A 144,179-nucleotide genomic window follows, 5' to 3' on the forward strand; every position below is an offset into this window, starting at 1 on the left:
ACACATAAAGCCACCAACATCACCTTGTCCTTGGCCCATGTGCTTTATAGAGGATGAAAGAGCTTGCTCTGCATGACTGGAGACAAACTTGAGATCCTAGCCGTGGGAGAAATGGTCCCCTACATCTTTTGAATGGCTGAAAGTTAAAGGATCCAACTCTTAACTACTAAAAAGCCATGAACCTGGACATACACCTTGACTCTGAACTTTAATTCACCTTTCAAGTCAATGCAGTGGTTAAAGGTATGAATCTCCAGTTCTGCTTAATTCCCTAAGTCACTCCACTTCTCCAAACCGATCACCAGGACAGGTAAATATGACAAGAGACTTGTTACTGCATGCCAGAAATATTGCATCGTAACCTATTCCTGATTCTCCTGATAAATTTCTGAACACCTGCAAGTTCTTCACTGGATTCTGCCGAAAGCCAGGATCAAATCCATGATTGTCTGCACTACTGATAAGGCTCACAATGGCAAAGTCTTAAAATAACTGCAGAAATTACACCTACTTACACTACACCCGCGCTAGAAAGAGACAATTGGCATCTGACAATCGGATCCGTCAAAAAGACCAGACACAAAGCCAGACCCCGGAGAGTACAACAACCTTGATTGTGGAATGCCTTCAACAACTTGTTGAGATCTGAACCCAGTCATCTATGATTCAGAAAACTCTTAAAGACAGAGCAATTCAGTCTTGCTTGGTATCTGAACTCAAAAATCAAAAACTGGAATGATCATCAAATCTGGGTTCCACCTTTCCTACTGGGCACTAACCTCCCTTGTCTCTTTGCTGATCTGTATGCTGTCAGAGAATCCCGTGGAGAGAGGTAGCTGAAAGGAAATACATAGAGCTATACAAAACTCACACTAAATAAATAAATGTGACTTAATCTTCTCACTTATTGCGGCATTGACACTGTAGAAAGGCTGACCCAGGTCTGTGTGGCAGGTACTGACTGCATATAACCTGACGAGTTCAGTGATTTGTTTTGTTCAGCTCAATTCAGGACATGTAAGTGTATGCAGGGACAACTGGGCAAACAGTTTGTTTGCTGGTTTCCTTGGGCATTAAATCAGATCCAAGCATTTTTCTGCTTTAATTTTCCCTAATGTGTTTTTCCTTATTACACTTATCTGCTGTTCACTTGGCACACACTATGGAGTTCTGTTTAACAGTGCATGTGGTGTGTCTATTGAGCCAAAATGTTTTACTAGTAATTACTACGACCAGTGTGGGGGTTAGGATGCTACAAAACCCTGCCAAGTGCTAGATGCTAGGTATAATGTTGGTTGATATGCATCATTTAATATTATTTAGTCATTTGTGAAGTCCTTGCATAGACTAATTGAGAAGTCAGGACTTGGTCGGTGTTAGGTAAAGTGCCTTCATGCGCTGCAATTGTTGTTCGGAGTTCCTGTTATGATTAATTTTATGTGTTCCTGCATACTCGTATGCCAAATGAGTAACGAATGGGTGCAAGATGGGTAGTGATCACACCAGAAGAATCAATTATCCAACTAGATAGCATAGGGGACCTGGGTGGTGCTGAGCAGTCACCAATAGAAACTCTATATGATGTTGTAGTGTAAAAAATGAACAATTGTCAACTTTTCAAAGTCCTTTGATTGATATAGAAACAAATACTCTACAAACTCCATGTCACCCCCTTGAAGACAATATAGTTTGGTGGAACAGCTCCTTGCATTCCTCAGCAAAACTATGATCACCTCAGATAACAATAATGTCCTGGGGATTCCAATTTACACTTTGGGATCCCAAACTTAAACTGATGTTTCTCTTACATTGTCATTGTTAGGTGGTAATGACATCACCTAACTATGTGTCACCTATGCACACCAAAAGCTTTATTTTAGACATCTTCTTTGGAAAAAAAGGATTGAAAAAAAGGAATGTTTGAGACAGCATCACTACCACCAGTGCTCCTCATTCCTGTGGTAAATATCGGTCATATTAAAAGACCCGATAAATTGTTGAGAGACTTAAAAAAGTAAATGCTTTCACAGTATATAGGGAAGTAGCCTGCAACTTTTAATCTTTCAGACAAGCTCAGATTTTGTGTTGGCTCACACCAAGGTACAAGGAGACAATAAAGGTGATCATCAACATGTTAGCCCCAAAAATACTTAAAAGTCAAGAAGACAAAAGACCATGGTAATGATACTCCAAAGAACGAACAAGAAGAACAAAAGTATTAGACCCACAGAATTAGTTTAGCATCAAAACCTCTCTCAGGAGATACTGAAGCAGCTATAAACTGAAATACAGAAATACAAAACAACATAGCTTGGAAGCCAAACTGATCAACATTCAAAGACCTAACAAGTTATTTGACTTGGTAAAACAACACACTCTGCCCTCCTCAGAATCAGTTTCCAAGATCTCAAAAAAAGTCTGTGAGACTTTTCTGCCTTCATCGAGAATGTGAAAAAATAGAGAAGCCCCTCAAATGCCACCCGAGAGAGCAGTGCAATAACAACTGAACATAAAAAGCTTAATTCTAAACATCTTAGACAAAGGGGACTTCTGACTCTTTAACATCCTTATCATTTAGTGTCCATTGGCACATTTAATTACACCACTCCCGTTTGGACGTAAGAGAAGAAAATGGAGCTGAATTAAGCTTTCTGTGTTCTGGAGCACAGGGATAAGTGCCAGGTGGTTCCAGGTGCAGTAGTCCCCGATTGCACGGAGCCAACTGACGACACACTGACAGTAATATATTATCCCCTATGGTGCACATCACCTCTGTTTTAAGAGATGTTGCTACCTGCTGGGTGTGCCACACATGAGCCACCTGCAAGTGAGGTCTGGATCAAGGATCGGCTTTCAAAGAGGCTAGAGCAGGCTGTGCCACCTCATTGTACTCAATGGCAATGATGTTCTCTGTCTGAAAACATTTTCAAACAAGAACAGCTGTAAGTAGACAAGTGGTCTGTGGGCCAGGACACTTGGCCTCAGACTTAGTGTGCTCGGTAGGTGTGTCAATATCTTGTCCTTTTTATCACTATCTGCTCCATGTGTTCTTTATGTATGACTTTTGCCAATGGTAATTGATATTATTTGTGATATCTTTTATTTTTGACACTATTAAATATGGATTTAATGAATTAAAAAACTGTTCATTTTAGGCGACTAAGCACAAACAGAGATACCATCTGTAATCAAGAAGGACTGTCTATGTCTGATACGTGCACCAGTTTCCAAGGGTCCATGGTTGGTTGTTAGCATACCATGCACAAATGAGTCTAATCATCTTTAACATTTGATAGATACCTAGGGAGCGATACAGGCAGAGGGAGTTTTGCTGGAGCATTAAAGTGCTCAGTCAAAAGTCAGCAGAAACATTGTCCAAAATACATATTAAAGCCACAACAATTGCCCTTTTGCCCCCTAACCACTATAATAGCCCTGCTACTCTGTTGAGTAAACCACAGAATTGTATTGACTATGGTTGCCTTATTCGTTTCAGCACTTTAAATGGGGTACTCAATATGCTTATAGATAGGGTAACCACTTAGGAGAATATTTTAGGGACAGTTCATAATCTTCTTCCCACAGCACAACTTAATAATAGTAGCACTATCAAGACATTCCCACAACAAACCCTATGATGAGTAAAACTCACCCATGAAAAATAGTGGTGAAATTTGCTCTCAAATAGTTGAGTCAATTCATCGCTACAGTGAGATAGATTTCCCCCAGTAACAAGTTTCAATCAGCAAAATATTATTTGTGATATCTTTTATTTTTGAGCCACCTGCAAGTGAGGTCTGGATCAAGGATAGGTTTTCAGAGAAGCTAGAGCAGGCTGTGCCACCTCATTGTACTCAATGGCAATGATGTTCTCTGTCTGAAATTTTTTTCAAACAAGAACAGCTGTAAGTAGACAAGTGGTCGTGGACCAGGACACTTGGCCTCAGACTTAGTGTGCTCGGTAGGTGTGTCAATATCTTGTCCTTTTTATCACTATCTGCTCCATGTGTTCCTTATGTATGACTTTTGCCAACGGTAATTGATATTATTTGTGACATCTTTTATTTTTGACACTATTAAATATGGATTTAATGAATTAAAAAAACTGTTCATTTTTGGCGACTAAGCATAAACAGAGATACCATCTGGAAACAAGAAGGACTGTCGATGTCTGATGCGTGCACCAGTTTCCAAGGGTCCATGGTTGGTTGTTAACATACCATGCACAAATGAGTAATGATCTGTAACATTTGATAGATACCTAGGGAGCGATACAGGCAGAGGGAGTGTTGCTGGAGCCTTAAAGTGCTCAGTCAAAAGTCAGCAGAAACATTGTCCAAAATACATATTAAAGCCACAACATTGCCCTTTTGCCCCCTAACCACTATAATAGCCCTGCTACTCTGTTGAGTAAACCACAGAATTGTATTGACTATGGTTGCCTTATTCGTTTCAGCACTTTAAATGGGGTACTCAATATGCTTATAGATAGGGTAACCACTTAGGAGAATATTTTAGGGACAGTTCATAATCTTCTTCCCACAGCACAACTTAATATTAGTAGCACTATAAAGACATTCCCACAACAAACCCTATGATGAGTAAAACTCACCCAGGAAAAATAGTGGTGAAAGTTGCTCTCAAATAATTGAGTCAATTCATCGCTACAGTGAGATAGATTTCCCCCAGTAACAAGTTTCAATCAGCAAAATATTAGGGCTAGTAAGCAGGAAAAAAAGAGAATCACAGACACTAACTAGAAATTGTACTCCATTGTAAATGACTTAGGCTAGTAAATAGTATGGCACCCAAAATGCAAAAAGTGATCCACGAGGGAAGACACAGTCCCCTCTCCAGTGATCTAACTCTAGTTTACATGATTGATGCAAAAAATAATTGTGAGCTCTCATAGTTAGAATAAGAAACAAAGATATGCATACGATAACGGAAATTAATAGGTCTACACAATAATATGTAGTGACACAAAAGGACATATTTGGAAGAACCTAACGCCGTTGCAGCGCACATTTTTTGACATTACGGCTGCTTTTTTTATTGCCTTATTTAGAAGGCGCCGCTAACTGCAGTTAACGGCACTTTTCTAGTGTAAATCGCCACTTCTGTTAGCGGGACTTAACGAAAATGTAATGCCACGTAGGCATTCCCATGTTAAACTGCCACTAACCACACTTTGCGATTTTTACAATGAAATTCATGTACATTGATAACACCTCCAAAATTGCTGCTAAGTCCAGTTATTGGCAGTTTGTTAAGACCAAAAAATAGCTGTCCTTAAAATTGGTGCAAACACTTGAGTCCACATATAAGAAGTTTGGGTGCTGGACAGAGCTGCAAGGACTATTGCTGTGCTGCTCTGCGCCAAAACAAAAGGTCAGGAATGTGCCCTATCAATCAGATAGGGTGCATTCCTGGGCCCCATTAATGAAAAGCGATGCATCACTTTAACAAAACAGGTGATGGTGATGTCCAATTCGGAGCAGAGGTCGGTCCAGATTTCCGCGAAGGAGGCGATATCTGAAGAGTTGGCGCCCAGGAGGCCCCAGATTTCTGTGGCATGTTTGTGGAGGGGGCCACACATTGAGGAGGATGCAGTTGAGCCGGTCGGGTGCACTGTTGGTCGGCTGAGGGGTGAGAGATGCTGGTGTGTTAATGTGGCAGAAGGTGTGTTTGCAGTTTCGGCAGGCGAAGGGTACAAGGGTATTCTTTGGTGATGCTAGATGGCAGGTGGTGTGTCATCCAGCGTTGAGGGGGAGGAGGGTACTGGCATCATAGCAGTGGAGTATCAGGAGGAAAAATCCCTGGCACAGGGCACTGTCCATGCACGGGCAACGCAGTCAAGCTTGCCTTTGGTACGCATTTGGCGCACCAATGGCACGCCCTCTGTGCATGGCTACACAGCGGCTGCCATTAAGTAGTCCTGCAGAGGGGCTGGACAACTGGAAGGGGGGAAATGCGAAAAAAGACACTGGAGGGGCGGAGCTGCAGGGGATCGCAATGTCAACGAGGGAGAAGACAGATAAAATGGAGTGTAAAAATGCTCAGGAAAGAAAGCAAGGAAAAAAAACTAAGCCAAAGGTAGAAAGCAATGGAGAAGAGCAGACAAGAGGGACAGGAGGGCAGTCAAGCAGCAAAGCAATGACGCTCTACCACTAGATCATCAACGATGAGCCACAGGCAGAAGCCTGGGCGGGAGGAGGGTCTCGACCACCTCACCCCCGGGTTAGAGGAACCAGCATCAGCAGATTAGGACAGCAGCTACCACACATAGCTGCTCTGTGGGAAGAGCAAGGCCACTAAGGTATAGTCCCCATACTACCAGGGGGTGAGGAAAGGCAGCACCCCCTGGTTGCCTCTTCTGATCTAACAGTGGCAACCAGAATCCGTGTTCCCCAGTTTCCTAGTGAGTAAAGGCGGATCAAGCTGCATACCTAAGGGCCTGGGCCAGAAACAGCCCCCTGTCCCTGGCCTCTGCTGCCAACAATGGCAGATCTCAGCAACTTGAGCAAGTAGGTGGTGTCCCCCACCAGTCTTGTTGGTGTCCTCAGCAAAGTGCCTCCCCCACATCACAGAGATTGCTCAGGGCACAGTGTGTGCCACCCACCGGTGCTAGGCCTGGGTCTGACATAATACCCAGGCCTCCTCCACTCCCCGTACCATCTTCTCCTCACCTGGACATCAACACCGGTGCTCAATCCAAAGCGCTCTCTCTGAATCTGTGACTCAGCCATCAGGAGCCTCAGCAAGGTGGGATTTCACAAGCCTGGATACAGCAGTCACGGCCCAGTCCACTGGGGATCCTCCTGATGCAGGTGATGCAACCGGGCCCCTTTAGGCATGAAGTTGCAGCGCCCCACCACACAAGTTTGTGTGGTGCAGCTCTCGGGCCTCACCCTCCACAGCGTCCAGGCAGCGCCTCATCCTCCGGCCTGTGGTGCAGAGAGGCATGGCCCACCATTGGCAATCTCCTCTGTGCAACCCTCTATAGTGGTAGCATGTGTTATGCTATGCACACTTCCCCTCTACCGATCACTGCTCCTTTGACACCAGGCGGCCTTTTCACACAGGTCAGCAACGTGTCTCCATGCAACCTGCCACACTTCACCACCAGGTAAGGCGAATCGCTGATTCCTCAATGTCTACCACCACGACCCAAGGGCTTGGTTCCACTGCGGCCCGCCTCCACTGTCAGGCACGTAGCAACTCCACAGCACCTTCGGCTCCCACTCTGGGTCGCAGACACAGGCCCAATGAGGCCTCTGGGTCCTGGCGACTGTCCACGCTTCCAGGCTTCGGCTTCCATGGTGTCGCAAGGAAAGTGCTATGTAAATTGATGCATCACTGGTTTTCCCTAGCAGTGTGTCTCATTACATAAATGGAGCCCTGAATCTGCATTTCCTCTACCCCTGGGACTCATTCTGGTCATCCTGGCTGTTGGAGGGGGTGGCGACTGTTTACCTGTACTGAACTTGGCTCTGGCTGCTCCATTCGGCATTCCATTGTTTTCATTTTCTGTTTATCATTGGTGGTGGACTTATTGGCTTATTGTGCCTATGAAGGCAGAAAAGTGATGTTGGACTGACTAACGTAAGTTTTTGTCAAAAATGTTATCACCTTGACGCTAGTGTTAGCTGCAGTTTTCATCACTGATAGCTGATACTATCGCCCTGTAGCGATGTATTGTACATAAGGCGGTAACAGGGCAATCGTTTTTGGCAATAGGCAGCGCTACGAAAATTGCTGCTAACTAACGCTAGTTAGCAGCAATTCTCGTAAATATACTCCAAATGCAGTCAATAGATATAGCTGCAAACATCACAACAATAATCACAAATAATCAAAAAGGGACCTTGCAGATGCTGTGCTTAGCACTGTCAAAAGGTACTTGTCACCAAGCTCTAATTTCTTTCAATTGTTATGCTTCTTTTTTGAGATTCTGCTCTTACCGAGTGGAAATAACGACATAAGTAAGCAGGCATCTTCCCATGAGGCCAATTCATACTTCAGTCAGCATGTAGTCAAATATCAGTTTCATATGCTTTTTCCCAGGCAGATATTTACCACCTATATGCACTGGGGAAGAGATGACCTTCAAATGAACCAACAGCCCTCAAAAACTGAGGATCAGCTTCCTGATCCAGAGTGTTTGGTTAGAAATTCCATAGATAACCTTTATATTGATCAGTTGACCAACTACCAATAGGTCCACAACATGATGTAAATCATTTAAAAAATGATGCTGCTCTAAGGAGCACACTCTCTAGTTATTAAGATGAATGAAGGAAACCATGTAGGTAGGGAGTTAGAATACTAAACCTTTCTTCCCGAAAAATGAAATATATCACCTTGAAACTTTTCTTGCCTCGCACATAATTGAATTGATCCTGTCTGGTCTGAGTACATTGCAAAACATCATAACTGCCTTTCTCAGGAGACAGTGTATAGACCCAGCCTAGTCTGTAAGCAAAGCCTCATGTATATAAGCCTCTGGAGGATTAACAATCTTGCAAAAATTACTCCTACCTGCAGCTGACCACGGGTTCAGCACCTCAATCCCAATATCACCTAAATAAAGGTCCTGTGCACTCAACCTCCGAGACCCGCCTCAATTGGGTCTCACTGGAATCTAGACATCACAGATTGAAGAAAATGGAGGGAGCACCAAGAATGAAGTCACGCTCTGTCAGGAATAGTCTTTTCAGTATCTTTTGTTCTTATTTTGTAAGACAGATGACAGGACAACACCCAATGTGATTCGTTCCTTTTAAAGGAACTTCATAAGGGCTGAAATCAACACGAGAGAGTACATAAATAGCCACACTACAGAAGGACATAACACAATTACTCGTAACAAACAAACAACATATTACATGGATGTGTAAATAGCAAAGATAAAAACATACATTTATCAAAGAACATCAAAGACATCACATAAAATCTTAACGTTATAAATTATTCGCAAGGACATATTAATAAAGAGTACACTGATGTTACTACAAACATCACACTGAAATGCAAACTGACATGAAATACTCAACATATATAATAATAAAACATTTGTAAAGCGCCTGGCTGCACAAAACTGTGTGTCCCCGCGCTAACTGCTTACAAATCAAACTAGAGGAGTAGAGGCAGAAGGGATGTGCGATCAGTGATTAATTCGGGAATAAGAGAGTTTTAAGTTTTGCCCTGAATATCATTTCGGAAGGTTCCATCCGCAGTTGGAGTGGAAGAGCATTCCAATATTTAGTAGCCAAGAAACGGAAGGATTTGCCTCCCATTTTAGCTCTTGTAATACGGGGTAGTTTGAATTGCATCATGCCTGATGATCTTAAGTCTCTGTTCGGGCGGTGGATGGTCAGGAGACTTCTAAGATAGATGGGGCCTTTATTGTGAGCTATCCGATGGGCATAGCAGAGGCTCTTGAATCTGATTCTCTCCTTAACAGGAAGCCAATGTAGCCTAGCTAGGGCTGCTTTGGTGGATGCTTTTCTCGAAAGACCTAGTACCAGTCGAGCAGCTGCATTTTGTATACATTGAAGCTGGTGAAGGCCTTTCTGGTTAAGACCTATCAGGAGGGCATTTCCATAGTCTAAATGGGGTGTTATTAGAGCATGGACTATTGTTTTTCTAGCTCCGATGGGAATAAGGTCAATGACTTTTCGAAGGACTTTAAGTATGCCGAAGCATTTTCCTGTTGTTTTATTAACTTGGGTCTTGCCAGAGAGGTCAGAGTCTAGCATGACCCCTAAGTTTCTTACCGTTTCTACAGGACTGGGTAGTTTTCCCAGTTCATCTGGCCACCATGCGTAAGACCATACAGAGGTTTCTTTCCCTACCACCAGTACCTCCGTCTTGTCTCCATTTAGGCGGAGACAATTATTGTCCATCCAGGTGGCAACTGCCACCATACAGCTTGAGAAGTTGGTTGCATATTCTTTGCTGTCCGGTGTAAGTTTGAACATTGAGTGTCGTCAGCATAGCTGACAATGCCCACCCTGAAATTCTCTACAACGTGTGCCAGGGGCTCCATATAGATGTTGAATAATGTAGGGCTCAGGCTAGAGCCCTGTGGAACCCCATGGCTTACGTTGCGAGGAGATGATCTGAAGGGTGGGCAGTGTAGCTGGAACGATCTATTGGTAAGGAAGGATTCAAGCCAGGCAAGTGCTGGGCCCTTCACTCCTATGTACGAGAGACGAGACAACAGCGTTGAGTGCAGCACGGTGTCAAATAATGCACTGAGGTCCAACATGACCAACGCTGCCGTCTCGCCCTCGTCCACCATCTTGCGGATACATTCCGTAGAGTAAAGGACTGCTGATTCGGTGGAATAGCCTGGTCTAAATCCCGATTGGGAGGGGTGGAGTAGGGTTTCTTTTTCCAAAAATGCCATAAGTTGTTTGTTTACTATTTTTTCAATGATTTTGGCACAATATGGAAGAAGTGAAATAGGTCTTAGATTTTGGAGCTGTGAGATTGGAATGTTAGGTTTTTTTTTTAAAGGTATCACTTGAGCTATTTTCCAGGCTTCTGGAACAATACACTCCTGAAAGGATAAGGTAATCATATAGCTGATATGATCAATAAGTGTGTTTTCCATAATATCCTTACTTTTTTCCTGTGGGCACACATCACTGGGAGATCCTGAATTTATTCCATTGATGATATTAAGTAAATCCTTTTTGTCTGGCGTAGTGAACATGGTAAGTATAGGATTTTGTTTAGGGGGAGCTTTATTATCTACATTGTTTACTAGGTTAGTGGGTTTTGGGAAGGTAGCATGAATTTTCTCTACTTTTTCAACGAAAAAGTCTGCGATTTGTTCACATATTTCAGTGGAATACGTATCTTGGGTATCTAAACGGGTGGAATTTGTTAGTTCTTTGTAGATGCAGAACAGTTCCTTCGTGGGATTGTCTGCCTCCTCAATTCTGTTTTTGAAAAAAACGCTTTTCTCTTCTCTAACCATTTTTTGATTTTTTTTAGCTCAGTTCTGTAATTTTTCTTAAGTTCAGGAGTATAACTTTTTCTCCATTTGCGCTCTGTTGATTTGCATTGAGCTTTTGCTAGTTTGAGTTTCTCAGTAAACCATGGCTCTGATTTGGAGCGTCTAACTAGGGGTTTGGTGGTCCAAGGGGCGATTTTATCTAATGCATTTCTTAACCATAGTTCGTAATTGTTCCATACCTCTTGTAAGGATTGCCCTATGGCTGGTGGTTGTTCATCTAATGAACTTTTAAAAAGTTCCGGGGTATAGTTCTTCCAGTTGCGACGCTTGTGAGAATAGGCTTTAGTAGGTGCGTTTTTTGTGAGATTACTTGATATTTCAAAGGTTACCATATAATGGTCAGACCAAATTAAAGGGATTGGGGGAAAAGTTTCAATTCCCTCCCAACTTGCAAAAATCGGGTCTAAAAGATGCCCTTGTTGGTGGGTAGGATTAGTGGACAGTAGTTTTAAACCCAGTGAGTTAAGCGCAGTCTTTAATATTTGTGCTTCTTTTGCGTTGGTGTCTTCAAAATGAAGATTCAGATCGCACAAGATAATAAGGTTTTTGTGTCTTATTATATACATATATATAAATACATAACATATATAAATGTGCAACATGTATAAATACTACCTCCATAACACCAATAGTACAAAAACGGTGAAACAAAACCAATGAACCTTACTTGATATATTTTTTCATAAAATTGAACAAATCCATAAACACAAAAGAGAAAGTAGAAAAAAGCAAAAGAATTTAGAATTGACTTATTTAGAAGGGAAAATTAGAAAAAGGGGAAGTGTATTTGTGAAGAACAAAACTAGAAGTGCTGGAAATCTAGAGTGAAAAATAAAAGAATGGGATCAAAGACAAAACACTAAATATCAGAATGAAATCCAACCAGGACTTCGTAGTATAGAGAGATGAAAACCATACTGATAGACAATTTAAACAAAATACAACAGAGCAAGACATTTCACCGAAATATTAAGTGTGAAAGGATCCAAATGTATAAAATTCCCAAATGGCATCTGGTAATAAACGGTCCTACAGTAAAGGAGAAGGAATGGTAGTCTCCGGCCAAGGTAATCTGAAACAGTATATCACAAAGTAAATAGAAGCAGCCAAGATTACACATCAGCAGGGGTCATGCAGGATTTAACAATAAAAGATAATAGTAAATGCCCCACTTTAAATGGATGCACTAATATAAAAGAACACACGTAAGTGTTCTGTTTCAAAAAGGGAAGAATCCAATAATCCAGAGTCCCAAGAAAATTGAAATGAACAAGGCCGCCCGATTAGAATCGAATGAATGAAAAAACAATACAAACATTTGGTTAGCACACATGAAAGAGTATATTCCATTCAAAGTAGGATGCACCGTCACACAGCATGCTTGTAAACAGTAAATACAAAGGCCCTCCTGTCCTTTGAGGACTATATGAGACCCGCAACGCAGCCATACAAAGTCACAGCATGGGTCCCATTTACCGACTCCTGTGTATTTATACAATACCAAGATTCGCATACGTGTTTCAATAACGAAGCCACCATCTTCCCACGTCATAAACAAACAAAACATAAATATACGAAGAGTTTACCTCAGCAATGAAAACATAGAACCTCCGCCTGTGTATTATGCTGCACGGCGGCAGTGCCAGTATTGCTATGATAAACCCACAAGACCACAACACTTCAAACGTCAATCAAAGTATCAAACATTTAAGCAAAGACCCCCACCTCCGAAGCCAACTTACCCCGAAAGTCTTTCTCGTGGCGGCAGCAGGTATGCCAAGCAGTGAACTGGCGTAAGCAAAGTTCAATATTGTTCCAAGCATTTTTAAAGGTTCACGGAAGACGTGTCAACGCTTGGACGATGATGTGATAAGTTGGAAGGTAGGGAGGTGAGATTGGCAAAAATTTATCCATGTGCATTCAAGCGACCTACAACAGATACAACCATGTTTTCCTGTGGGTCAGCCTTTGTAGTAGATGACTTATTTTGAATGGAACCAATAGAGAATCTTACACCCTACACTTAAAAGATACTAAGGTGATGAGTAGGGAGAACCATGTTGTTACACTTACCTTTCTTTTAATTGTCAATTTTTAAACAATGAAGGAGTTCTTAGAGTTAACTAAGGACGAAGATCTAATCTGGGTTACCTCGTGTCAAATGCCCCAAAGATCCTTTGCACCGGTTAGCTGTACTGAATATACAACATGGCCTTTCACTCTAAAATATATTGGGCCTGATTCACAAAGATAACTTACACTTCTTAGTAAGTTTGCAATTTTAAGTAAGTTTACTGCTTTTTGGTATTCACAAACCCTGAGTGTATGCTACTGCTAAAAATAACCAGTAGTAAGTTCAGCACTGCACATGGTCAACCACTGGTAGTGCAACACCCGCCCATAGAAAAAAAATGGAGGTAGGGTCTTAAAAAAAAACTCAATAGGAAATAGTTCAATTAAATAAAATTATTTAAAATAGTTAAAAATATAAATAAATATAAATTACTTGTAACAAAAATATATAAACTAGTAAATATTTATTATTCATTTGCTAAATATTTTTAAATCCTTTTTTGAATTTCGAAATATAAAAATAAATGTAATTCAAAAATAATCATGTTTCTTTTAGTTAATTCTATACATCACTTTTAATGATTATTACTGCACAAAAAAAATACCTCTTTTAGATGGTAAGTTATTTAATCCTAAACCTCAGAATAATCATTACATTTATTTCCATTAATTATAGGTTTAATTCAAAATAAATGAAATAGGGGCATATGTATCAAAAAAACTATTTGCAATTCCCAAAATCCGATTTTTTACGAATCGCATTTTAAGAATCGCATTTTAAGAATCTGAATCGCTGTTTCAGATTACCTTGGCCAATCGCGATGTAAATAAAAATTCGCAAACATTTTGCGATTTCTAAAAAATTGCAGAATATACTGCGAATTCCATTTTTCGATTCCTTATTTATGAAATTCACAAATAAGAAATCGTAAATTTAGGGAATCTGCAATTCAGGTGCAGCTTGATGACATCAAACCCAGAAAGTGGAAGTGACATGCTGCACCTGATTGCCTGAGGCAGAGTCAGAGGCCGTGAGGAGAGGCAGAGGAGTGAGCACAGCATTACCAAACAGCTACAATGTAGTCACAGGACAAACAGAAGGACAAGGAGGGTGCAGGGAGAAAGAGAAAGCGCTAGTTTAGCAAGAGGGAGCAGGAGGTGCTGATTGAGGAGATGGTGTACAGCCATGAACTCCTATTTGGCAAAAAGGCATTCCGTGTACCTGAGTCCAGAAAGATCTGGCTGGATATACAGGAGAAGGTCAATGCTGCCGGTTTGACCCAGCACATGGTCGAGGAGCTATGGAAGAGATGGTATGAAATGTGCCAAAGGTCCAACAAGAAGGTGGCAGCCAGGCTGGCGGAGGCCAATAAGACTGAGGGTGGAACATCAACTGTAACCGACTCAACACCCCATGAGGAGTTGGTGGAGTCCACCTTCCTGCCCGAGAGCATCAGTGGTGTGGCTGACATAGACAGCTCCAACCCTACAACCACAATCCAAGGTAAGATGCATGCCAAATGCAGCCGCACACATCACCATCCCATTCACACAGTCAGGAATGCACCAAACACAAACTACACATGTCACTCCAGCCCACTTTTTCCCAGCACACAAAGCAAGCATCATGGGAGACGTAGTCAGGTGCATAACAGTGGGGCAATGAGACACAGCAATGTTGACGAGGTATGTGAATTTCTGTAAAGGGGAAAAAATGATACATAGCAGTTAGCCAATACAAATTGAGAAAACTTTATTGAGTGAGAAATGCAGACAATGTCACAAAATCAAAATTTCCCTTTCCATCCACAGCACAACCTAGGACACAGTAAGACAGCGCAGGAGCTGAGGAGGTTGAACATATGGATGAGCAGGCAGGGCAGGGGGACTCCTACGATACCACAGAGACCACACCTGTCCCACGGAGAAAGCGCACCAATTTGGCACCACTGCCACCACTGGAGGTTGAAACACAACCCACAGGGGAGGATGATGCTTAGGCAGAGTCAGGGCAGTGTGTGACACAAGTACCGGAACTTAACTGACTACAGGGAGTAAGATGGTCTAATATGATGTAACAGAGAAACAACCAGTGTGGGAGCAAATGCGGTTCACCAATATTGCATAGCCTGTCCAATCCCGGGCCTGAGTATAGTTTTCATCAGCCCACCCATTTGGCGAAACTTCGTCATCTGGAAAACCGAAAGAGAGCGGGGTCACCTCTAGCCTAGATGATGCCAAGGCTGATGGTCAAGGTGGTGGACCTCCACCGCTCAAGAAAGTCTCAGCCGCTTAATTAGTTCAGGGTATGTAAGGACTGATGAAGTGCAGTGCAAGTGATGACTGTGTGTGGGATAAAAATGACTAGAAAGGCAAAAAATATGTTTATTTGGGATTGCCCTAATGCATATAATAAAAACCGCCTGATAGTAGTGGAAATATTAATAACTATCTGTTGGCAAAAAGTGAAACATGTTTCGGCCGCCTTGCTTGTTGGCTTGGCCTTCTTCAGGACCTTTTAAAGTGAACTATGCTACTGCAAAAAACAAAATCATAAGTGAAAAGTGTAACTTTACTTAGTTCAGAAGAAGAATTCAAAAATAAGGTAAGTTAGTAGTCTAATACCACCCTACCCGACATGTGTTCCATGTATCTGTCATTACTTCTTCATCCCAGCATTTTGTGGGGGTAAGCCTCACCTCACCCGGCAATCGCTCGGTGGTTGAGGCCCCGCTCTTTCCGTCGGTACCTCATCGTAAACTACGAGCGAAATGGGAGAAAAACAAGTACCGGAACAGCACACACCCCAACATAGGGAACAAGGAGCAGTGAAATGCAGGCCAAGGGCCAGCACCAACTTTGCCACAGATGAAGAGGCCACAGTGCTTAACTGGAGGGCAGCATGCTGCAGATACAGCGCCTGCAACAGACATAAATGAGATCACTCAACCGGCAGCTGTGCACAGTCAACAAAAGCCTACGCTACATGGGGGAGGGCATGATGGACATGGCAGGTGCTATTCATGAACTGTGTGCAACATTAAAGAGGGACCAGGCAGTCAGGCGCAGAGTGAGGCAACGTTCCGACAGCCGTCTGAACAGCTACACCAAGGAGATGAACCGCCTGTGAACTGCCACTAACCAGCTGACACGTCACACCATCAGCATGCAAGTGGGGCAATGAGACACAGCAATGTCCCACTGCTGCCAGGATGTGGCGAAAGGCCTGGTGCAGGTCACCACTGCTGTGGAACAACTGCAGGCAGCAAACACAGGTGGCACAGAACTCCTGGACTCAGGGGTGAGTGAGGACATATCCAGCAGGAGCAGCATCACCCCACCAGTGCCCGATCCAAGAAGGCGCACTGGGAGACAGGGTGCAACACCTGTGGACTCAGGAAGGGCAGTCAGCACCCAGAATGGGCAGTAGCAGTCCGTTCAAGGGGGAGATGAACTAGCAACACTGAGTCATGCAAATGGGTGAGGCAACCCATTCCTACAGGACTCCAGACTTGCATGAATACCTGCACTGTGGACCTAACATGTGCTACATACAGCAACACTCATTGAGTCGGTCAGGCTGTGTGACAAAATATTATCCTGCAGTTAAGGGTTTGAATAAACACAGACCTGCTACAAAATATCTTTTGCATGATGTCATTATTACTCACCTAGAAGTAGTTCTGTGTGATCTCAGCCCGTCTCTGCCATCCGGCAGCTGCCCCTACTCCAATTGCTGGTCTGCCAGGGGGACCTGGGCCCTCATCGTCAGAAGTATCAATATCAGTCAGTTCTATTGGGATGTCTTTTTTCATAGCTATGTTGTGGAGCATTGCACAGTTAGCCACAATCTTGCTGCAGGTCTCAGGGCTGTATTGGAGTGTTCCTCCACTTTTATGCAGGCAGCAGAACCAGCTCTTCAGGATCCCAAATGTCTGCTCAATTACACAGCGCATAGATTTGTGTGCACAGTTGTATCTCCTGTCCCGTGCATTTGCTGGATTTAGGTACGGTGTCAGGTTGAAGTCCCACACTGCATATGCACTGTCACCTGCAGGAATGGAAACGAGAGGTGAGTCAATGTCCCACACCCCAAAGATGTACTGTATGTTGGGATGTTTGACATGCATTTACCTAGCAGGTAGCCCTCACCAAACTCGCCAGCATTGAGACACCTGTATGTTCCACTATGTCTAAAGATGAAAGAGTTATGAGTACTGCCTGGGTATGTAGCTACAATGTCATTGATGATATGCTTGAGAATTTCTCAGGAACCTTATGCACTGCGCGTTCACTCAAATGAGTGTAGACAATAAGTTTTCAAACAGTTCTTATTGTCTACACTTATTGTCTAAACTTATTGTCTACACTCATTTGAGTGAACGCACAGTGCATAAGGTTCCTGAGAAATTCTCAGGTAATTTTTTCTGCTTTCAGACTAAAGGTTTAGGACCTTTCACCTGTTGCACGCACGTAAAAACATTCTAAATCTTACCACACCTTGGAAACCAGATAATTTAGTCCACTGAGTGCACACGCTGCTGCGTTACCCCTCTATTGATGATATGCTTGGCATTGCAGATGACCTGTATGCTCAGGGAATGGTATGATTTACGGTTTCTGAATACATATTCTTTGGTTGATGGGGATGTGACGGGCACATGGATCCCATCTATGCAGTCAATTATGTGGGGGTATTGTGCAATCTGGTAAAAGTCTGTTTGCTGTAATGCCTGTTGTGTGCTGGGGAATTGTATGTGATGTTGTAGCCTCTGTACCATTGCATCTAGGAATGCATGGAAGAAGTGTGACAGGCCACTCTGGGAGACCCCACATGCCAATGCTATCACCCTTTGGAAACTACCTGAGGCCTGTAGGTGCAGTGAGCACAGGACCTGCACATGGGTAGGAATGGTTTGGGTGCTGCTTGTTGGGTGTTCCAGATGGGAGTACAGCTCCTCTATCAGGTCTAAAATGCTATTTGAGTCCAGCCTATACTTCTCATGGATATCCTCCTCAGTATGCTGGAACCGAGTGATGCCTCCTCCTCTGTGCTGCTGCCCGGATTCTCAGCCTCCTGGCTATCACATATAGCCCTGCCATTGTGGAAGTCCCTGTTGCATTGTGGGCCTGTTTATAAAGCTTGCATCTGGCTACCACCTGCATTGACTTGGTGGTAAAATTGATGTGCAAAATTTCAATTTTTCAGAATTCGCAATTTGCACGTTTTTCAGTCATTGCTTTTCGAATTCTCTAACTGCGATTTCTCTGTTTGCGATTTTCGCAGCCTGCGTATCGCTGACTGCGGTTTCACAGAGAAATTCGCAGACTTCGGGCCTCCCAAAATAAGAAATCGCAAAAATATCAATTTTTTTATTTCGCAATGCAAAATATGTCATACATTGCGTTTGTCTATTTTGCGATCGCAAACACAGTTTTTTTGCGATTCGTAGTGTTTGCAATCGCAAAATAGTTTCATACATATACCCCATAGTGATGTAGCATTTTTTTATTTTGTTCTACATTAAAGTAAATAAATAAAATAATGAACCTATGAGTCCAGATAGCACAAGATCGAAAATGTGACTCCAGACTGGGTCTCACAATTAATAACATTGTCAGGTGGAGCGGTTGAAGGAGTTCCTGTCCATTTGTCCATAGTAAAGTTGTGGTTGACGTTACTTCTGCAAGTACTTGAAAACCTGTAAGAGGTGCAGAATGCAGTGCCAAGAGTGGTTGGAAACCTCAGGGTTGGTGAACCTTGAACTGGATGCTAGTGGCCAAGAGGGTGAAAGGAAGGTGGCCTGCTTAACTCCTACATTTGTAGCAGGCCAAGGCTCTCTTTATTCGACTACAATAGAGAAAACCAATGTACCTACAATATTCCTACATGTAGTCTTCTTGTAATGCTTCTGTTCGAGCTATCAGCAATTGATAAAAGATTTGTCAATGTTCAATTTGCCACACTGGGGAATTACCTCTGTTGAAGGTATTTCCGAAGCAGTTGCACCACCTCCTCTTCCATTACTTATCACTTTCCCTCTCCATTCCCTCCAAGATTTATGGCCAACACTCTAAGAATAACCTCAGTGAGACAGAACTATTAAAGGGTCTTTCATACATTCATCCAGAAAGTCCGATCACATAAATAGTGGTGCGCTGTATACATGTTTTACGGCTTTGAAGGGGCCTCAATTAAATTGCTGCTTTACAAAGATTTGTAACATTCTCTTATTTGTGATTGTAATTGGAAAAAGAAACAGAAGTCAAGAAGAAAATCCACTGTTTATGATTCTAATCCTCAGATCTATAAAAGGATATTCAGGTTCACTGAGACTCACTGAGGTACCCGATGCATGGCCCGATAGGGAGATATATCTATCTGACCCCAAATCTGCCTGGGGCATCAACATTTCTCAGGAAGTAGTTCTGCTAGTGAAGTGGGCCAGGGCTTCAAATAGATTATATGACCTGCAGCAGTCACAGTGTTCAGGGACCAGTGAGTGCTACATACTCATGAACTGTGGTATAACATGGTTAGGTTTTTATTAGCCCAAAAAATACAAAAGACTTGTTACGGCACACCAGGAATATTGAATTGTAATCTATTGTGGCTCTCCGTATACATTTCTGCAAACCTGTAAGTTCTTCACTGGCATCTGGTGAAAGCCAGGATCAAATCCATGATTTTCTGCACCATTGATAAGGCTTACAGTGGTAAAGCCCTTAACTAACTGTAGAAATTACACCCGCTTCCACTATACCCCCGACAGAAAGCGCCAATCTCCATCTGACAATCTGATCCATCAATGCTCATTGTTGAAGGTGAATGCCTTCAACAACTCATTGAGATCTGAGCCCAGACATTTATGATTCAGGAAACTCAAGAAGACAGAGCAATTCAGTCTTGCTTGGTATCTGAATTCATGAAAAATCAAAGACTGAAATGAAGAACAGCAAATCTGGGTTCCACCTTTCCTACTGGGCACTAACCTCGCTTGTCTCTTTGTTGATCTGAATTCAGTCAGAGAATCCAGTGGTGAGAGTTGGCTGAAAGGTAACACATAGAGCTATACAAAACTCACACTAAATAAATAAAAGTGACGTGTGCGTCTCACTCCTTGCTGCATTGACACTGAAGAAAGGCTGACGCTGGTCTGTGTGGCAGGTACTGACTGAATCTAACCTGATGAGTACAATGATTTGTTTTTTTCAGCTCAATTTAGGGCAAGTAAGTGTATGCAGGGACAACTGGGCAAACAGCGTGTTTGCAAGTTTTCATGGGCATTAAGTCAGATCAAAGCATTTATTCTGCTGTAATTTTCCCTAATGTGTTTTTCCTTATTACATTTATCGGCTGTTCACTTGGCACACACTTTAGAGTCTATTTAACAGTGCATGTGGTGTGTCTTTTGAGCCAAAACGTTTTACTAGTAATTGCTACTACCAGTGTGGGTTTAAGGATGCTGCAATACCCTGCCAAGTGCTAGATGTTAGGTATAATGTTAGTTGGAGTGCATAATTTAATATTATTTAGTCATTTGTGAAGTCCTAGCATAGACTAATTGAGAAGTCAAGACTGGAACAGTGTCAGGTAAAATGCCTGTATGTGCTGCAATTGTTGTTGGAAGTTACTGCTATTATTAATTTGAGTGTGTTCCTGCAGACTGTATACCCAAAGAGATTGGGTGCAAGATGGATAGTGATCACACCAGAAGATTCAATTAACCAACTAGATAGCATGGGGAACATGCGTGGTGGGAAGCAGTCACCCATAGAAACTCTACATGATGTAGGAGTGTAAAAAATGAACAATCCTCATCTTTTCAAAGTCTATTGATAGATATAGAAATAATAGGCCAAATACTCCACAAACTCCGTGTTACCCACTTGGAGACAACATAGCATTTATGAAACAGCTCTTTGAATTCCTCAGGGAAAGCATGATCACCTCAGATAACAAAAATGTCCTGCAAACTTTATTTTGGACTTCTTCTGTGGAAAACATGGATTGCAAAAGAAGGAATGATTGAGGCTGCATCACTAGTCCCAGGGCTCTTCATTCCTGTGGTAAACATTGGTCATATTAAAAGACCCAATCAAATGTTGAGAGACTTAAAAATGTAGATGCTCTCACAGTATACCTGCAACTTTCAATCTTTCAGACAAGTTCAGAGGTTTAATTGACTTACGTCAAGGTACAAGGAGACAATAAAGGTGATCATCAACATGTTAGCCTCAAAAATACTTAAAGGTCAAAAAGATAAAAGATCTTGGTAATGAAAATCCAAAGAACTAACAAGAAGAACAACAGTGTTAGACCCCCAGAATTAGTTTAGCACCAAAATATCCCACACAAGAAACTGGTGCAGCTCTAAACTGAAATATACAAATGCAAAACAACCTACCTTGGAAGCCAAATTGACCCACTTTAAAAGCCCTAACAAGTTATTTAACTTGGTGAAACAACACACTCTGCCCTCCTCAGTCTCAGTATACTAGATTTAAAAAAACGTGTGTTCATCAAGAAGGTGAATAAGAAGGAGAAGCCCCTCATATGCCTCCTGAGAGAGCAGGGCAACAGCAACGGAACCTAGAAAGCTAAATTCTAAACATCCTAGACAAACGGGACTTCTGGCTCTTTAACATCCTTGATCGTTTAGTGGCCATTGGCACATTTAATCACACAGGTTAGGATGTACAAGGAGAAAATGGAGTGGAATTAAACTTTCTGTGTCCTGGAGGACTGGGGTAAGTGCCAGGTGGATCCAGGTACTGTAGTCCCTGATTGCCCAGAGCCAACTGACCACACTCTGACAGCAATCTATCATGCCCTATGGTGTGGATCAGCTCTGTTTTAAGAGATGTTGCTACCTGCTGGGTGAGTCACATGTGGGCCACATGTAAGTGAAGCCTTAGTCAAGGATGGGCCTTTCAGAGAGTCTAGAGCAGGCTGGGCCACCTCTTTTAACTCAATGGCATTGATTTTGGCTCTCTTCTCGTCTGAATTTTTTTCCGAACACTAACAGCTGTGAGTAGACAAGTGATCTGTGGGCTCCATCAGGACACTCGGCCTCAGACTTAGGGGTCTATTACGATGGCGCCCGGACTTTGTCCGCCCGCCACCGTAACTGTAATAGGGACCGTCCGCAATATGTGCGGTAGCCCCGTGATGCAGATTAGGAAGCGCCCGCCACATAGGTGGGTGCATCCAGCATTTTTTACATTGCGGCGGGCAGGGCTTTCAGCAGCACCCGCCGCAATGCAAAAAAGGCATGTTGTGCATTTGCATGCACAAAGTGGCAGGTACCCCCCATGTGCACCCCCCAACACCCTTGGGGCCAGCAACATGGAAAGGTACATCCCCTCCTGCATTATAATATGGATGGTAGTGTCTCGCAGACACCCTTTTTCACCCAGTCGATTCGTCGACCGGTCGAAAACTGGAAGATGGTCTTTCCATCTGCCGGGGTCCCCCCGCCATCGTAACATGGCTGTGTGAAATGGAAGCGACGGGCGGGGAGGAATGGCGGGCGGATCGCTACCGCCATATGGGCGGTGGCGATCCGCCCGCTATTCTACTAGACCCCTTAGTGTGCTAGGTAAATGAGTCAGCATCTCGGCCTTTTTATCACTAGCTGCTCCTTGTGTTCCCTTTGTATGACTTTCGCCAATGTTTATTGATATTAGTTGTGATATTTTTCATTTTTTGACACTACTACATATGGACCTAATTAAAAGCAGTTCATTTTGGGCGACAGTTGTCTGTAAGTATACCATGCACAAATTAGTCTGATCATCTTTTACAAATGATAGATTCCCAGGGAAAGATTCAGGCATAGGGAGTGCTGCTGGGGCACCAAAATGCTCATTCAAAATCACCAGAAACATTGTCCAAAAGACATATTAAAGTCACAACAATTGCCCTTTTACCCCCTAACCACTGAATTAGCCTTTCTACTCTGTTGAGTAAACCACAGAATTCTATTAAGTATGGTTGCCTTATTCGTTTCAGCATTTTAAATGTGGTACTCAATATGTTTATAGAAAGGGTAAACACTTAGGAGAATATGTTAGGGGCAGTTCATAATTTGCCCACAGCACAACTAAATAGGAGTAGCACTATAAAGGTATTCCCACCACAAACCCAACAAATAACTATGATTAAAAAAGACTCACCCAAGAAAAATAGTAGTGCAAGTTGCTCTAAAATAATTGAGTCAATTAATCACCACAATGAGATAAATTTCTAATAGTCACAAGGTCCATTCAGCAAAATATTGAGGCTAGCAAGCAGATAAAAAATAAATCACAGACACTAAGAAGGGGTGATAACAAAAAAGTGTATTCCACTGTGGATGACTTAGGTTGGGTAAATAGTATGGCACCCAAATTGCGAAAAGTGATCCATGCGGGAAGACACATTCCCCTCTCCAGTCATCCAACTCTAGTTTACATGATTGATGTAAATACATATTAATAGTGCAATCTCATAATTAGAATAAGAAACAAAGATATGCATAGGATAACGGAAATGAAAAAGGGCTACACCGAAATATGTGGTGCCACAAAAGCAGCCAAAGATATAGTGAATGCAGCACAACTATGATTTTGTTCAATTACAAATAATCAGTAAGGCATTGTCCATAAGTACTAGTCACCAAACTCTAATTCCATTGAACTGATATGCTTCCTTTTTGATATTCAGCTTTTACCAAGTGAGAATAACGTTATTAGTAGGCAAGCATCTTCCCACAATGCCAATTCATACTCCAGTCAGCATGTGATCAATTATCAGTTTCATTTGCTTTATTCCCAGACAGATGCTTACCACCATTATGCACTGGGGAAGAGGTTGTTTTCCAATGAACCAACAAGAACTGAGGATCAGCATTCCAATCCAGAGCATTTGGTTCGAAAATTTCATAGATAGCCCCTAACTTGATCACTTGACCAACTGTCAATAGGTCCAGGCGGGAAGGAGACAGTGGCAGTGTCCCCGACCCGCTTTGCGATCTGACCTGGGCAGTGTAAGCAAGATAGCGCTTCGTTTTTAAAAACTTTACTTTTAACCTTGTTGGAATTGTATTGTGTGCTTCCTAAATTGTGTTTTAATTAAAATTCACTTCCCCCTGCACCACACGCCATAACTGATTGATTGCTTGAGCCGTCTCCCGGCATTTCTTCGTTGGGACACTTCCGGTTGGCCTGCATGCAGAGCGGTTAGCGCTCTAGTGTCCAACTTCCTGTGGCTACTTAGGCGGAGCAGGGGCTGCAGCGCATTGCGGGAAGGAGACAGTGGCAGTGTCCCCGACCCGCTTTGCGATCTGACCTGGGCAGTGTAAGCAAGATAGCGCTTCGTTTTTAAAAACTTTACTTTTAACCTTGTTGGAATTGTATTGTGTGCTTCCTAAATTGTGTTTTAATTAAAATTCACTTCCCCCTGCACCACACGCCATAACTGATTGATTGCTTGAGCCGTCTCCCGGCATTTCTTCGTTGGGACACTTCCGGTTGGCCTGCATGCAGAGCGGTTAGCGCTCTAGTGTCCAACTTCCTGTGGCTACTTAGGCGGAGCAGGGGCTGCAGCGCATTGCGGGAAGGAGACAGTGGCAGTGTCCCCGACCCGCTTTGCGATCTGACCTGGGCAGTGTAAGCAAGATAGCGCTTCGTTTTTAAAAACTTTACTTTTAACCTTGTTGGAATTGTATTGTGTGCTTCCTAAATTGTGTTTTAATTAAAATTCACTTCCCCCTGCACCACACGCCATAACTGATTGATTGCTTGAGCCGTCTCCCGGCATTTCTTCATTGGGACACTTCCGGTTGGCCTGCATGCAGAGCGGTTAGCGCTCTAGTGTCCAACTTCCTGTGGCTACTTAGGCGGAGCAGGGGCTGCAGCGCATTGCGGGAAGGAGACAGTGGCAGTGTCCCCGACCCGCTTTGCGATCTGACCTGGGCAGTGTAAGCAAGATAGCGCTTCGTTTTTAAAAACTTTACTTTTAACCTTGTTGGAATTGTATTGTGTGCTTCCTAAATTGTGTTTTAATTAAAATTCACTTCCCCCTGCACCACACGCCATAACTGATTGATTGCTTGAGCCGTCTCCCGGCATTTCTTCGTTGGGACACTTCCGGTTGGCCTGCATGCAGAGCGGTTAGCGCTCTAGTGTCCAACTTCCTGTGGCTACTTAGCCCTCACAGTACTTCGAGCGCGCAGCGTTCGCGCGCAGCCCCTCCGAAGACCCGCCAAAGAGCTGCCCGTCTGCGCCCGTCCGCGCTAAGGTAGCGCCAGGAGCCAGGCAGTCGGCACATCTCTCTGCTACTAAGGCGGTAAGATGTGCTATTCTAAAGCTGCGCTGTTGGGCCTTCAGCATTCTACATGCTCTTGCGCTAGACGTAACCCTGCCCATATACGCCATCCTCTCGCACACCCTTCCCTATTGTGCACCGCTATTAAAAGTAAATCTAAAGCCCCCCAAGCCCATACTTTCAGGCTAGGTCACCTTAAGGTCAGATCTATGTATAAACATCACTCCGAAATCTACGATCTCCTAACTGACCACTCTCTTGATGCCTTGTTCATGACTGAGACGTGGCTCTCTGACGATATGGACTCGGTCTGCAATCTGGTAACCCCCACAGGTTACTCTATCCACACCATGAACAGGGGCACGAGAGGGGGGGGGTTAGCACTCATAATTAAATCGCACTTTGATTGCCAATTCATCAAAGTGGATATTAGAGGCAGTGAAAGCGCACGCTTTTCTATTAAAGTTAATCCTCAGTTCTGCGCAACTGGCCTTCTGATTTACAGACCTCCTGGTGCAGACGTCCCCTTCACCAATTCACTTCTACAATATTTGGACACTAATGTGATTAAAACGGCTAACTTTACGATCATAGGCGATCTTAATTTACATCTCGATAGGGATACTGAGCCTAAAGTGGCAACTTTTTTAGCCGATCTTGCGGCTTTTGAACTCAATCAACTTGTTAGTGGCCCTACCCATAGAGCAGGACACCTTCTTGATCCCATTTTCTCCAACATTACCAGTGGATCTACAGATCTGCCTATCCCCATGACCTGGACAGATCACCATTTAGTAACTCTGTCTATCTCTTGTAATTCGAGCCCTGCAGCAGCTCCTACTCCATTAGTTCAGAAACGGCCATGGAGGAAACTTCACCTTGAAGACTTACACGATCTCCTGGTACTAAACCCCCTACTCCCGAGTGAAGACCTGGATGTAGGCTATGATCAGTTCTGCCTCTGGATCACCCAGGCACTTGACATCCTAATTCCTGCCAGATGGACCAAGGCCCGCACCCACACAGCTAGTCCTTGGTATAACTCTGAACTAGCTACTCTAAAAAAGGAATGTAAAAAGGCAGAGAGGTGCTGGAGGAAAAACTATGACGCTAATCTTAAACAGGACTATGTCCTGCTCCAAAAAGCTTATCACCGTAAAGTCTGCAGAACTAGAGCGGCATACTATGCCAGTGAAATCAGCAATAGCCCCAATACTTCAAAAGCTGTATTTAAAATTCTGAAAGACCTTACTGCAAAAAAAACCGTTAATACTACTATCACTTCGCCCGACCTCTGCAATAACATGGCTAATTTCTTCATTGATAAGGTCAAGAAAATATATGACACTTTCCCAAAATGCCCACAGTCATCGGTCATCATTGATCCTACCAGGCCCTCTCTCTCCTCCCTTCCTACACTTGAGCGAGAGAGTTTCTTCAAAATCTGCAGAAAGATTAAATCTGGTTCTCCGGCAGACCCCTTAAAACCAGACACTTTCTGTGAAGCCCACAAACTTATCACAGAACACATCCGAGACATCATCAATCTGTCTCTCTCCACCGCCAGCGTCCCTTCCAAATGGAAGCAGGCTTGGGTTTCCCCCATCTTAAAAAAACCCACCTTAGACCCTTCACTCCCGGAGAACTTTAGGCCCATCTCCTTGCTCCCCTGGCCTGCCAAAATCATCGAGGCACACGTCAACAACATCCTGTCCGACTTCCTCCTTACCAATAACATCCTGGATGACTCTCAACACGGGTTTAGAGCTGGTCACAGCACCGAGACAGCCTTGCTCAGTGTCTCTGAGGACCTCCGTTCCATTCTTGACACCGGCGGTACTGCAGCACTGGTCCTGTTGGACCTCAGTGCTGCCTTCGATACGGTGTCTCACGAGGTCCTCTTGACGAGACTGGAGGAAATTGGAGTCACAGGGGTAGCCTTGGGATGGTTCAGAGACTTCCTGTCTAACAGGTCCTTTAGAGTTTCCACCCCTCCTTACATCTCGAAGGAGCATAGCATTGGACAGGGAGTGCCGCAGGGCTCTTCCCTTAGCCCTACCCTGTTCAATGTCTATGTTCGCCCTTTGGCGGAGGTGGCGAGAAGGAATGGACTGGCACTGTTCTCCTATGCAGACGATACCCAGTTGGTGGTGGCTCTGAATAACAACAGTGGTCTGGAAGCCCATCACTTTAAACAGACACTCACTGACATCACCAACTGGATGACGGCCAATTTCCTCCAATTAAACGCCGGAAAAACCGAGATTCTGCTCCTGGGGAAAAACACCTCGTCCTGGGGAGACAACTGGTGGCCTGACATCTTAGGCCCACCCCCCAAGCCAAAGGACTGCGTCAAAAACCTGGGAGTATGGGTGGACTCGGCTTTAAAGTTCACCATCCACACTAAGAAAGTGGCTGCCACGTGCTTTGGCATTTTACGCAACATCAGGCCCATTCTGAAGTTCTTTGACTGCCGCACCCGCCAGCTCATTGTCCAGGCGACAATCCTTTCTAGACTGGACTACGCCAGCTCTCTCCTACTGGGAGCGAATCTGGCTGAAACCACCAGATTGCAGAGAGTCCAGAATGCGGCAGCCAGGGCTCTGGTTGGTCTCCCTCGCCATTCTTCCGTATCTGGAGCCTTGAGAAAACTGCATTGGCTCCCGGTGGGCAAAAGGATCCAGTTCAAGGCTCTATGTTTAGCCTTCAAAATTCTTAAAACTGCCTCCCCCCCCATGCTGAGTCCCCTCCTGTCTGAGTACACACCTAGAAGATCGCTCCGCTCAGAGGGGCAACATCTTGCAACCATTCCTCGCACCAGACTGGCCAGAGTAGGCGGCCGATCCTTCAGTTTCTTGGCTGCCAAGCTATGGAACAGTCTACCCGAAGCCATCCGGGGGATTCAAGACCTCTTAGCCTTTAGAAAGGCCGTCAAAACTCATCTTTTTCAATAATCTGTTCCTTATCTGTGCTACCTTCTCTCTGCATTTGGTCTACTCGCAGCGCCGGGACGCCCCTTGGCTGGGGCACCCGTGCGCGATATAAATTCCCATAACATTAACATTAACATTAACATTAACATGATTTAAACTATAATTATGTTTACACTTTAATTTGAATACTAAATTGATTGTGTACGAGTGTAGGGTTACCAGAGGCGCGATCCCCGTTCCACCACCGATGATTCGGCTTGTGTGGAGGGATAGATCGCAATACTGGGAAGGGCTACATCGGACTTCCGGGTTGAGAGGTTAGCAGTCTAGCTGCTCGCCTACTCACCTATTTAAACTTCATGCCCCCACGGAAGCGCAGCGGACGAGCGCAGCGGGCTCTCTGAGAGCGCGCTGAAGGCGTGCTTAAGGCAAGCCCGTCTGCGCCTGTCCGCGCAGGGACTGGGCCCAGGGCCACCCCCCCTGTACGAAATACATCTTCACGCCAAGCGCCACTTATCCGGTACACTGCTGACCAGTTAAAAGAAATAAACGTAAGTGTCTTCCCACACCATTGCTCTCCTATGTTTTGTGTGTCACTATCTACGCCTCCCAGCACTCCTTGCCCAACATGTCTTTTTTCACTCCCAGATCTCTGCCCACCTACTCAGCCCTCCCGTTTGAAACTAAGGCCCCCTTATTCTGCTGCCCTCATTAATGCTCGATCTTTACCTAGGCACAACTTAGAAATCCGGGAATTAATTACCAATCTAGACCTAGATATTCTGTTTATCACAAAAACTTGGGGTGATGCCGCCTCTGGACCAGACTTTTGCTCAGCCACTCCCGAGGGCTTTCTTGTATCCCAACTTGACCGACCCTTAGGTAGGGGCGGGGGACTTGCCATAGTCCATAAAGCTAAGTTTCGCCTAAAAACCGAACCAATGCCAACTCTGACCAGTGACGTTCTTAAGTTCTCCATTACACTTAATAAAAACAAAGTCTTTAGGGGCAGTCTTCTTTATCGACCTCCAGGCCCACGCACTCATTTTCTCTCCAATCTCGGCGAGATATTACAACCGTGCACAGATTTGTCGGACTACACAGTCCTGGGAGATTTTAATTTCCATCTTGAATCTCCCGTGGGCAAAGATACGATTCAACTCATTGCCGATCTGGAAGCACTAGGACTACACCAACTAGTCACAGTCCCGACCCATCAAGCTGGTCACACTTTGGATGGGCTGTTTACCAATAACTCTGCTATATCACTAACTAAGGTGCTACACTCTGACTTGGTCAGACCATGATGCTGTCATTTTTAGTATTAAAGCACATAACCCTAATCCAGCACAATCTAAATCACAATCTGCGCAGGGTATCCATGACTGGAAAAACCTAGATCTCTCCCTGTTTACCCAACTACTCACTAGTCCCCCTTTTGAGACTCCTGCTGACCCTAATCAGGCGTCTATCAAATACCACGATTGGCTCTTGGACGCACTCAATCTGGCGGTCCCCACCAAGGTAATTTTTCCAAACCGTTCTACTAAATCTGCTGGATGGTTCTCAGAGGAACTTAGACTGCAGAGGCAGCACTGCAGGAACCTTGAGAGACATTGGCGAAAACACTATAATCCTCACGACAAACAAAGCTATAAAGCTGCCATAGCCATTTACAAGCGTGCCATAATCTCTCATAAAAGGGCTTATTACCTATCCCAGATAGAGCTCACACAAAATTCCTCTAGAAAACTGTTTCAAATAGTTAACATCTTATCCACCCCTCCATCTGTCTCTGCAATTGAGCCATCCCAAGACCTCTGTAACTCCCTAGCTGATTACTTTACTAGCAAAGTCACCAACAACTATGCTACCTTTTCTTCATTAGCCCATTCCAAAGGCTCTGACCCTCAACCCATTTCTACTCAGGCTACTGGTCCTACTCTTTCTCTGTTTCATCCTGTCCTCGCTGAGACAATCAACAAATACACAGCAACCATTATCTCAGGTTCCCCGCTTGACCCATTGGTACTTAATTTACTCAGTGGACTCATCACACCTCCTCTCACTGAGATTTGCAATTCTATGTTCCTTACGGGTGAGTACCCACAGATTTGGAAGAAAACAATAATTAAACCTCTGCTAAAAAAAACCTTCACTGGACCCTTTAGAACCAGCCAGTTATAGACCCAAAGCCTGCCTTCCTTTCCCAGCAAAAATCTTTGAAGCACTCATGAACCACCAACTTTCAGATTTCATTGATCAACATCACTTGCTGGATGATACCCAATTTGGATTTAGAAAGAGCCATGGGACAGAAACAGCACTGATAAAGGCGGCTGATGAGATCAGAACTATTTTAGATCATAATGGGGCGGCTGCACTCATATTGCTCGATCTCTCCGCCGCCTTTGACACGGTCGATCACTCCATCTTGATCGACCGTGTCTCAGCATTGGGGGTTAACTATCTAGCCAGAGACCTTATAGCTTGCTTTCTGGCCAACCGCTCCCAATCTGTGAAACTTGGTACTTTCTACTCGCCCACATCCACACTACCCTGTGGAGTACCCCAGGGATCCTCCCTAAGTCCGACACTATTTAACATCTATGTGCCGGACCTGGCGAGGGTCAAAAAAACATTTCGGCTGAATCTGACTACCTACGCAGACAACACCCAATTGGTGTTGGCGGTCCATAAGAATGGTTTGGCAGTTGCATCAAGATTTCAGGAGGCTATGCTAGCCATAGGCTCCTGGATGCTGATGAACTGCCTAAAACTAAATTCGGATAAGACAGAGGTGATGACCTTTGGCAACCTGTCCCCGGTATGGTCTGACATCTGGTGGCCCACTGACTTCGGCCCCCCACCAGCACCGGTTGCCAAGGTCAGGAACCTGGGGGTCATATTCGACACCAAATTAACATTTATCCATCATGTTAATACTGTGACCTCATCCTCTTTCTTCACCCTCAGAAAAATCAAAAAACGACTTCCCTACTTACCTCCAGCTGCAGGAATAACACTGATAACCACTCTAATATTTTCAAAACTGGACTATTGCAATGCCCTCCTGCTAAATGCCCAACAGCAGGTTGTGGATAAACTGCAATCAGTCCAAAATGCGGCAGCTAGGGCACTTCTTTCCATCCCCAAATACCAATCTGTTTCGGCGGCCATACGTCAACTGCACTGGCTCAGAGTCAGAAGACGCATAAAATTCAAGGACCTCTGTATTGCATATAAGGCCATCCACAACGCAGGTCCTCAATTTTTTATAAATGCCTTCAGGATTTACACCCCCAGCAGGTCTCTCCGCTCGGCATCCAACTTCCTTCTGCCTCTTCTTCGCACCAGAACAGTTGCTTGGGGAGACAGACGTTTCTTGGTAGCCACGGCGAGGCTATGGAATACTCTCCCTCTCTTCATCAAAACCAGTCCAACCCTTTTAATTTTCCAAAAACAGTCGAAAACGTGGCTCTTTGATCAATAAATTCACTTTTCATCTATTTCCGTCAACGTATAATCCTCTGCGCTGAGACACCTTCGGGTATTTGTGCGCAATACAAATCTAATAAACATAAACATAAACATTTCCAAAACAATGATGCTCTGCGGATCCCACAATATAGTTATTAAAAAGAATGGGGGAAACCATTTAGGTAGGGAGTTAGAATACCAAAAAATTTCTTCCAGAAAAATTATATATATCACCTCGAAGTTTTGCTTACATCGCACATAAATGCATTGATCCTGTCTGGTCTGAGTACAACACAAAACATCATATCTGCCTTTTTCATCAGACAGTGTATAGACCCAGCCTAGCCTAAAAGCAAAGCTTCATGTATATAAGCCTCTGAAGGATTAACAATCTTGGGAAATGTGAACCTGAATTGCTACAAAAAATATATCCATGTGCATTCAAGGGACTGACAACAGATACAACCATGTTTTCCTTTTGGACAACGCTTATTGCTATTCAAACTTTATAATAGATTACCTATTGTTAATAGAACCAATAGAAAATCTTACACCCTAGCCTTAAAAGAAAGGAGATGAGTTGGGAGACCCATGTTGTTACATCTCCCTCTCTTTAATTGTCCCAGGTGGTTTTAATGCCAATTTTGAAGCAATGAAGGGGTTCTTAGAGTTAACTGAGGATGAAGATCTAATCTGGGTTATCTTGTGATAAATGCCCCAAAGAAGCGGTGCACCAGTTAGCTATATTGAACATACAACTTGGCCTTTCACACTAAAATATATTGGGCCTGATTCAAAAAGGTAACTTACACTTCAGAGTAAGTTTACAATTTTGAGTAAGCTTACTACTTTTTGGTATTTACAAACTCTGAGTGTATGCTACTGCTAAAAATAAACAGCATTAAATTCAGCACTGCACAGGGTCAACCACTGGTACTAGAAAACTCTCCCAAAGAAAATAATGGAGGTAGGTATTTAAATTAAATTCTTTAAAATATTTAAAAATACAAATAAATATAAACTGCTTTCAACACAAACATATAAAATAGTACATATTTATAATTCATTTGCAAAATATTTTAATAACCTTTTTTGAATTTCGAAATATAAAATAAATGTAATTTAAAAATAATCCTATTCCTTTTAGTTAATTCTACACATCACTTTCAATGATTATTACTGCACACAAAAAATATTTCTTTCAGATAGCAATTTATTTTTTTTAAACCTCAGAAAAATCATTTTTATATCATTGCATTACAATTATTTCCATTAATTATAGGTTTAATTGAAAATAAATGTAATAGTGATGTAGAATGTTTTATTTTGGTCTACATTAAAATAAATAAATATATATGATTAATTTACATTACTATTTAGCATACACATTAATGTAATAATTATTTTCAAACTAAGTTCATAAAAAAAACAATCAGAATACTTTACCATAGTGAGACTCCAAATTCAGAGCAGAGATCTCAGGGTGTCAAGCCAAAGTTCCTGGATGCCAGAACAAACTATGCTTACTGCTGGAAAGAAACCACAATAACAGCCACAACAAAGGAACTAGTTCAAAGGGCAGGGAGGACTAAAAGCCTAACCAGAGGAGAGCTGAGAAGGAAGGAATACAAAGGTGTGGAAACGAAGGAGAACTTTGGAACAATGCAAAGCATTGTCATGCACCTGCTTTGTGTGAAATGGTTCTTAAATACTGGCACCACTGCTAATATCCCAGAAGAGCTCATTGTAACCATGAAGCTTTGAAACGTTCAACCCCCTTCCCATCTTACAATGCACTCACCATCATTATATTAAGTGGAAATGCAAGATGATGACACCGAAGAAAGAGAGGAAAGAAAACTCTGCAAGGATGCTGAAGGATATGTAGAAGCAGGACATTCAAGGGACAACCTCTGGGGTTTGTCCAATGCATCAGAAACAGACTTGACAAATACCTGCCATTAATGCATAGAAATGGGTAGAGCAGACAAACGTCAACTCGAATATTTCTGAGTTTGAAGTGTGGTGAGTTTTGTGAGTGTAGTTGACCATTATGCACTATAAACACAATGCCTTTTAAGAAGTCCGGGCTGCCTTTCTGCAAGCCTATAACTACCCCAAGTAGCCAAGTAGTCCTCCCTGCCATCTACCTTCCGGATCTCTACTGAAACTGGTCAGTCAGGACAGGCGTAGCACAAGTGTCCCAAGTAGTATGAAATAGCCATTTGCTGTCCCATGCACTGTACAGAACAGATCCGGAAATTAAAAAAGGAAAGACCTTCATCCCAATCTCACAATGCAAACTGAATTATTACAGTATTTTATTGTGTTTTTACAGGTACTTGGCTTCTTTGGTACGCTCTCAGGAGGAAATGAGCGTTGCAGCCCCTTTCATGCAATATGGGCTGCAGGCAGAAGCACCATACACATCTGAGCTCATCATTAGTCCCTCGGCTCCAGAGTTCCTTGAAGACTCCTTTGTGCTTCTCTTCACTGTCCGCACGACATCGTCATCAGCCCTAAAGTGTTAAAGGCTGACTGCGCAAAAAGATAAAGAGAAATACAAATGAAATTTCACAAAACGGCTTTAAGCGTTTTTAAAATCGAAATACATATGGAATTATGACTGCAGCTACAACTACTGCTATTACATCCAGGGCCTTGCAGACGTTGCAGTACTTCAGATATTGGACTTAGTTAGACTGCCAGTTTAAAATATTAACTATAGCATTTCCTAAAAAAGAACAAGTATTAAGTTATTTTTTTTTAAGTGGCATTTCCAGTTGCCACATCTCCAAGGTGTAATTTCCCCATTTGCTGTCACTTAAATAATACATTAACGCAAGAGGCTACATTAGCCATTTATACATTGGAACGATTTCACTCAACAAACTATCGACTGGACCTAGCATTCGCCACCAAGACTTGCAGCAATAAGCGGGGTCTAATTACCTATATCAATAGTGTTTGTTTTCCCTAGCAGGGGAAATTATTTCCAGTGCGCATCTGGCTATGCACGCCCATGTAGTGCTGACTCTTGTTTCGGTGTGAGGCGCTTTTCATCCTCCATACATGCCCTGATTGCCATCCACTTCCGTTTCGCGTGCCTGTGCAGACCAAGGTCCCCACATGCCACTTGGAAGGAGTGAAACGGAATGAGGCCACTTCCAAATTGTCTTCACATGCTGTTGTCAAGCTTGAAAAGAATTGTCGACCTGCAGGTGCAATAAAATGCAAGAGCTAACAGGGAGAGTGCAGTCCTCAACGATAACAGACCTGCACAAAGCTACCACTTACAATTCTTGTGAGAACAGCCTATAAATATGCAAATTCTAAAAGGCGCAGAGGAACGTACCCGCTCACCTGAGAGGGCTCCAATGTTATCAGGGCACGAGGTGGTCACTGCAGTTGGGTACCAAAAATAAAGAAAGGGCTGCAGGCAAAAATATCTTTTATGACAAGGGAGAGTGGGAAACAATTAAAATAAAAAAGAGACTTGGGAAATGGGTGCTAAGTAAAGGAGGCAGGGCTTCATGGTGAAAGTAAGATATGGGATAAGCAGGGAGATGGGGAGGTAATATTGACTCTGTATCGAATTTCTTCTTGTCTACTAGTAAATAGCCTTGCTCCTAATAGTCTTTCAAATTTACTACAAGAGAACGCCTTTTACTTTGCATTGCTTCAAAGCCTGGAGCTCGTATGGCATCAGTGCCAGGTCGGATGCAAGATTATCTTTCTAAGCCTTGTTGCACCTGAAATGATTTGCGCTCTGATATTTCATTTTTTGAACCAGGGTCTCGGATTGCTTCCCTTGACGTTCTTTGGTCTTTCCTATGCGAAGAGCTGATCACCTGACACTTCCATGACGGAAGCCTCAGCCCAGAGTTTTCCTTTTACTGCTGTACTCAGTTGCCTAGCAACTGTTACTTTATCACAGTATTGCATGTTCCCACTTGATGGCAACTTCGTTTTCTGTAATTCTGTTTCTCTCGGTCCCAGTCTCTCCCTGGGACTAAAATAACATAATGTTTGATGTTTCCTTGTGCACATTGACGATAATATGCTGCATTTTTTCAGTGCAATGCCTCTGTCATTAACACTTTCCATTAAGATATAAGGTGCAAAGGGACTCTTTTTCACAATTTGTGCAGCTTATCCTGGATTTTTTTTTTTGGTCACGCTGTGCCTGGGAGAATACGGGGAAGTTCCTGATTGCGAGGAGCAACTGCCGACGCCCGGGACTGCGAGGACAAGCATTCTCCCTTTCAACCACAACTGGTGCCTCTTCCCGGGCGTGCCCCGCCTCCACTCTCCACCCTCTGCCGGTACTTAAGTGGAATCCCAACGCGCATTGCGGGACGCGCGCGGGACAAAGCCCGGGCAAAGGGCGGGCCGTTTGAGGCCGTTAGAGAACGGTAGAGACCGGACCGGGCTAACCCCCTAACGTTCTAACGCCCGACTCCCTGGTTTACTGACTGACCCGTCTGGCTCCCGAGATACTTGGAGCTAATAAAATGGCCACCAGAGAAACAAGAAGTAAGGCCAACAGTATGGCCTCAGGTACTTTAGATAATTTTCTAGCTAAGGCTAACAAAGTGGTCAATAAGGGTCTCACTGTGCTGGAGAAGCAAATTGCGGAGGGTACAGAGCAATCACATTTGGCTTCACCGGGGTATTCATCCAACGTTAGGTCATCTTTATCACTCAATGCCACGCATTTATCACTTATGGACAGCATTGATCAAACCATAGAGACTGTCCTACAACAGCTAAGGACACCATCTAACTCCCAAAGGGATCGATACACACCACGTAACACTAACGAGCTGGAATCTTCCCCTATTGTGGAGTTAGTTCCATCTAGGGCTCGGGGGGATGGTCTCACGTTAAACAAACACATGGGTAATAGAAAGGACGCAGCCCCGAAAAGCAAAAGATCTATAAAATCCAATGGCACTAAAAGGGCTAAAGTTGATCCCCCTGTGAATACCGTAGAGGACAGCCTAGTTCTCCCTGGAACATCTGTAACGGGGAACAATTTGGAAACGGCAAGCACCCTTCCCCCCACACCTATTACTACTCACACTGGCCCTTTTGTTTTTGGCGGGATAGTTCCCAATACTTCAGAGCATATTATAGGCACACTCACTGATATCCTTAAAAGTCTCCTATTGCTTATTGTTTTAACTTACCATATTCATCTTCATTATTGTATTGTTTTACTTGTATTCTGTTAAAACTTAATAAAAATCTATTAAACTGAAAAGTCTCCTAGATCCCCTCTCCCTTAAACTAGACTCTATAGAGGCGGGACTTCTAGCTATAGAAAGACTAGGGGGTAGTGGTGGCGACCAGATAGGACCAAGAGTAAGAGTAAGCTCACATGGAGGACATGTGGATAAAGCTGGGACTTCCCATTCCCCTATTGTTTCTACTACTGTGGCCCCTAATCCAATAATAATTATCACTGGTGAAAATAGGAGTACAGACCCGGTCCCACAGTCTGTCCCTGTATCCCTTCCCAGGCAACTCCCTCCTGTACCAACTGTAAGGCGGTCGAAGCTACTTGCTCCGGCCAGTTCACTTGGCCAGGAGAGACCAACGAATGAAACAGCTAGCTGCCCACTTCGGCCGCCTAGTTCCAATAATCGGCGCAAAGCAGTTAATCTACCACCGGAGGCGGCAGCCTATACTGTGATCCTGATGGGGGTACCTGAACTTACCAATGACGCGGTAGAATCTTATGATTCTTTACGCAATAAGGTTATCAGTTGGTTAAATATCCAAAGGCCCTTACCACCTAATCTCAGAGGAGAGGTTCTTATGGTTAGAAAGGTCCCGTGGGTTGGGTACACCGCCAAGAAAAGTGTGGGGGACTGCATAATTGTAAGCTTCAAGAGCCCCCAAGTTACAACTTACATATGTAATTGGCTAGGGGGTTCAGGAAATACTTCTACAGAATTGGTCCCACTGTCATACTTCTACCCGAATGTACGTGATTTGACCGGAAGGAAGAACGATGGTTGGACAAGGGTTGGGTTTGCTGTTGACGGGTCAAGATATAGGCCCGCCCGTAATGTTATTTCTGCCCATGGCACCTACGTACATCCGAACAGATTCAGTTGCCTTAATCAAGTTGATTGACTTCGAAAGGATACACCCATAAGATGTACCCGAAATATCGCCAGTGTTTCTGTTGGCGATACAAATGTCATCATTCGAGAAATTGTCCCAACCCCTCAGGTAAACCTAACCCCTTCCTGCTTCCGGGGCCGAGTAAGTAACCTATCGGGTAATGTGCCTGGACATAGTCGATCATGTCTAGCCCCGTCTGGCCTAAACATACCAACTGCTGCTATACCCCTTTTAGAAACATCACTACAAGGGCCCGCAGTTCCTTTACCAGATATTGAACCAGAGAGCATTGGGGGGCTGGGAATAAAACCTACAACTGATCCCTAAAAGTCCTCTCCTGGAATGTGGCGGGTATTGCCAATAAATTACACACAATGATTGGGATTCTTTAGTTGGCAGTAGTGATATTTGTCTTTACCAAGAGACATGGGCCAGGGAACCCCTGTGTAGAGTAGGGTATGCAGTTATTGAAACTAAAGCCAGATGGAGTGGCAAAGGGAGGCCTTCGGGGGGTTTGGCGATCTGAGTAGCTAGTCACATTGGGTGTAATGCGAAGAATGTTCCTACATCTTCACAAGACATACAGTATGTTCTACTCAGGTGGCCAAATGTGCTAAATCTGGCAATTATTAATGTTTACTCTCGCCCAGTTATTGTGACTGCGGAATCACCAACTCTAGAAGAACTATCATCCTTCCTGGGTCAACTTCCCAGTGATTACAAGTTGGTGATGGGCAGAGATTTTAACTGCCACTTTGAACCACTGGAAGGTCTAAGGGAGGGTGCTCTTACTGCTGAAGATGACTTCTGGGGCGTCCCGCCATGTCAATACCCTCACCCCAAATCTTGGTCCCCGCTTGCAGTACAACTCATGTCCATAACACTAAATTTTGCATTAAGGGCCTGTAATGGACGTACCCCGTCCGACATCCCTTCATTGTGTACCTTCAATAGGAAGGACCATGAATCGAGGCTGGACTATATCTTTGTGGATATTGGTCTGTGGTCTAAGGTCCAAGACTTTAAGGTAATCATAAGAACAGACAGCGACCATAACGCACTTCTATTACACATGGTGCATCCTGTACCTGTTGGTGTATCATCACCCGAAAATCCCAGAGACGATCCAGGGAATCTGATTCTCAGCTCTAACAGGCGCAGGGTAAAATGGGGGAAATTGGTTAATTCGGAAGAGAGCATAGCTAAAATTTATGAATCAGCTCTCCCTAAATTCAATGATCTGGACGCACTAATTAATCAGCCCAGACCATTGAATTATAATGAGAAAGTAGCCCAAATTCATGTAGACCTTGTGGGAGATCTTGGTGAGGTTTTTTATCCAGTGGTAGTCCTGCGGAAGAAAAAAACCCGAACCTCTAACTGGTATAATTCTTCCTGCAGAAAGATTAAGTCATAGTTAATAGCTACATTAAAAGCAGGTTTTGATAAGGGAAAGGTTGCTGTGCTTAGGCGGAACTATAGGGTAGCCATGGCAGAGGCAAGGTCGGAATGGGATTGGAACAGGTGGCAGGTTCTCTCCCAAGCGCTAGAAGCGAGGGACTATAGAAAATTCTGGTCCCCAGTAAATATAGGTACAGGTGAACCAAAGGTTGCAGTAGAGCCGAACATTGCATCTTCCGTTTGGGAAGATCACTTTGGCAAATTTTATCAAGATACCACTGAACCTACCATTGATGTGGACCTGGATGTTATATCCAATCCTGCAGCTGGACTAGAATTCACCCTCGGCGAGGTGGTTTGTGCAATAGAGAGATTGGCGAAGGGAAAGGCCCCGGGATTAGACAGATTGCCCAGTGACCTTTTTAGACATCATCCAGAGATATGGGGGCCGTACTTCCTCATTTTGTTTAATTCTATCACTGGAGGTATGGCGATCCCTAGTACTTGGCTGGGGGCAGAGATAGTGCCCATCTTCAAAAAGGGCTCTCCTCTCCTCCCAGCCAACTACAGGCCGATCAGCCTCATAGATGTCCCCCAAAAACTATTTTCCCACCTTCTCCTAGACCAGCTTCTGGACTGGATGGAGGAAAATGACATTCTGAGTCCCCTCCAGGCTGGCTTCAGGAAAAACACGTCCACCATGGACCAGATTTTCCGCCTCGTACTCCTCTATTGGAAAACTGTGAGGATTGAGGGGGGGAGGCTGTACATGGTGTTCGTGGACCTGAGGTCAGCCTTTGACTTGGTCCCTCGCAAGAAACTCTGGGAGGTCCTAAAGGAGCTGGGTGTTCCCGCCCATTTACTACATGCCATTGTTAGGCTTCGCACTAATAATTTTGCACAGGTCAGGTGTGGGAGGGATGGAGCGTTGTCATCCAGGTTCCCAGTCCTTAGAGGGGTAAGACAGGGTTGCGTCTTGGCGCCGACCCTGTTCTGCCTCTACGTTAACAGCGTCATATTCCATCTCGACACTGTTAGGGACAACGACGCTCCCTTTTTGGTAGGCAGGAGGGTACCGGCCATCATGTTTGCCGACAACACCCTCCTGCTTTCCAAATCACCGATGGGGATCCAGCGGATCCTAGATGGTTTTGGTCTTTTCTGTAGAAAATATGGTCTAGAGATCAATACAGAGAAGACCAAATTCATGATATTTAATCCCTCCCCTAAAACCAGACCTAATCCATCCCTGGGCTCAGTCAAACTGGAAAGGGTAAAAACCTTTCAGTATCTGGGTGTAACCCTGCATGAGAACCTTTCCTGGGAGCCACAAATAGCAAGATCCCGGCTCAAGCTTAGTCAATTGTCCGGTGCAATTTTGAAGGTTCCTAATACTTCTACCTATAAACCCGTTAGCCCGGCAATAGAAATGTATAAAACTCAAGCCAAAGCGGCCGCTTCTTATGGTAGCGAGTTGTGGGGGTACAAAGCTGGGGCAGAACTTCTAAGTGTAGAAAACAACTTTCTAAGACGCCTCTTGGCCCTCCCCCGTGGCACACCCCTGCTCCCCTTCAGACTTGATGTGGGTCTTCCCTCCATAGCTGAGGATCTTGAACTAAAACCTCTGAGATTCTGGCACAGGCTTTGGACCACTAGCGAGCTTGCTCATTACAGGAAAGATCTCATACACGTAATGAACTTGAATAAGCGCGACAGAATTCCTTGGTTGGCTTTCATTAACCCCTTCCACGCTCATGACGAGCTAGGCTCGTCATGGTGTAGCCTCCTCGCACGCTCATGACGAGCCCAGCTCGTCATGTAACATGGGTTTTTTAAAATCTCAGCATACGGCCGTAATTACTATCGCGCCCATGAGGTTAAGAAAGAACTGTATCACCTAAGACTCCAGGAAGTATGGGATGTTCCTGAACAAGGCTGCCAAAGGGTTTCCCGTAAAAGACTGGTGGAGATACATAAGGAAAAAAGCTTATTTATTCAGGTATCTGCACCCAATAACGGCACTGTAACAGATCGTTTCTTAGACTCCAAAAATTCATATAATTTTGAAGGTTTTATGGTGCCTATCAAAACTTTTACCTGTAAATGGACAAAGAGTGATGATAAAATCTGTCCGGGGTGCGCTGATCACGATGAGGAGGAAATTCATGTTCTGTTCTTTTGCCCAGCCTACAGTAGACCTAGGAAATATTGGCTTGTGCCATTGTGCAGGAATTTGGGCATAAGGAGCCATTTGCACTCTTACAGAATATTGAAAACCAGCGCTTTGCCTCACAAAGTCTTTGCAGTTGCCAAATACATACTAGCTATGTGGCAGATAAGAAATAAACTCTTAAAAGTCTGACCACTGATATGAACTGTAAAGTACTAATCTCATGAGCAGTATTCTAAGGAATTGTAATGTTGTTTATATTAGGGAATGTTCTTTTTTAATGGTGAATGTTTTAAATGTTGAATGTTTTATTGTATCTTTTATGGTCTAAATGACCGAAATAAAGAATTTTTGGATTGGATTGGATTGGATTGGAATGTGTCTCCTGTTTTTAGGTCGAGCTAGCAGCAGTGCACACGCTCTGCGAGGCATGCAGTAGTTGAGTATACTGTGGAAGCCTCGCCTTCTCTCTACCCATATTTTTGATTGGCGGGTGTCATTGTCCTTGGTAAATGCTGGCTTCCGATTGTTAACGAGGCATGTTAGTCCCTCCTTGTCGCTATTTGTTACCTCCCAAGAGGATTGATCTTTTACTTGTGGAGTTACACAGTATCCTTCATAAATTGGCAAGCACAATTTTTTTTTTTTGCAGGGTGGTCCGCTTTCGCGGTTACTCTTGTTTATTTAATTAATTTGCACGAGGGCCGAAAGGGAGCACTTCTGCTTACTAATCTAACAAGCATTTCCAATGCAATAGGTCTCGCATTTACGCGAGATTGAGCTATTGACATTGCAAATAACAATGCCTTTTATTTTTGTTTTTATTATTAAAACATAAATCAAAGGCATTGTCATTTACAATGCCAATAGCTTAAACTCACGCAAATGTGAGACCTATTGCAAATGCTTGTGTTTTTTTAAGCACACGGCCACGCCGTAACACTAGTGCCTGCTTTCAATTATTTTAACTGCAGCATCTTGTGTCTTTTTCAACCCCCCCAAGTAAAATGGAATTAGACAGGATTAGCAATTAAGTCATGTCAATTCCAGGTAGTACATAATCGTGTGCCAATCGGATGAAGCTGACAACAGCACATCTGTGTTACATGTCATCTGTACTAAAGCCACCTGACACGTAGTTTTCAAAAGCCTGCCTTATTATCAACACCACAACCAATACCTCCACCACTACCAATACCACCACCAATACCACCACCACTACCAGTACCACCACCACCAGTACCACTACCACTACCACCATCAGTACTACCAGTACCACCACCACCACCACCAGGACCACAACCAGTATCACCAGTACCACCACCACTACCAGTACCACCAGTATCACCACCACACTACCACCAGTACCACAAATACCATCAACAGTACCACCACCCCACCACCAGTATCACCACCACCACCAGTACCACCAGTACCACCACCACCAGTACTACCACCAATACCACCACCAATACCACCACCAGTACCACCGCCAGTTCCACCACTACCACCAGTCCCATTACCACCAGTAACCACCAGTACCACCACCAGTACCACCACCACCATTACCACCACCACCACCATTACCACCACCTCCAGTGCCACCTCTGTACTACCATCACTTCTACCACCACCACCAATACCACCACAACCAGTACCACCACAACCACCAGTAGCACCACCACCAACACCAGTACCTGTACCACCACTACTACCAGTACCACCACTAATACCACCACCACCAGCACCACCACCACCAGTACCACTACTACTACTACCTCAAGTACCAGTATTGCTAGTTCTACCACCACCAGCACCACCACCAGTACCACCACCGGCACTACCGGCAGTCCCACCACCAGTACCACCACCTCTACCAGTACCACCAGTACCACCACCACCAGTACCACCAATACTACCACCACCAGTACCACCACCATCAGTACCACCAGTACCAGTACCACCACCAGAAACACCACCACTACCACCAGTACCACCAACACCAGTACCACCACCACTACCACCACCACCACCAGTACCACCAATACCACAAGCAGTACCATGACCACCAGTACCACCACCACCACCAGTACTACGACCAGTACTACCACCACCACCACCAATATCAGTACAACCACCACCAGTACCACCACCAGTACCACTGCCACCAGTACCACCACCAGTACCAGCACCACTACCAGTACCGCCAGTATCATCACCAGTACCACCAGCACCACCAGTACCACCACAAGTACCACCATCACCAGTACCACCAGCACCACCAACAGTACCACCACCACGACCACCACCACCAGTCCCACCACCACCACCAGTACCACCACCACCACCACCACCACCACCACCAGTACCACTACCACCACCACCACCACTACCACCACTACCAGTACCAGTACCAGCACCACCACCAGTAACACCACCACCACCATTATGGCCATGAGTTCCACCACCACCAACACTACCAGTACCACCACTACCAGTACCACCACCACCACTACCATCACCAGTACCACCCCCACTGGTACCACCACCACCGTAACCAGTACCAACAGTACCAGTACCACCACCAGTACCACCACCAGTATTACTACCAGCAGTACCACCACCAGCAGTACCAGTACCATCAGTACCACCACCACCAGTACAAGTACCACCAGTACCACCACCACCACTACCATCACCAGTACCACCCCCACTGGTACCACCACCACCGTAACAGTACCAACAGTACCAGTACCACCACCAGTACCACCACCAGTACCACCACCACCAGTACCACCACCACCACCAGTACCACCAGTATCACCACCACCACCAGTACTACCGGTACCACCACAGCCAGTACCAGTACCACCACCACCAGTACCACTACCAGCAGTACCACCACCACCAGTACCAGTACCACCACCACCAGTACCACCAGTACCACCACCCCTACCAGTACCACCTCCAGTGCCACCGCCACTAGTACCACCATTACCAGTACCACCAGTACCACCACCACCACCAGTACTGCCACCAGTACCACCACTAGTACCACACCACTAGACCCACGACCACCACCACCAGTACCACTATATTATCACCCGTAATCTGATCTGTCAATACATCCCGAAGCGGAATCTCTGTTCTAGCCAGACCCTCTTGGCAGTTGTCCCAAGAATAAAGAGATCCAGAACAGGCGGCAGAACTTTCATGTACAACGCAGCTAAGGCCTGGAATGCTCTACCACTTCATCTTAGAGCCACCCAGAACCTTAATATATTCCGCAAACAACTGAAAACTCATCTCTTCACATCTGTTTGCTAACTTTCCTTCTGTCCCCTTCATGTGCACTGTAGGTTTACGATTTCCCCAGCGCTTGGACGCCCACGGGCAACAACTGCGCTCTACAAATCCCCAAGTTTACAAGTTTACAAGTTTACCACCAGTACCAGCACCACCACTACCATCACCAGTACCATCACAGGAACCACCATCAGTACCAGCACCATCAGTACCACCATCAGTACCACCATCACTATCACCACCAGTACCAGTTCCAGTACCACCAATACCACCAGTACCATCACAAGTAGCAGTGCCACTGATACCACCACTATCAGTACCACTACCAATACCAACAGTACCACCACCAATACCACCCTTACCACCACCAATACCACCACCACCAATACCACCAACACCAGTACCAGTACCACCAGTAACACCAGTTCCAGTACCACCAGTACCACCACCACCACCAATTCCAGTACCACCATCACCACCAATACCCCCAACACCAATACCACCACCACAAATACCACCACCACCAATACCACCACCTCAGCGCCTCTCGCTCACTAGTAATAGCAGGTTCACTGCCTGAGGCCGGAGCTGCAGCTGAGACCATCCCTCTCTTCCTCAATACGAGCCATAAAGCATAGCCCACCCTGCATCAGGAGAAGTCAGGGCCCTACTACAGCTGGAGTGTTTATTAGACCAAAGATAGCAATGACATTAGGCAATGCCAAACTGCACGCTCAAATCACGGAGGGGGCAGGAAATGCCTCCCTCTTCTTCTTCTGCCTTAGCTGTGACAGTGTAATCACAGTGCGAAAGTTGTTGGAGATATTTGTTAGTGTTTATAGCTCAGATCATATGTAACTCTCACTTCACACTTTGTGTCTGTGTAACTTACAACAATTACACATCTTCTTCACTGCACTATTTTTCACTACTTTGAAGACGTCTCAGCCCGGTCTCTTCCTCTGATATTTAAAATTTAACAAGGAGTCGAGAAGGCCCTTTATTGCACTGCAATAGTCTTGCATTTGCAGTTTAAGCCATTAGTATTGTAAATTACAATGCCTTTTATTTATGTTTTAAAACCCAAAACATAAATAAAAGGCAATGTCATTTACAATGGCAATAGCTCAAACTCACGTGAATGCGAGACCTATTGCACTGCAAATGCTTGTTATTTTAATATCCGGCTGTCTCTGTGTAGGGACATTTTCCATAGACTTTGGATGGGAGTGTTATGGTAAGGCAGGACTCATAGTGTGTGGATTTCCTGACAGTTTGGTGTTTCTGCATTTTAGCTGGGTTGCCGGATCTGTGTTGATCCTGGTGGTCGGTGCTGTTGTCGAACTGGAGGAGTACCTGCAGGGGAGGAGTTTAGTGTCCAGTTATACCTGTGTGAGTTCCAGCACTACTGCCTCTTTGGACGGGGGAGTCGGCACGAAACATTCCCTCAATCAGTGCTTATTTGACCCGGTGGTTGAAGATGGGGCTCAGCAGCACTAATTTTTGGAAACCATCACCTACTGTTCCTCATCGGGCATTTCCTAAGAGCAAGAGAGGGAAAAACACACAAACAGGAAAGAGGGAGGTAGAAAAAGACTTAAAAAACGTCAGGTAGGGAGATAACAGGAACTTCCTGGAGAGAGAAAAAAGGGCAGGGAGTGTCTGGCAGTGGATTAAAGAGGCCTAGGGTGGATTCAAGGTCACGGAGCCTTGGTATTCAGCACACTCGCATTTAATAGCACTGGCCTGGCTTCTGAGCAATGCATTGGGTACTGCCTCTCTTTATTTGAAAAATTAAGCACTGCCCTCAATGGAATGTCAGATAGCTCACAAGGGACTCCTAGGGTTTACACTAGTCCTGTCCTCGATCACTGGTGGGAATATTCCCCAGGGACATTCCAGTCATGTGCTGGAGACACCTAGATCCACTAATATTGTCAGAGTCTGTAAGTCAGCGGTGACCATTATACCTCACTTTAGGGTTATCATTCTGGCGAAAGAGAAAGCCATTGGTGCAATCTTGCTTCAGGCACCTTCTATGGTCTCTACCATGAAGCAATCACTTAGCAGCGATGAGATTAAAACAGAACATCTCTCAGTCTGAGAGTTAATGCCACATGCTGGCATTAGTGTGCCAGCATGTGGCAATGGAGTGTGAACGAGTCTGAATCCTTTCTATTATGTTATGTTATGTTATTTATTTTCTTCTATAGCGCACGGCTACTCCCAGGAGCATCCCGGCGCTTTGGCGAAGAGAACTAAGTGCAGAGTAACAACACAACAGCTAAAAACTGAGGGAAATCTAGAGCTGCTATTGGACAAAAAGCCAGGTCTTCAGTGCTTTCCTAAAAGCTAGAAGGCTGTTTGCCTTTCTCAAAGACAGAGGTAGCTCATTCCAGCCCCGAGGAGCCAGATAGCGAAAAGACCGACCACCTATTCTAGAACGCTTGATGGCAGGCACTACCCCTTTTTCCAAAGAGGCTGACCGCAAAGCCCTGTTAGGCAGGTAGAAAGATAGGCGTTTCCCAATATACTTGGGGCCTACACCATGCAGGGCTTTAAAAGCCAAGGTCAGGCTTTTAAATAGGATTCTCTTGGGAATGGGCAACCAGTGCAATGCTTTAAGCAACTCAGCAGCACTGGCCCATCTCGGGAGCCCAAAGATGGCACGAGCTGCCGAATTCTGCACCACCTGCAGGCGGGTCAAAAGATATTTGGGTAGGCCCAAATAGAGGGCGTTCGCATAATCCAAACGCGACCCTATAAGAGCCTGCACGATGGTTTTTTTGTTTTGGAGCGACAGCAGAGGGAGAAACTTCCTGAGCATCCTCAAAATACCAAAACATTTCCCAGAGAGCCCTATAATCTGGGGTCTGAAAGAAAGGTCACAGTCAATCACAATTCCAAGGTTTTTTGCTTTGGAAGAGACATTGTCCGGGGGAAACATGTCCTGCGGCCACCAGGCCTTCCAGCTGGGATCCGGTGTACAGCCAAAGAAGAGCAGCTCCGATTTATCGGAGTTGCATTTTAGGTCATGCTGCCGGAACCACTCAAAGACAGCATCAAGACAGTCCCTAATCCGTATGCCGTCGAAAGCCCCACCTCTGTCACATGAGAACAGAAGCTGGGTGTCGTCAGCATAGGATATAATCTGGGCGCCAAAAGATTCCGCCACCACCGCCAGAGGGGCCATAAAGATGTTAAAAAGCATGGGGCTAGGAATGGAACCTTGAGGAACCCCCACCTCTAGCGGCGTCATATCAGCGGAAAAAGGAGGCGCCCAGATCGTTTGCCGGCGGCCGGTAAGAAAGGATTGAAATCAGTTCTACACCGTTATACAACCTCATAAGACCTTATCCTGTTCCTGCCTTATCTCTGTCCCTAAAAAGTAGGTGAGGTGCTAGAGACCCCATAAAGGAACTAATGTGGGAGAGTAGGGGTGGTCAGCTGGATGTTGAGGATGAATCATGATAAAAAGGTGCATCCGTATCGGGACTGATGCTTGAGGGATAGAAGGAAAAATACCCAGTGTGCAAGATCACTGTGGCACAATAGTATTCCCTTCTAAATAATTTAAATGGTTCATAATAACCAGCAACATGGACCTAGTGGGAATCCTCTGTATTGAGGAGTTTTTTTTTGTTTTAATAATGCTCATAAGTATGGCACATGCACACCAAAAAAAGGTACACTGTTAGTTCCTGAACCATGAAAGACCAGGTGAAGGCACATGTGAATATTTTATGGGTTAAAGCATTGTGTTTGACTGGGGTGCCATCATACACATAAATCTGGTACTGTCACTCCACACTCGGGCTGGCTATGGGTCCTGTTTGATACAAGTTGATGCAAATCACCACACAATTAGGTGCACTTGCTAGGTAGGTGATCAGGGACACAGGAACCGTGGGTCTACACAAACCACTTTGCATGCGCATACTTCTCGAAAGATTAGAATTAAGTTGCATTTTACATAAATTTAAAGAAATTATATACCCAAACTGGAATCATGGTGCTTGCACACTTACGCATGCATTTAAAATCAAGGAAGAGCAGATGGGCATGGTGTGATGTGGTAAATGGTCCCAGATCCACCACTATCCACTTTCGGCATATTTAAGATGTTGAAAGTCTTCAGCCACGCTCAACTTGGGCTATGAAGGCTCGTGTGTGTGTGTGTGGAGTATATTATGGTAATCATTGTGTCTTTCCACATCCAACACTGAAATCCAGTTTGGAGCAGGTACTGTTCCCACAACAAACCCATACATAGACGTATGGTAAGACAAAGCCAGAATCCTCTCATAACCAGACAGTGAATACCACCGCAGCTGGAAAAGCAACACAGAAAGAAGTGGGCTTCATTCCTGCCACAGACGACATCTGCATAATCCTTGACAGAGGAGATATAGCAGCACTCATTCTCCTGGACCTCTCTTAAGCATTTGACACTGTCTCACATCCATCCTCATCAGGCGCCTGCATGAAATTGGCATCCAAGTACCTGCTCTTCAGTGGATCTGCTCCTTCCTAAAGGATAGAACACAAGCTATCATTCTGGTACTTTACTCCTTAGAAGTATGCAATCATATCTGCCGAGTACCTCAAGGTTCATCACTCAGTCCCACTCTCTTCAACATATACATGATCACTCTGGGCAACTTCATCCGTTCACACAACATCAAAATCCTCTCCTCTGCTGATGACATGCAACTCATACTCTCCATCTCAGACAAGAACCCCAACACATGAAACAAGTTTACCATCTGTATGACTAAAGTTGCTAACTGGATGAAAGCCAACTGTCTCAACTCAATAGCGACATTACCGAAATAGGGATCTTCGGCAAGGCCACCTCATCATTGGTCTCCAACTGGTGACTGGCCGAACTCAGACCTACTCCCACCTCCAAAACCCATGCCATGGACGTCAGAATAATCATGTACAGCAAACTGAACATGACTGCACAGGTCAATGCCATCACTGCAACTGCTTCCACACCCTGAAGATTCTGCGGAAGATCTTCAAATGGCTTTCAAGAAACACTAAAAAGATTGTCACTCATCTCTAGTCACCAGCAAGTCGGACTATAACACATAACTATACACAAGAATTATCTTGATATCCTGCCTGTTCCCTTTCAAGTGCTCCCTAAGTGCTATATGCATGGCCACCGCAAAAAAAATTATGGTGTAGCTGGTGGAAACGCGTGGCTCAATGGTTAGAGCGGCAGACCCTGATGCAGAGGTCTGGCCCGGGACCAGGGTTCAATTCTCCCCTCAGCGGCTCTTGTACTCAATCTCCCTGGACCTGATAATTCTCGCCTCGTGCCTAGTCTAATCATGGGTCCCACTCTGTGACTCTGGGCAATAGCTTGCTTAATCTCCACAATGGCCCCAGCAGCGCTTGGATGCCTGGCTTCACCTTGGGGGTGCCCAGGAGTGGACATCTCACAGGAAAGCCAGGAAGGGTTCCACAGCGGTATGAATACAGCGCTACGAGACCTCTGGGTAGAAGGCGCTAAATAAATACAAACACATTTACATTTACAGCTATGGTGTTAAGGTGCACAATTATAGATTTGCCCCATTGACCACATAATCCATCACCTGCTGCATAACCTGTAGATTTTAACAAAAAAAAACTGTTTCTAGCTCAAACTGTTCAAAAGTTACTACAAACACAGAAACATGTGTTTTTAGTAACTGTGCAGTGGAAGACGCTTTGCAAAGGGGTCTGGTCATCTCTCTGTTGCTTATTGCTATATTTGGGTGTTAAAATTGAACTATTGAGATGCAACCAATGCCCAAACAGTGTTAACAAGTAAAAATGTGACAAAATAACCAATTAATCCTATCACACTCTGTGCTGTATTACACCACATAATTTGCCTTTTCTTACCACGTATCATATTCAACCCTGCTGTATAATTTGAACCTCTCCTGCAGCATAATTCCAGTGGCCCTGGTTATATGCAAACCGAGAAATAGAAGTTTAGTGGGACAAAAGCAGGCTCCTTCAGCAACCATCATATGATCATGGGAGAAGGATCACTTGTCCTGCATAACAAGGGTATGCTGGTACATTCTTACTAGTCCCAATAAAAAACCCTCATGCACGTGATCTAGATGGTAATGTAAGCGGTATATCTTGGTTCTCCGCTTTCCCTCAAACGTGTGTGCATAATCATTGGGTTTCGTTGTTGTGCACCCTCCACCAGGAGGTTTTACCCTTAGTTAAGAGCAGTAGTGACCAGTGATGTGGTTGTGAGTAGTGAGGTGAGTAGATCAAAAATCCCTTCTATCCAGATTCGTGTGTTTATTCTTCTGGGTTCAGAGATAATAAAATAAACTTTAAGTGACTGAGAGTGATTATGACTCTCTCACAATGTGATGTGTGAAGTAGGTCGACATGTTTCAGCCCTCCATAGCCGATAGGTCAATGGGGCTTTCTTCAGGACTGTTATCTTCTTCTTCCTCAGGATCAGCGTGTAGATAGAAAGGTCCCCTCCAGATCTATCCAAACCCAGCGTGCTATTAAAGCCTTGGGCTAAGGAAGGATCAGATGAGGGCTGAAGGAACAAACGGGAAGGGAAGGAAGGGGACAGCGGGGAGGGAGAGCTGTAAGACAAAGGACAAGAAAGTTGGAAACGTTTCTTGTACGAAATAAAGGCACAACAAGGTAGTTTCGTTCTAATCTCTCCCTACCTTTGAAACATAGAGTGGCTGCGATACTCAGGAGATACCTCTCTTCTACTGAGAACTGGCCCTGTCAGAAAAATGTAAACTTCCCCTCTGAAACACACAAGACATTTCGAAGTGTGAATAACCATGCACCTTGAACCCTTACCATATACAATACGTAATTCCCATAACTGCAATACACCTACCCTATTCTCCTTCCCTTCAAGATTTCAACGTAGGGGTCTAGGATCAAAGCCTTAACAGCCGCCCATAAATAATAACAGGAAAGGTGGGGTTACATCACCCGAATAAAGTAAAGTTAATGAGTACCTTTCGTATGGAGACACTTGCCAGCAGCCTCCAAAAGAAGAGGGAGTGCGCCTGGTTGAACTCACCAAGACCAATTCCCCAGTAGAATCTGATGGATCAAATCCTCTGCAATAGCCGTGGAAAGAAGGCTCGCCAACAGAGGATTTAATAAACAAAGATAATAAACAAAAGAACCACTTCCGCATTAGCCGTAGGAAGAAGGCTCGCCAACGGAATGGTAACGAAAAAGGGAAACAACAAACTCCGTCTCCGCATGAGCCGAGGAAAGAAGGCTCGCCAACGGAAACGGATTACTCCACTTGCGCATTCATGATTGATGTTTGCCCTCCGCAAGAGCCGAGGAAATAAGGCTCGCCAACAGAGGAATCGGAAATGCTGCGCTCGAATATTTTCAACGTACAAACTCCAAGGAGTAGCGGTTACCTCACTGATAGCTATCGTTGAACTCAGGACACCACCACAACTCCTCCAGGATCCAAGGACAGAAAGACGAAGCAAGGGACGGAAAGACGCACCAGCAGGTACCAGGCCGGTCGAGAATCATCCGGGTCAATATTCAGGATATCCGACACTGGACCTAGAAAGTGCTTGCCTTATATACCCCGCCTCCATGCCGCTAAGCATTCTGGACAATGTAGTCTCAATCCCCTGCGGCTTAACGGTGAGGCGCGATTCAGACCATAACAAGGACCAAGGTGTAGACGGTGAAGAGACCAAGGGCATCTCTTGGTGTGGTTGGAAATCTGGGTACTTCCTAAAGTGCCATTCTTTGCAAAGGAGATTTGTGATTAAACTCCTTAAGGTCGCTCAGTACCTGTAAGTAAAAAACTAGACAGTGGACACACAAGAACTGTTTTGCTATCTTATGGTCTGCCTTTAAAGTATTTTATGTGAACACAGCTGACCTGTCAAGTAGAATATGACACTCAAGCTGGATTTGACACTGTAGTTCCAAAAGGGTGCCCACAGCCCCCACCCTGCTTGGTCTGTTGAGTTCATAGACGTCATCTCTGCCCATTCAGGTAAGCCTATTGTTTGCAACTGAGAGGCATTTCACACCTTTTACACACCTTTTCAAGGCAAATTACTGTCCAGGACAACCTGAAAAACTATAGCAAATTAACTTCCAGGAACCTCAGACAGGTAAAAGGTAACTTTCTAAAAGTTATTTTCCCTTACTATCTATTCATAATCCAACATCAGCATTGGATACCATTGAATTGGAGTTTTATTGTTTAATAATTTTTCTAGCTGGTCTAATTCCTGAGATATAGAATTAGCATTTTAATCTGCACTTTGGTTTTCTGCGTAAGACAGCCCGGCCTACTAAGGTGAAAATTGTTTTTTGGTCTTTGTCGCTGTAATGGCATGGAAATATAAAAGTTCTACATGTCCTAATTATAGCTACCATGCATCCAACATTATGGGCTGAAAGGCTTTCATTGAGATACTCATTGTCAAATGGAGGCTTTTACCTGTCAAATTGACAGCTTGTAGTGTATGTTTTGCACAGTTACAGTCAGGCTACATTAGTAGGTCTCAAGCCATATTTGCATTGCCAGCGTAGAGGATGGCACAATAGCTGCTGCAATCCACTAGCATCATTTAACCTCCAGGCCCTGGGTACACCTTGTACCACATACCAGGGAGTTAAGGTAAGTTAAATATACCAATCATGAATGTGTCAATTTGCCCCTGTTTAAAGGGGAGTGCAGGCACTTTACTACTGGTTAGCAGGGGTAAACTGCACGAATTCTAAAGCCAGCAAAAATAAAATAGAGGGACTAGCAAAAGGTGAACAATCCAGGGTGACCACTCCGAAAAGGCAGATTTCCTACACCCCGTATACTTGTTGCTAAATGTCTATCTGTGTGCTCACAGCTCTCTCACTGTGGTTGCTTCTACTTCTGTCTACATGTATGAAATTATATCTAATCCTGCTTGTGCCTGCTCATGCATTCACATGTGTTAATACGTGATCACATCTATTCTTGAACATTCACAGGTTCTATTGCCTATATCTATTCCTATCTGTGCCTGTCTCTGTAATTTTGAGAGCTCATAATGTTGTTTTGTCTCTGATTGTCCATTCTGTATGTGACTGTCAAGTCTTCTAAATGCAGAGCTGCCAGGTTTTTCTCTTACGTTTTGTGTTACATTACCTAATTCAGCTGTGCTTATGTGTGACATTAATTTGTGCTATATTTAAAATTTTGAATGGCACTGCCTTAATGTTTTTGGACACATCCTGCCTGTGCTTCACATTACTAGCACAACCCAGTCCCTCAGTGCCTCCAAAGGTCTTTCATTAGAACTCCTTAAGGTGGTATTGAGAATTCAATACCAAGCTTCAAGTGCACCCACCACTCAAACTACGAAAGTGTAACCTCAAAGCCCTTTGAGGATTCCACCGCTTCTTAGACCACATTCCTTTCCTTTCTACTCTCTGCCCAGCACTCTGAAACTTCCTCAACTTCTCAAACATGATACATGCATGGTAAACCCATACAGCATAATCATCAATAACACCACTCAGAGATAGTAATTCAGAATTGAATGGAATGACCAATTATTATCTTATTGATAGCTGATGTAAGTAACATCCAATCAGGACATAGATAAACAAGGCTAGATATATTTCATACCTCTTAGGTGTTATGGTCTGCTAGTGACTATCCCTCCCTACAGTACAACAAGCCTTGTTGGGGTAGAAAAGCTTTGGTATGTGGGCAGAGAACCTCTATGAGCTCTCATCTGTGTTTTGCAAACGTTTTTTCACAGGAAAGTTTTATGCAGCCCCTTTAAAACTTTCTCCCGTGGTTACGCTATTTAGTACAGCAAGAATGAAAAAGAAGGGGGGAACATGGCGGCCGTGAGCCAGTCGCGGGCGTGAGCTCTCGAAACTCTTGATGGGAGGACGCCGTATGCTGTTCTAGTTTTGCCCGTAAAATGTGAATTTTTCATCACATAATATACCGAAGGAGTCTGGGAGGAGACAACAGTGTGGCTCAGCTGGAGCCGCCACACTGCAGCAACAAGAATCGGCTTACCGCAGGGAGGGGGCGGGCTGGGCCGGACTGGGAACCAAAACCGGCTGTGGCAAAGTGCTCGGGGGGGGGGGGGGAGGGGCGCAGGTTTGGGGGTGCAACCGGCTCTTTGCCAGGGCCGGTTTTTGGCCGATTTTGTTACAGGGCCGTTTTTGCAGCAAAACTGCTAAAACGGCCCTGTAACAAAAACGGCCCCCACCCTTGCGGCGCACCGGGGGATTGCCCAGTGCCTGAAACGGCCAGTCCGGGCCTGGCAGCGGGGAGCTGTTTGTTCATTGTTCAAGTCTGGCAAGCCTCGGAAGTAACAAGGAAATTACATATCGAGCGCAAGGTGACACAGGGTATTTTCCACATATGAGTCCGGTAAGGAGGAGGGGGAGAGTACCGCTGGAGCGGTGATTCAGAGGGGAAGTCTAACCGGGAAGATCAGGAAGCTGTATCTTGTATAGCTACAGAAAAAAAGGGAAGCAGAGTCGACTTTCGAGTTCAGAGCAAGTAACATACAGGCATACTCTACGGATTAGAGGGGTTTGGGGGAAGGAGGTACTGGAGAGTTCGGTATCCTTAAAGACGCACACAAGGCTTCAAACAATAACCCCTATAGACCAATCTGTCCAACGAAAAGAGGCAGCTCTTTGTATCAAGCAAACAGAAGCTCCAAAAGTCAGCAGAAAGGCAGCAGAAGCCACCAAAACACAGTTCAGTGCAAAGAAATTGTTAAAGAAGGATCCAGGGAAACCAAAAGTCACCCCTTCACTCCGCTCATTTTTTTAAATGAAAGAACAGGCAGATTTTAGTATACCTCCTATTTAGTCAAACATAAAAGGTAGGATGGTTCTGGTTCCGGCTCTAAGGAACCCTCCTCGACACAGCTTTTATTTAAGAACAGATACGACCCCCTACTCAGTAGTGAGGAGAATAATACCCCCTCTCCAGTAGACAATGCTGAGAGCCATAATTCAGTAAATATATCTGAGCAATTAATAGCTACACTACAGCCACCCTCACACCAGTTAGTACGGTGTCAAATTCTTCCGAGCTTGAAAATACAATGGCGGTAATGCTAACGGAGTTAAAAGAGAGGTTTGCAACATCCGAGATCAATCAACAGAAAATTTAAGGGTACTGTGAGACTATGGAACAAAAAATCAATAGTCTTGTAGAAAGGGTAGGGGAGATTTAATTGAAGCAATAGGAGATTTCAAATAAAGTGTTTACAAATGAAGAAGAGATTTTTAAACTAAACTGAAGAAAAGTGAAAGAGACCTTAGAGACAAGCTGCAGACTTTGGAAAACAAGGCCAGAAGATATAACATCAGAATTTTAAATGTGCCTGAGGGAAAGGAAGGAGGTGATATTAAGTCCTTCGTGATTACTCTTTTAAAAGAGTACAATCCAAGCTTAGAGTATGATACTATAGAGCAAGACCTCCAGAGAGTGCATTGTGATCCTTTTGTTCTAAGACACATTGGGTGGGGGAGAATATGGGAAAAAATATTTTTAAAAAACTTTTTTCCAACAATGTTTGATGCAGAAGCTCAGGTTTTTTCCTTATTTTTTTTTTGCTTTTGTTCATAGGGGTTACCATTTCTTAAGGAGAGTTTAATTATATATGTTAAAAGATAGTAAAAAGGTTTCTTTAATAAAACCATGGTAGTTCTAGATAACACAAAATCCTTAAGAGTTTTTTCATGGAACGTGAAAGACCTGAAAGTGACTCCAAGGAGGAATAAAATATTAGAAGATGAGGGAGGCGGATATTATCTTTATTCAAGAATCACATCTATTAAAAGATGAATGACTCGATATCCTTAAATCCCAATCCTGGATAGAGCTCTGTATTTGTACAACGCAAACAGTGACAGTTAAAGGGGTAGCTATAATTTTTTTTAAATCAGCTCAATGTACTATTGCAGAAGTCAAGGTTGACCCCCAATGTAGGTGGGTAATTGTCAGGGCAAGAGCACAGGGTACTTGGTTAATTGTGGTTTCATATTATGGCCCTAATTTTGATGATCCTCTACCCCTTCGTACATTAATGCTTCACCTAATAGAATTTAATGATATAATTATTATGGGAGGTGATTTTAATGTTACTCTTGACTCAGATAAAGATACCACCTCAAAAAAATGCAACAAAGCAACCTCGAAAATGAAAACTGCACTAAAATTAACAATTGAGGATCTCGGTTTAGTACATATATGGAGTCTAAAAAAAATAAGAAGGGGGGTGAGCTGAGCAACCCTATTGGGGATTTTACATTCCACAATAAAAAAGTATGGGCATCGATCCAGGATTGATTTTTTCTTGACATCCAGTAGTATCAGTAAGTTGGTCAAGAAAGTAACACATGCCCTGGAGCATTTATCTGACCACTCGGCAATACTTCTACAGGTCAACCTTACTAGTAAACCTCCAGAGTTGCGCTGGGCATTAAATCAATCTCTCCTTCTTGAACCTTTAATAGTAGAGACCCTGTTAAAACAGACAAAAGAGTTTTTTCTCTTTAATTTTGACACAGCTCCCATAAATAAGATCTGGGACACATATAAAGCATATCTTCGAGATGTCCTAATTAGCCAAAATGCCAGGGAAAACAAGAAAGGGAAAAAGAACTTACCTCTTTAGAAGATCACATAAAAGAAATTCAAGAAGCCTTGGCTCAAACCTCAGATATCAACATAAAACCTTTAATAGAAGCAGATCTTGCCAAGGCCAAGACAAAATTAGCTGATTACTTAGAGATTAGGGTGAAAAAGAGATGGGAAGCAAGCAGACTAGCTAATTACGAATATGGGGAGGGAAGTGGCAAGCTTTTGGCTTACAAAGCTAAAACAGATAGAGCCAGGAATAACATCAAGGATCTGAAAAATCAAGTTACGGGTGATATCATCACCGAAGATAGCGCCATTGAGCGGGAATTTGCTAGTTTTTTTCAGGATCTTTACACAGAAGACCGAATTCAAAATAAAGAACAGACTGCGCTCTTTTTTAATGATGAGATCTCCGCTGCTAAGTAGTGAAAATAGAGAGGAATTATTGGCGCCCATAACACTGGATGAAGTTCATAGCTCAATCAAGAATTTGAAAAGGGGTAAAGCCGCTGGCCCTGATGCTATCCCTAATGAAATGTACGTCTTGCTGAGAGAAGTATTAGCTCCAATTTTGCTCGACCTCTTTAACTTAGCATATATTTTAAAACAAGACGCCCCTCCTTCCTGGGACTTGGCAACCATAATTATCCTTCTTAAACCTTCAAATTCAGGAATATTTTAACACCTTTTTGAAGCATTAAATTCCCCAAATTACTCAGGATATGCGGGCATAATTATATAAATGTGCCCACCGCTTATGATAACCCCAGGCTCATCTTCCAAAATAAAATCTTTTATCTTTTGTATAAAAAACAGTCATCACCGAATGACTACTGTATGAGACTGCGCATGCATGCCCTACTACCTCTTTCTCGCACTTGGTTATAGAAGGTTGAGGGGGTAGTAACATTGTGCTAATTAGTGAGAAAATGTTTTTTGTGCTTTTAAAACACATGTTGTACTTTAAAGAAAATTGGTATTACTAAATTACAAAAACAGTATTACCTCGTCGTATTTACTATTGGAATCCACTTCAACATGAATTCGTCCTCTATGACATTGATGTAATAGAGAAAGGAGTAAGAGACTTTGTTGTTTTGTTACCTTCTTCGAAAGATAGCCAAGCCAGCCAAAGTGTTGTGTTCTTTATCCTTAAGACCTTCTTCAGGGCTTATGTACAATAATCGTATGTATTACTGTGCTCAATGTGTTTTTGAGCTTGTAGAGCGCACTGCTACCCGTAGGTTTCCTGGCGCTGTATAACGCTGGGGAACCCGTCCTGGCTTTCTCTGTGGGATGGTCCCTGCTGGGAGTCCCCAAGGTGGAGCCAGGCATCCCCGGCGTTGAAGGGGCCTTTGTGGAGATTAGGCAAGCTAATACCCAGAGTTGCCGAGTGGGACCCCTGATTAGAGTAGGCACCGAAGCGAGAATTATCGAGTCCGCTGACCCAAGTCGACGACCATGCCCCGTCGGGAATTGAACCCTGGTCCCGGCCAACTTCTGTTCCCGGGTCTGCCGCCTCTAACCAGTGAGCCACAACACTCCTCAATATTTGAGTAAACCATGCACTGTTAAAGATTTTAGGAATTTTTTGACCAGCTCTGTGTTGTGGAACGTGTTTTGGCATTCCTAACCACAAGAAACACAAGGTGATGCATGGAAACCTGGGCTCCAAGTTGGTGCGGGATATTCGAAAGGCAGAAAACACATGCTGCAACACATATACCTTGGGGTCTTAACTCCCAAGACTGGGTGGATGAAATCACAAGTCTTTGAGCATAGCACTACTCAAAGATTGTGCATAGTAATATAGAGGAATACTGCACCAGGAAGCCTCTGGCGTTAGTTGGTGCTTTCTAAATGCAATATCAATCAACACATTATTTGGTGAAATGGTGTTAGTGTGAGGCTTCTGTTTCCTTTCCACCTACCCTGCTCTGCACATACCTCCACTCTTCCTCACAGTTATACATGATGGGCCATATTTACAAAGAAATCACACAACAAATAGCAGCAATTACACTTGCTGGCTGGATTGCATGATTGGGAAAGAGCAGACACTCAGACTCTGAAGCAGAGATCAGGCCCAGGACCAGGGTTTAAGTCCTGACGCGGCAGGGTCTTGCGCTCAATGTCCGCGAACTCGATAATTCTCACCTCGGCGCCTACTCTAATCATGGGTCCTACGCTGCAACTCTGGGCAATAGCTTGCTTAATCTCCACAACGGCCCCTACAACACTGGGATGCCTGGCTTCACCTTGGGAATGCCCAGGAGGGGCATCTCACAGGGAGAGCCAGGAAGGGTTCCACAGCGTTATACAGCGCCGGGATGCTACGTTGGGGAAGCTGCGCGCTTTACAAAATACACTACATTTACATTTACATATCTACTAAGATACTAAGTTATGGTGCTGTTATACTTGCTTCCTGCGCTGGCAAACCTTTGGCTGCAGTGTGACATTGCTGACACCATTGCATCATATAACATGGGTGTCTGCATTATGGTCACCATAGGCTTTGTGCAGGAAGACATTTTCCTCTTTAAGTGTGTGCTGTAGAATGCAGCTCGCATGCGAACAGGAAAAAACACAAGGAGAAATGCAAATATTTCTCCTCTTTACACCTGCTCAGAGAGGAGACGGGTTTTAGCCCAAACTCCTATCTACAATTCTTTGTAGTTAGGGATTTGCATAAAAAACCCATTGATGAATGAGAACAGCCATGCACCATCCACGGTACTCCTCCTTGAATGAAAGTAAAGCAAGGCATTGTATTACTTTGCATTACAATCCAACACAAATCTTGATTTATGTGTGATTGTCAAAACCAACTCTTTGCGCTGAGTCTGTGTTACTAGAGTAAGACTAACCAGATGCAAAGTCTATGTAAATCTGGGCATATGTTTTTTTATTAGATGGTGCACTATATGTCTCATATTCCCTTTCTATATCTCCGTCTACCTATTTTCTCTGCTTCGATCCGTTATTTATCTTCTTTTATTTTTCACAGTGCTTGCCTACAAGTGCCTTCCTTCTCCCTCACAAAGCTATCTCGGATTCGCTTTACATTTTCTCCTGTGCCTTACAAATAATACACCATCAACTCCTTTCAACCATTCTCAAAATATGTCATAGCGGGAACGGATGAAAGTCTGCTGACTATCCTACAGGTAGGTGAGCCACGGTTTGACATGTGTTGTGATATTCTTTGAAAGACATGCACCATGATGTGTTTGTGCACCTGCTGTTTCTCCTGCTCTCAAGTAGTGTCTAAATGGAAGCCCATTATACGGGCTGACAGCTACAGATCTCAGACACGGCGCTCATCTTTTGTGAGCACCCCCCTGCTTGCCACGTTCTCCCGCACGCTTTTCTTGCCTCAGTCATGTCCTGAATTCTCTTTAGATCACTTTCTACTCAGTGTATAATTTTCACAAAAAACGCATTTGCCCAAGCTTGTCTTTGGCGCCAACTGTGAATGCTGCTGATTCACGAGATTGACAAATACCAAGGCTGCCCTGTCGTCATTCTCCTTTGCCAGTGCTTAATTTGTAAAACAATTAAGTGCCAGGGCCTTTGCCAGAAGGCCACTGCAGCCTGCACCATCCATAACCTAGTTCCAACATAACACCTAACCATTGCACTCCTACAATTGTGAAAATTCTGACTAATTTGGGCCACACAAAGATATAATAATGGCACAAAAGGCTAGCATTATTCATTTTCAATGTATATCAACTTAATACATACGGTTGTTGTGTTCATCTCATAATTTAAAAAGACAGTGCCACCATGTGGTGGGCTGTCACTAGAGCAGGTGCTGACAATTAACTGCTGTTGCTGAGCACTGGAAATTACCAGCACAAATTAGGCTCTGCCCCATTCCCTCTGTAGCGTAAACTCCTTCCTATTTATTGCAGGTTTTTCCTTCCCTGATTTCTCCCTTTATCCATGTTTTCCTACCTTTCTCCAAGGTACTTCTTCCCAGTCATTTTCCTGCCCTTCTCTCTTGTTTTGGTCAAAGTCTGGTGTTGAAAAAACAAAGGAGCACTCACCAACAAGTATTGGCAAAACCGTTGTAGTCAACTGTGTGCTACAGGTCATCCCAGATGGCAACAAGGGCAAATTCTGTGCCTCTTCCTGGACGGAATACCATTTGGAAGACTGAAAGTATGGTCTTATCTTTAATTAATTCTGCCATCTGGGAGAATGCTGTTATTTCAATCAGTTTTCCCAGGAAAGGTCAATTTGTAATCGGTCTGTAGTTGTCAGAGTTGAGTGGGTCCAAGTTTGTTTTCTTCAGTAATGGGCATATGTATGACTTTTTGAGTCTGTCTGGAAATGTTCTGGTAGTTAAGGAATTATTGATGATTCTTCTTACTAGTGTGGCAGCACAGATTGTTAGAAGAATTGCCATGTAGGTTTGAAGTGGACACAGGTCAGAAGGGTTGCTGGCAGGCCTGCTTGCTTTGACCAGGTCAATAAATTCATGTGAAATGTGTTGAAAGGAACAGAGAGGCTTTGTTAGAGTATTCTTGGATTGTAGTTTTGGAAAAGGGTCAGTGCTGGTGCTTTGTCTTTGTTTTAAATATGAGTCCAATGTGTCTGCTTTGGCCGTATAATGATTTGATAGTTTGTGAAATCCTGAATAATGGGATGAGCGCCTTCTAGGCAATTTGGTTTGCGAAATTAATTGAGAATTTTATTGAATTCTTTATTTACACATTTAGGATTTTGAATTCTGTCTGAATAGTATATTTTCTTAGTTTTTTTCAGAGCTGACTTGTATAATCTTTATATTTTCTGTAGGCGAAGTTTGTCTTGATTGGTGTTTGATTTGATACAGGCATGTTGCAGCTTTCTAATTTGTTGTTTTACCTCCTTTATCTCTGTATTTCTCCAAGGTGCTTGTGTTCCTTTATTCTGTTGTGTTGTTTTTAGTGGAATTAGAATATCAAAATCTTCTTGTAACCACTCATATAGTTTTAGAACAAACTTTATTGTGTCTGGATGTTAGTTGTGCTTCTAAGTGTTCCAAATTGAGTTTGTTCCACAGTCCTTTTTTGCTTATACGATTTTGGGTGATATTTTGATAGCGTAGAGGAACGGCTTCATGCAGGACTGGAGCCAAATCCTCTCCCAACCATGGTTGAGTTATGAATTGTATGTGAGATTTTGCATCAGTTAGAAGGCCATAGATTTTGTGTTTGTTTTTAGAGAGTGATCGAGCATTTATTCGTAGACAGTTTAGGGAACATGCTTTGACGATAATATGACTATGTTTTGTTGAAGAGTGAGCAGTATTTTGTGGGCTTGTAGCATGGATGTCCTTAGTTTTGGAATTAGCAGTATGAGGATAGCAATTGTGTAGCTGTTCTGTATCGTGTTCCTCGTCCAGCAAGCTAAGAAGGCATTTTGATGGGTGTGTGTATGTAGGTGGTGGAGACAGTGTTTGAGAGTGAGTTGGTGCGCTGAGTTATTTTTGTAGTGTAACCTTGTTGTGCATGGAGAAGCAAAGTTGTGAGGTGTGGCATGTCACTTAATTTGTTTGTGTTTGTTTAGGGCGGAAGGTGTATGAGCTAGGGGTGTTGGTGCAGCTTGTGGGTCATGTAGTAAGGTTGTTAAATTGTACAACGGATGAGAGGTGGGTAAATGAGAGTTGCTGTGTTGATAAATATGTGTTAGGTGTGGTAGAAGAGAGAAAGCTTGGCATTGGAGTTTGTTCATTTGTGCAGTCTGAAAGGCGGGTGTATGTTTGTAGTTTGTGATGGAAAGTAATATGAGGTGTTGAACTTGAGAGATTGTTGTGCTGGTGTGTGTGTTATGTTTTGTTTTTGAGGAGTAGTGAAATGAGGTGCTGATGTATTTGTTTTATGAGATGAATTTCTCTGTATAATATTGTTTGTGATTGAAAGTTGTAAGGAAAAGGAGGTGGTGATGTGTTAGTGAGTCAAATGTATGTTGTGTGAAAGAGGGGATGAAGTAGAGTTAAGAGTGTTTGTCTTAGACTTGATTGCTGCAAGAAGTAATTTGTGTGGTGCAGTGAAGTGTAAGTGTTGTGTGGTTGTGTTATTGTGGTAGAAAGAAGAAATGGGTGTTGGTCGGAGAAATGATGAAAGGCTGAGTATAGATTTATTAGAGACAAAAAGGGGGTCTATTAGGAGTAATTAGAGCAGGGAGTGTGTGCCTGGATGGGATTTAATTATGGTGTGGATTTGGTGTAAGAAAATATGCGTCTTACAGGAACACAGTCAACATCCAGCTATCCAGGCTCAGGGCAGACAGAGTCTGGGCCACCATATTTTGAATTTGTCCTACCACAGGAAGGATTTCAGGGACAGAAGATCTAAGATAGGCCCAAGTCCTCCATCCTTTCAAGGCAAAAGGAAATTGTGAGAATAAGCCACTACTCCTATTTCCGAAAGAAATCGTCTCAAAGGCTTCTTTTGAATGTAAAGCTGACAGCTTTGCAAGGGAATGGACGGGTGCTTATCTGACAGTTACTTTAATGTGGGTGGTAGGTGAGACAGGGAACAAAGAAATAGAAGGGTACTGCCAGGCTGACCAGTCTGGAGGACCCGTCAGTCGAATGTGATGGATCACAACCATTGGAGAAAATGATGGATCCTGCCTCTCACAGTGAAGTTGTGTACCACTAAGGTTACTCTAAAAAGGCTTGGAAGCTCTTGCCTCAAGGAAGGAGGACTGGGAGGATCAATGCCCTGAAAGCTGTCTAAGGTGGAATCCGCTTGCTTGCTTAACAGTCATGAGCCATTGAAAGGCGTATCGATGTGAAACCTGTACACCTTGCATCCAAACACGGTGATGAAGCTCCACACTAGTGCCTGCCTCTCACCCCAGATAATCAGTAGTATCCAGGATGACAAGGATCACTAATATGTCTGAATCATTACAATCTTGAATCATTTGAGGCAAAGGGGCCATAAATTCTTCTAGGTCAACCAGCAATATCTCGCTGGCCATGCCTAAGAGAGTGTGCTTAGAGCTGACTAAGAGGCAAACAACATTAACCAACCTCAAGACTAGACTAGCAAAAGAAGGAAAATGTTACTTACGCAGTAAGCATCTGTTCATGGCATCAGCAGCAGGGGTACAAGGGCCATGTGTGCATTTTGAGACAAAAATAATATTTTTGTTTTTACCCAATGCTTTTTTAGATTAACAAGGACACAGAAAATTCTTCAACAATAATGAAATGAAATGAAATGAAAAGGGGTTTTGTTGAGCGCGACTGCTGCCCTAAGGCATCCAGGCGCTAAGAAGAAGGATAGTTTTTTATAAACCATGAGCACACATTATGAAATAAAATGCACTTGTTAAGCGCAGGGCTATCTGAGGGCATCCCAGTGCTGGTAATGGCAAGCAGTAGAGGATCAGCGGGCTAAGGGAAGTGCCAGATTTTTAACAATTTGCGAAAGGCTAGATGGTTAAGTTCTTTGTGTAGATGGAGAGGGAGAGAATTCCAGAGCCTAGCAACATTGTAAGAGAACAAACTGCTCACGCTTCTAGCTTTGCTAATCCTAGGAACTGCGGCAAGGTATAAGGAGTCAGAACGAAGGCATCTGTTGGGACGGTAGGGCCGGACAATAGAATGATTGATAGAGGGGTCAATTCAGGCTAACGTCTTATGAGTGATGCACATTGCCTTAAAAGTGACTCTCTCTATGATGGGGGAGCCAATGGAGGGATTTAAGTGCAGGTTTAGCTGATTGATGTTTTGGAATATCCAGAAGAATTCTTGCAGCCCAGTTTTGTACCGTTTGGAGTTTTGAGAAAGTTGGGCAAGGAGAACATAAATAAAGGGCATTCCCATAGTCCAGACATGATGGAGTGAGTGCCTGGACCATGAGCTTCCTTGCCTGGAAGGGGAGGAGAGGAAGAACTTTGCCTCGCATCTTTAAGATGCCATAGCAAGTGGCCGCCACATTACGTGCCTGGACCTTGAAAGTCAGTTGTTGATCCAGGCAAATACCAAGGCTTTTTATGTGGGTCTTGGGAACCGGAGTGGGACCAAGAATGACTGGCCACATTTTGTTGGAGTTGAAGGGGGAAGAGTTCACCAAGATCATCATCTCGGTTTTTTCTCCATTTAATTTTAAAAAGGAGTTATTCAGCTACTTGGCTACCTCTACTATGAAGGGAAGGAGGCTGTACGAAGAATTGTCCACTTGATTAAGTCCCACTACAAGTTGTGTGTCCTCTGCATAGGTCACAATATGTAACTGAAAGGGCAGCACAATCTCCGCTAAAGGGCTCATATAAATATTAAATAGGGTGGGACTCAGGGACGAACCCTGAGGGACTCCGCAGCAGAGAGGCAACTGTTTTGAGGTCACATTAGCGTTGAAGACCTGGAAGGATCTGTCATCCAGGAAGGGTTGCAGCCATTTCAGAGTGACACTGGTCACTTCCAATCTTATAAATCTATGGACCAAGACTGGGTGGTTGGCCGTGTCAAAGGCTGCGCTGAGGTCAAAACGGATGACCACAGCTTTACCTCCAACATCCAGGATTTTCTTAGATTCTTCAGCTACAGAGAGCAAAGCTGTTTCTGTTCCTTGGAGTGGTCGTAAGCCAATCTGTGACGGGTGAAGGAGATTGTGAGTCTCTAATAAGGCAGACAGCACTAAATAAACATATTTTTCAGCTATTTTACTAATCCCCAGGAGATGTGAGATGGGACAATAATTTCCTAAGGAATCAGAGTCAAGACTAGACTTTATCAGGAGTGCCTTCACCATCGCTTCCTTCCATGGGGGGGACCACCCCAGAAGCAAGTGAGGCATTGATCAACTCCAATATAATAGGGGAGATGGTACCAGCAGCATGTTTCAAAATAATAAAAGGTGCTGGATCTTTGGGCGACTCGCTTTTCACCGGTGCTAAGATGCTTTCGAGCACGTCAGGGTCCAACACGGGGTATGCCTCCAGATGTAGTTCCGCGCAGTGGGGCCTACTGTCTAGTGTTGGGTTCATCATGACAAAATAAAACAAGCATTTACAAAGCCAAAAGGCTAGTAGACGAAGCTTGACCTATTGTCTTTGCCAATGTTTGTTATCGAACTGGGGCAATCTCATAACCCAAGTAAAGTTTTCCAAGAGGCTGTTATGGCATATACGAGGACAAGTGCATGCATAAATGTTCATTGCCTACATTACGGTTCTGGTACCACTACTTAATGGGCCTTTTAAGAATAATGTTGCCCAAAGTAACCCTATTGGGCTTTGCACAAACTGTTCCAAAATCAGATGTATCTGATTGGAACAGGTAGAACACCAGCCACACTTAGACATAAGTTGCATATTCCCACCCCTAGTTTCTTTACGTTTTGTGTCAATTACGTTTGAGTAAAGTTGTTTTCCCGCTTCCTCTATTTGAGCAATTAAATGTGTAAACCAAGTTGCAAATTTGCATTCAATGCACATGAAGTTTTGTGACATATTTTAATAAGTTGATACATTTTCCACATCTGACGTGTTGTTCAAAGAATCTTTCTCACAAAACACAGACTGCAAACTAAATCAATTAGATTTTTTGATATTTTCAGCAGTTTGTGAAAAGAAGCAAGGGATTTAGGGTCTGTTAGAAGGTGGGGTATTATTTGTTAATTGTTTGGCTAATTTTCAGCAATTGACAATATGAGACAGAGGGCAATTGATTTCTGGATCTCTTGCATTGTAGTCCCATGCCTGCTAAATATCAGGTTTATGTATTCTTACATTGCTGCCTACCTGTCATCAAGGAAAATTAGTTCTTAGGTCTGGGAAAATAAGAGCGGTGATGGATAGTTTCAAAAGTGTAGATTCACTAGTGTTAGACCTGACATCATTGGCTTGAGTCTCTCCTCCATTTTTTCTGTTTGCCTCCACTGTTTTACGATGTTTTGCTGGTATATGCTTTGGGCGCGGTGTCACTGCTGATCAGTGCCACAGCGCAAGTGCTCCCTAGGTTAAATTGATATATCTATTGTATCCATGTTTGGCTTATTTGGTTTACTGTCAGACCCTAGTCTAGTGCACCAGGAGTGCCGGGGCTTGTAAATACAAATGCCGCTCGTGGGCTTGCAGCACGTGTTGTGCCACCCACAGGAGCGGCCTCGTAAAAGAATGTCTACGGGTCGGTCATTGCGAGACCCACGTGCAGCTTAGTGCTGTCACGCAGACTGCGCAAGTATACCTACTTGCCAGCCCCTTGAACCTTCCCTTGACTTCATGTTAGTCACCCCTATGGTAGGCCCGCGGGCAGGGTGCATTGTAAGTATAAGGTAGGACACGCCTGACCAAGTTGGCATGTCCTAATAGTGAATTACCGCCATCTTCGTTCTTCACTATTGCGAGGTAGCCTGCTCTCCATTAGTTAGAATGGGCCGCCGGGATTATTAATGCTATGATCCTAGCTGGCTCGGGGAGCATGGTGCAATGTCGAGTTTGGTATCCCTGAACTCGGGGTTTAATTACGCATCCGTTGGTGTGGATGGTTTTTGGACTCTGGGTTTGAAAATAGCACTTTTAGAAAGTGTCTATTTTCTTGTCTAACCATTTCTGGTTTCTGCTGGTCTTGCGTGTGTGTGACAGGAGCTGGGTGGCTCCACAGGTCTGGATGAGTCAGTGTGGGATGAGTGGGACATTACGTTGAGAGTAGGGGGAGAGTAGTTGTTGATAGCCGGCCGGCCTGATACAATGCTGGCTCCACCTCCTGCCAAGCGGCTGATGGCTCTGTGCCTGCCATGGACGATCCTAGCCCCACCTCCTGCCAGGAGGCCGATAGCTCTGCTCCTGCCAGTGTCAATGCTGGCTCCACCTCCTGCTGGGCGTCTGAGGACCCAGCCCTGCTCAGTGAATAGGCCAGGTGCGTCTGCCTGGCCCGCCCACAACAGACCCAGGATGTGGGGAAATCCCCTGCATGGACAAAGGGATCAAAGCCGGAAAGGGGTATAAGAGAAGGACCCCTGAACTAAGAAATCAGACCACTTCTGACAAGGAACCCTGTAACCAAGGACAAGAGGCCTGCTGATCTAAGGACTGCCTACCCCTTCTGCCAGTGTGCTGTTGTTGGGGGAATCCTGCAGTGCTTCTGTATTTTTGCCAAGGAACCAGGAGAGAGGAACTAGGTGTGTACTCTCACGCTTGCTAAGAAAATCTCCAAGGACTGGAAGAGTGCCAGTCTCCTGCTGAAGTCACAGGGCTAAAAGACTTCATCTGCTAAAAGTGCTACTTGCTGGAATCGTGAATCCAGCACCTCTGAAAGAACCAGCAATCTCGACGCCGACGGACGTCGCCGAATCCAGCTCGACGCAGTGGGTAATGGCCCCAGTGTCCCGCTTCCTCGACGACCGGCCGCCGGGCCCGACCGACGCCAGCAGCAACGCCAGTGAGTGGGAGTACGGCTCTAGCTCCAGAAGACCTTGTGTCTGCACCGCTGCTGATCGCATCAACTGTGTGCCCTCTCGACGCCGTGAGCGCTGCTCACTCTGTGCAACCGCATCATCGACGACGCCTGCTGAGGCCTGATCGACACCGAAGACACGACGCCGGATTGCTCGACGCCGCTGATCATCGTGTGCTTCATTTTCCTAAAGGTACTGTGTTGTTGGGGGTCCGTGTGACTCTAGGCTCGACGTAGCGCTCCTCGCGGTCGACGCCGAACCTTTGGATTAACTTTGCCTCAACGTCGTGTAGCCCCCGTGTGGGTTACCCTGTTGCTGAGAACTGTATTGCCAAGAAGAAGATTTGCTTGATACTAAAGACTTTTGTGCTAAAGAAGAACCTACCTTTGAATTATCCTATTTCCCTTCCCAGAGTATTTATTAAGATTGTGTACCTTTTTGTCGTTATTTGGTCTTGTGCTAAGCCTTATATAAAAATACTTATTTTTATAATACTACTGTGTCGTGTCCATTTGTAGTGTATTCACTGTATTACTGTATGTGGTCATAATTGCTTAACACACAGCCTCTGAGATAAGCCTGTCTGCTCTGCCAAGCTACCAAGGGGGTGAGCAGGGGTTATCGAAGGGTGTGATCCCCTTGCCCTGACTAGAAAAGGTGTGTCCCTATTCGTCAGAAGTGCATACCTCTGCCAACTAGAGACAGCCGGTTCTAACATTGGATGCAGCGGTGAAGATTTGGACCTTGCATTTATGACCCATGTACAGTGATTAGTGTGCGCTACATAGTGAAAGCAGACCATAACGCAGTCACAATCTAATTGGGAAGGATCCTATTTTTGGTTCTCCGCTTTTCTGAAGCTTGATTTTTTGAACACTGCCAGTTTTGACCATGAGTGACACCGGAGTCACTACCCCTGTTGTTGTTGTTGAGGAGGAATTCAACAGAGCGAAGTTAGACGTCTACAGATTGGACGAGTTGAAATCCTTTTGCAAGAAGTTTAAAGTTCCTACCAAAGGTCTCAAGGCTAAGGAAACCTATCTCAAAGCATTGCAGGCCTGGTTGGAAGTCAGAGATCCCACTGATCCGGTGGTGGTACCGCCAGTGGAAGGGGATGAGGAGGCGCCAGCGAATGGGCCTGAGTCCTCTCCCGGAAGCAGTGTTTCCTCCAAAGGTCTTTCCCCTGAAGAACGAGAAGAAAGGGCGAAGGAGCGTGCATACAACATGGAAATGGCAAGGCTAAAGATAAATGGGCAGTTGGAGTTAGAAAATGCAAGAGGTAGACGAGAAGCTGAGTTGGAGATCAAAAAGTTAGAGTTTGAAAGAGAGAAGTTAGCTTTGGAGCGTGAAGCCAGGTTGAGGGAACTGGATATCCAAGCTAAAAAGTTAGAATTGAATCCCTCTGGTGGCAGCATTCCATCTGGGCCTGCAGAAAGTAAGTTTTACTTTCCCAAAGATGTGATAAAGGATTATCACAGAAAAGAAGATATTGGTCAGTGGTTTAAGGTATATGAGCTAGCATTGCTGGCCCACCAGGTCCCTGAGAAGAATTGGGGAGCGGGGTTGTGGGGTCGCTTTGTGAATGAGGGGAGAGATACCCTGTTAGACCTGCCTGTTGCGGATAGGATGTCGTATGCTCATATGAAAGATGCTTTAATGTTGCGGTATGGCTTAACCCCCGAGAAGTACAGACAAGCTTTTAGAGAATGTAAGAAGTTGCCTGGTACGACGTGGGTTGAATATGTGTCTTATTTTTGCAGAGCCATGGATGGTTGGGTAAAGGGCAGCAAAGTGGAAAGTTATGAAGCTCTTTATGATTTGTTTGCTTGGGAGCACTTGTCGAATAACTGTTTTCCAGAGCTGCGCCAGCACCTGATTGATAGCGAGATATCTAACCCTAGAAAACTTGCTGAGGAGGCGGACCGCTGGGTCAGTACCAGGGTCCACAAGGGTCCAGTGGGAGACTCAGCCAAAGGTGGGCAGGGTACCCAGCAGAAGAGTGGGGGGGACAAGGGTAAACAGAAGGAGTCTCAGAAAGGGCCCCAAAGTAATCCCCAAGGGAAAGGTTCCCAGCCTCCCCCTGAGAAGAAGCCAGGGGCCCGACGGGTAAACCTGTTCATAGGGGCCCCCTAACCTGCTACGGTTGCGGGCAGGTGGGACACCGGTTTTATGACCCCCAGTGTCCCAAGAAGGATTCGAATGCACCGCCGCGTGCACCCCCCGTCAGTTGGCGAGTGTAGCCTTGGGAGGGGAGGAGATGGTTGTCCATGGGGGAGGGGTCCCGCAGAGATGTCCCTGGTCTCGCTAGGAGACATGCAAATGGTCCCTCCACCCCCTCTGCCTAGTAACACTAGTAAATATAGGCAGTGGGTGACCATTAATGGCCATAGAGTGGAAGCTCTCAGAGACACCGGAGCGAGTGTGACAGCTGTCAAGTGTCACTTGGTGTCCAGAGAGCAGGTGGTTCCCCACGCATTCTACCCCGTGATAGCTGCCGACAACTCCCAGAAAGAGTGCGAGGTAGCTCAGGTTTCCTTTGAATGGGGGGGAGTTTCAGGTACTCTTCAGGTTGCTGTGAGGCCCGCCATGCCTGTCGATTGTCTCCTGGGCAATGACTTAGAAGACTCCCCTTGGGCTAAGGTGGAGAGAGAGGCGCACTTGAAAATGTTGGGTGTGCCAGAGTGGGTGTGTGCAACCACTCGTTCGATTACAGCAAGTAAGGGTGTTGATGGGGTCCCGGAGCCTGAAAGTACGGCCCAGGACCCAGCTATGAAGAGAAGAGGCAGGAGGCGCGGGAAACCGACCCCCATAGTTCCCGTGGTCCAGGAGGAGGTAGACCCTGAGGGGGATGCCCTGGAGCCCACAGGGGAACAAATTGCCGAACAGGGAGACCTGCCCGAGCTGACCCACTGGCAGCAGGATGGTGGTCCCTCCAGGGAGGAATTCTGTGCGGAACAGAAAGTGTGCCCTTCTCTTGTGGGCATGAGGCAGCAGGCCTCAGCCCAATCCTCAGGTGATCAGTCAGGGTCACATTTTGTGTACTGGGAGAACGACCTCCTGTATAGCGAGCCTAAGGCTGCTGAACCTGGGTCAGCCCGTGTGCTGGTGGTACCCCAGCGCTTCAGAGCCTTCCTACTGGGGTTGGCTCATGACGTTCCGTTAGCTGGACATCTGGGGCAGGACAAGACCTATGACAGGCTTGTCACCCATTTTTATTGGCCTCAGATGCGAAGGGATGTAGACATCCATTGCAAGACTTGTCGCACTTGCCAGGCAAGTGGGAAAAGCGGAAGGAAGCAGAAGGCTCCCCTCCAACCTTTTCCAGTGGTCAGTACCCCCTTTGACCGGGTGGGCATTGACATTGTTGGGCCCCTGGACCCCAAGACAGCCCTGGGCAACAGGTTCATCCTGGTCTTGGTGGACCACGCCACACAGTACCCGGAAGCCATCCCTCTCAGAATAGTGACGGCCCCCGTGGTGGGACGGGCACTGATGGGTGTTTTCTCCCGGATGGGGTTCCCCAGAGAGGTGGTGTCAGACCGAGACACCAACTTCATTTTGAACTATATGAAGTCTCTGTGGAAGGAGTGTGGGGTAACCTATAAGTTCACCACTCCTTACCACCCTCAAGGAAATGGGCTGGTTGAGAGATTCAACCAGACCCTGAAAGGCATGATAATGGGTCTTGAAGAACCAATGAGGCGGAAATGGGACGTCCTCTTGCCATGCCTGTTGTTTGCTTACCGAGAGGTGCCACAGAAGTCTCTAGGGTTCAGCCCCTTTGAGCTCTTATACGGTCACCCGGTAAGAGGGCCTTTGAGTCTGGTCAAGGAAGGCTGGGAGCAATCTCCCAGGAAACCTCCCCAGGATGTATACAGCTACATGCTGGCCTTTCGGAACCAGACTCGGCGCTTCAGAGAACTTGCTCAGGCAAATCTGGAGGCCAGCCAGGAGGAGATGAAGCGATGGTACGACCGGAATGCCACTCTGGTAGAGCTTCAGCCTGGTCAGGAAGTGTGGGTCATGTCCCCTGTGGAACCTTGTGCACTCAAGGACAGGTGGACTGGACCGTTTAAGGTTGTGGAGAAGAAGAGCGATGTCACCTACCTGGTGGACTTGAATCTCCCAGGAACCCCTTGCGGGTCCTGCATGTCAACCGTTTGAAGCCCCACTTAGAAAGGTCCGAAGTGGGCATGCTCCTAGCTACAGATGCTGGAATGGAGGAGGAGAGTGAGCCTCTTCCTGACCTCCTGTGTGCTAAAGAGCAAGACGGGTCAGTGGATGGTGTGGTCCTCTCTGACACACTGACCCTTGAGCAGAAACAGGATTGTCGCCACCTGTTGGGACAATTCCCGGATCTGTTTTCCTTGGTTCCGGGTGTCACTCATTGGTGTGTCCATGACGTTGACACCGGAGACAGCCCTCCTGTGAAGCACAAGGCTTACAGGGTGACTGACAAGGTTAGAGCATACATTAAGGAGGAGGTCTCCAAAATGTTTGCGTTAGGGGTGATTGAGTCCTCTAGCAGTCCTTGGGCCAGCCCAGTGGTCTTGGTCCCAAAGGCTGCAGCGCCTGGTGCTTCACCCGAACTCCGGTTCTGCGTGGATTACCGAGGACTCAATTCGGTCACGAAGACTGACGCGCACCCCATCCCCAGAGCTGATGAGCTCATCGATCGGTTGGGGGCTGCCCGGTACCTTAGTACGTTTGATCTAACGTCTGGGTACTGGCAGATCGCCTTGACTGATGGGGCAAAGGAGAGGTCAGCATTCTCCACACCAGATGGGCTATACCAGTTCCGGGTGATGCCCTTTGGGATGAAGAATGCCCCTGCCACCTTCCAGAGGTTGGTCAACCAGGTCTTGGCTGGACTGGAGGATTTCAGTGCCGCCTACCTGGACGACATCGCAGTGTTCAGCGCCAGCTGGGAGGAACACTTGCGCCACCTCCAGGAAGTGTTTTTGGCCCTGCGCGGAGCAGGCCTCACAATCAAAGCCAGTAAGTGCCAGATTGGGCAGGGTTCTGTGGTGTACTTGGGGCACCAAGTAGGGAGCAGCAAGGTTGCCCCCCTGCAACCCAAGATTGATACCATCCTGGCTTGGGCGCCGCCCAAAACCCAAACGCAGGTGAGAGCCTTCTTAGGACTCACGGGTTATTACAGGAGGTTTGTCAAGGATTAGGGTAACATTGTGCACCCCTTGACTTCGCTGACTTCCAGGAAGCAGCCACGAAATATGATCAGGACTGACGCCTGTCAAACGGCCTTCGACACCCTGAAAACTGCGATGTGCACAGCACCTATACTCCAGGCACCCGACTTTTCAAAAGAATTTATTGTCCAGACGGACGCTTCAGAGCATGGCGTGGGGGCTGTTCTAGCTCAGGTGAATGAAGAGGGCCGAGACTTGCCTGTAGCCATCATCAGTAGGAGGTTACTTCCCAGGGAAACGAGGTGGAGTGCGATAGAGAGAGAAGCATTTGCTGTGGTCTGGGCGCTGAAGAAGCTAAGACCCTACCTGTTTGGGACTCACTTCCGGGTTCAGACAGACCACAGGCCCCTCAGATGGTTGATGCAGATGAGGGGTGAGAATCCGAAACTGTTGAGGTGGTCCATTTCCCTACAGGGGATGGACTTTACGGTGGAACACCGCCCTGGTACAGATCACGCCAATGCTGATGGTCTGTCCAGATTTTTCCGCCTTAGTGATGAGAACTCCCCAGGGGAAGGGTAGTTCTCCCCACATTTCAGCTGGAGGGGACACGTGTTAGACCTGACATCATTGGCTTGAGTCTCTCCTCCATTTTTTCTGTTTGCCTCCACTGTTTTACGATGTTTTGCTGGTATATGCTTTGGGCGCGGTGTCACTGCTGATCAGTGCCACAGCGCAAGTGCTCCCTAGGTTAAATTGATATATCTATTGTATCCATGTTTGGCTTATTTGGTTTACTGTCAGACCCTAGTCTAGTGCACCAGGAGTGCCGGGGCTTGTAAATACAAATGCCGCTCGTGGGCTTGCAGCACGTGTTGTGCCACCCACAGGAGCGGCCTCATAAAAGAATGTCTACGGGTCGGTCATTGCGAGACCCACGTGCAGCTTAGTGCTGTCACGCAGGCTGCGCAAGTATACCTACTTGCCAGCCCCTTGAACCTTCCCTTGACTTCATGTTCGTCACCCCTATGGTAGGCCCGCGGGCAGGGTGCATTGTAAGTATAAGGTAGGACACGCCTGACCAAGTTGGCATGTCCTAATAGTGAATTACCGCCATCTTCGTTCTTCACTATTGCGAGGTAGCCTGCTCTCCATTAGTTAGAATGGGCCGCCGGGATTATTAATGCTATGATCCTAGCTGGCTCGGGGAGCATGGTGCAATGTCGAGTTTGGTATCCCTGAACTCGGGGTTTAATTACGCATCCGTTGGTGTGGATGGTTTTTGGACTCTGGGATTGAAAATAGCACTTTTAGAAAGTGTCTATTTTCTTGTCTAACCATTTCTGGTTTCTGCTGGTCTTGCGTGTGTGTGACAGGAGCTGGGTGGCTCCACAGGTCTGGATCAGTCAGTGTGGGATGAGTGGGACATTACGTTGAGAGTAGGGGGAGAGTAGTTGTTGATAGCCGGCCGGCCTGATACAATGCTGGCTCCACCTCCTGCCAAGCGAAATGCTCTGAGCCTGCCATGGACGATCCTAGCCCCACCTCCTGCCAGGAGGCCGATAGCTCTGCTCCTGCCAGTGTCAATGCTGGCTCCACCTCCTGCTGGGCGTCTGAGGACCCAGCCCTGCTCAGTGAATAGGCCAGGTGCGTCTGCCTGGCCCCGCCCACAACAGACCCAGGATGCGGGGAAATCCCCTGCATGGACAAAGGGATCAAAGCCGGAAAGGGGTATAAGAGAAGGACCCCTGAGCTAAGAAATCAGATCACTTCTGACAAGGAACCCTGTAACCAAGGACAAGAGGCCTGCTGATCTAAGGACTGCCTACCCCTTCTGCCAGTGTGCTGTTGTTGGGGGAATCCTGCAGTGCTTCCTTATTTTTGCCAAGGAACCAGGAGAGAGGAACTAGGTGTGTACTCTCACGCTTGCTAAGAAAATCTCCAAGGACTGGAAGAGTGCCAGTCTCCTGCTGAAGTCACAGGGTTAAAAGACTTCATCTGCTAAAAGTGCTACTTGCTGGAATCGTGAATCCAGCACCTCTGAAAGAACCAGCAATCTCGACGCCGACGGACGTCGCCGAATCCAGCTCGACGCAGTGGGTAACGGCCCCAGTGTCCCGCTTCCTCGACGACCGGCCGCCGGGCCCGACCGACGCCAGCAGCAACGCCAGTGAGTGGGAGTACGGCTCTAGCTCCAGAAGACCTCGTGTCTGCACCGCTGCTGATCGCATCAACTGTGTGCCCTCTCGACGCAGTGAGCGCTGCTCACTCTGTGCAACCGCATCATCGACGACGCCTGCTGAGGCCTGATCGACACCGAAGACGCGACGCCGGATTGCTCGCCGCCGCTGATCATCGTGTGCTTCATTTTCCTAAAGGTACTGTGTTGTTGGTGGTCCGTGTGACTCCAGGCTCGACGTAGCACTCCTCGCGGTCGACGCCGAACCTTTGGATTAACTTTGCCTCAATGTCGTGTAGCCCCCGTGTGGGTTACCCTGTTGCTAAGAACTGTATTGCCAAGAAGAAGATTTGCTTGATACTAAAGACTTTTGTGCTAAAGAAGAACCTACCTTTGAATTATCCTATTTCCCTTCCCAGAGTATTTATTAAGATTGTGTACCTTTTTGTCGTTATTTGGTCTTGTGCTAAGCCTTATATAAAAATACTTATTTTTATAATACTACTGTGTCGTGTCCATTTGTAGTGTATTCACTGTATTACTGTATGTGGTCATAATTGCTTAACACACAGCCTCTGAGATAAGCCTGTCTGCTCTGCCAAGCTACCAAGGGGGTGAGCAGGGGTTATCGAAGGGTGTGATCCCCTTGCCCTGACTAGAAAAGGTGTGTCCCTATTCGTCAGAAGTGCATACCTCTGCCAACTAGAGACAGCCGGTTCTAACAACTAGCCTTAAGACCATTGGGAGGAAGGTTCAGGAGGAACGTTAGACCCACAAAAGAAGGGTTTATCAGTAGGTCCAGGATGGCATTGGAGGACCTTTGTGTCAGGAGATAGAATGTCGGCTCTGAAAAGGGAAGGCAGATCCATAAGTGCACGATGCATATGGCTGCATATGGCTGCAGGTAGGTTAAGTATGTGAAGGTGGAGCAATATGTCAGGGCAGGGAAACCTAGACACATTGCCTCAGGATGCCAAAAGTAAGCTGGTAGGCCCAGAATGTGATGGAAGATAGTTAGGAACAAGGGATTGAAGGAACATAAATAGGTTGATTCTATTGGGTAAAAAATAGGGGCTTTGGAAGGTATCAAGGCTGCCCGGTTAAGGTTATGAAAGATGGCCCATAGAGACAAGTGTGGTTAGGAATTTTGGGGCACGATGTACAAAGGTATTTTGTGTTCATAAACCCTGCAATCGTAAAACCTCTGGGTTTGCTACCGCAAATGTACAAACTCAACACGTTTTCTGACTTTTAAAACGGTTTTTGTGATGCATACCAAATCACAATTTGGAAGGGGAATACAATGGGCATTCTTCTAAGTTGCAATTTGGTTTGCAATGTATCAATGGTTTTTAAACCCAACTGTAGCTGGAAGGAATAGAAGAGTTAGTGAAACATCAAACCAGGCGGTAACAGGTTCACAAAGAGGAAGGGGTCTCAGTGGAAAATTGTGTTGCAAGCCCCTTGATGCTTCTCCAAACGGATATGTTTCTTAAAGTAGCCTGTGTTCATTGGAAGAATCAGTGGTGCTTTAAACAAGAAAAAGGGTTTTGGAGGTGGTTAATTATCCCGTGTCAATCGCGGGGGTGTCACAAGTTGCTAAATGCCAAATTAATATTTATTAGGGAGGTCATTCTGTGACGCTATGTGCATGAGGACTTCAGAACCTCTTGATACATTCGTTGCTTCTCAAAATCGAAGTCCATTCGCAAAAAGTCGGTGTGAAATTTGAAACCCCTTTTTTAACACCACGTTCTTAGTATATATAGCCCTTAATGTTTTGACCTTCTTGTTAGATTTATATTGGAAAGAGACAATACAGATTCAGTAATGTTCTAGATATCTGACCTGTCGCATAACAACGGTCCACTTGTTCGCCCAGTGTGCCTGCTGTCAGCGTCGATGGGAACATTTTGCAAATGACAATGGCAAACTGCTGGAAATTATTTTTCTGTGTGCTTCCTGTAAAGCGGATTTTAGATCTAACCTCTGTTGCTGCCCAATGTGATGGCAAGCGTTCTAATGCTTATAAACAGGCAAATAAAATCCCCGGAGAGGACTCTGTCCCCTGTAAAGAAGAACATCAAGTTTTTCAATTCAGCAACATTTTCACCAACGTCACAAGCATACGACATGTTGTCAAAAGCTTCTCTGATCATACAACAGACTTCGCTGACAGCTATAGCTGGTATATTCCACGTTATTGTTGGTTAATAGGGTTGTGCGCAGTGCTAACACTTTTTGCAACCGTTTAACCACAGCACGATTTTGGAATTTATAATGTGTGACAAGAAAAAGCGTGCATATTTAAGCAGAAACATTGCAGCTGAGGTTTTGAAACACCACAACACTTTATTACGACATGCCACAAAAAAGCAATACAGCACAACAACAAAAAACATAACAACACAACATGAAACAACAAGTCAGTAATACTACAATACTATATATAACAATGCACCTAGAAATTCAAGAAAACATCGACACTGTGATAATTATCATAACACGGATACAACTCAACAATATAACAAAACGCCCATACTGCAAACAAGACCAACAGACCACATTAATATACGAACAAAAACAACACAGGACCACAAATGTGATTTTGTGTTGTGTTCATTTATGTTGTGGTTTGGGGTTTGGTGTTGTGGTATGGTGTTACTTTTTTGTTTGGTAGCTGTGCCTTTGTTCTGTTTTGATGTGCTGTTTTGTCGCACTTTGTTATGTTGTTGGGAAAATGTGCTGATGTGCTACCGTGGTGTACTCTTTTGGTGTATTTGCTCTGTCACTGTGTTTGATTCTGTAGTTATTGTTGTTTTTAAATCTGTTAGTGTTTTTTAGTATGCTGTGCCACTGTGGAGTTTTCGACTGCATTCTTATGTTGAGATTTTGTGTTGTGTTCTGCTTTTACATTGTCTTGATGTGTTATTGATGGGATGTTGCTGATTTGAGTAGCTATGTTGTATGTTGTTGTGAGGGTGATGTTTTGTGTTGTTTTTTCTGCCGTTGAGTTTTGGTGTTGCATTATTGCATTGTTTTGGGTGTTGTGTTGCATTCTATTTTAATTGTTTTGGTGTGTTATGTTGTTCCTTGTATGTAATTTTTATGTTGCTATTTTGCTGTGCGACATGTTAATGGGTTGTGCCCTTTAGTTACTTTCAACAAGGGGCAATAACCATATACCACTGAATAAGGTAGCAACATACCTCTGATTCAGCTTTTCAACTATTTATATCTATGACATGCTTCCACCCAAAAATGTAATAAAAATGTGCCTTAAATTTGAACTTTTAAGTGCTCACTTTGTCATTCAGCCCCTCTCTTCCCATGTTTTTGACAGGCCAGACTGTGATAAACAAAGCAAAAGACCAGACTACGCTTCCATGATGTTGGGCGGGAAACCTTAGCAGGGAATATTGAACTATCTTAATATCATAGCCTATAAATTGAGGACAAAAATATTGACAGGATGGTGTATAGATTTTCTATTCCTAATTATATATATTCGCTAAAAGAACTAAAGGTTAAAGTGACGTAGTTGCAAGGTGAAAAGTTTAGTGACAATGTAACATTGGGGCCCATCGGGAGACGGGGAGGGGAAGAACCGACCGGAGACAGATGTAAGGTGTGATAAAGGCCGCTTTATTGGGAAACAGGTGCATCCTGAAAATATACCACATCCTTGGCCTTTGCCGTACAAAACTAGGCCTAACTAAATATACATATACCTGACCAAGCCCCCCACCCCCACCCCTAAACAGTTCCCCGCCAACAACATAAACATCAGTACCAATTTAGCCAAAAGCCTGCCTCAACTGTTTAAACACCTGCCATATGTACACTCCCTCCCCCTCTGCCAGGAAAAACTCATTCCTCCTATCCTACCCCCCCTTTTTAACTAGGAAAAAGCGCCATCCTACATAACTTTCCAGCACCTGCTCCCAGCGACAACACATCCAGCCAACCCTAACCAAGAAAGCACCTGCTCCCAACAAAACCCTTTCTACCCACCCTGAATGATCAGGACCCAAGACATACCCCCCAAGATAACCCCCACCAAAACCATGTCCTAAAGGGAGGGCGGGCGGGACAACGATTAACCTGCCCCCCGGCTGCTGGGTCACTGTCCCACGAAATGGTGCACAGTGACCCAAAATGGCTGCTCTTAAAGGCAGTAGCCCAAAAACAGCCCAAAGCAGCCCAATTCCCCCCGGACTAGCCCAACCAGCCCAAAACACCCTTCCTGTCCCCCGGCTAATTCCTCCCCTCACCCTTCCTCCCGGAGCCGCAAAACTCCCCGGGGGGCGAGCCTCCCTCCGGTCGGCCACCCCCAGCAAAGCCCCATTGGGGCCCATCGGGAGACGGGGAGGGGAAGAACCGACCGGAGACAGATGTAAGGTGTGATAAAGGCCGCTTTATTGGGAAACAGGTGCATCCTGAAAATATACCACATCCTTGGCCTTTGCCGTACAAAACTAGGCCTAACTAAATATACATATACCTGACCAAGCCCCCCACCCCCACCCCTAAACAGTTCCCCGCCAACAACATAAACATCAGTACCAATTTAGCCAAACGCCTGCCTCAACTGTTTAAACACCTGCCATATGTACACTCTCTCCCCCTCTGCCAGGAAAAACTCATTCCTCCTATCCTACCCCCCCCTTTTAACTAGGAAAAAGCGCCACTCGAAAGCCCATACGGCTTTCGACCCCCCCTAGGGCCCCTGCACCTTTGGAAACCTGCGCACCCCTACAGCCCGATCCACTGCCTCCTTCAGCTGCACAATATAGAGCTCCATCCCATATCTCGATAGATGCACTCCGGTATACACCTGTTACAACGCAACTTTTACAACTACCTACTGTTACAACGCAACTTTTACAACGCATACCATTACAACGCATTGCGCTGGGGGGCGCTCTAGGATAGGGAATAAGTATAATTTACTATCCAACACCTTCCCTAGTGTCCACGGGGACTGGAGTTAGAATAGTAAATTATACTTACCACTATCCAGCACCTCAAAGCGCTATGCGTTGTAATGGTATGCGTTGTAATGGTCGCGTTGTAACAGTAGGTAGTTGTAATGGTATGCGTTGTAACATGGTACATCCATGCACTCCATCCTCCATGAAAAAATAGACCGCCCATATTTCAGCTCCGGGTGTTCCATTCTACCCAATCCCTCCTTCTCACAAAAGGCCCGCATGTCCCTGTTGATCTTCCTCCTAGTCTTGTCAATCGCCCTTGGTCTCTATGCCCCTCTCCAACACCTCCTGGGTATGAAGTCCGACCAAATGACGTAACACCCCGCCCATTGTCTCCTGATCTCCAGCAAATCCCTCTTCATTTGTTTCACCAGTGCCAGTCCCTTACACTGCACCAAATCATTTTCACCCAAATGGATGACTACCACATCTGGAAAGACCCCCCCGCACAACATTGTTCAAAACCGACACCAACTCATGCCAACGCATGCCCCCTTTTCCCCTCCAATGACAACTAAACAACTGCTCATCCAATTCCAGATTGAGGTTCCTGTGCTTCTTCCATTCGGCCCTCTCCGCTTTCTTTACAAAGGAATGACCCACCACGTATATGCTCATCGCTGCCGCAGTAAGCCCCGCCATCGCACCTACAAAGATACATATGTAAGCAGCGATTATACACTTCCAGTCTACTCCACTTCTACACCCCGCATCCTGACATAAGTCTTATAGCAGTCTGATTTCCAGCGTCCCAGCCTCTTAATCTCCTCCTTCCCCCTACCCTTTCGCGTCGCCTCCGTCGCCGCCCCGATGCAAAAGGAATGCGTCTCAAATTCCTTCGGGTCCTCACCCATAGCTCATAGGGCGTGCCGCAGGACCCACAGCAACTGCGCAGCCGTCACCCGACCGGCCTCTCCCCTGCCAAAGACCTCCGCTCCATCCTGTACCCGTTCGGCCGCCAGCCTTCTCCCCCATTCCACCGGACACACTGCCTCTGATCCCCCAGGACCCAACACCACCCAAGTACCCTCTCCCCACTGATCTGTCTTGGACCGTCGAAGCCGCACCGCCACCTCCCGGCCGCGCAACTCCACCTCCCCCCAGCTCAAACCCGGACTTCCTTTCAACCCTACCAACTCCGACACCCGAAAGGCTCCAAAAAACATCCACGACATCAGCGTGGAAAACAACACCGTCTCCGCCTGGTCCCTGCACACTACCGGTAAACGGCACACCAAACCCTCCAACATGACTTCTGTAATTGGCTGTCTATGCCGCGCCCGAGCCCCTTTCTCCCTTTCCCAACCCTCCAGAAGCCGCCCCCCCAACTCTCCCGCCGAAGGTGCGTAACCTCACCAGAGCTTGCCCATGAAAGCCACCCCTGCCAGTTTTCCCGCGATCGTCACTCTCGCCAGTCCTTTGTCCATTAACCCCAGCATGAACCGCACCACCTGTTCCTCCCGACGCCACTTGCCGCGCTGCCTTATCGCTCCAAAACATAGAAACTCCAGCCAAGCCTGCTCATAACTCCTCCACGTGGACGCTGCCAGGGACGACCTCACCAACTGAACGACCCGCGCTCTCCCACCAACCACAGCTCCTCCGGCACCTGTGTCCATGAAACCTCTGCCACTGTGAACGAGACAAAGCATCTGCAATGTCATTGTCCACTCCCGGCACATGTTGGGCCTGGAACAAAATATTGTGCTCCAAACACCTCAAGACGAAAACGCGCATCAACTTCAGCACTTGGGGTTCCCTTGCGGACTGCCGGTTCACCACCTGCACCACCGACATGTTGTCCACCCTGAACAAAACACGCTTGTGCGCCAACTCCTGCGCCCACACTGTCACAGCCACCACCAACGGGAACAGCTCCAAAAATGCAATGCTCCTACCCCTGCCTGCCATTGTTCCGGCCATTGCTCCGCGCACCACCTGCCTGCCCAGTAGAGGTCAAAACCTCCGACTCCCGCCGCGTCCGATGACATAGTCACGTCCCACTCCCAGTCCTCCGGGGACGCCATGGGCACTCCATTGAAACGCTCCAGAAAAGCCAGCCACATTCTCAGGTCCTCTCTCGAGCCCGCCGACAGTCGCACATGATGATGGGGCAGCGTCAACCCAGACAAGGCCAACCCCAGTCGCCGTCAAAAAGTCCGCCCCGCCCGCACCACGTGGCACGCGAACTTCAAATGCCCCAGCAACACCTGCACCTCTCGCATCGTCACCTTCCGCCTGGCCAACATGCCCTTCACCAAGTCCATCATCACCACCCACTTTTCCTCCGGTAGGCGTGCTTCCATGGCCGCTGAGTCGAGCTCTATCCCGAGGAACGACAGCACCGTGCTTGGACCTTGCGTCTTCTCTGGCGCCAAAGGAACCCCCAGGTAACCCATCAGGTCCGTAAAACTGTCCAGTCGCTGCTGGCAGTCCGTCGAACCGGGCTGACCCACCAGGAAGAAGTTGTCCAGATAATGCGTTATCGCCTCTGAGCCTGTGCCCCAGGAAAAAACCCACTGCAAGAAGGAGCTGAATCTCTCAAACAAAGCACACGACACGGAGCACCCCATGGGAAGCGCTCTATCAACAAAAATGCAGCCGTCAAACTGGATCCCCAGCAACTGATGATCCGCCGGATGTACCGGCAGCAGCCGAAACGCCGATTTTACATCGCATTTTGCCATGAGCGCCCCCGACCTGCCGTCGTCACCAGCCTCCTCGCGACGTCCACGGACGAGTACGACACCAACGCCAACTCTGCTGATATAAAGTCATTCACCGACGTGCCCTCCGGCCATGAAAGACGTTGAATCAGCCGAAATTGACCCGGCTCCTTTTTCGGGACCACCCCAATTGGTGAAATGATCAAATCCGGCAATGGCGCCTCCTCAAAAGGCCCCACCATCCTCCCTTCCTTCCACTCTTTGAAAAGCTTCTCCCGGACGATACCTCTGTGTGCGTTCACGGATTTCAGATTCTCAGCCCATCGAGCGATCCGCAGACCCTCGTAGCCCAACCGGAAACCCTCCCTAAAACCCCGACGCAACACGGACGCATCGTCCGCCCGCTGATGAGCCGCCAACAAAGGTTCCAGTCGATCCAGCCTAACCGGTGTACGAGCCTTTCCCCAAGGTACTTCCTCCCCCCCTGCCGCCCCCTCTCGCCCCACTGGGCACGGACGCCGGATGCTGGCCCTGAGCGGGGCCTCCCCCAAGCCCCCAGCAGCGCACCACCGGGTGGCGCCTCCCGCATGTGGAACATTCGTGCCGGAAACGGCACGCCTGCCTGAGACAGGAACCTCTGTTGAAGTCCCAGCAGGTCCCGACGCTGGGGGAACTTCCGGCTCCACCCGTCCCCACCCCCCCAAGGGTGGGGCGGGGAGAAAAGCGGGGCAGCGCTAGCGGCAACCCACTGGCCGTATAGATGGTGCGGCCAAATTTTGCCCCACTCATCGACTGCTGGTACAAGTCTGCATCCAACTCTCCCCACTTCGCCTCCGGATCCGACGCCATGCGCGCCCGAAACTCCTCATCGTAATGCGACCACGCATTACCTCCGTACGTCACTTGCGCCCGCCGCACCACGTCCATGTACTTGAACAGTGCGACCGCCCTGCCGGGGTACTTTTCGCAGTACACACTAGCATATATCAGGAAAGCCGCCGACCAATTCTCAATGGTAACCGGCACCTTAGGCCGCCTGGCTAACTCCTGCTCCTCCTCCTTCGATCCCTCTTTGGCCATCAACTCCCTGTGAAGCAACTTCAAAATCTCTACATACTCCCCCTTCCAGATCTTCTCCTTCGTTGCCAGTGACAGATGCGCCCCCAGAGGCTTCGCCACACCCATGTACGGCAGCTTCCTGACTGGGACCTCACAGCTCTCCTTCGCCCCGCCGCTGGACGCTGCCACCCCTACGGACTTCGCCGCCTCTCCCGTCCCTGTGCTCCCTGACGCTGCGTCGCCTGCCGCCTCCGTACACACCGCAGCATCCACCACATACCTACCCTTCAACAGTCTCACCTCATCCCCTCCCCCAGCATCCGTCCCCACCGACACCTGGCATCCGCCCTCCACACCCCCACATGCCTGGCCTCCATGAGGCCCGCCCAAGCCACTCCCCGACCGTGCACTGGTCTTACCTGGCGACAAGGCTGGCGTCCTCACCGGATCCCGCCGCCAAACCAGTTCCGCTGGGGGGGCCGTCACTCGCGTCACCGTCTGCCGGGGGCATACCTGTAAAAAAATGCCAACAACATTACTGGCCTCCCCCTCACCCTCCCGAAGCTCCCCCTCCTCTTCCGACTCCATCTCTCCACCTCCATCTCCGTCCGCCAAGACCCTTCCTGCGGACACCCTGCTCAGACCTGCCTTGTCCCTGCACGCTGTCATCAGTGTCCCTAAATCCACACTCTCCTTCCTCCTACCCTCTGTTTGGTAATCAGAATAGCCTGCCAAATTGCTGCTCCATCCCCGTCCCCCGGCAGCCGAATCGACCCATCGGGAGGAGGGCGTTGGAGACCTATGACCCTGCCATCCGCTGTCAGCACGCACATGGTCCCTCATTGGAGCGCGACCGCCCGTACTAGGCAGAGCCGTCCTATCCTCTCGGCGGGTTGGAGCCGTATGCTGCTCACCCGAGCCCCTTAGCAACTGCTCCTGCCAAGAGAAAAGTGGGGAAGTCCAGCATGCCGAGGCAAAACCACCCCCGCCGCCTCCCCACCCTCCTGACGCACCTCTCCCCCATGCCGCCGAATGCCCTCCTCGCTGCGCTGGTTGCCCTCCCCACCCCCAGCTCCCTGCCTCCCCCTGGCTGCCCCACACGCCCCTCCCTGGACCTCCGCACGCCCCACACCCCCGCAGCCCACCCCCGCTACCCCCTGCTACCCCCCTCCCCGTGGCCCCACTCACCAAACCCCCCTTTCCCTCCCCCAGCCTCCGTCCACCCTGACCCCCGTGGCATCCCTAACCCCAAGCCCCGCCCCCATCTCCTCCCCTCACACCCCCTCTCTGCCCCACACCCCTCCCCGCCCCCCACGGCGATACCGGCCTACTGAGAGCCACTATGTCCTCCTCCGCCGAAGACCTCTAATCCAGCCCGCTCTCACCCCCTTCACCTGCCCCCTCCCCCTCCTCCGATTCTTCAATCAAGAGCGGCGAGTCCCCCCCTCCCCCCCTGCCCCCCTGTTCCCAACAGCTCCCCTGGCCACCCCTCCTTGCACCCCTCCATTCTCCCCCTCCTAGCCTCTCGGAGCTCCCCCGGCATCCCCTCCCTCCCCGGGCACCCCCCTGCACGGTCTCTTTGCACCTGTTCCCCTTCCCCCCCGCCGCCCCCCCCAGCCTGGCACTCCTCCTCGCTATTTGGGGGCCCCCTCCAACCCTCTGGTCCCTGTCAAGCCCCTTCCCCCCCATTGCGCCTCCCGTTGCCTCCCCGCTCGCCCCCCGCCTCCTCCGGCCTCCCCAGCCCCCCCGCTCCCTCTACAAACTGGAGCGGTGCCTTCCTCCGGCCGCCGCGCCTTCTTCCCGATCCCCCTCCCCTCTTCGGCGCCCCCGCCGCCCGCTGACCGCCACCTCGCGCCGCTCCTCCCACCACTCCCGCCCCCTCCCCCTTCCGAGCACGCGAACGCGGAGGCTCACAAGCCGCCGCCGCGGCGCCATCTGCAGCGCGCCACGGGGGCCTTACCCAAACGTCGCTCAGCGGGAGATCCGTCCTGCCTGCTTCCCCCAGGAGGCGCAAAGCCTCACGTACATGGGGATCCGCCATCGCCTCCGCCGCCATTTCTCCTCAGGTAACTCTCCACCGTCTGTACCGCTGCCTCGCAGTCTTCCGCTCTACCCTCGCCTTGCACACACAATTTCCAGATGCCGACGCTGCTAGCTATCGCCCCAAAACTAATGCTACCTCAACCAACCACAATAACTACCACTACAACCTTAATACTCTATCACCACAACAACGATTAACCTGCCCCACGGCTGCTGGGTCACTGTCCCACGAAATGGTGCACAGTGACCCAAAATAGCCGCTCTTAAAGGCAGTAGCCCAAAAAGAGCCCAAAGCAGCCCAATTCCCACCGGACTAGCCCAACCAGCCCAAAACACCCTTCCTGTCCCCCGGCTAATTCCTCCCCTCACCCTTCCTCCCGGAGCCCCAAAACTCCCCGGGGGGGCGAGCCTCCCTCCGGTCGGCCACCCCCCGCAAAGCCCCATTTTAAACTAAAAGGAAACACTAGGATTCACTAGTTATAGTTCCCTTTTGAAACTATAACTTGTGCACCTAAGGTAACTATGCTTAGATCTCCTACCATGCAGAGTTTTGTCATCAATGATGTTATTTTAAATGTTGCATGATGTTATCAATGATATCATAGAACATGTCATGAGTGATGTAATATCGGAGGTAATTAGCAGTGGATGGCGATTGCGGAAAGTGTAGCTACATTAGGGTACAAGTTATAGCTGCCTGAGATAACTATTGCCAGTGAATTATAGTCTTTTTGTTAGTTAAAAAGTATTACATTGTCACTGAGATTTTCACTGAGCTATAACATCACTTTAACTTTTGGTTTGTTCAGTCAACTTCTAGGGTTTTTTAACGTGAAGTTATATTTTATTACAATACGTAAAACCAACATCCCACCTTCGGCCGTGGACAGAGAAGAATTGGCCCATGGTAGAAGGGCTTCCGATGTAGAGGAGAATGTGGTCATGTTATCTAGACAACAATATTTGGATGAGGCCCTAAAACAACTTAACAATGTCATAAGAAGATCCCAAAACAATGTTATTTAGATCTCCAAGATCACATTTCTGACCTTCTTAATGAATGGAAAGACGATGGCCTTCTTACATGGGATGAATTATGCTTTCTTAAAAATGACACACCGGTTACATTGGCCTTATATTCGTCACCTAATGTTCACAAAGATGCCATCTATCCCCAACTGAGACTTGATTTGATTTGATTTTAAGATTTATATAGCGTACAGATGCCCGTGGGCATCTAGGCACTATTTTGTGGAGGAGAGTGCCAGAATTCCAGCTGAGGGTCGTTTAAGTTAATTTGAGAAGAGACAGGTTTTTATTAGCTTTCTGAATCCGAGCAGAGCGTGGCAACTTTTGATGTTCATAGGAAGCTAGTTCCATAGTTTTGCTGTGCCCAGAACAAAGCTTCTTCCAGCCCAATTGACTTTTTGAATTTTCGTGTCTGAAGGAGTTTGCTCTGTGCTGAGCGAAGGTGTCAATCATATCATCTATAGGTAGTCTCATGGAGAATATTTCAGTGAATATTAACTACTTTCTCTTACTGTTTGTTAAAACTTTACCATCTTACCTTAAAGATACTGAAGATTTGTAGATGAGACCCAAAGACATTACCTCATATGAGAATTACACCTTAGTCACAATGGGTGTGACCTCCTTATTTACCTACATTCAACATCAACATGCTCTTGAAGCATGCAAACATTTCTTAAGAGTGAGGGGCTTCAATCTTTTAAAACACACACAGATATTGCTTAAGATGATTGAAATATGTGTGACAGAGAACATTTTTATCTTTAACAACCAACAATATGAACAAATACAGTGCAGCTACTCTCGACCAACTGCGCAAATTAATTTGTGGGTTAGTGGGAGGGCAGTGATCTAGACTGATACCATGGAACAGTACACAAATGATGCAGTGATCTGGTTGAGATATATCAATGATGAAATGGAAGGGCTCTGTTTCAGCAACATGATCCTTCATCAGAATTCGGAACCAAGGTTACCTTATTCTTAGATTTACTATGAATTTTAGTTGAACATTACTATCTTTAGGAACAGATAGTATCATTAGCCCTAGCCTCAGGTAACTGAATCACTTTTTACAATTTGTATTTAACCTTACGCAGTAGAGACGCTGCTAGAATGATTTTATAATTGTCACTGAGACTTTTTTTGTGGACAGATCTAATTGATGAGTATCAGTTTATATACAGGGTCATTGGCTTAAGTGTTCTAGTAAGTAAAAACGTTATTGCTTGATTTAAAAAAAAAACATTGCAAATACAAGATAACCGAAAAATTCATTTAAAAAAGGGAGTAGATTAAGTCCAATATGGATTACAGGTGAGAGATGGAGCTTGCCAAAAGTTAGGCCGATAGTGGATTACAGACTGTGGGCACCTCACAGAGTTTTTTTACTGCTTGGTCCATGTACCTTACCAGGGCACAGCTTAGTTTGGTGTTCCTAGGATCAAAGCAGGCCAAAACTGCTGCTCTACACGATCTGATCATGTTAATGTTCCAGAGATGCTTGAGAAGGGACTGTCTTTCGTTCAGCAGTTTTGGGCAAGGACATATTATGTGCATTATGTCTTCTTTGTGATTCCCAGTAATATCTAAGTGAAATTTAGTATGTAGTAGATTATGTACAATGGAGTATGACCAAGTCGTTTTGTGATTGTGTGCCAGAAAGTTAAAGAAAATAAATTTGTATTGGTAGCCAATTGGTTTTGATCATGATAACATGAAATTCAATTATGTTAACCTTTCTGGCAGTGTATTCTGTTTAAGTAATCAAATCATGCATAACACTACAGGCCGGGTATCATGTTTTCATCAGGCAAGTGTATGGACATTATTTGGTGCAGCTTTGAAAATTTTTAACATTCGTACAAATATTAAATATTTAAATATTTTTTTTCCTTGATGTTTTGCTGCAATATTAGGGTATCACGATATCCTTTACTCAATATTCTAGACTACAACTGCTTTCAATATCCTGGCCTGTCTATGAGCCCCTCAAAAAAGCAATGATGAAGTTTGGGCCTAAGGGGAAATAAAAATGGCATCTATGCACGCAGCCTTAGCTTCTTTGTCATAATGCTTAGTTTATGCTTCATAATAACTATGCCTACATAAATATAATCACTATAATTTGGTCTAGGGAAAATTAAAGTGTGTTTGGGGCTCATGATTTTTGCAAGCACAAGGAATTTCTTGGCTGGAGAATGCCCTTCATATCTCCCAGGTGTTACAGGCGCTTGGCCGCCGAGTAAAACTTTGCCAATGGCTAGTGATGCCATGCTATTCTCCCAATCAGCCCAAAATTGTTGAGTTGGTCCATCTCCCTACAGGGTGTTTTTCCAGGTGCTCGCTTGTTCTACACTCAAGAACAGTACCTGAGGTCGGCATCTTGCTACGAGAGTGGCAGATCTAAAAAGCACTCTCTGATTCTGTCTAGACAGGTCCCTTTGCCTTCATTTTTGGAATATACTTCATATGCGCCCTGAAGAAGGTGGTACCGAAACGAAAAGGGTCTTTCACCGAAACGTGCGTCAGCGCTTGATATGAGTCCCCATCTCTGATATCTTTTGGAAAGGACAAACAGTCTTGATTGATTTAACCAATGTTGAGGGGCTGACGTCTATGGATTTACTAACAAATTTTCTATTATGTGCATAACTTATTGTATTATCCAGTAGGCTAAATTTGCCCCTTTGAATTTCAATAGACATTGTGAGGGACTCTTGTTGCATATTAAGCTTATTTTGTATATATGTGATGTATGCATCTGTGGTTCAGTGTGGGTATGGTTTGTGTCTGCAGTTGTTTGAGTGTTTTGAAATAATGTTGGTATCTGACTTGTCGCAATAAGAATGTTTGTAGAGAGGATATGTATTTATTAGCACAGTGATATTTTTGTATTCAAAGCATATAAACAAGAAAAATGAATAATAAAATAATGAATCATATTATGAGCATACTCTCTTAAATGATTTTCTATTCATGTTAATAGTCCAGCTATAGTGTCACACTTAATATATGACATATGCATATGTTGAAATGAAATAGGTAGAGTTAATTCTGTGGTGAATATTATCCATGATGCCCAGCAGACCTTCACGCCCCGCGGTCCGCGGACCACTTACAGCGATGCTCACCATGCTCCTGGTGTACTCTTTTACCACAAACAGAAATTTTGGCTCAACTTGAGAAGGTAAAACTGCAGTGGGACATGCTTGGAACTGTATCCGACTCATGTTCCATGATGGTCAGCTTGACTTTTCAGATTTATCCCGGTCTAGCACGACGTCCAAGTAACCTTCGGCACTTTTGACATCTTAGCACTGTTTTTGCATTTATTCTTAAAAAAATCATATCTTAACTTCTACTTATTGGCTTTTTGTCATTTTGATCTTGTTTTACTCAGATAAAGATTCTCTTTTTTTTCTGTGTGGAGTTTTTGTGTGGTGTTTTCATTGAGTTACTGTAATTTAAGCGTTACACAAATATTTTAGTATTCACACTGGGGATCACGGGATCAGCCTAACCAGTTACGTACTAATCCCACTTTTAAATAAACTCACACTTAAGTACGTCTTGTATAGTAATCTTCAGAGGGCTAGAGGCTAGTATACTGCCTAAAGATATGCCCTGTCAGAAATAATAAGTTGGTGTGTGAAAGGGTGAAGTTGTTTTTCAGTAAGGAGTCCTTTTTAAGGACGAGAACCCTCACTCACCCAAGGGTGACATGCTTCATCATTGGGTTCCCTCCTCAAACCTAGACTACAAGGTCCCTGTGTCTGACCCATGCTCCATCACAGTAGGCCACAGTAGGCCTGAATGCATGACTTTCTAACATGACCAGATAACCGCGAGAGATGTTTTGTGCTTTTAATAAGTCTGGGGTGAACTCCGTTCTGCTCGCGGAGTGAGGTTTCTGCACTACGTGTTACGCGGAGCACGCGGAGCTCGCGAAGTTCCGAACAACTGCACTTCACGTACCTTTTTCCCTCTCTGGCGTTCATCAACGTCAAGTTGGCGAGCTGGAGTGAGGAGAATCCCCCTCCCGGTGAGATTTTTTATTGTTCGCTGAAAAATACATCCCATTATATCCTATTGGATTTATATTTCAGCGGATGGGATATCTCGGAGTAACTCGTCTGCCAAGATCTCAATCAAGCCCTTAGTCTTCCTGTTGAATGTGACTTGTGCGATCGGGTTTTCCATGTTTGAACTTAAGGTGCTGTTTGCCTTGCACAGTGAAAATAGAGCTTTAAATATTTGAAACCGAGAGCTTCGGTTACTTTAAAATTGTACAACACCATGAGAATCTACTTTAAAAATGGGTCTGTTGTGGAGCATGTTGTGTAACCTAAAGATCTCAAGTCTGAACCTCAGTAAATTTGCTCAGTTTTAGAATACATATTTTGCAGATTACCTAATGTAAACAGCAGTCTACAAATTACAGTCCTTGTAAAATAGCTCAGTAGGTTATGCTTCTGCAGCACATAACTGCAGATAGCCTGCAAGGTACATATATAATCCCTGCAAGTGCTAAGTCAATGTTTTGTTAAAAAAAAAAATAGCACCCTTAAGTTGTGTAGGGATGTACGCATAGTATTATATTCCTAAAACAAGTTTCTTTGCATCGTTTTTCATGTATATGATCATTATTAGTATACCCACACACAAAGACCTACATTTCTCACAACATTCAGAGTTTGTTTTTGTTTTCCTTAGTGGTCTGCTCATTCTGAAGGCAAGCTGTAGTGACAGTGACCAGCTGTGATCATTTGACTTTCTACACCTGCTGCCAGGCACGTCTCCGCTCAAACAAAAGGAATCCTTGAGGTGAAGCATATGGAGCGGGGCCTGCTGCCTGGGGGAATAAGGAGCTTCCGGTGGGCACACCCCTGCCAGCTATGCCTGTTTACCACTGCCAGCCTGCCCCTGCTAATGAGACGACTCTAGTCGATGGGGCTGCCAGCACCAACTACATAAAGAAACGAAGCAGCACACCCTGTTAATATCCCCTTTCAAAAAGATATTAATAATGTTACTATTTATGTGTTTAGTTACTGCCTACATGTTATGGTCGCTTTAAGGCGATCAGAAGGGCCATCAGGGCTTGCCTCTTCTATGAAGTAGTTGTGGACGAGTGTCCCTTCAGGCACGAGGCTGCGCTAAAATGCGGATAATGGCAGGTTCTGTCAGGAATGAGACCCAGTGTCACCATGAAGCAAGGTACAAGGCTGCAACCTTTACTGTTTGACTGCTCTTTGTTTGGAAATAATTTCTTTACTTGGTGGTAGCTATTGGCTATCCCTTTACTTTTTTTAGTCACTCTTTTGTTGATTTGGAATGAAAAGAAACTAGAGATATGCCTTATTGCAGAGAGTCGATTCCAGGTTATTCCATGGCACAGAATTTAAATTCAGCAAAGCTTATGTGTTCACGTGCCAGCGGTTCCTCGGTTCCTCGGCACACTTGTGTTTCTATGGAGCCCGATTTCCTCCCCGTGTTGTGCGCAGGGAGTCGGGGGTGGGGTGAGTCTGCGGAACGGGTAGGGGGCACAGACGGTGTTTACAGCCTCTGTCAATGAGTTTCTCAGCATTTTTCGGATCCAATTGTAAATTCATCACTCTGCAGGCTGTCAGCCGGAGTCGATCTGGAGATGGAACAGTGATTCCAGGCAGTGGTTTGCACTGCTGATTCTGTATGGATGGAAATCGAAATGGCTTCCTAAATCGAGACTAGCCAAATATATTCTGAAAACTCTAGGGGGCTGCAGGCCTGTGGAATGCATGCGCTCATCCTTTGTTAAGTACAGCGCGCGAGTGAACATTAGTCAATGTAATATTCAGTATAATGCGCTGAAACCATTCACCCTTTCGCCATATTTTAGCATACTTAGCATAGTTCAAGATAACAATTCGTGTTTATTACACTCATCGTGTATCACCACTCCGATCTCTACCACTTTTTCATTTTCTAGTTTATTTTAAGCTTTATTTTTCTACGTTCAAGACTATTCAAATAAAAGAATATCTAATTATTTGCATGGCAATTTGTATATTTTTTCTACGTTTTGTTAGGATCCATTGGAAAACACATGGGTCAGGAGAAGAAAGAAGAGGGAACAAAGGGGCTTGGGGTTAGGTTGAAAGCAAGAAGGCAGGGTGAACGGAAAACAAGATATCAGTAAGGGAAACCATGACAAGGAAAAGTGAGACACAAATGTAAGACAGCCACATTTTGCTTTATGGAGACACTGTAAAAATCAAAAATTGGAAAAGCCAATATGTTTGGTTTTCGCTGGTTATCTTTTGTCTTTGAAAGTGCTTATTTGATGGTTTATATGTTAGACGTGTGTCACACGAGCGTCCAAGTAACATACATATATAGATACAGATATGTGTTTATATACATATGTATACATATATATCTTTTTTAACAACTTTATGACTTCATATAAAGTTTTGAATATTAAAGACATGGACAAGGGAGATATATATTTGTGAAGTAGGTGACACCAATAGGTTTGGTTGAAACAGGATATTTATTCAATCACAAGTTACTGAATAACAACCTCCTCCAACCTCTCAGACAAACTGCCTTTCTCCCCTCTCCCAGGATTCTCTACCCACAAATGTGCATGCTCCAGCCCCCATATCACAGGGATACCATTACCTCGATAACACAACGTTATTTTATCAAATCTGTCAACTACACAGTGAGAGAAATATTTTGGTATAGGATGACACAAATTAAAAGAACATTTTGGCAATGATTCATTGGCATCATTGGAAACCTGAGTGGTGGCAGTACCCTTCTTGACTAATTTGCTGCCCCTTTCTCTTTCTTCCATTCCCCCACCTGAGAGAGCAGTAGGTTTCTCACCATGATAACTGGGAGACATATTGCATACATGAGAGCAGCGCCAAATGCTTGGCATTAGAGCTTCACCCCCCCTAAAATCTGAATGATTTTCTTGTGGGTAACAATTGGTTGCCAGGCTGTTTCAAATTTGTATACTCTGTCACAGACAATTGATGATATGTTTTTAATGGCATCTATAGGCCATATCTTCCCCCACCACTGGTCTATCAAAGAGGGCTGCTAGCTGTTTTTTCTAGCAGAGTTTTAAGCAAAAGAATAGCATAGTGCTATCCACACCGAGCTAGAAGAGTGACAAAGCCTTTTGACATTTATGCAGCAAAGTCTTAAAGCATAGGATTAGCTAGTGCTATCCACGCAGTGCTAAAAAGTTACAAAACAGACATTTAAGGTGAGTAATTTCAGAGCTATGTTGGTGGTGGAGAGTGATCCATATTAAGGAACTTCTCGCTGCCTAAAACCGAGGAACGAGCCAGGGTTCTCTGCTTCCATTTTTGCATAATTTATGCTGTCCTCTAAGCCTGAAAGAGTATTGCCTTCATTCATACTGGGTTCTCCCTTCTGTCTGTACGAATCTATTCCTCTCTGATCAGCTCTAATAAGAGCAAGACATTTGTCAGGGGTTGCTTTATTCATTCCAGGTTTGCTTTGATGGTATTTTACCACTCCAACACTGTGATACTGGGTCTTTGGCATTTTTCAATTCTGTCTGGTTGGCATTTGCTTAGCATATGCTTATACAATGCTTAAAAACTTTGCTTCATAAATAGCAAAAGGCTTGGTCACTTTTCTAGCTCGGTGTGAATGGCACTGTGCTAATCCTACGGCCTTGATCACATGACGGGTGAGAACGTGGGGAAACCCAAAATACCCTTGGAGGCTTGGGCAATTCAAACAGTGTCAAGTGAAGGTGCCTACAAGGGATTTTGTTTAAAAAAGTGTGTGTTTTATAATTAATTATACTGGGATTACTAGATAGGTCCGTCTAATCAGATCTCAAACCGGAATTTCACCAATTTACACATTCAATGAATGAACAGAGAAAAACAGAACAAACACAGGAATATCTTCTTGTAAATATACAAATGTATTTTTATATATAAATCAAGTTAAGAAGGGTACAGTCAATCAGAAATTAATTCAGAGATAAATAATGAAGGTGGTGTAATGCAACTTATCCTCCTTGGAAATTGAATCAACTGTGCAGGGTCCATTTTTATATCTAAAAGTACCTTTGTATATTTACAAAAAGATATTACAGTGTTTGTTCTGTTTTTCTTTGATCACATGACAGCGCCTGGAACTGGAGGTTCCCCTTTTAAAGCGACTGTGCAAGTATAGCAGCCATAGACATTAACAACTTAATTAATTCCTTTCCATTTTCCTTCATGGACAGCCGGAGCTGTCCATGAAGCAAAATGTTAATACCACTGTAGGATCTTGCTTTCATGTGATTGGTCTCCTCCGTAAAATCTTTCCCTTTCTCCCTGACTCTTATAGGAAGACCTTAGTTCAGGCGCTGATTATAAGCCGCCTTCATTATTGTAACGGTCTTCTGGCAGGTGCAAATGAGGAGGTTTTGGATCGCTTACAGGTGGTGCAAACTACAGCAGCTAGGCTGGTGCTCAATGCACCCCCCAGATCCCCCTCAAAACCACTACTTCATAAACTTCACTGGTTACCAATACGCTTACGAGTGAAGTTCAAGACCTGCTGCATCATTCACAAGAGCCTCAATCAACTGGGACCAGAGTATCTTGCCAGTAAATTTGTTCCTTATCTCCCCACCCGGGCCCTTAGATCCAGTGACCAGCTGCTACTGAGTGTCCCAAAGATAACCAAATCAAGGCTAGGTGGCAGGGCTCTGTCCGTAGTAGGCCCCAGTCTTTGGAACTCACTCCCGCTCTCACTGAGACAATGCCATAACCACCTTCAATTTAGAAAATATCTAAAAACCTTCCTGTTTAACTCATTTTAATTAGCATCTGTTGGTTCATAGGAGCTTTACTGCACTTTTAATTTCATTGTTTCTATTGTCAGTTCCTACCGGTTGTCATCAGCGCGGAGATACCCCTACGGGAGTTTATTCACAGCGCTTTACAAACACGCAAATAAAATAAATAAATAAATAAATACATGCTTAAATGCATTTGTACTAGTTAAACATCTATATTTCATTTAATTCTAGGATAAAAACAATGTTACATCAGTGTTGCCAAAATTCTATCTAATGTAATTAAATGCTTGTATAAATACATAAAATACATTGTTTTCCATGTTTGTTAGTGTCCTAGCTATTCATCTAGTCTAATGATTTGCTATTTCAGCATTAAAGTGACTAGTGCAAAACATTACTCCTATTTCTAATTGCAAGTCTAAAAACTATCTAAATGTGCAAAAATGTGCAATCATAGTGCAAAACATTAACGCAAAAATTGAATGTATAGCAGCAGTAAAGTATTGGCTAATGCCTTTTTTCATTATTTGTACTAAACCATGTCATTTGCAATTTTTGATTTGTAAGATTTTGACATTGTACGTCACCAAAAGCCTATGTTGATAAATAACTATCTGTTGTACACAGTTGATTTCCACAAAAGAAGATATACAATATAATATTAAATATTATATAAATTCATTTCAACCCTATAAAATCAGATAAATTAGCTAAAATATGACAAGTAAGACTCGATATTAAAAATCTCATATCGATAAAATTCATCCAAAATTAAATTCCTACTACGTTATGATAAGACTACCCTGTTGTACACCTTGAAGTATAAATATAAAACGTATATATTTATATACAAGTTTAAAAATTCAGCTGTAACATACCATGTGTAAAAATGCAGATATGCAAATTCCTAATGTATACAGTATGGTTATTTGGATATTTGATTATAGTGTCTGTGTTAATATCTCCTTATGGATATGTAAAGATATGTGTACACATCCTGGTATTGAGCCCTCCAGGGTACTTCGTATCCATTTCAAGAATATACCTTGTTTCTAAACGCCTTAGTTTAGCCTCCCTGTTGCCTCATCTCCTATTGGGTGGACCTGCGTCTAAAACAAAATTATTGAAATGTTTAAGACTGCTGTTATACTTATCATTAAAATGCCTGGCAACTGGGTAGCTTTGGTCGTTGTTTAAAATGGCACGTGTATGTTGCAGTATCCTTTTATGTACTGCCAGTTTTGTGTTGCCTATATAATACAAATTGCGGCTACAAACTAATGCATATACCGCAAATTCTGTTTTGCACGACAGATATTGATTAATCAAATGGGTATGGTCACTAAAAGCTGTTTTGTAGGACGTCTTGTTTATTCCAAACTGGCAGGCCTTACAGCTGGAACATCTGTAAAATCCCTTCCTAGCTGTTAGCCATGTGCCTGTTTCTTGATCTTCTGGATTATTTTTAACCAAATCGTTACCCATAGATGCAGCTCTTCTAAAAGTTATTGCTGGCTTTTTAGGAAGTAACCCTCCAATAACAGGGTCTCCTAATATTATTGGCCAGTTGCGTCTTATGATAGATCTTATCTGTCCGTCCTGCCTAGAATACGCTAGTATTAATCGTGTGGGCTCATTTGTTATGTCGCCTGTGGCTCTCTGGGATTTAGATCTATATTGCAGTAGATCCTGCCTAGTTTGAGAAAACTTTATATCATAATAACATTTCATAGATGAATTCAATTCCCATGATTTCTTAAACAATATAATCACATCTAATATAGTTGAAGAAAAATATGAAAACTATCACAGTAAACTTCATGAGTGTGGCATGAATAATTCACAAATCTACAACAAAGATCATTGAAATTAGGGAACATTACACAATTATCAAATATTACTTCAAGCGGGGATTCCCTAAGCGCTGTAAATTGATGCCGGATTTAAATTCAATGCGTTATGCCTTGTACGTGCACTCGAGGCTTATAGGACCATGATTACCAGATCATTTAAAAGGAGTAAAATGACTTCTAATGATGAAAGATAATTGGAAAATCAATTCAGTGATTCCAAAGACTACAATCTCATCATCAATAATAAACCATCAACAGACGGTGTAGTCATCTGCAACTTTATGTCGCGTACTTTCCTGTTCAATACGACATAAGAAATAATTATTCTTATTGTCTTATCTCCAATGCCCACATCAACAATACTTTATCGACAAAGCATTGTGAAATTATTGCTTTGTGAATAAAGTATTGTTGATGTGGGCATTTCGGATAAGACAATAAGATTAATTGTTTCTTATGTCATATTCTGATTCAGATCTGATAATCATGGTCCTATAAGCCCCCTTAATTATTGTCGACACATGGAATGACTATACTTTAGTCTGTGAGATGTAAACATGGAATCATGTTAGACATATAGAGCAATGGAAAACAATTTTTGAATTAGCTTTATTGATACATCCAATCTGGCACAAATGAAAAATCGAGTGCACTCACCAGGAGTAACGCATTGAATTGAAATGTGGCATCAATTCATAGCACTTAGAGAATCCCCGCTTGTAGTATCATTGGTAATTGTGTAATGTTCCGTAATTTCAATCCACTTTGTTGTAGAACTGTGAATTATTCATGCTGCACTCATGAAGTTTACTGCTATGGTTTTAAAATTTTTCTTCAAATATATTGGATGTGATTATATTGTTTAAGAAATCATGGGAATTGAATTCATCTATGAAATGTTATTATAATATAATGTTTTCTTGTCAGTAACGTGAAGTATATACACAGAAGTATTTTTTGGGTTTCCATGAGTTTTACTTCCTATTTCTAAGAGAATTTGCTGTGTCAAATTACACTGACTCAAAAAAGGCTATACGCCAAAACAAGTTGTCTTAAATTTGGTGCACAATAAATCTTGTGTGCAGTCTCCTGGTATGCGCTCCTTATTTCCATCATTGGAGGATTGACTGAGGACCCTGACAAAATACAATTATGTCTGCTGTCGCCGTCAGCTGGCACCAGCATCGTGGAATTGGGAACAGCTGAGAACAGCGACTTGGTGAATATACATGATTGTAGCAGTTCCAGCTATTCCAGGCTTTAACTTCAAGCGATTCTACATATTGGACAGTAAGCGGGTGCACTGTGTGGGCAGGGATGGCTCTGATTGTCAGGCTCAAAGTCGGAGGACAGTGAAACTGTGCCGCATCCACTCCGCGTGCTCTCGCAGTTATGACCTGCTGATTCCACAACACGCAGTGAATATAAGCCATGGGAACAGATGCAACTAAAATGGTACTTAACTGAACAGTGTGTGTCAGGAGACAAGCTTTGCTAGGATATGTCAGCATGGGTAAATGAGAGAAAGGCGGCTGCCTTATCATTATTCAATGAAGAATTAGACGTTACCCACAACATAACAACAGGTACAATGGAGCAACCGGAACCGAACCCTCTATAAAGCAGAAGCTATTTATGCTGAAAAAAATATCTAAATGCGAAATCAATAAGTTGTGGGAAGTCACTTCCGTAATGAACTATGTGGAAGTAGGAAGAGTACCACTAGGTCTTAGGATATAGATAGTACCAACCTACAAAAATCTGAATGCGGATTTGCTCACAGAATGGGCGGATTACATGGCAAAGACTTGTAAAGGGATGCTTGAGATCCTCATTAAATATGCACAAATTGATTTAGAGACAACAAGGAAGGAATTAGCCACATTAATAGTTGAATTGGAGAAAAAAAAACAGAAAATGCTGTAGTGAAGATTCTCAAGTCACTGTCTAACAAACTAAAAGACGACGAAGAAGCTATCAAGTTAAAAAAAAGAGAACATTCCTAAGAGATAAAAGGGACTAAGCGGAAGGTCGTATGCTGACCTATGGAAAGCGCTTCGATTGGGCTGAGAGAATCATCAGATCATCCTCAAATCCATGTCAGGAAGAAGTTCTGTCAAGAGGATCAAGATTAGATATCAGTTCTGACTCTGAAGGACGCAATATAGGTGTCCTTTTAGGGTCACGTCCCTTGACCTTCCTCCACGAATTTCAGATATTGAAAAAAAAGAAGAAGCAAGGACAACCGGACAAACCCCCAGCAAGGGAAAGGGGAATTGGCAGAGGTCAAAAAAGAGGGAAAAAATAAGGAACAAAAAAAGACTCAGAATGAGTAAGAGAAGAGGAGGAAGAACTCAATTCAAACCACAAATCATGGAAGTTCCCATCACGAATAAATCTATCATAAATGTATCTTCACTCACACTGACAAGTGATGAAACATCTTTGTTACAACTAGGTCTTTCATTCTGTCCAACCAGTGATCTAAATTACACTGACACCAGGATGAAACTGTATAAAATGGCAATCAGATCAAAAAAAGTGCATAGAGGACAAAACATGATTACATCATCATTAGATCTTCAAGTGGGAGACATTGATTTACTTTGTGAGTTGCATTCCTTGGAACTAGGAAGGGGTCAACAATCACAATAATATTAATCCCATTTTAGAATATTTGGGCATCAACATCAATTGTACCAGCCATAGTGGCTTGAAAAGGAAATCCAAGTACAACCCCAATGTTCAGCATGACAATACCGAGGCTTATAGCTCAGCCATATTACAGGAACTAATCAGAATGTGACATAAGAATATCAACAAAAATTGGGACAATCTAACCAGAAATCAATGCCAAGCATTGAAAGATTTAAAGAAAGACTTGAATATTGTCATTAAGCCCTCCGATAAGGGGGGCAACTTTGTAATCATGAGTAATGATCAGTATAAAGCTGAGGCATTAAGGCAATTAGAAGATCATTCATGCTACAAAGAAATCAGTTGGACAAGATACAAACTGTCTAAATCTAAATTTCATGATCGACTTAAAGAGTGGCAAGACATGGGACTCCTGGATGATGAGGCGTATAACTTTTTGAGAACTGATACTCCCTGTATACCCTGTGTGTATTTTCTTCTGAAAATCCATAAAGACCCCACAAATCCACCGTAGCGGCCGATAGTTTCCTCATTTGGAGGCCTATTGGAAAATACCTCCATCTCTCTTGATTTGTTTTCTTTCTAAATATGTAATCAACTTGAGGTCATGCTGCAAGGACAGTTCAGACTTTTTAAGAAGAATGCATGATGTACAGTGGGAGAATAATTATGTATTGATAGCCCTTGATGTATTCTCTCTTTATACTTGTATTGAGAAAAAGAAAGGTATAGAGGCATGTATGTATTATTTGAAAAGTAGGCACATCTTGTTGTGAGGCCATAACAAAATGCTGGAAGAAAGTATGCTTACTGTTTGGAAGAGAACATTTTTCTCTTTGAAAAAACTGTTTTTCGTGAAAGATCTGGTACCGTAATGGGCATATGTTTCACCCCTAGTCTAGCAAACTTGTTCCTAGGCTGGTGGGAGGAACAGATTTTCTGGGTAGAGGAAAATGAAAGATATACTGATCATGTACTTGTCTGGATCAGATATAATGAGGATTTTGTTTCTAATTAGGGACGGTCCCCAAGAACTAGCTCTCGAATTCATCCAAAAGCTAAGAGTGAATAATCTAAATCTTAAATTCACTCATAAAATCAGTTGTGATCACTGCAAATGCCTAGATGTGGGTATAAAATTGTGGGGGACAATATCACCACAAGTCTTTTTAGAAAGGAAACAGCAGGGAATACCGCATAACATGTGGCCAGTAGTCATCCTATTCCCTTAGTGTATAGTATCCCCCGCGCATGCCACAGTTGTAGCACCAATGAGAGCATCCTTGCTAAACAAAGTACAATGGAGCACAGGTTGAAACAGAGAGGTTACAGTGACAAAGTCCTTTGAAAGCCAAAGGAAAAAATCTAAGATAAGACACAGAGAAACCTACTGTTTAATGTACCTCCTAGATTAGATGCCAGTCTATGCGATAGGACCAATGAGACCCCTAAAATGATCACTACCTTCAGTAGAGAGGCCATACATTTAAGAGAAGCTACGAAAGCTCATTGGAATCTGTTGATAGCAGACCCATTAATAGGCAATCATGTAGGTAAATCGCCCACATTTACTTTCAGACGTTCAAGTTCCCTAAATGATCATTTGGTGCACAGTTATCCTCAAGAATGTATCCAAAACACTTGGCTCAAACCCATTACTGGATTTACAATCTGTAGTTCGTGTAAGGCATGCAAAAACAGTAAAAATCTTAGAACATACACGACAGGTGCAGGGCTAATTAAGCCCATTTCCAAAATCATTAATTGCAATAGTGACTTCACAGTCTACGTGCTGGAGTGCCCTTGTGGTTTCCATTACGTTGGGAGTACCAAGTTGCCACTCAAAATGCGTATTTTACAACATCTTCAAGCTATATTAAACTTAGATTTTAGCTACCCTGTAGCTCGACATTTCTTAGCTAAACACAAAAGTAACAGCAATCTCTTCCAATTTTCTGGGGTGGATCGAATCTTACACATATGGGGCGGAGACAGAGATAAAGATCTCTGGGTCCTGAAATCAAGGTACATAATTGACCTTAGTACTACAACTCCCAATTGAATGAATGGTGGGGAGTTATTGACAACAAACATAGGCCGTTAACATTTTGACCTTCTCTCATATGATGTGATCTTTTGAAATTCTTAGATGTTATTACTTTTTATTCTTAATTTTTACACTTTAACCCATATTCTAATGCCAGTTTCCGGGGAGAGTCCAGCAAAAGTAAACCGATGATCCTATTTTGGTTCATTGACACAGTATTGAAGCGCACTAAAGTGATATACTGTGATGTTTGGTTCGCTTTTTGAATAATCTAAATGGCCATGCTGGTCACCTTGGGCCCTGGCTTACCTCACATTGTGTAAAGTTTTCCAATCACTCTCACTTAATGCACCCACCCTCAGCCTTTCCCTAGAATTAGAATACTATTATCTATAGTCACAATTATGAGAGTACATTAGTTAGGATTGTGGATTTCTTGCTTTGTCGATAAAGTATTGTTGATGTGGGCATTTGGGATAAGACAATAAGATTAATTGTTAAGACAATAAGATTCATTGTTTCTTATGTCGTATTGAACAGGAAAGTACGCAACATAAAGTTGCGGATGACTACACCGTCTGTTGACTGTTTATTATTGATGATGAGATTGTAGTCTTTGGAATTACTGAATGGATTTTCCAGTTATCTTTCTTTATTAGAAGTAATTTTAATCCTTTTAAATGATCTGATAATCATGGTCCTATATTCTCCCTTAATTATTGTCGAGACATGGGATGACTATACCTTAGTTTGTGAGATATAAACATGGAATAATGTTAGACATATAAAGCAACAGAAAACAATTTTTGAATTAGCTTTATTGATACATCCAATCTGGCACGAATTACAAATTGAGTGCACGTACCAGGCATAACGCATTGAATTTAAATGCTGCATCAATTCATAGTTCTTAGGTAATCCCCGCTTGAAGTATCATTTGGTAATTGTGTAATGTTCCGTAATTTCTATCAACTTTGTTGCAGAACTGTGAATTGTTCATGCCTCACTTATGAAGTTTACTGCAATGGGTTTAACATTTTTCTTCAAACATATTGGATGTGATTATATTGTTTAAGAAATCATGGGAATTGAATTCATCTATGAAATGTTGTTATGATATACTGTTTTCTTGTCAGTAACCGTGAAGTATGTACATGGAAGTATTTTTCAGTTTGCATGAATTTTACTTCCTATTTGTAAGGGAATTTGCTGGGTCAATGTTACTCAAAAAAGGCTATATGCCGAAACACATTGTCTTAAATTTGGTGCACAGCAAATCTTTTGTGCAGCCTCTTGGTGTGCCGCTCCTTATTTCCGTCATTGGAGAATTGACTGAGGACCCGACTATATATATATATATATATATATATATATATATATATATATATATTTCCTCTCGAATGCCCTGAGCTTTACAGAGGTCACACGATGCAGCTCCTACCATCCGGTCTACAAACTGAGGCTGCTTGCAGTTTTTTGCATCCATTTCATTTTAAGGATTTCCTTTTCTCTTCCCTTAAGGATTCCCTTTTCTCTTCCCAACGCGTTTCAAGGCCAACGCCTCTTCTTCATGGGGTGTATCACAGGGGAAATGACTGACTCACCAGTGTTGTCTCTTTGGTTGTTTTATTAAGGACACCACCCACTTTGGGCGTTACACACAAGAGTTGCACAAGAGCATGCTGGTTCACGTAGTCTCTGAGGTGAGTCGAAGATTCATTGTCTCTGTGAAATTATTAAAATGTTTTAGTCCTTGAGTAGGTTTGGTTGCCAAACTGCAGGCTTCGTTTTGCCATGGGGCTGCATGCTTACACGGAGAGAAAAAGTTCCTTTCCAAGCCTTTCCTTTCAATTACTGGAAATGGTGCTCCTCTGCCACGGCCAAGGCTGCCGTGTTTAACATTTCCTCTCGAATGCCCTGAGCTTTACAGAGGTCACACGATGCAGCTCCTACCATCCGGTCTACAAACTGAGGCTGCTTGCAGTTTTTTGCATCCATTTCATTTTAAGGATTTCCTTTTCTCTTCCCTTAAGGATTCCCTTTTCTGTTCCCAATGCGTTTGGAGGCCAACGCCTCTTCTTCATGGGGTGTATCACAGGGGAAATGACTGACTCACCAGTGTTGTCTCTTTGGTTGTTTTATTAAGGACACCACCCACTTTGGGCGTTACACACAAGAGTTGCACAAGAGCATGCTGGTTCACGTAGTCTCTGAGGTGAGTCGAAGATTCATTGTCTCTGTGAAATTATTAAAATGTTTTAGTCCTTGAGTAGGTTTGGTTGCCAAACTGCAGGCTTCGTTTTGCCATGAGGCTCCATGAAGAAGAGGCGTTGGCCTCGAAACGCGTTGGGAACAGAAAAGGGAATCCTTAAGGGAAGAGAAAAGGAAATCCTTAAAATTAAATGGATGCAAAAAACTGCAAGCAGCCTCAGTTTGTAGACCGGATGGTAGGAGCTGCATCGTGTGACCTCTGTAAAGCTCAGGGCATTCGAGAGGAAATGTTAAATACACGGCAGCCTTGGCCGTGGCAGAGGAGCACCATTTCCAGTAATTGAAAGGAAAGGCTTGGAAAGGAACTTTTTCTCTCCGTGTAAGCATGCAGCCCAATGGCAAAACGAAGCCTGCAGTTTGGCAACCAAACCTACTCAAGGACTAAAACATTTTAATAATTTCACAGAGACAATGAATCTTCGACTCACCTCAGAGGCTACGTGAACCAGCATGCTCTTGTGCAACTCTTGTGTGTAACGCCCAAAGTGGGTGGTGTCCTTAATAAAACAACCAAAGAGACAACACTGGTGAGTCAGTCATTTCCCCTGTGATACACCCCATGAAGAAGAGGCGTTGGCCTCGAAACGCGTTGGGAACAGAAAAGGGAATCCTTAAGGGAAGAGAAAAGGAAATCCTTAAAATGAAATGGATGCAAAAAACTGCAAGCAGCCTCAGTTTGTAGACCGGATGGTAGGAGCTGCATCGTGTGACCTCTGTAAAGCTCAGGGCATTCGAGAGGAAATATATATATATATATATATATATATATATATATATATATATATATATATATATATATATATATATATATATATATATATATATATATATATATATATATATATATATGTGGAGTGGTGTGGCTCCCTGGTTAGAGGTGGCAGACCTGTAAGCAGAGGACGGCCCGGGACCAGGGTTCGATTCCCGACGCGGCAGGGTCGTGGACCAGGGTCAGCGGGCTCGATAATTCTCGCCTCGGTGCCTACTCCAGTCAGGGACCACACTTGGCAACTCTGGGCATTAGCTTGCCTCATCTTCACAATGGCCCCCCAGACCGCTGGGGATGCTTGGTTGCACCTTAGAGATACCCATTAGGGACCATCTCTCAGGGTGAGCCAGGATGGGTACCCCAGCGGTTGAAGCGCAGAGATACTCCTCTGGGAGTCGATTCTAGTGCTATATAAACCCACAATTAAATAAACCCACAATTAAATTAAATTAAATTAAAATATATATATATATATATATATATATATATATATGTTTTTTTTTTGTACACCAAAGATCCTCGATTTGGAAGTGCACACAAGCCGGATTAGTAAGAGCAAACAGACATTGCATCCTTCGGAAATAATTACTTGCCTTACGCGTTTCAGAGTATTTGAACTCCTTGTGCACAGGCATTGCATTGTATCAGCGCAGATTTCACAGAAAAACAACTTACTCCAGTCTCTTGGTTTTTTTATATCATGCTCTTTAATTGGCAGCAGGTTATTTCAATTTATACTGCACGCTGGGAGTTGTAGTGTTAAGTTATTTTCGTCCTCTTAACCTTGGAGTGTTTCTTCTGAGAATATTTTCATTAATCAGTTTCTGTGCTTTCATACAAAAATCATATATATATATTCACTGAAAAAAACCATAGGTTTTAGGCATGTTATAGTTAGGAATTAACCTTTAAAAAAACTTCAGAAATTCAGTGAAAAAACCATAGGTTTCAGGGGCATTATTTACTTCTACAGAAACCTACACATACTTACTCTCTGAAACAATCACTTATATAAACACATACTTATTTATAGTGGAACTCTTCCAATCTCTCACTCTCACATATACTCACTTAAATACACCAATACTCTCATATACTAGTTTAAAACATATATAGTTATTAATAAATACTTTATTGAGCCAGTCATTCATTCACTAACACGCCTATACACACACTCATCCACCCATACAGTCCTGCATAAATGCTGTCTTCAGAACATACAAGCAGTGAGTCACTCATTCATGGAACTATGCACTATGTAACACCTCCCCACTGAACCATACAGACACTCAGACATTCATGCAGATACTCAACAAAACAACTAATAACCCATATAGACACTCATGTAGCTACTCACCAACCAACACAGTAACTTATATACAAAGTGAGAGACTGATACTGATTAATATATATTTAAAAATTACTCACTAACCCATATATTCACTAAGATACTCGTAATCAATGCATTATACAATCAATTTTTTTTAAAAAAATCATCCATTTAGACACATATATACCCATTTATTCTTCCATCGACCTTTACATATACATATAGAAAACATATTTAATTTAAAAAAAACACATTCACTGGATGATATCATCAGTGATTTCATTTGAAATGTCATCAGTGATGTCATGAGTGATGTCACTGACCATGTCATGAGTGATGTAATATGTGGCATCATCAGCAGTGCATTGCGGGCGGGGGAGTTATAGTTAGCTGAACTAACTATAACGGGGGATTCCAATGGTTTTATATGGGAGAAATGTCCAGCTAACTATAACGCCCCTGAAACCTATGTTTTTTTCAGTTAATTTTTTAAGGTTATTAAAATGCTAATTCCTAACTATAACATGCCTAAAACCTATGGTTTTGTCAATGAATATATATATATATATATGAATTCCAGAAAGGTGCTCCGCGGGTTGCTTTAGGCCCCAAGGGAGGTGGCATGTACTCCGGTCGAGCACACCGGTAATCCAATCTTTTAGAGTACACAGTAAACACGCTCTCAGTGGCAGCAAAAACACGCAAAACTGGTTCAGTCCAAGGGTGTTTAATCACCTGCTACATGTTTCGGCTTCTCACAAGCCTTGTTCACACAAATGACAATAGTATGCAAAAGGTTTAAATGAAGGTGAACTAAAGTGATAGAAATAGGACTGCGGGACAGAAGGTAGGCAGACATCTTGTAAAGAACATTCCAAGTGAAAATAATGATGATAATAACCTGAAAACCATATTGAACAAGATTCATGAAGCAAGTTCAAAATACAGGGCAACACTCGGCTGTGATATTCGATTCATATCAATGTCCCAAATTACGGAGAAAAAAATATATATAACCGCTAATCAGGACTTCGCCGTACCTGAAAGGTGATATTTCAAGTTTGAAAAGAAATTGTTCATTTTCAGCGCAATACAGTGATGTTTTTCATGCCGGTGGTGGCGTTTAAATCCACTGCAATATCATTTGATACATCACTGTATTGCGCTGAAAATGAACAATTTCTTTTCAAACTTGAAATATCACCTTTCAGGTACGGCAAAGTCCTGCTTCAATTGCCACACATCGAAAGCTGACCAATCAGGAGAGATATCCTCTCTTCAAAAATCGGAGCGCTGTGCATGAGAGATTTATACCTGTGCACTGATGAAAGCTGATGGCTGAAATGCGTCTGCAAATAAAGGTGTTTTTTAACTTTCCCCGAGTGCCCATGTGTGCTGTACCTTGCATAAGTTGGAGCTTATATCTACAAGTGAGTCCCTTCCTCACTACTAGAGCACCCGCCTAGAGTTCGACTGTCTGCTTGAAGGAACCTGGAGCGTTTATATATATATATATATATATATATATATATATATATATATATATATATATATATATATATATATATATATATATATATATATATATATCAATCAATCAATCAATCATCGCATTTATATAGCGCACTACTTATCCAGAGGGTCTCAAGGCGCTGGGGGAGGGGGATCTGCTACTGCTCGAACATCCAGGTCTTGAGTTGCTTCCTGAAGGCGAGGTGGTCCTGGGTCAGGCGGAGGTGGGTGGGGAGGGAGTTCCATGTCTTGGCGGCGAGGTAGGAGAAGGACCGTCCCCCTGTGGTGGCTCTTCGGATGCGGGGGACGGCGGCGAGGGCGTGGCTGGTCGATCGAAGCTGGCGTTTGGGAGCGCAGAAGTTGAGGCGGCTGTTGAGGTATCCTGGGCCTTGGCTGTGTAGGGCTTTGTGTGCGTGGGTGAGGAGACGGAAGGTGATTCTCTTGTTGACCGGGAGCCAGTGCAGGTCTCTCAGGTGTCCGGAGATGTGGCTGCGACGGGGGATGTCCAGGATGAGTCGTGCTGAGGCGTTCTGGATCCGCTGGAGTCTCTTCTGGAGTTTGGCGGTGGTTCCGGCATAGAGGGTGTTGCCGTAGTCCAGACAGCTGGTGACGAGGGCCTGGGTGACCGTCTTCCTGGTCTCGGTGGGGATCCACCGGGAGATCTTACGTAGCATGCGCAGGATGTTGAAGCACGACGAGGAGACGGCGTTGACTTGTCTGGTCATGGAGAGGGAGGAGTCCAGGATGAAGCCCAGGTTGCGTGCGTGGTCTGTTGGTTTGGGTGCGCTGCCTAGGGCGGGGGGCCACCAGGAGTCGTCCCAAGCGGTGGGTGAGGATCCCAGGATGAGGACTTCCGTCTTATCTGAGTTCAGTTTCAGGCGGCTGTTCTTCATCCATTCGGCTACCTCTTTCATCCCTTCGTGTAGGTTGGCTCTGGCGGTGGCGGGGTCGTTGGTAAGGGAGAGGATCAGCTGGGTGTCGTCGGCGTAGGAGATGATATTGAGGTTGTGCTGGTGTGCGATGTCTGCGAGGGGGCTCATGTAGATGTTGAAGAGGGTTGGACTGAGCGAGGAGCCTTGAGGGATGCCGCAGATGACTTCGGTGGTTTCAGATCTGAATGGAGGGAGGCGGACTCTCTGTGTCCTTCCGGCGAGGAAGGAGATGATCCACTCCAGTGCCTTCTCCTGGACTCCGACGTTGCTGAGGCGTTGTACTAGGGTACGGTGGCAGACAGTGTCGAAGGCCGCGGAGAGGTCGAGGAGGATGAGGGCCGCTGTTTCTCCGTTGTCGAGCAGCGCTCGGATGTCATCGGTGACTGCGATCAGGGCGGTCTCGGTGCTGTGGTTGGCCCGGAAGCCAGACTGCGAGGGGTCGAGGGATCCGTTCGTCTCGAGGAAGGCGGCCAGCTGCTGGTTGACGGTCTTCTCGATGACTTTTGCAGGAAACGGGAGCAGCGAGATGGGGCGGTAGTTTTTGAGGTCGGTGGGGTCAGCCGATGGCTTCTTGAGTAGAGCGCTGAGTTCGGCGTGCTTCCAGCTCTCCGGGAAGGTAGCGGTGTCGAAGGAGGTGTTGATGATGTCCCGCAGGTGGGGTGCGATGACAGCGTCGGCCTTGTTGAAGACGTGGTGAGGGCAGGGGTCGGTCGGAGATCCGGAGTGGATGGAGTTCATCGTGCGGACGGTGTCTTCGGTGCTGATCAGAGTCCAGGCGCGGAGGGTGGTGGTGGGGGGCGGTGGTTCGGTCGTGGTGTTCGTCGGTTGAGTGCTGAAGCTGTTGTGTATGTCCGCGATCTTGTTGTGGAAGTAGGAGGCGAGGGAGTTGCAGAGGTCTTGCGAAGGGGTGATGTCGTTGTTTCTGGCGTTGGGGTTGGAGAGCTCTTTAACGATGTTGAAGAGTTCCTTGCTGTTGTGTGCGTTGTTGTCCAGTCGTTCCTTGAATGCAGTTTTCTTGGTGGCGTGGATGAGTTGGTGGTGTTTTCGGGTGGCGACCTTGAGGGCAGTCATGTTGTCCGGTGTTGGGTCTCTGCGCCAGGTTCTCTCGAGGGCTCGGCAGTTCTTCTTGGAGCTCTTGAGTTCGTCGGTGAACCATGGGGCTTTCTTGCTACCGGGTCTGCTGGGCGGGGTCCTCAGGGGGGCGAGCTCGTCTGCGCAGTCGCTGATCCACTTCGTGAGGTTGGTGGCCGCCTGGCTAGGGTTTGTTGTGCTAGTGGGAGGGTTCATGCTCAGGGAGGACGCAAGCTGGTCGGCTGTGATCTTGTTCCAGCTCCTGCGTGCAACCTGTTGCTGGTGGTGGTGGATCGTGGTCCTTGTGAAGCTGAAGTGGACGCAGCTGTGGTCCGTCCAGTGGAGTCCGGTGGCGTGACTGAAGGCGATGTCTTTGCTGGATGAGAAGACGGGGTCGAGTGTGTGTCCGGCGTAGTGGGTGGGGGTGGTCACCAGCTGCTTGAGTCCCAGGTTGGCAAGGTTGTTCAGCAGGGTGGTGGTGTTGCGGTCGTTGTTGTTCTCCACGTGGAAGTTGAGGTCCCCGAGGAGGATGTAGTCAGCGGAGCAGAGGGTGTGCGGGCTGATGAAGTCGGCGATGTCTTCGCTGAATTGTGTGCGTTGTCCCGGGGGCCTGTAGATCAGGGTGCCTCTGAGGGTGGTCTTGGGGTTGATGTGGACCTGAAAGTGCAGGTGCTCGGCGGTTGCGAGGGTGTCGTCGGTGTTGGTCGTGATGCGGATGGTGTTCCTGTGGACGATGGCGATGCCTCCTCCGGTGTGGTTGATGCGGTCCCTTCGGATGATCTTGTAGCCGTCTGGGATGGCGATGGCTATGTCGGGCGCTGAAGAGGTGTTCATCCAGGTTTCCGTGAGGAATGCGACGTCTGGTGACGTTGTGTCAAGCAGGTTCCAGAGCTCGACGGCGTGTCTGTGGACAGAGCGGGTGTTGAGCAGGAGGCACTTCAGGTGGTTGCTGCTGTTGCTCGTCGAGGTCTTGAGCACTGCTGGAGTGGTGCAGGTCCGGATGCAGGTGAACTTGCAGGCGTTGCAGCAGAAGGGTCCGTGGGTGCGTCTCGGGTTGGCTCGGTAGCAGCTCGGGAGTCGGCCGGCGTTGAGGGCGTTGAGTTCGGTGGCGTCGTAGGTCCGGCGGGTGGGCTGGGGTCTGCGGGGGCCAGGGGTCCTGGGCGCGGTCCAGGCGCGGACGGGAGCAGACGGGCTTACCTTTGGCGCACCTTCGGCGCTCAGTCGGTGCTCCCGCTGCGTGCGTCCGCTGCGCGGTCGCTCCGGGGGCGTCATAAGAAGGGAGCCGGGAGGGAGGGTCCGCTGGGAGGCGGGGAGCGCGTGGGCCAATCGGCAGGCTTGGGGGCGGGGTCGCGGCAAGAACCGGCGCGAAAATCTATGTGGGCGGCCCTGCGGCGGCTGGGGCGCCGGGGATCCGAGGACGAGCGGCCCTGTGGCGGCTGGGGCTCCGGATCGTCGTCAGCAGGCAGGCAGCAGGTAGGAGGCAGGCAGAGCAGGCGGGGAGCGTGGGGGCAACCAGGCCGAGGAGGGCGCAGTGGTATATATATATATATATATATATATATATATATATATATATATATATATATATATATATATATATATATATATATATATGTGTTTAACACACGGTAAAGTTAGGAATTAGCATTTAAAAAACCTTATAATACATCATTCATGACATGGTGAGTGACATCACTGATGACATAACTGATGACATCTCAAATGACATCACTGATGACATCATCCAGTGAATGTGGTTTGCTTTGATATTTAAGTATGTATTATAAATACACTACTTGGCATTGAAGAATGAGTGGATATATAAATATAAATGTGTGAATGATGGATTTAGTAACAGTGTCATTGATTGTTTCCTTGACTAATTTGTTGAGTCTCACTATATATAATGTTCAGCTATTTAACTGTTTTAAAGTCTTTATTGCTTTGACTTAATTAAAGATTATATTTGGTATTGGTTTCTTAACTGAGTACTTTTTTATGGGTAATTGAATGTCTATGTGGTTTGGTGGTGGGGGGTGTAATTGCCCAAAAATGTGTGAATAGCTTATTCAGTAGGTAAATGAGGTTAGGACTACATGTTATAATACTTGTTTCAGTGAGTGTATTTGTTTATGGGTGTGGTGGTGATGAAAAATGTCCCTCAATAGTATATCTCTATTAAATTTGAAAAAAAGCAGTGTATGTTACAGTTATATCTAATTAAGTGGGCCTAAGACTTAGTGATTGTATGAGTCACTGTATGGATAACTGTATATTTCTAATAGTCATTTTATAACACATAGATGAAGTGGTGTTTGTATAAGTGTGTAGGTGAGTAAATGTAAGTATGATCCATTGTTTGCAAAAGTCAATAAGATGTCTTTATAAGTGCTAGTGTGTAATGTTGAAATAGGCGGATCAACCCGGCCACTTCAAATAAGGCGAGGTACGAGGCAGGGGTGCCCATGCTCCCCGCTCTTATTTGCAATGTATATGGATCCATTGATCCGCAGAATAGAGATGAGTGAAAGGATTACCCCGCTGCCCACATGCATGGGTCAATGCAAGATACTTGCATATGCCGATGATGTGGCAGTGATTACAGCCGACCCCACAGAGGCTATAGTACAGGTAGAGATCGAGGCCTGGAGGCTTGGACAGATCTCAGGGTATGCATTAAATACCTCTAAGATGCAGATAATAAAAAACCACCAGGTCGACTGCTCTGATCACCGAGTGGTTCAGGCAGGAGTATATTTGGGCGTAATTATTACCTCTGACCTTGGTACTTTAGTGGAAAAAAAATATAACCCCAATAATGACTAAAGTAAGGAAGGAATTAGATTGACTCGATAATCTGCATCTCTCAATTGTGGGCCATACCAATATTGTGAAGATGATGATCTTACCCAAGTTCTTATATATCTTTAGAGCAATCCCACTGCTCTTTGAAGCTAAGTGGTTTAAGGGCTGTGAGCACATGATTAATAGATTTATTTGGACTAAGCGAAAGACAAGGAGAGTTCTTCGATTTATGGCACTCCCTCGGGATAGAGGAGGGTGGGCGCTGCCAGATCTAAAACTCTACTATTGGGCAGCAGCACTACAGTATATGGCAGGCCTTCTGGGGGGAGAAGACGCAGAGGGGCAGGACGAGCTCGGTACACTAGCAATATATGGTTTAGTTATGGGGGCAGAAGCAGGGAATCTATTTTTGAAGTATACTGACACCAGTTACTTTAAAAGGACACGATTTAAGATGATCCTTGCAGCACATAGTATCTGGTAAGCATTTGCTAAGAGATTTGGTCTTGGGAAATATAATTCCTATACTAGAATGAGCGTTAATCCTACTCTCAGCATTGATGTTTTTTCAGGTTCTGTATTTGGAGAATGGGGGAGGCAGGGAATAAGGAGGATAGGCAACGTTAAGGGCCCACAAGGGATAATGCAATTCTCGGAGCTCCAGGCAAGGTTTGGCTTAGAGTTAGAGTTGAGACAATTTTTTAAATATCTACAAGTAAGAAGTTATATTGCCACAAAGAGGTGGGGCCCGGCGGGGTTTGAAAAAAAACCAATTATGGAGATTATTCAAGCTGGTCTAGACAGCACGATTAAGAGGTTTTACTCTGAGTTGATAAAATTAAAGCAGGATGATATGGAAAGGAGTGCGGATAAATGGGCAACTAAGCTAGACATAGGGGGAGAATGTTTCTATCTGTCATTAGACATGGGGCAGAGCCTTTTGTGCTCAGCATCTCTTCAGGCAAAACACTACAAAACTTTGTATCATCTATATTATACGCCTGCGAGAATTGCTCAATGGGGAGCGACATTGGGTATTAACTGCCCTAGGTGTGGAAGTGCAGAGGCTGATTTAGTACATATCTTTGTAACATGCACCCACTTGCAACCAACACAAAAAGATATTGAGATGTTTATCCACAGAGTATTAGGAACGGAGATTATTCTGACCCCGTCGATAATACTCCTAGGGGTCAATAATGAGGATAGACAGATGAAAGGTGGCTACTTTATTTTTGTTGCCATGGCAGTCTTGAGGCTATGTATAGCCTCAGCGTGGCTTGATCCTTTACCTCCGTCATATCATCAATGCCAAATTATTGTGAATTTACAACTTAGAGATTGCAATTTATTCAAGAAAGGGGAAAAAGGGAAGAAAGTTGGGTGAGCAAATCTGGGAACCTATTAATCGATGGAAAGAGGGAAGCATTGTCTAGCCAGAGATCTTGATCTATTCGTTCTTTGTTTTATTGGTTCTGGTTTTTTTTTCTCCTTTTAATATAAGAGCATTTTAGAATGTAATGAATGTAATCATATTGTGTGAAATTGTAGTATTTGTTTAATATCTTGTGCATCTTTATGTGCCTTGTACATGTAAAAAAAGAGGGAAAAATATTTAATAAAAATATTTAAAAAAAATAAATAGGCATATAAGTATATTTGTTAGTGTTCTGTTAATTATTCTCTGCATATAGCACTGAATCTATAGGTAAGTGTTTCGATGTGTGTATAGATCTATGAATCACTGAGTGTGTGTTTAGAAATTACTATTGGTGTGTCAATGGTTTGAAACAGGGCACTTTCTATTATAACTGTTTAAATACAATTTTATCCGATAATTGAGTAAGTACTTGACAAAGGAAATCCTATGTCATTCTAAAACACATATATACATCATTTCATATATCTACAACTATTCACAAATGAAATCTTATGCCTTAATAGCAATATTTACATGTGCAATTTTATAGTAGTAAATTAATCGGTTGAAATAGGCTTGTCTTATGTTCTCCTCATGTGCATATACATCCACATTTTTGCTAATATTTATCAACTTAAACTCGCATATTTGAGAGATTGAGCAACATCAATTCTACATGCCTGCCATAACTCCTCCATACTTCATAGTACTGTTGTTTGTAAATGCAATTTGAAACAAATGTGATTAAAAACAATATATTGCTGAAATTGTTGTTTACATGCAGCCTAATGCACCTATATGATGGACAATGACAGGTAACTTCATTACTGCTAAAATTGGACTATATAACTCAGTTTCTTGCTTCTTCTACAGTTGTATTAGTCACCAGTAATGTTTAGTAGGCAGTAAGCATTTTTGTCTGATATATCAACCACGAAAGGACAGGGGGGGAGGATATGGTGTAACTCATCAATGAAACATGGTTGCCCCTATAGGCATGTGTAAAAATCCTCCGTAGAGTTGAGACCATTGGGAGTCTTACTGTCCATCTCCAAGATGTACCTGGTCTCAAGGGCCCTTAAAATCCCATCTCTATTCCCTCCTCTCCTAAGAGGACCTACAGAGTCTATAGCATAGTATCTAAGGAGTCCACTGTTGTTATTGTGGTGCTCCTTAAAATGCCTTCCAACCGGGTATGTGGCATCGTTAGTGTTGATAGCCCTAATGTGCTGGAGTACCCGTTTGTGGACCTGCAGTTTGGTACTACCAATATATTGCAGGCCACATGGGCACTCCAGCACATAGACCACATACTCCGTTTTGCATGTCAGCTGCTTGTTGATCTTTCGAGGCACTGTCGAAAATGCTGTTAGGAACTCGGTTTTGTTGAGCCCTTGTGAACATGCTTTGCAGCTTGAGCACTTTCTAAAGCCTCGACTTGCTGCTAACCAGTTTTTGGGCGGAATCACCTCAGGGCTAGATTTTACTATTGCATCTTGTAATGAGTATGCTTTTCTAAAGGTGATTGCTGGCTTATTAGGCATGTATTCTCCAATTACTGGATCTAATTTAATCATGTTCCAGTGTTGGTTAATTATCTTTCTCAGTGCCCCGTGTTGGCTGTTGTAGGTCCAAATAAGTCTAACTGGCTGACTACCACTGGAATTTTCGGCCCTCTGTGCTTTCTTGTGGATCAGTGCATTGCTGCGGGACAGGGCATTAGCTTTTCTAATTGCTATGTCAATCAGGTTTTCCTCATAGCCTCTTGCCAGAAACCTTTGTTTACTGGCAGCCTGTGCTGCTTTGCAATGGGTGTCTGTGCTGCACACACGCCGAATTCTAAGCATTTCCCCGTAGGGAATGCTTCGGATCAGGTGCGGGGGGTGATGACTACCCGCGTGCAGTATAGTATTGCCTGCAGTAGGCTTCCTATAAAGCTTAGTTTCTAATCTATCCTGACTGACCTCCAGAGTTACATCAAGAAAGTGAGCTTCCTTCTGACTGATATGTGATGTGAAGGACAAGTTAAATGAATTCACATTTAGGGCATCAATGAATTTAACTGCCTCATCATGTGTCCCGCGCCAGATCATTAAAATATCATCGATGTATCTGTACCATCGTATGATATGGCGGGTACAGATCTCTCAGTGAACACCATTGAGGACCTGTCTCTCCCAGTAACCCATATGAAGACAGGCATAACTGGGAGAGAAACAGGCCCCCATGGCGACACCTCTGATCTGCTGGAAATACTGATTTAGGAACATGAAGTGGTTATGGTGTAAACAGAAACTAATCATGGTAAGCAACATTTTGTTGTGCTCGGCCAATTCAATTGCCGCTTGCCCAAGAAAAACTCAACGGCCCTTAACCCATCTGCATGCACTATGCTGGTGTATAGTGATGAAACGTCCAAAGTGATCAACCAATAATCATTGCTCCATTGCAGTTCATTCAGTTTCCTCAGAAGGTCACTAGAATCTTGGATATAAGATGGAAGCGCCAACACATGTTCTTGGAGGAATAAGTCAATGTAGGTAGTAGCTTTCTCTAATAACCCCCCGCACGCCGAAATGATCGGTCTTCCAGGCGGCTTAATCGCATTCTTATGTACTTTTGATAATAAGTACAACACAGGGGTTATAGGGTGATCATTCTTAAAACATTTTAACTCATCCATACTAATGAGTCCACTGGATCGCCATCCCATCAGGAGTGAATGGAAGTCTGTTTGTGCTTTCCTAAGTGAACCCACATCACAGTGTCTATAGCAGTTTGGGTCATTCAGTTGGAGGTAAGCCTCCTCCATGTATAGTTTCCTGGGCCAGAGTACGATATTTCCACCCTTGTCAGATTGTCTGACTATCATGTTGCCATCCATTTCTATCTTTTTGACTAGCTTCTGGTATGCATTGTTGCCATGATGTTTACAATAATTGGATTTCAAAGTTTTTACATGTAATGCCTTCACTTGTTTAACAACGGCAACTTGAAAAATGTCTATATTGTCGTGCGGTGTGACAGGAGTAAAGGTGGAGCGTGGCTTGAGGTTACTTAGTCCACCAGTTTGAGTATCCGTCATCCCCTGTGTATTCTGAGAGTTTGGAGCCTCCGCTCGTAGCATTGCCAAATCCTGCATCAAAGGGATATCATTCACCACTAGCCCCGGAGTAATAGGCTCAGCCATGGACTTTCTACCAATATTACGTGATTTGCTATTGGAGAAATGTTTTTTAAGCTTGAGTTTACGTGTAAATCTGAAAAGATCTATTCTCGTGTCCACGTAATTAAAACTACTGGGGGGACTATACGACAAACCTTTAGATTAGATGCCAATCTCTAAGTCAGTAAAAGTAGTATCTGTTAAATTTATCACAGATAGGCCATTGTCCTGTGTTTGAGAAAAATTGCTTACTTGTGTTGTTTGCGTTACTTCTTTTTGTTTGAGTTCCACCACCTGTAATTATGGCCGGGATACCCATCACCCCCTCCTAACACAATCCCCAAGAATGGGAAGACGGAAACAATTCTTGAGCTTTTGGAAGGCGGGAGGGAGTTACCCTCCCGGCCGCATTTATTAAAAATATGAAACAAAATTAAAACATTAAAAATAACAGTTTCATATCATGTACAATTTCATTTACACATTACGATGTTTATTGGCTAACCTTAACATATCTCTAATACAAAGGTTCTCCTAGCCGATTCTAAAACATCCTGTAAATGCATTTCTCAAAATTCAAATTGTACATCCTAACATTACGGGCCAACGGCAAGGTCGTAACCGGTGTCAGATCCCTAATACCAGAACTCCCCCCCTTACTTGTGAGGGGCGGGCGCACAGAGGACTGTACCTCTGTGCCAACTTCCAATTTCCCTTGTCTTAACGGGGGCCCCATATTTACTCGACGCCATCTTGGTGGTCGTCCGAGGACTCGTGTGAGGTGTCTAGAAGGTAGCGTAGACCCCCCTCCCACCCCACATTGCTTACCACATCCGCAGTCGCGGATGTCCTGGCCCCGGGAAATTCCCAGGAGGGGCCCGTAACCCCTCCTCCCCAGGGAGGGGCCTTGACCGCCTTCCCTTTCGGCGGCCCCATCCTTAGAGGGTACCGCCTCCCCGTGTGAGGGGCCAATGGCCGCCTCCCCCCGGGCGCTCCCATCCATAATGGGTGGCGCCCTACCTCTAGGGATCTTCCAATTACTGCTCACCGATCATGACCTTACCGCCCAACCAAAAATAAATACGACAGTTTTTTAGCCTAATGAGGACGGAATAAAACAGTTATAATGGACATTTTAACATAACTTCTCACTTATGCAATCCACTGCTCCTTCAATTCAGCTGCGATACTTCGCCTAAAAAGAATAACCATTTTATTGTCACATCAAAAAACAATCCAAATTTTATTTGAAACAACCTGAAAAAAGATAATATCCTCGTTAATCAACTTTATTGCAATACAAATCGCTGCCATCAGGGGCTGGTGGGTGGGTCAAAATTGGCTCCTTGTTCCGTCTCGGGCTCACACGTGCAACGAGGGGGTGCAGCTTCCAAGCACAGGAACAAGAGGATGCTTCCTTGGATTGTTGCTCCTTTTATTCTTCCTCGGGGGGGGCGTGGACCCTCCTCCAACCGCCTACGGGGCGTGTCCAATGGTGTAGGTGTCTAGGACAACCCCTCTTGGGCGGGAAAAGGCGCGCCCCGGCTACGCCACTTCGGGCATACCAGCCGAGACACGCCTCCCGCCCAAAATGGCTTCCCGGGGGGATCGGGGCACCCAACCATACGTTCGGGGGGACCGAGTGGTCGCCCCTTTCCATATGGCCGGGATACCCATCACCCCCTCCCAACACAATCCCCAAGAATGGGAAGACGGAAACAATTCTTGAGCTTTTGGAAGGCGGGAGGGAGTTACCCTCCCGGCCGTATTTATTAAAAATATGAAACAAAATTAAAACATTAAAAATAACAGTTTCATATCATGTACAATTTCATTTACACATTACGATGTTTATTGGCTAACCTTAACATATCTCTAATACAAAGGTTCTCCTAGCCGATTCTAAAACATCCTGTAAATGCATTTCTCAAAATTCAAATTGTACATCCTAACATTACGGGCCAACGGCAAGGTCGTAACCGGTGTCAGATCCCTAATACCAGAACTCCCCCCCTTACTTGTGAGGGGCGGGCGCACAGAGGACTGTACCTCTGTGCCAACTTCCAATTTCCCTTGTCTTAACGGGGGCCCCATATTTACTCGACGCCATCTTGGTGGTCGTCCGAGGACTCGTGTGAGGTGTCTAGAAGGTAGCGTAGACCCCCCTCCCACCCCACACTGCTTACCACATCCGCCGTCGCGGATGTCCTGGCCCCGGGAAATTCCCAGGAGGGGCCCGTAGCCCCTCCTCTCCAGGGAGGGGCCTTGACCGCCTTCCCTTTCGGCGGCCCCATCCTTAGAGGCTACCGCCTCCCCGTGTGAGGGGCCAATGGCCGCCTCCCCCCGGGCGCTCCCATCCATAATGGGTGGCGCCCCACCTCTAGGGATCTTCCAATTACTGCTCACCGATCATGACCTTACCGCCACAGGCCGGATAGTTGACCGGCTATCCGGACCCCCCACAAAACTCCTACTAAAGGTCATGGCTACACAAACTTATTAACCAAGCTATGAAGTCACCTATGAGTAAGACATTTCCCTCCCGGGACAAGTGGACCCCGTCTTCCAGATACATATGGTCCCCCCGGATACATCCATGTGGAACACAATGCAAATTTCCTGTACGAAACAACCTACCCAGTTTGTTATTAACCTTCTTTACCGATTGATTCAAGGCTGACACAGAGAGGGCCCCCCGCCACACCTTCCGAGGAATCATGTGTGACCATGCAATCGTGCACCCCGGAACCCTTCTCGCCAACCAACTTACTGAGGATAAGATTAACTCGAGCAGTACTCGTCGACCAATGGTCACCAAATCATTGCCCCCAAGATGCACTATGATTACAGACGGCGGTGACCTTGTCCGCCCTAACAGTCCCTCCATAAAACCTTGAAACTGGTCAATACAGAGCCCGCCCCTTCCGTGGAAGGTCACCCTGTACCCGTATTCCCCAGCCACGTGAATCATGTCACCTGCTTTGAATACGTCCGCGGCGCGCCTCACGTATGAGTGGCCAACGACCCACACCACTCTTCCCTCAGCCGGTGATCTTTGACCGCTGGTCCCCAGGTGTCGGGTCAACTGCACAGTCCGCCCCGCAAAGCCTGCTTGCGAAACTGAAAACCAAACAGAAGACAAGAAGCGTGAGTGCATGACATTAGCTTCACAACATGTGCAACCGCACATACCTTTTATAACAATTTGAGGACCAACGCCCCAACTGTTTCACCTTTTCCACACTCAGACCCCTGGCTGTAGCCTCTGTAGCAGCCCCTATCCGGAAGGAATGGGTCCCAAAATCGCTCGGGTCCAAGCCCGCTGCCGCGATTGCCATTGTTAACACCCGCTGAAACTGAAATCTAGTCAGTGGGGTGGCGTCGGTGTGCCTCAGCAAGCTCCCCCCCCATGATGCCGCCCTCTGCGCTAAATACTCCTCCACGCATTTTACCGGGCACATGGGAGACCCCGGGATCCGCTGGACTACCACACTGTCCCCGATGGCTCCCTGATCGGTCTTGGACCTGGCTATTGTGACTACCATTGTGTCACCCCTTATCTGAATGTGTTCTCGACACAGACCTCCCCCCGTATCCTGCTTATTCCTCGCTACCAGCTCGCTTACCCGCATAGCCCCATGGAGCGCTAATGCAAAAGCGGCCCGGAACAGCACCGTCTCCGTTTGAGATGAACAAGTCGCAGGGATTACGGACATTAACATGGACAACCTTGCTAGATCTATCGGGTGCCTCTCATCCACCCTACGGCCCTCAAGGCGTTGCCACCCACGCAGTGCCTTCTTTACGAGAAAGGACGATGTGGGGTCATGGATGCCATGCGCCTGCGCCATAAAGGCAATGGCGGCCCTGTGCCTATTGGCTGTTGCCAGTGATCGGCCTGCCTGATGTAGTGCTACCAGAAATTTCAGGACATACTCCTCCTGCCCCCAATGCTCCCCCCTAGCTGGACCCAAAAATGACCAATAGGAACGGAACGCTCCTTCATATGCCTTCCTTGTCCTGGGTGCTAGACTCTCTCCCACGAGGTTTTGTAATCCGGGGCACCGAGAGACCAGAGAGCTTCGGGAAATGGTGCCGCCACCAAGTCCGCTGAGGGCAGAAAACCCCGGAAGGCCTGCATATGGGAACAAGAGAGTGCATCAGCTGCCTGGTTCAGTACCCCCGGCACGTGTCTTGCCCTAAAGTGGACGTTTAACCTCATACATAGCAGAACAATTTCTTTCAGCAATCTCAAAATCCACTTGCAGCGTGCTGCCTGATTATTGATACATTCCACAACAGTCATATTATCAGACCAGAACACTACAGCGCGATCCCGAAACCCCTCTGGCCATGTTTTCAAGGCCACCAGAATGGGGAACAGCTCAAGAAACCCAATGTTACCTGTGAGCCCACTATCGTGCCACCACGCCGGCCATGTTTGGGCCGACCATCGATTACCAAAGATGGCGCCAAAGCCCACCCTTCCTGCCGAGTCGGTCCACAACCCCAGCTCCTCGGAGGAAGCTGATGGTTTGTTCCACACGACGCGACCGTTGAAATCCGCCAGAAATGCCAGCCATATGCGCATATCCTGGTGAACCTCTGCTGACAGTCTTGTGCGGTGGTGCCCTTCCTTGAGGCCCACCATGGCTTGTGCGATAGAGCGGGAAAAGGGGCGAGCCATCGGTATCACTCTAAGGGCAAAGTTAAGCTGACCCACAGCTTGTTGCAACTGATGGAGAGTTACTTTCCTCTCGCCAAGGCATATTCCAAGTGAGGCCTTAAATTTCATTACCTTCTCCTTGGGCAAACGGAAGCACCCTTCTACTGAATCGAGCTCAATTCCCAGAAACTCGAGTGAAGTAGATGGCCCCACTGTCTTGCCTGGTGCCAATGGCACGCCGAATCTTTTCATGAGATTACAAAATTCATTCAAAGCCTGTTCACATTCCGTGCCCCCGGCTGCACCCAGAAACAGAAAATCATCAAGGTAATGCATAACCTGTGTGAAGCCCGTGGCTCTGGTGAACGCCCATTGCAAAAAAGTACTGAACTTCTCAAAATACGCACAGGAGATGGAGCAACCCATCGGCATACATTTATCCATGTAGTAGCGTCCTTGAAACACAAAACCTAAGAGACGCTGATCTTGTGGGTGTACCGGGAGCAACCGGAACGCTGACTCGATATCTGATTTAGCCATCAGCGCTCCGGGCCCCAGGCGATTCAACATGGCGACGGCCTCATCAAAGGATGCGTACCGCACCGAACAAACTCCCGGGTCAATCGCATCGTTCACCGAAAGACCCCTAGGAGCGGACAAATTATGGATTAATCGAAACTCACCTGGGTCCTTCTTGGGGACTACTCCCAACGGTGAACAAACAAAGTTAACAACAGGCGGATTCACATACGGTCCCGCAACCCGACCTCGGGTCACCTCATTTGCAATCTTTGCCTGTACCACAGCCGTATTTTGTTGAACAGATAGTTGATTTTTACACTGTGCTTCCCCCCGAAAATCCCCCGCCGAGATGTGGAAACCATATGAGAAACCATCTCGCAACACCCCAGCGAAGACATGATCAGGGTATTCGTTCAGCCAAGGGATCAATGCCATGATTGAGGGGTTGAGTGCGCTACTGGGGTGTAGGCGCATCCCTGTGGTGGGCACACTTGTATGGAGCTGTGTGTGGTAAAACAACACACAGTGGTTTCCAAGCAGTTAATTCAAATAAAGTTCCATGGGTAACGGTTTCAAAAAGTTTAATGAAAGTTTTTCATTTGTTATGTTTCATATTAAATTCATATGAATTTGGCAGACCATCAGTTTTAATCCATCAAAAACTGTGAGTGGCTCCGATGCATTTCGGACAAGGCTGTCCTTTCTCAAGGAGCACTAGAACAAAGAGGATATGTAAAACCAAATCAATGTACAAAATATTGAAAGCAATGGAAAACATCGATATTTACATAGGTGACTAAATATGTGCACCACATGCGTCCATTTGCGGTGTTAAGTGAAAGAAAACATGAAGTTCGTGAAAGTTTCACCGAGGGGATAGATGTGTGGTCACACCGAAATGTCTGAGTGAAAGAACGTAGGTGAAAGCAGTAAACAAAGTGATTTAAACAACGGGTAGATCCGTGAATGAAGCGGGTGTGAACCGAAGTTAAATGCGCCCAAAATAAACGTGAAGAGATGCGAGGGAAGACGGAATAGAACAGAGGAAATGGTAGAGAACGGTAGCTCAGAAGAGCTTCAAAACGGGCTTACTTGACAGAATGCGTTGTGGTCGGCGATCCTGAAGAAAAAAATAGGATCGCCGGTTTTAATAACATTGGCGGGTAATAGCGAAGCTGAAAGCTGCTGGAACAGCGTGAAAAGACTTCCTAGGTCTGCTGGAATGGCGGAGCCGGGTGATGGGTTCCGGGAAGGTGAAACTACGCGAAGCAGACGCAGAGTTTTAGTGGGAGGCAGAAGGATCAGGGAAACTGAAGAGGGACTGGTGGGGAAGGTGTGAGAGAATCACAGCGTAAGGTGAGGGAAGCGGCCATATTGGAAGGGTGAATGAAAGACTCAAAAGTACCACGGAGATTGCGTGAAGTAAATGATGCGAACAGTAAAACAATGTCACAGTGCATCAATAAATGCCCAAGGGCGGCATTACAGGTAGCAGCTCAGTTCTGTACGGTCATTGAGACCAAAAGGTTTCTGTGATTGCAGCTTGTACATCCAGGCAGTTTCCCTTTGTAACAACGCCTTATTGTTGTCTCTGCCTTCTCTTTTGGGGACAATCTCGAGGACCATGTATTTAAGTTGAGCCACGTTGTGGTTGGCTTCATTAAAGTGGATGGCGATGTTAGACTTGATGTTCTTGGTCCTTATGTTAGACTTGTGTTCATTTATCCTTGTCTTTATCTTCCTGCTTGTTTTACCCACGTAGGTTTTACCACATGGGCACTTAAGGAGGTAGATCAAATTAGAAGAGTCGCATGTGGCGTCTACATTCAGTTTAATGTTGAAACCTCTTATTGGGTGACAGACAGTATTGCCCTTCATTATGTTATTGCAATTGCTGCAATGGTGACATGGTCGGGTGCCAGTATGGGTAGTTAAGGTGCTCTCGATTGTTTGTTTGGATAAAATTTCTTTGAAGTTCATGGGTCTGGTATAGGCAAAGATCGGGGGATCTTGAAAGAGGTCCCCGAAATCCGGTTCCGATGAGAGGATGCGCCAATGTTTCATTATGATCTGTTTGTATTTGTTGCTATAAGTAGAGTATCTCGAAACTAGCACCATTCTTTGGTTGTCAGTTTTTGGCTTATTTATCAGAGTTTCTGTCCGAGAGGTTGCGGATATACGATCCGTAGCTTCTTTGAGGATGGTCTCTGGGTAACCTCTACAACGGAATCTAGATGCCATGACTGCAATTTGGTTCATCCTGATGTTAGGATCAGAAACAATACGGGTTATTCTCAGCATCTGGCTGTAAGGCAAGTGTCTTTTTAAAGAGTTGCGATGAAAACTGCTGTAGAGTAGAGCATTATTACGATCTGTAGTTTTTCGATACAGATCTGTCTGTATGCCTTGTGGGGTTATTTGAATGAGAACATCCAGAAAAGCGATCTCTTGCTGGTTGATGTTCCAAGTGAAGTCAATGCGATCATCTTTGGTGTTAAGATCACTTAAAGCAAGTTCTAGGCTCTCCTGGGAGCCTTTCCAAATGAAAAGTAAGTCGTCGATGTAGCGTGTGTAAAGCTCAAGGTTATCCATCCAGGTTTTGTTTAAATAGATGTGGTTATGTTCAAAATTGCCCATGTATAAATTTGCATAGGTAGGAGCCGCACAATTGCCCATAGCCATTCCGGACATTTGTAAATACCAGGCTTCATCGTGTTTGAAATAACTATGGTACAGGGTATATACCATCAGTTCGAGAATGAAGGGTTTCAAGGTGTCGTTGATTCCGGATGAAAGTAAGGCCTGTTCCAGTGCGTTGATCCCTCCTTCATGAGGGATGGAGGTATACAAACTTCTCACATCGGCTGTACAAAGGATTAGTTTCTCATTTTCAAAAAATTCCATTTCAGATAGTTTGTTCAACAATTGCGTGGTATCTTTTATGTAGCTGGGTAAGTTTTGTACCATGGGTTGTAGATAACGGTCTATACATTTTCCTGTTGGTTCATGAATCGAACCTCTGGTCGAGACAATTGGACGAAATGGTGGATCCATCAGATTCTTATGTATCTTGGGTAGCATGGTTATAGATGGACTCCGGGGATGTTCTGTGACCAGGTATCTCTTGGTTCTTTCTTCTATGACTCCATCGGTTGTGGCTTTATTGATGATAGACAATAGTTCCATTTTATATTCATTCGTGGGATTACCATCAAGAGGCAGGTAAACATTGCGGTCCGTGACATGTTCTGTGATTCTCTGTTGGTATAGTTCAGTGTTAAGGATGACGAGAGCGCCACCTTTATCTGCTTTCAAGCATTTGATAGAAGGATTCCGTGCAATGTTCTTGAGAGTGTCAATGTCTTTGTTGGTGATGTTTTTATGAGTCTTTTTTCGAAAATTAATCTTAGAGATGTCCTGTTTCACTAAGGTCTCGAATGTGTCAATACTTTTGTGACTGACTGGTGGTATAAAAGTGCTGGAAGGTCGTAAGCCCATGAGTTGATCTGGTTTCGGATCGATGGTAGGATCAAGAACTTTTTCAAAGAAATGTTTAAGCCGAAGTTTCCTTGTGAGTTTGAACGTGCTGACGTCCAATTCGAGTGAGTTGGTGTCGTTGGTCGGAACAAATGTCATGCCTTTTTGGAGAATCTTGGTTTCGTGATCGGTTAGGTGGATATTCGAAATATTAATCACTAACGATTCCTCCTGGTTTTCTTGTTGGGCTTCGAAGGTTGTTGGGTTTCTCCGTTGCCTTTTGCCTGCCCTCTTGCCCCGTCTGGGTCTGCGGTTTTGTCTGAACCTTCCTCTAAAAAAGACTCAGTGGTGGTTAAATCAATGTTTTGAGTTGGAAGTGCTTCACTAGATGAAGGAGTGGCTGTTGATGCCCCTGTCGGGGTTATTTTCGGAGGTCGGTTGGTGTTGTCACTCCCTGAGGATGAGGTGTCTGTATTAGGATTGTAGGGTTTGTTCCTACGACGTTGGGCATACACATCAGCCCACGTGTATACCTCTCCTAGTTTGTAGTCCAAGGTGTCCCGACGGAATTTGCGTATCTTACGCTCATTTATTTCTTTTGTGTGTCTATCCAATTGTGCATTAATTTCATCTAGTGTAGCTGTCAATTCTTCAGGGGTGCTCAATTCCTTTAATTCACTTTCGATGGTTGTTATTTCATGGGTGAGCTCAGTTAGAATGCCAGACAATTCCTCCACGATTAATAGGATCAGGTCCAGGCTGCACTTATTGAGGATTGCATTCCACCTCTCAATAAATGTTTTAGAGTTCTTACAAAGTGACGGTTTTAGTGCGATCCGTAGGCCACGAGGAATGCGGAGTACCTTGTGGTACTTGATCAGAGTGTTGGCGTGTAGTTTCTGGTTGATGCGGCGTCTTGACAAATATAGGAGTTGTTTGATGCATTGTTCCCTTGTTCTGCTGGTCGCAGTTTGAGTTAAGTCTTCATTGATTAAAGCGTATATCCTCTCTGTTGCATCAGTATCAAAAGCAAAGGTTTCAGCTCGAGCTTCTGTAGATTTAGATATCTCTTCGTATTGCATGCTGTCAGGTGCGTGCTGCCTGCCTTGAGAACAGTAAGGGTAAATGTCAACTAGGTTTGATTAGACTCCTATATTTGTCAAGACGCCGCATCAACCAGAAACTACACGCCAACACTCTGATCAAGTACCACAAGGTACTCCGCATTCCTTGTGGCCTACGGATCGCACTAAAACCGTCACTTTGTAAGAACTCTAAAACATTTATTGAGAGGTGGAATGCAATCCTCAATAAGTGCAGCCTGGACCTGATCCTATTAATCGTGGAGGAATTGTCTGGCATTCTAACTGAGCTCACCCATGAAATAACAACCATCGAAAGTGAATTAAAGGAATTGAGCACCCCTGAAGAATTGACAGCTACACTAGATGAAATTAATGCACAATTGGATAGACACACAAAAGAAATAAATGAGCGTAAGATACGCAAATTCCGTCGGGACACCTTGGACTACAAACTAGGAGAGGTATACACGTGGGCTGATGTGTATGCCCAACGTCGTAGGAACATACCCTACAATCCTAATACAGACACCTCATCCTCAGGGAGTGACAACACCAACCGACCTCCGAAAAGAACCCCGACAGGGGCATCAACAGCCACTCCTTCATCTAGTGAAGCACTTCCAACTCAAAACATTGATTTAACCACCACTGAGTCTTTTTTAGAGGAAGGTTCAGACAAAACCGCAGACCCAGACGGGGCAAGAGGGCAGGCAAAAGGCAACGGAGAAACCCAACAACCTTCGAAGCCCAACAAGAAAACCAGGAGGAATCGTTAGTTATTAATATTTCGAATATCCACCTAACCGATCACGAAACCAAGATTCTCCAAAAAGGCATGACATTTGTTCCGACCAACGACACCAACTTACTCGAATTGGACGTCAGCACGTTCAAACTCACAAGGAAACTTCGGCTTAAACATTTCTTTGAAAAAGTTCTTGATCCTACCATCGATCCGAAACCAGATCAACTCATGGGCTTACGGCCTTCCAGCACTTTTATACCACCAGTCAGTCACAAAAGTATTGACACATTCGAGACCTTAGTGAAACAGGACATCTCTAAGATTAATTTTCGAAAAAAGACTCATAAAAACATCACCAACAAAGACATTGACACTCTCAAGAACATTGCACGGAATCCTTCTATCAAATGCTTGAAAGCAGATAAAGGTGGCGCTCTCGTCATCCTTAACACTGAACTATACCAACAGAGAATCACAGAACATGTCACGGACCGCAATGTTTACCTGCCTCTTGATGGTAATCCCACGAATGAATATAAAATGGAACTATTGTCTATCATCAATAAAGCCACAACCGATGGAGTCATAGAAGAAAGAACCAAGAGATACCTGGTCACAGAACATCCCCGGAGTCCATCTATAACCATGCTACCCAAGATACATAAGAATCTGATGGATCCACCATTTCGTCCAATTGTCTCGACCAGAGGTTCGATTCATGAACCAACAGGAAAATGTATAGACCGTTATCTACAACCCATGGTACAAAACTTACCCAGCTACATAAAAGATACCACGCAATTGTTGAACAAACTATCTGAAATGGAATTTTTTGAAAATGAGAAACTAATCCTTTGTACAGCCGATGTGAGAAGTTTGTATACCTCCATCCCTCATGAAGGAGGGATCAACGCAGTGGAACAGGCCTTACTTTCATCCGGAATCAACGACACCTTGAAACCCTTCATTCTCGAACTGATGGTATATACCCTGTACCATAGTTATTTCAAACACGATGAAGCCTGGTATTTACAAATGTCCGGAATGGCTATGGGCAATTGTGCGGCTCCTACCTATGCGAATTTATACATGGGCAATTTTGAACTTAACCACATCTATTTAAACAAAACCTGGATGGATAACCTTAAGCTTTACACACGCTACATCGACGACTTACTTTTCATTTGGAAAGGCTCCCAGGAGAGCCTAGAACTTGCTTTAAGTGATCTTAACACCAAAGATGATCGCATTGACTTCACTTGGAACATCAACCAGCAAGAGATCGCTTTTCTGGATGTTCTCATTCAAATAACCCCACAAGGCATACAGACAGATCTGTATCGAAAAACTACAGATCGTAATAATGCTCTACTCTACAGCAGTTTTCATCGCAACTCTTTAAAAAGACACTTGCCTTACAGCCAGATGCTGAGAATAACCCGTATTGTTTCTGATCCTAACATCAGGATGAACCAAATTGCAGTCATGGCATCTAGATTCCGTTGTATAGGTTACCCAGAGACCATCCTCAAAGAAGCTACGGATCGTATATCCGCAACCTCTCAGACAGAAACTCTGATAAATAAGCCAAAAACTGACAACCAAAGAATGGTGCTAGTTTCGAGATACTCTACTTCTAGCAACAAATACAAACAGATCATAATGAAACATTGGCGCATCCTCTCATCGGAACCGGATTTCGGGGACCTCTTTCAAGATCCCCCGATCTTTGCCTATACCAGACCCATGAACTTCAAAGAAATTTTATCCAAACAAACAATCGAGAGTACCTTAACTACCCATACTGGCACCCGACCATGTCACCATTGCAGCAATTGCAATAACATAATGAAGGGCAATACTGTCTTTCACCCAATGAGAGGTTTCAACATTAAACTGAATGTAGACGCCACATGCGACTCTTATAATTTGATCTACCTCCTTAAGTGCCCATGTGGTAAAACCTACGTGGGTAAAACAAGCAGGAAGATAAAGACAAGGATAAATGAACACAAGTCTAACATAAGGACCAAGAACATCAAGTCTAACATCGCCATCCACTTTAATGAAGCCAACCACAACGTGGCTCAACTTAAATACATGGTCCTCGAGATTGTCCCCAAAAGAGAAGGCAGAGACAACAATAAGGCATTGTTACAAAGGGAAACTGCCTGGATGTACAGGCTGCAATCACAGAAACCTTTTGGTCTCAATGACCGTACAGAACTGAGCTGCTACCTGTAATGCCGCCCTTGGGCATTTATTGATGCACTGTGACATTGTTTTACTGTTCGCATCATTTACTTCACGCAATCTCCGTGGTACTTTTGGGTCTTTCATTCACCCTTCCAATATGGCCGCTTCCCTCACCTTACGCTGTGATTCTCTCACACCTTCCCCACCATTCCCTCTTCAGTTTCCCTGATCCTTCTGCCTCCCACTAAAACTCCGCGTCTGCTTCGCGTAGTTTCACCTTCCCGGAACCCATCACCCGGCTCCGCCATTCCAGCAGACCTAGTAAGTCTTTTCACGCTGTTCCAGCAGCTTTCAGCTTCGCTATTACCCGCCAATGTTATTAAAACCGGCGATCCTATTTTTTTCTTCAGGATCGCCGACCACAACGCATTCTGTCAAGTAAGCCCGTTTTGAAGCTCTTCTGAGCTACCGTTCTCTACCATTTCCTCTGTTCTTTTCCGTCTTCCCTCGCATCTTTTCACGTTTATTTTGGGCGCATTTAACTTCGGTTCACACCCGTTTCATTCACGGATCTACCTGTTGTTTAAATCACTTTGTTTACTGTTTTCACCTACGTTCTTCCACTCAGACATTTCGGTGTGACCACACATCTATCCCCTCGGTGAAACTTTCACGAACTTCATGTTTTCTTTCACTTAACACCGCAAATGGACGCATGTGGTGCACATATTTAGTCACCTATGTAAATATCGATGTTTTCCATTGCTTTCAATATTTTGTACATTGATTTGGTTTTACATATCCTCTTTGTTCTAGTGCTCCTTGAGAAAGGACAGCCTTGTCCGAAATGCATCGGAGCCACTCACAGTTTTTGATGGATTAAAACTGATGGTCTGCCAAATTCATATGAATTTAATATGAAACATAACAAATGAAAAACTTTCATTAAACTTTTTGAAACCTTTACCCATGGAACTTTATTTGAATTAACTGCTTGGAAACCACTGTGTGTTGTTTTACCACACACAGCTCCATACAATTGTGCCCACCACAGGGATGCGCCTACACCCCAGTAGCGCACTCAACCCCTCAACCATTTAGGACGTACTTTGAACAGTTACGCCACCTGTAGGAGCACCTTAAACTCGATACTTGTTCACCATTCTAACAACTATCAACAAATTTACGCAGTGCGCCACGCCTAATCAAACCTAGTTATCAATGTCATGATGTCAACGGGAGTAGGTAACGGTGCCCCTCGGTCGATGTTAGACCTGTTTGGCTCCTCCTCTACCTCCTGTCTCACCATTCTTGGCTCTGCACAAACTCTTGGGGTGTGAAGACTGTCCGCACCCTGCACACTCATGCCTGAACTTGCATGTCCCTTGTGGCCTAGTGCACTTGCCTCTGTTAAAGCTCCAACAGACCCCTTTTTTACCTGAGTTCCCATTATTCTTTGTGTGCTGATCCCCGTTGGCGCCTGCCCGAAAGGGCGCCGCCGAATAATGGCGGGAAGGCTCTGTCCCATTCCCGCCAACAGAAGACAACTTCGCCGTGTTCGGCATACCCTGCTTCTGCCATGAAATGGAGTCGAAACAATCCCACGTCAGGGATGAGTCGTGCTCCTTGGCCTTACGAAATTTGTTATCATAACCCATCCATTGATTGCCTTCGTATGATTCATAAAATTCCATAATACGTGTTTGATAACAGGCTAATTCCGACAACAGTTCAGGCCTACGTTCCCCCATGATTGCAGTGAACATTCCAAAGGCCCTGGCCCAATTAGCGATCGTTTCATCTACTCTGAAACCCGCCATTTTTGCACGCCATACACTCGGATGTAACAACTCCTTCTGATTTTTAACGTGCTCTATCTCATAGTGATCGGTCAACAGAGAAAACATATTCACATATTTATCAGCCCAGATCCTTTCTTTCACATCCATCGGAATATGCTGCACCACCCTTTCCCTCCTTGAGGGTAACGATCCCACCCCCGCCATTGGCAGCGGCTGCTTACCCGAACCGGTAGCTGTATCTGTTGTTGCTGCCGTTCCAACGCTCGCCGCCGGCCTTTCCGAGGGAACCTGCGGGGAAACAAGAGGACAAGGCGCCTTCGCACCATCTCTCGATTGCCGTAACTGCTTCATTATTAACCTGGCCTCTTCGGCCGTGTCTCCTGGTGCCCCACCACTCTCGTTGTTCTTGCCCAACCATGTCGCCAACTGGACGGCCAGTTCGGGAGGCATATCCCCCTCGCTAACGGGTGTAACTACCACAGGGATCGGCTGTCCCGCGTTCGGGATCGGAACTGGGGCCTCCACCGGACTGACTGGGCTCGCTGGAGGGGACTCGGGCACCGGGGCCTCCCCTCCTGCCGCCCTATTCCTGGCCCTTTTACCTCTCCCGGCAGGGACTACTCCCGGCAAAGCTGGTCCGATGACTTTCTTCGGTCTACCCGTGCCATTCATTGCCGCCATCTGCTTCTTCATGTTCGCCATGTCCTTTACCAGCATGCGAAGCATTTGTTCGGTCCCAACCTTCTTTCCGACCCTTTTGCCAGGCATCGTCTACGGATATTCGATTCGAGGTCCTGGATCCAAAGCTTCGGACTCACTGAAAGAGAAACACAAAAATTACAAGCTCTCAAAATTGGCTCCTTGTTCCGTCTCGGGCTCACACGTGCAACGAGGGGGTGCAGCTTCCAAGCACAGGAACAAGAGGATGCTTCCTTGGATTGTTGCTCCTTTTATTCTTCCTCGGGGGGGCGTTGACCCTCCTCCAACCGCCTACGGGGCGTGTCCAATGGTGTAGGTGTCTAGGACAACCCCTCTTGGGCGGGAAAAGGCGCGCCCCGGCTACGCCACTTCGGGCATACCAGCCGAGACACGCCTCCCGCCCAAAATGGCTTCCCGGGGGATCAGGGCACCCAACCATACGTTCGGGGGGACCGGGTGGTCGCTCCTTTCCATTCTTTTCTTGGGCTTTGCGTCTTGCATGACTTTTTCTGCGTTCTCGTCGTTTAGCGTTTGGGGTTTTGCCGGTGCTGGGATTCTTGGGCGCAGGGTTTCGCGTCTGTCCTGCCGGATGCACTCCAATTCCTGTTCCAGGGTGAGTCGTGTAAACCCCAAGTGATCTGAAATTCTACCTGCTTCTGTTTCAGACCCACTGTCCATATTGGAGCTCAAATCTGTCATGCTTGAGCCGTCAGGCGAGTTGGATCGCGCCTGAGCCGTTGCACGAGCCGTGTTCTGCCCTGCTCGTGAATTCAATACTTTAGATGCTTTGATCGCGTCGTACTTACGGGCAAAGGTAAATATTCGACCTTCATTGTAATCCGTTTTATCGCACTGGAATTTAAACGCTTTGCGTTTTCTAATGACGTCCTCCTCTTTTTGGACTCTCTGCTCCATTGTTTCTCGATATTTGTTACATTCCAGTGCGATATCAGGCTCGTTATTTCTGCCTCGATTGTATCAATTTGTTCTTGAATTTTCAATCTGTCGCTTTCTGCATAACGTACCAACATAGTTACCAAACGACGAGAGGAGTCTAAGCTCCATTCTGCCCAGTCTTTAAGCATTGCCGGGTCCATGTATTCATAGCTTGGAGTTAACATAACTCTCAGCCCTCTTGGTATCCGGTTTACTTCTAGATACCTGCTGAGAGAACGGTGCTCCCACCATTTGGACTGTTCCCGCTTTAATAGTTTTTCCAATGCCTTGAATTTCTTGCGGAGATTGGAACCACCAGTAACACCTGGTTCCTCAGAGGTGCTGGCTGCCTACACCCCAGCCGGGGAGTCGTCGAAAGCTTCAAGGGCTGCAACCTCTCTCCCTTTGCGTGCGCCGGCCTCCATGGTGTATACTGTATCTCAATCAATATCGTACTCACTCAGTACGGGGGTGCTGCCTCAATCGCCGCTCGTCCTCCGTCTGAGCACAACTCCTCCACCGGAACAATTCCTTCAGTTTGCCGCTGAATTACGGATGCATGGTATCAGGACAGCCGTCCCAAACGTACACCGCCAAAAACAACCACAACAGTTTTCACGGACGTCCAGGAGCTTGAGCAGTAACTCCCCAACGGGAGAAAGTAGGCGACTTCCGGGTTACCGAAGGTCACGGTTTCCTGCTGCTCAGCCACTTGCGGAGGAGGGGTCTTCCAAACACCGGAGAAACACTCAACCGGTTCGAAATGTTTTCGCACTTGTACCCTCACAGCGACGCACCCTCAATCCAGAGCCATCAACCATAAAGAGAACGGAAGACCCAGAGTGCAGGTGAGTTTCTTTATTTCTCAGTACACCACGGCAGCATAACGTTTCGGCCTACGCAGAGGCCTTGGTCACATGACGCACCGAGAGAGTTGCGTGAATTTAAAGTGCTCGTGCATTTACAATGGTACTGTATGATTGGTTGGATAATTCGTGGAGGAGTGTCCAGATGGCTATAGGAAGCATATTGCGCTTAAAGTGGGGAGACAGGACATTTCTATTATCATGCCTATTTTCTTAATAACTGTTTAAATACAATTTTATCCGATAATTGAGTAAGTACTTGACAAAGGAAATCCTATGTCATTCTAAAACACATATATACATCATTTTATATATCTACAACTATTTACAAATGAAATCTTATGCCTTAATAGCAATATTTACATGTGCAATTTTATAGTAGTAAATTAATCGGTTGAAACAGGCTTGTCTTATGCTCTCCTCATGTGCATATACATCCACATTTTTGCTAATATTTATCAACTGAAACTCGCATATTTGAGAGATTGAGCAACATCAATTCTACATGCCTGCCATAACTCCTCTATACTTCATAGTACTGTTGTTTGTAAATGCAATTTGAAACAAATGTGATTAAAAACAATATATTGCTGAAATTGTTGTTTACATGCAGCCTAATGCACCTATATGATGGACAATGACAGGTAACTTCATTACTGCTAAAATTGGACTATATAACTCAGTTTCTTGCTTCTTATACAGTTGTATTAGTCACCAGTAATGTTTAGTAGGCAGTAAGCATTTTTGTCTGATATATCAACCACGAAAGGACAGGGGGGGAGGATATGGTGTAACTCATCAATGAAACATGGTTGCCCCTATAGGCATGTGTAAAAATCCTCCGTAGAGTTGAGACCATTGGGAGTCTTACTGTCCATCTCCAAGATGTACTTGGTCTCAAGGGCCCTTAAAATCCCATCTCTATTCCCTCCTCTCCTAAGAGGACCTACAGAGTGTATGGCATAGTATCTAAGGAGTCCACTGTTGTTATTGTGGTGCTCCTTAAAATGCCTTGCAACCGGGTATGTGGCATCGTTTGTGTTGATAGCCCTAATGTGCGGGAGTACCCGTTTGTGGACCTGCAGTTTGGTACTACCAATATATTGCAGGCCACATGGGCACTCCAGCACATAGACCACATACTCCGTTTTGCATGTCAGCTGCTTGTTGATCTTTCGAGGCACTGTCGAAAATGCTGTTAGGAACTCGGTTTTGTTGAGCCCTTGTGAACATGCTTTGCAGCTTGAGGACTTTCTAAAGCCTCGACTTGCTGCTAACCAGTTTTTGGGCGGAATCACCTCAGGGCTAGATTTTACTATTGCATCTTGTAATGAGTATGCTTTTCTGAAGGTGATTGCTGGTTTATTAGGCATGTATTCTCCAATTACTGGATCTAATTTAATCAGGTTCCAGTGTTGGTTAATTATCTTTCTCAGTGCCCCGTGTTGGCTGTTGTAGGGCCAAATAAGTCTAACTGGCTGACTACCACTGGAATTTTCGGCCCTCTGTGCTTTCTTGCGGATTTATTCATTTATTTATGTGCTTTTATAGCGCCTGAATAAACCCCCGAAGGGGTATCTCTGCGCTTTTGCCGGTGGAGGAGACTGTCCTGTGCACGATCGTTTCAGTGACTAAGACAAGTGGAATGATTAACTGCTACTAAAAAGATGGGTCTTGAGGGTTTTACGGAAAAGAAGGTGATTGGTAATGGTTTTTAATGTAGGGGGAAGGGAATTCCAGAGCACTGGTCCAGTGTGTGCCAAGGCCCGGCCTCCCTGACGAGATTTTCTTATTTTAGGGACCTGTAGTAGGTGGAGGCTGCTAGATCGTAAGGAGCGGCCAGGGATGTAGGGTTGAAAAGCTTTAGAGAGATATTTGGGGCCCTTCCCTATCAAGCATTTGTGAATCGTACACAAAATTTTAAATTTAGTGCGTTGTCGCACAGGCAACCAGTGAAGTTTAGCCAGTAGAGGTTGGGAGGGGGTCCTGGGTGGAACATTGAGGACTAACCTCGCCGCCGTATTTTGGACTACTTGCATTTTGTTCATTTGGCCTTCATTAGTTGAAAAAAGAAGGCCATTGCAGTAGTCCAATCTACTGGTCACTAGTGCCTGGACTAGAGTCTTCCTGTGATTATCAGGTAAGTAAGGGAACACCCTTTTCAGTAGACCAATGATCCTGAAACATGTACCTGCGACTTGATCGACATGATGTTTGAAAGTCAGGTCATGATCAAACAGTACTCCTAGATTTTTAACAGTCTGCTTTGGGATAGGTACTGGTCCTAGTTCTGCGGGCCACCATTCATCAGACCACAATGTCACCGCCTCCCCAAACAGTAGGACTTCTGTTTTGCCCACATTGCACTGTAAGCAATTCTCCGCCATCCATTTTGATACTGCCCTCATTCCTTCTGAAAAAGACTTTTGTAGTGCAGGGGTGAAGGTTTTAAAAGGGATCAGAAGTTGGGTGTCATCGGCGTAGGACACCGGGGTAAACCCAAAAGACCTCACCAAGTCGGCCAGGGGGGGCCACATACACATTAAATAATGTGGGGCTTAGGCATGAGCCCTGTGGCACACCCCTGGTGAGCTCCCTGGAGATGGATTTATGGGAGCCTAGCCTGACTTCTTGGGAGCGGCCGGAAAGAAAGCTTTCCATCCAGGACAGCGCCACTCCTCCCAAACCTACATCCCTCAGACGGCCGAGAAGCACTTCATGATCAGTGCATTGCTGCGGGACAGGGCATTAGCTTTTCTAATTGCTATGTCAATCAGGTTTTCCTCATAGCCTCTTGCCAGAAACCTTTGTTTACTGGCAGCCTGTGCTGCTTTGCAATGAGTGTCTGTGCAGCACACACGCCGAATTCTAAGCATTTCCCCGTAGGGAATGCTTCGGATCAGGTGCGGGGGTGATGACTACCCGCGTGCAGTATAGTATTGCCTGCAGTAGGCTTCCTATAAAGCTTAGTTTCTAATCTGTCCTGACTGACCTCCAGAGTTACATCAAGAAAGTGAGCTTCCTTCTGACTGATATGTGATGTGAAGGACAAGTTAAATGAATTCACATTTAGGGCATCAATGAATTTAACCGCCTCATCATGTGTCCCGCGCCAGATCATTAAAATATCATCGATGTATCTGTACCATCGTATGATATGGCGGGTACAGATCTCTCGGTGAACACCATTGAGGACCTGTCTCTCCCAGTAACCCATATGAAGACAGGTATAACTGGGAGAGAAACAGGCCCCCATGGCGACACCTCTGATCTGCTGGAAATACTGATTTAGGAACATGAAGTGGTTATGGTGTAAACAGAAACTAATCATGGTAAGCAACATTTTGTTGTGCTCGGCCAATTCAATTGGCCGCTTGCCCAAGAAAAACTCAACGGCCCTTAACCCATCTGCATGCACTATGCTGGTGTATAGTGATGAAACGTCCAAGGTGATCAACCAATAATCATTGCTCCATTGCAGTTCATTCAGTTTCCTCAGCAGGTCACTAGAATCTTGGATATAAGATGGAAGCGCCAACACTTGTTCTTGGAGGAATAAGTCAATGTAGGTAGTAGCTTTCTCTAATAACCCTCCGCACGCCAAAATGATCGGTCTTCCAGGCGGCTTAATCGCATTCTTATGTACTTTTGGTATTAAGTACAACACAGGGGTTATAGGGTGATCATTCTTTAAACATTTTAACTCATCCATACTAATGAGTCCACTGGATCGCCATCCCATCAGGAGTGAATGGAAGTCTGTTTGTGCTTTCCTAAGTGAACCCACATCACAGTGTCTATAGCAGTTTGGGTCATTCAGTTGGAGGTAAGCCTCCTCCATGTATAGTTTCCTGGGCCAGAGTACGATATTTCCACCCTTGTCAGATTGTCTGACTATCATGTTGCCATCCATTTTTATCTTTTTGACTAGCTTCTGGTATGCATTGTTGCCATGATGTTTACAATAATTGGATTTCAAAGTTTTTACATGTAATGCCTTAACTTGTTTAACAACGGCATCTTGAAAAATGTCTATATTGTTGTGCGGTGTGACAGGAGTAAAGGTGGAGCATGGCTTGAGGTTACTTAGTCCACCAGTTTGAGTATCCATCATCCCCTGTGTATTCTGAGAGTTTGGAGCCTCCGCTCGTAGCATTGCCAAATCCTGCATCAAAGGGATATCATTTACCACTAGCCCCGGATTAGTAGGCTCAGCCATGGACTTTCTACCAATATTACGTGATTTGCTATTGGAGAAATGTTTTTTAAGCTTGAGTTTACGTGTAAATCTGAAAAGATCTATTCTCGTGTCCACGTAATTAAAACTACTGGGGGGACTATACGACAAACCTTTAGATAAGATGCCAATCTCTAAGTCAGTAAAAGTAGTATCTGTTAAATTTATCACAGATAGGCCATTGTCCTGTGTTTGAGAAAAATTGCTTACTTGTGTCGTTTGCGTTACTTCTTTTTGTTTGAGTTCCACCGCCTGTAATTTCTTTTCTTGGGCTTTGCGTCTTGCATTACTTTTTCTGCGTTCTCGTCGTTTAGCGTTTGGGGTTTTGCCGGTGCTGGGATTCTTGGGCGCAGGGTTTCGCGTCTGTCCTGCCGGATGCACTCCAATTCCTGTTCCAGGGTGAGTCGTGTAAACCCCAAGTGATCTGAAATTCTACCTGCTTCTGTTTCAGACCCACTGTCCATATTGGAGCTCAAATCTGTCATGCTTGAGCCGTCAGGCGAGTTGGATCGCGCCTGAGCCGTTGCACGAGCCGTGTTCTGCCCTGCTCGTGAATTCAATACTTTAGATGCTTTGATCGCGTCGTACTTACGGGCAAAGGTAAATATTCGACCTTCATTGTAATCCGTTTTATCGCGCTGGAATTTAAACGCTTTGCGTTTTCTAATGACGTCCTCCTCTTTTTGGACTCTCTGCTCCATTGTTTCTCTATATTTGTTACATTCCAGTGCGATATCTGTATTGTCCACGCTCAGGCTCATTATTTCTGCCTCAATTGCATCAATTTGTTCTTGAATTTTCAATCTGTCGCTTTCTGCATAACGTACCAACATAGTTACCAAACGACGAGAGGAGTTTAAGCTCCATGTATTCATAGCTTGGAGCTAACATAATTCTCAGCCCTCTTGGTATCCGGTTTACTTCTAGATACCTGCTGAGAGAACGGTGCTCCCACCATTTGGACTGTTCCCGCTTTAATAGTTTTTCCAATGCCTTGAATTTCTCGCGGAGATTGGAACCACCAGTAACACCTGGTTCCTCAGAGGTGCTGGCTGCCGACCAGCACATATATATATATATATATATATATATATATATATATATATGCAGGCAAAGCACGAAGACTAAAATCTGGAGCCCCAGACCCAGAAAACGACACGAGTCCCAAAGTTAAGGCAAGTTCTTTTTATTTTCTTAAGGCAGAGGCAGCATACGAGACTGACGCGTTTCGGGCAGTTGCCCTTGTTCACAGTCACAGATTACCCTACATGCCTGGTTTTTTAAATTGCTAGTGCACACCATGTGATAGTAAAAAACATAGAAGAGTTACTATTACGGTTTGTGTTATACATCTTCTGGAGTATGGCTGCTATGTTGTTTTGAATGCCCAAAAATCAATTTGGTAGTTCATTTACACAATGGATAATGAAACACAGGATTATATCTGCATAAATGCATATTGATGGTCTAAAACAGTCTCTCATGTAAAGTGCAAAGTGCAAAGTGCTATATTGTGCAAATTATAGATCTTTACATCCTGTGCAAAATAGGCATTTTTAGTTATAAAAGTATGAATACTTAAAAACTTTCCATACAAAATTAATTGTTATATCATAAAAATGTTATATCCTATATACACGTTAAAAGAGACAAGATCTGTAAACATATATACTCTGTGCAAAATCGCAATATAAATACAAGGACCTTAAAGACCAAAAAATACTGTTATCAATCCTGCAGGGACATCTTAGAATGATGGCAACCCTGTTTATCCTGAATGAATTGTAAGGGACATCAAGAAGTGATGGCAGCCCTATTACTCTCCTTGATTAACACCCCGTCTGGTAGATCTCTATGTCAAAATATTCTAAATGTGCTGATAACACCATAGTGCTATGTGTTAAACTCAAGATGGAATATAAACTAATCCATTTCAATTTGAGTGAACCCCAGTGCAAGAAATATATAAAAAAGGGAAGGGAAAAAAAGATAGACTGGAATCGACAACGAGGGAAGGAGTAAGGGCCACAGGGAAGGGAAGAGAGAGAAGAACAGGGAACTATAACAGCATAACCTCAAAGCAAGAGACTAAACCAGGTTCATCAATAAGTGTGAAGTTTGACAAATGAAGAAATTTATAAATCAATTACAGAAAGTGATAGAGATCCTCCGTGGTGTTAAGTCCATTAGGAACCTTGGTATCTAGCTCTAATATCATTCTAGATTCCATCTGGCGCAGAAGTTTGTCTCTGTCTCCCCCTCTTCTTGGTTGTGCAACTGATGTTAATACAAAATAATTCAGGCATTCCAAGTTGTTGTTATGTACTTGTCTGAAATGCCTGGCGACAGGATAAGCATTGTCGTTATTAACAATTGCACGCAAGTGTTGTAATATCCTGCCATGTACTGCTGGTCGGGTACTTCCGATATATCTCAGTCCGCAAGTACAGGTCAGGACATATACCGCATATTCAGTCCTACAGTTATAATTCCCCTTGATTTGTAGGGGAGTTGGACTGAATGGGGTAGAATATGAGCATGTGTTAATCCCGAACTTACATGCCCGACAGCTATTACACTTAAAAAACCCATTTCTGGGTGGTAATCGGGTGGGTTGTGTAGTAAGTTCTGGGAAAGGGTTGGAGACATGACTACGTAAGGAGGGTCCCCTCCTAAACGTAATGATTGGATTGGCTGGAAGATCTCCGGCTAGAACTCCATCTGTCTGCAGAATTGGCCAATTTCTAGTGAGGATAGATCTTATTTTTCTGTCCTGATAACTGAAAGCTGTAAGGAACCTAATCTCAGAGCTTTCAAAATGTTCCTTTTTATTCAGAATCTTTTTATTTTGGGACAGAAGGGATTCCCTGGTAACTGTTTGGATTTTTGTTACTGCTGTTTTGAGGGTTTTGTCTTGGTATCCCCTGGCCTTAAATCTGCTGATGGATTCTTCTATACATTTGTCCCTTTCTTCTGCCACACTACAGATTCTCTTAATCCTAAGTAGCTCACCATATGGAATGTTATCTATGGTGTGTTTCGGATGGGCACTACTGGCGTGCAATGTGGAGTTGCCCGCTGTTTCTTTTCGGTACAGGGTGGTTGCCAACCGGTTGTTTTTGGGATAAACTTTTACATCCAAAAAATTAACTGCTGTTTTACTGATATGGTGCGTGAATTTTAGATTGTATTCATTAGTATTTAACATAGTTATAAAATCCAACGCACTGGCTTCATCACCCCTCCAGATTAAAAACACATCGTCAATAAATCTGACCCATTGTTCCACACATTTAGAAAAGATGGCTTGATGTTCCCCCATGAGGACCTGCTTCTCCCAATAGCCTACGTGCAAGCACGCATAGCTAGGGGAGAAGCAGGCCCCCATGGCCACCCCCCTCCGTTGCAAATAAACATCCCTCCCGAACATAAAAAAGTTGTGATGGAGACTCCACTTGACCAGGTCCACCAACATTTTGTTGTGGTTGTAGCAGTTTGCTGGTCTGGTACTTAGAAAATATTCCAGAGCTTTTAGACCAGTGGGGTGCTCAATGCTCGTATAAAGAGCTTCTATGTCCAATGTTATTAGTAGGGAGTTTTTTGTCCATGTGGTGTTTTTAATCTGTTGTAGGAAATGTCCCGTATCCTTGATATATGTGGGCAGACTAGATACCAAAGGTTGTAGAAAATAATCTACATATTGAGCGAGATGTTCACCAATGCTGTCTATAGCCGAGATAATAGGCCGTCCTGGGACTGGGGATATCCCCTTGTGCACCTTGGGGATTAAATAAAATCTGGGCATAATAGGTAGCTCGGTGTGTAAAAATTTGAATTCTTGCATAGAGATTAGGCCCTCCCTTCTATATTTGAAGAGCATTTTGCGTAGCTTCTCTCTAGCCAGATCATAATCTTTCAAGTTAGTCTTCATGTAACAAGTCAGATCTGATAATTGTCTGTTGGCTTCTGTTATATACTGTTCTTGTGGCCATATAACAACATTTCCTCCTTTGTCTGAACCACAGACTATATTATGGTGATCCTGTTTCAACTTATTCATGAGTTGCCAATATTGGTTTTCATGCTCTCGCTTGGCTCTTCTTCGATGTTTGACCTGATGGTAAAGTTTTTTCAAATCTGCTGTTACCACATCATGGAATGCATCTATTGCATCTTTGGGCATGGTGGGTGTGAATGTCGATGCTGGTTTAAATGGACTGGAGCCCGATCCGATTTGGGAGATGTTAGCTTCCCTGAGTTCCTC

Source organism: Lissotriton vulgaris, chromosome 7, assembly GCF_964263255.1.
Source record: "Lissotriton vulgaris chromosome 7, aLisVul1.2, whole genome shotgun sequence".
Classification (NCBI taxonomy): Eukaryota; Metazoa; Chordata; class Amphibia; order Caudata; family Salamandridae; genus Lissotriton; species Lissotriton vulgaris.